General features: G+C 47.4%; 10 protein-coding genes across 20 annotated transcripts in view; 3 read left to right on the forward strand and 7 right to left on the reverse strand.

Moving 5' to 3' along the window:
- Nucleotides 1–10,322: 10,322 nt before the first annotated feature.
- On the reverse strand, nt 10,323–19,378 carry LOC121627014 (alpha-tectorin-like). The gene is made up of 17 exons (XM_041965775.1): nt 19,334–19,378; nt 18,681–18,905; nt 18,510–18,581; nt 17,829–17,937; nt 17,551–17,677; nt 16,872–17,112; nt 16,490–16,646; nt 15,214–15,304; nt 14,785–14,847; nt 14,293–14,495; nt 13,807–13,938; nt 13,242–13,429; nt 12,843–12,994; nt 12,522–12,758; nt 12,221–12,383; nt 11,851–11,943; nt 10,323–11,144 (listed from the first exon to the last, which is right to left on the reverse strand). The coding sequence occupies exons 1-16, from the start codon at nt 19,376–19,378 to the stop codon at nt 11,851–11,853; spliced, it is 2,298 nt and encodes a 765-aa protein (XP_041821709.1). The 3' UTR covers nt 10,323–11,144.
- Nucleotides 19,379–25,735: 6,357 nt separating this feature from the next.
- LOC121626866 (cysteinyl leukotriene receptor 2-like) lies at nt 25,736–33,229 on the forward strand. 3 transcript variants are annotated; one of them, XR_006007978.1, is made up of 7 exons: nt 25,736–25,876; nt 26,288–26,613; nt 29,114–29,303; nt 30,196–30,363; nt 30,449–30,616; nt 30,922–31,777; nt 31,906–31,919. XR_006007978.1 is itself a non-coding variant. In XM_041965590.1 (6 exons), the coding sequence occupies exons 2-6, from the start codon at nt 26,544–26,546 to the stop codon at nt 31,442–31,444; spliced, it is 1,119 nt and encodes a 372-aa protein (XP_041821524.1). In that variant the 5' UTR covers nt 25,736–25,876; nt 26,288–26,543; the 3' UTR covers nt 31,445–33,229. The 3 variants fall into 3 exon arrangements, 1 of the variants encoding a protein (XP_041821524.1); XR_006007977.1 differs by lacking the exon at nt 31,906–31,919 and adding an exon at nt 31,800–31,815 and having other exon boundaries at nt 30,922–31,733; XM_041965590.1 differs by having other exon boundaries at nt 30,922–33,229.
- Nucleotides 33,230–37,897: 4,668 nt separating this feature from the next.
- Nucleotides 37,898–62,880, forward strand: kif1c (kinesin family member 1C). Its single transcript, XM_041965572.1, has 29 exons — nt 37,898–38,319; nt 38,433–38,583; nt 45,805–45,932; nt 46,291–46,367; nt 46,476–46,554; nt 47,332–47,432; nt 47,938–48,003; nt 48,086–48,264; nt 49,392–49,503; nt 49,924–50,001; nt 50,124–50,189; nt 50,294–50,372; nt 50,660–50,738; nt 51,110–51,258; nt 52,599–52,703; nt 52,866–52,993; nt 53,077–53,156; nt 53,650–53,725; nt 54,130–54,209; nt 54,321–54,415; nt 55,545–55,628; nt 55,866–56,046; nt 56,331–56,403; nt 56,506–56,604; nt 56,700–56,861; nt 57,400–57,696; nt 58,264–58,353; nt 58,434–58,674; nt 58,775–62,880. The coding sequence occupies exons 3-29, from the start codon at nt 45,827–45,829 to the stop codon at nt 59,593–59,595; spliced, it is 3,783 nt and encodes a 1,260-aa protein (XP_041821506.1). The 5' UTR covers nt 37,898–38,319; nt 38,433–38,583; nt 45,805–45,826; the 3' UTR covers nt 59,596–62,880.
- A 2,137-nt stretch (nt 62,881–65,017) lies between these two features.
- Nucleotides 65,018–74,616, reverse strand: LOC121626872 (coxsackievirus and adenovirus receptor homolog). 3 transcript variants are annotated; one of them, XM_041965597.1, is made up of 4 exons: nt 74,377–74,616; nt 67,790–68,567; nt 66,396–66,752; nt 65,018–65,896 (listed from the first exon to the last, which is right to left on the reverse strand). In XM_041965597.1, exons 2-4 carry the CDS (start codon nt 67,848–67,850, stop codon nt 65,718–65,720), a joined length of 597 nt encoding a protein of 198 aa, XP_041821531.1. In that variant the 5' UTR covers nt 67,851–68,567; nt 74,377–74,616; the 3' UTR covers nt 65,018–65,717. The 3 variants fall into 3 exon arrangements, 2 of the variants coding, with proteins under 2 accessions (XP_041821531.1, XP_041821530.1); XR_006007980.1 differs by lacking the exon at nt 74,377–74,616 and having other exon boundaries at nt 66,983–71,205; XM_041965596.1 differs by lacking the exon at nt 74,377–74,616 and having other exon boundaries at nt 67,790–71,207.
- Nucleotides 74,617–74,900: 284 nt separating this feature from the next.
- On the reverse strand, nt 74,901–79,013 carry LOC121626871 (coxsackievirus and adenovirus receptor-like). 2 transcript variants are annotated; one of them, XR_006007979.1, is made up of 4 exons: nt 78,764–79,013; nt 76,612–76,968; nt 75,283–76,432; nt 74,901–75,192 (listed from the first exon to the last, which is right to left on the reverse strand). XR_006007979.1 is itself a non-coding variant. In XM_041965594.1 (3 exons), exons 1-3 carry the CDS (start codon nt 78,017–78,019, stop codon nt 76,254–76,256), a joined length of 612 nt encoding a protein of 203 aa, XP_041821528.1. In that variant the 5' UTR covers nt 78,020–78,100; the 3' UTR covers nt 75,698–76,253. The 2 variants fall into 2 exon arrangements, 1 of the variants encoding a protein (XP_041821528.1); XM_041965594.1 differs by lacking the exons at nt 74,901–75,192; nt 78,764–79,013 and adding an exon at nt 77,944–78,100 and having other exon boundaries at nt 75,698–76,432.
- Nucleotides 79,014–80,720: 1,707 nt separating this feature from the next.
- Nucleotides 80,721–88,455, forward strand: LOC121626865 (low affinity immunoglobulin gamma Fc region receptor II-b-like). 4 transcript variants are annotated; one of them, XM_041965586.1, is made up of 9 exons: nt 80,721–80,832; nt 82,794–83,078; nt 83,155–83,400; nt 83,743–83,910; nt 84,008–84,184; nt 85,522–85,605; nt 85,705–86,816; nt 87,048–87,189; nt 88,101–88,455. In XM_041965586.1, exons 1-7 carry the CDS (start codon nt 80,796–80,798, stop codon nt 85,842–85,844), a joined length of 1,137 nt encoding a protein of 378 aa, XP_041821520.1. In that variant the 5' UTR covers nt 80,721–80,795; the 3' UTR covers nt 85,845–86,816; nt 87,048–87,189; nt 88,101–88,455. The 4 variants fall into 4 exon arrangements, with proteins under 4 accessions (XP_041821520.1, XP_041821521.1, XP_041821522.1 ...); XM_041965587.1 differs by having other exon boundaries at nt 84,113–84,184; XM_041965588.1 differs by lacking the exons at nt 85,522–85,605; nt 85,705–86,816; nt 87,048–87,189; nt 88,101–88,455 and adding an exon at nt 84,462–85,015.
- Nucleotides 88,456–89,968: 1,513 nt separating this feature from the next.
- LOC121626864 (Fc receptor-like protein 5) lies at nt 89,969–98,234 on the reverse strand. 3 transcript variants are annotated; one of them, XM_041965582.1, is made up of 9 exons: nt 98,171–98,234; nt 97,857–97,895; nt 95,816–95,927; nt 94,330–94,484; nt 93,349–93,594; nt 92,780–93,076; nt 91,736–91,981; nt 90,636–90,764; nt 89,969–90,109 (listed from the first exon to the last, which is right to left on the reverse strand). In XM_041965582.1, exons 1-9 carry the CDS (start codon nt 98,214–98,216, stop codon nt 89,997–89,999), a joined length of 1,383 nt encoding a protein of 460 aa, XP_041821516.1. In that variant the 5' UTR covers nt 98,217–98,234; the 3' UTR covers nt 89,969–89,996. The 3 variants fall into 3 exon arrangements, with proteins under 3 accessions (XP_041821516.1, XP_041821517.1, XP_041821519.1); XM_041965583.1 differs by lacking the exon at nt 97,857–97,895 and having other exon boundaries at nt 98,171–98,198; XM_041965585.1 differs by lacking the exons at nt 97,857–97,895; nt 98,171–98,234 and adding an exon at nt 96,041–96,654.
- A 2,166-nt stretch (nt 98,235–100,400) lies between these two features.
- On the reverse strand, nt 100,401–108,033 carry LOC121626863 (sodium/hydrogen exchanger 9B2). The gene is made up of 14 exons (XM_041965581.1): nt 107,995–108,033; nt 106,345–106,434; nt 105,489–105,594; nt 105,167–105,337; nt 104,764–104,906; nt 104,286–104,413; nt 103,839–103,920; nt 102,972–103,065; nt 102,765–102,871; nt 102,521–102,670; nt 102,261–102,369; nt 101,977–102,113; nt 100,974–101,148; nt 100,401–100,804 (listed from the first exon to the last, which is right to left on the reverse strand). The coding sequence occupies exons 2-14, from the start codon at nt 106,369–106,371 to the stop codon at nt 100,719–100,721; spliced, it is 1,515 nt and encodes a 504-aa protein (XP_041821515.1). The 5' UTR covers nt 106,372–106,434; nt 107,995–108,033; the 3' UTR covers nt 100,401–100,718.
- Nucleotides 108,034–112,513: 4,480 nt separating this feature from the next.
- corin (corin, serine peptidase) lies at nt 112,514–131,326 on the reverse strand. The gene is made up of 24 exons (XM_041965776.1): nt 131,264–131,326; nt 129,181–129,325; nt 125,579–125,911; nt 124,913–125,024; nt 124,333–124,437; nt 123,827–124,053; nt 123,616–123,729; nt 122,449–122,556; nt 121,938–122,048; nt 120,046–120,168; nt 119,843–119,953; nt 119,366–119,597; nt 118,338–118,480; nt 118,087–118,194; nt 117,840–117,953; nt 117,565–117,675; nt 116,993–117,116; nt 116,706–116,834; nt 116,339–116,388; nt 115,649–115,835; nt 114,497–114,659; nt 114,310–114,418; nt 113,130–113,263; nt 112,514–112,929 (listed from the first exon to the last, which is right to left on the reverse strand). Exons 1-24 carry the CDS (start codon nt 131,324–131,326, stop codon nt 112,747–112,749), a joined length of 3,339 nt encoding a protein of 1,112 aa, XP_041821710.1. The 3' UTR covers nt 112,514–112,746.
- A 989-nt stretch (nt 131,327–132,315) lies between these two features.
- nfxl1 (nuclear transcription factor, X-box binding-like 1) overlaps nt 132,316–139,110 on the reverse strand; it is a 17,639-nt gene continuing 10,844 nt past the window's right edge. Inside the window, exons 18-25 of the mRNA XM_041965578.1 lie at nt 137,368–137,389; nt 136,556–136,678; nt 136,115–136,269; nt 135,605–135,674; nt 134,318–134,422; nt 133,972–134,049; nt 133,815–133,868; nt 132,316–133,640 (exon numbers count right to left, since the gene is read on the reverse strand). Of these exons, the coding sequence (XP_041821512.1) occupies nt 133,449–133,640; nt 133,815–133,868; nt 133,972–134,049; nt 134,318–134,422; nt 135,605–135,674; nt 136,115–136,269; nt 136,556–136,678; nt 137,368–137,389 (799 nt within the window). The 3' untranslated portion in view covers nt 132,316–133,448. The remainder of the gene's footprint in view (nt 133,641–133,814; nt 133,869–133,971; nt 134,050–134,317; nt 134,423–135,604; nt 135,675–136,114; nt 136,270–136,555; nt 136,679–137,367; nt 137,390–139,110) is intronic.

Below are 139,110 nucleotides of genomic sequence, written 5' to 3' on the forward strand. Positions count from 1 at the left end.
CTCATCACCTGCTCACAGAGTGTTCCTGGCTGAGCGTGTGAACCTATAGACAGGCATGAAAGGTACGAGGTCGTTAACTCAGGAACTCATCAACAGACTCATTATCCTGTCTCCTGGGAAATGAGACCGAACAATAGTTTGACGTTTGCTGCAGAGATGAACTCTCTTCACTGTCTCTTCTGAGACAGCTGGTTTGTAGAGGACCAAGGGAGGTACCTGCTGACTTTGCTTTCCCCAGGAATGAGTTGGATGGAAGAGCACACTTCAGGTCCACTATGTCACAGGAGCGTCTCTCTGGACTTCATCATCAGCATCAAGGGCGCTAGTCTAGCCAGAACCGCCTCCCGTCACACCTACAGGGACGGTTTGTTGACGTTTGCTGCAGAGATGAACTCTCTGCACTGAAACTCATCCAAACACCGTCAGCGTTTCAGGACATATCGCTTCTTAATGTTTAAAAACTGTTCAATGCTCATTTTCCTCACTGTCAGTCCGCTGGGACACACACACACACACACACACACACACACGACTGCACCACTCAGTGCTGTCGTGTTTGTGTGTGTGTGTGTGTGTGTGTGTGGGCCAGAATTTTTTGGCCTAACATTATTATTGGATGTTTATTGTTTATATCTATTTTTTATCTCATCAGAAAACTGAAGGCATTTTTAGCCTTGATCAGTCAGGCTCCTATCACCTATACCACAGTCAACCACCAGGAGTGATGGAGATATTTTGATCCAACTCAGTTAAAGAGCACTTTAAAAACAAACCCAGCTGAAAGCAAGCCTCTATCGTGGGGCTGTCATATCAATCACAGGCTTCAATGCTCATACAGAGTCAGGTAAAACGGCTCTCTCAAAGGCCAGAATGAAAAGTTGATGTGGAAAACTGCCTCTTTAATGACGAATGGACTGAAAAGTACTCATTTATCACGGCAACCTTCTGAAATGCGTCACCTGTTTGCCTCATCTGCAACCAAACTTGCTGCTGCCAAAGAATTTAATCTGCGCCGTCACCTCAACACTGAGCAGACAGATTCCTGCTCTCCTGGTGCTGAAAGCCTGAAAGCCTGAAAGCCTGAGCACGTGTCGGGGGTCTTGTCCCGAGGACCGTGGCACATTAAAGACGCCGGCTGTGTCTGTGCTCACCGTGTTCGGTTCAACCTCCACCTGCGACTGTCAGAGCAGTCTGACAGCTGCCAGCCTGCCAGGATTTGCTGGTCGGTCCCTCTGCAAGGCATTACATCTCCAGGACATAACAGGTGTCAACAAGAGGCAGACCATCATACAACAATTTCAGTTTTTCATTTCATTGCATGTATTTATTCAATTATTGGGGAAATCCCAACAGCTTTTGTTGTAAGATGTATCAAATTCAGTTTTTTTTTAATTAATGAAACCAACATTTTCATTTTATTTATACATTGCTTATGAAATCCTCACAACCCTTTACTTTTACCTAGTTTGGTTTGATTTTACTTTTATTTTTTATTCCTAATATATTAATGTATCACCAGCGGGACTTCTAAAGAAACGCTTGAAGTCTTGGTCAAACTTCAACCTTTCTACCTCGAAAATGTCGACAGACAACGTGATGTTTGTTTCCCCGGTGGACTCTGTGGACTAATAGATGTATAATTATTGTCAGCTGACTCTGTTCAAAACAGCAGAAAGACGGGGTGAAGGTGTGCAACAAGATCAAATTTCTGAAAAGCCAAGCACTTGATTTAAACACAACTTAAAAAAGGGCCCCAGCTAAAAGTCTTCTGGGGGGTCCCAGGAGAGGCGGAGCCCAGGAGGTGGTCGGCAGAGCCTGCGGACATGAAGTCTTAAGGATTGGGTTCTGTTTGTTCAGCAGCTTCCAAGTGTTATAGACGACTTAAAGAAAAGGGCTAGAAGTCCATGCACTGGGTCATTACGTGTAATAAACACAGCAAAGCAAAAACAAGGCAAAACTTAGATTTAAAAAGAAAATAAATGACCCAGGCTCGTGATTCTGGCGGATAAAAACAGTTAACGTAGTCTTCACGTAGCAGATCACTTTTAAATCAGGACAAATTAAGGAGACTCTCTGTGCGCCTCCTGATTCTCCTCACGGGGCTGCGCGTCGTCGGGCCCTCCGTTGCTCCTGATGCCGCCGCCGCTGATGCCGCTGACGCCGCCGCTGTTGCCGCTGATGCCGCCGCTGATGCCGCCGCTGATGCTGCTGATGCCGCCGCGGACTCCGCTGATGCTGCCGCTGATGCCGCCGCTGATGACGCCGCTGATGCCGCCGCTGATGCCGCCGCTGATGACGCCGCTGATGCCGCCGCTGATGACGCCGCTGATGACGCCGCTGATGCTGCTGATGCCGCCGCTGACGCCGCCGCTGATGACGCCGCTGATGCCGCCGCTGATGCCGCCGCTGACGCCGCTGATGACGCCGCTGATGCTGCTGCTGATGCTGCTGCTGACTCCGCTGATGCCGCCGCTGATGCCGCCGCTGATGACGCCGCTGATGCCGCCGCTGATGCCGCCGCTGATGACGCCGCTGATGCCGCCGCTGATGACGCCGCTGATGACGCCGCTGATGCCGCCGCTGATGCCGCCGCTGATGCCGCCGATGACGCCGCTGATGCTGCTGCTGATGCTGCCGCTTCACCCTCTCGTCCTCTCGCTATGGTACCCTTCGTCGGTCTCTCTGGCTCGCTCCTCGAGCGTCCTCTCACGCTGCTCCTCGTGCACCCAGGGGAAGGGGGAAGAGGATCGACTTGTGCAGAAAAAAAATAAAGTCACACACCCTGTGACAATTATGGTATGTATAATATTAAAAACTGAGTCACTTTTGTGTGTGTAAATCTTATTTTGATGTAGAATTGACTTTTTAAATGGATCAATGTTGGATCATGTCCAGGCCAGTAGGGGGCGATAGTGGAGCCTGTGTAACTCGGGGACTGCCTCGATCGACGCACCGCTGGCTGCTCGTCCATCTGCCGATAGCGACCTGTGGAGCAGCAACAGACGCTTCGGTACATCGACTCTCCTGTTATCAGGTTAGTTTGGTCCGGCAGCCCACTGATCGTTATCCATAGAGTTCATGTCTTTCAAGTAGATCCTTGTTATATCTCGTCAAGTCTGTTAATGTGTTTTGTTCACGAGCGTCATGTCTTGTCTTGCACTTCCTGTTTTATTGTGAAATCTAACTCTCCTCTCGTTTCAGGCCCTTGACTTCCCGGTGTGTTTCCCGCCTGTCTGATTGTCTGCCCCGCCCTAATTATCTCCACCTGTTCATTGTTACCTCGTGTCTATATAGTCCGCGTCTCCCTTTGTCCTGTGCCAGATTGTCTCGTGCCATGTCATGTACTGCCTTGCTGTCTAGCTCTCTTGATCCTTGTCTCCTGATTCCCTAGTGAGTCTTGTTAGTTGTATTGAATAAGATCTTTTGTTGTTACTTTTCCTCCATAGTCCAGTTTTGCCTTGTGCTCTTTTGTTGATACTTTTCTCATAGTTCATTGCCGGATTTGTTTGTTACTTTTCTCCATTTTGATCCTTAGCGCTTTTGTTTGAACTTTGATTATCTTGCCTTATTTTGTTATATCATCCTGAGCGATTTAAGTTAATAAATTATTCTTATTTTGAAATCTTTCGCTGCTGTGTGGGTCTGAATCTTTGAGTCCTGATACCTCGTGCCTCCGGGCATGTCAAGCCTTGCTTTTACTTTTAAAAGCCTGTCCATGTGAGTAAAGTCAGTGATGTTAAGTTAGCCCGCGGTAGCATTGGCCGGGGCTAGCATGTTAAAAAAAAAAAAGCTGAAATAACAGATACTGAGGAAAAACTGGATTTATGATGCCGATAAATTCTGCCGAGAGAGACCTGTCTGGCTGCTTGTCCGACCAAATGAAAGCTGCAACAGAGGCAGGATGAACTTGCAGGATGTCAAAGTGAATTTAGGAAAGGAAGTGGTAGCTCCATCCAGCGTCGTGTCTCTAGGCTGAAGTAAGGAACGTGTGCGTTACCCAAGAAACATGGCTGCGATGTTCCTTGATGTACTGAGGTGATGTCCTATTGAAGCAGGGGAGTCTGAAGCTACTTGCAGTGTGAAGTGTTTAGCTGGAAAACAGACTTTTGGAATAGGAGAACCATTCAGGTAAATATTCAGGTAGGATGTGACATTTTCAACAGGCACAAAGTCGAAAATGGGTCACAGCAAAGGAGGGTGATAACTCCTCTACCAGGGGTGGGCCAACTTTTTGACTTGTGGGCCAGACAGGGTTCTAAAATTTGACAGGGGGGCCGGACCAGGAGCAGATGGATGAAAATATCATGAGATATGTAGAAAACATGTTATTTAATTTCAATTGAAAATGAACAAAAGCATTACAACTAAATATCTGTCTTTGAAGTCCCACAGAACTGAGCGATTTATTGAAATGACTCTTAAAACACTGAAAATTAAATGAAAAAAATATTTTTTTATTATTTTCAAGCACTGAAAGTTGTGTTATCCTTCAGGACATCATCATCATCACTCTCCTCCTGACTGTCTTTATTTAACAAACGGTAGGAGATGCAGGTCTACTCGTCCTCTCCTTCTATTCAATCATCCCTAAAGCCAAAACTCAACAACGAGCAGCGCGAGGACGAACAGTGACAACGCGCCAGCATGTGGAGCGCATTGCATTAGCGCACTGTTCATTTTGAGAACGTACGTGCACCTGCGCACCACATATGTGCATCCCTTAACAGACAGGACATGTAATATGTAAGGCTTATTGAACCAATTATTTTCAGATGCATTTTTTTATTTTAGTGGGAACAGTGTTGTTGGTCTCCCTTTTTATCCAGCGCATCAAAGTCTGGAGTCAGTTTTGTTGCTGTATCATATTCTTTAAACACCGCCACAGTCTCTTGGCATATCAGGTGCAGTGGTGATTGGTCCTCAAATGAAATAATAAAAACCAAAACAAAAATCAACTTAATCAAAATCAAACGGCCACTGCGGCACCAAGGGACCGAATCTTGCGCAGGGAAAAATGAGTCCATTGTCCAGGCAATGTCATATTTGGTGTGGTTTATTTTACCGTTCAGCTAGCAAACAAAGAACGATGCAGCCTCTCTTGCCCTGGTGAAAAACCATAAACCCTTCCTGGTGCCCACCGATCCTATACCTGCCCACCCATTTATGTAAATTCACCTGACCTGCCCAAGTTGCCCAGTACCTTCAAAACAAAAGCATTAACAAGTACCCAAAATACTGATACTAATGTTGTAATCAAACTAATTAAACTATATTCTTCAAACAAAGCCGCAACAAAATAAATAATAGATATTAGATAAAAAAAAAAACACAAACACAAACAAGACAAGGTGGAAACCCAGCATATAGTTTTATTGGTTTGGGCAGTGTCACGAAATGGACGGACAAGAAGTGTAGGTTATAACTTTTACTCAAGGTGCTGAACATAATACAGTTTATATGTTGCTTGCTGGATATTAACTAACTTACTTCCTGACTCTCTGACGCAGTGCGTGTGACGCATCACATCATACCGAGAAACCCCATCAAAATAAAAGCTATCTCATCACATCTCCCCCTTTAAGTTTGTTTCTCAAACAAATAATGAATAAACAAATAATTCTAAGTAGGTCATAATTCTATACCCAGGTTTCTCTTTAACTAACTGTACTAAAACATTACAGTAAACTCCTTGTGAGGAACATATTCTAACTTATTCTGAAGCATTTAAATCCAACTTAAATGGTTAATTTATCATTTCTTTAAACTAGGCATTCATCGGACAAAGTCCTTGAACTTCACAGGAATCTTAATGGTTCTCCCTGATGACCTCATGACCATGGGAGCTGGTGTAGACGGTGCCTGGACCAGCACTCCCTCTGGCGATGCTTGGTCTGGAGCCTTTAGTGCAGATGTTTAGTGAGAGTGGGGACTCTCGTTCTGATCTGGCGACCAACTGCAAGCTGGGCAGGGCTCTGTCCAGTAGACTGGATTGGGGTGGCTCTGTAATTCATCCACGCCAAGTGCGGGTCTGGTTGGCGCAAGATCTGTTTGGCAGTCTGTACTGCTCGCTCTGCAGCACCGTTTGCCTGTGGGTAGTGTGGGCTTGATGTTGTATGCTTGAAGTCATGTGTTCTTGAACTCTTGAACTGGGGTGGTGACGCTGTAGGGCTGAGCATCCTCTCTGAGCTCAATTTTGACTGGTTTACAATTTAAACGTCCAATGTCACCGAAGACACTGTCACACTCCAACTCGTCCACTCTCAGTACCAGTCCCATCTTGCATGCAACTGCACGGCTGAGCAGATTGTTTGTGCCACTCACAACGAAAATCCAAAAGCTGTATTTTTGCTCTTTTCGTTCAGTTGTAGCTAGGAACTTCCCCATGCATTGAAGCTTGCCACCAGGACTGCGCACGTCTGCAGCGGTCTGGCACAGGGTGGGTCGCTTAGGGAGGCTGAGATATGAGCTGTGTGACATGACAGTAATATCTGCCCCAGTGTCTATTTTGAAGCATAGCATTTTGCCACTGATTGGGAGATCAATGTGCCATTTTTCACCTGCACTGTTCACATTGCAAACAGACCCCATGTTTTCTGCTCTTCTAAAGTGATTCTGCTGTGAAACTGTGTTTTATTTTTGAGTTAACGTCACTTCAGACGAAAACCGGAAGTGGCCGCAAAAACCGGAAGTGGCGACAAAAACCGGAAGTACACAAACGGCAGCAAGCAGATCGTTTTCTAAGTGTTTTCTACAACTTTCTCCGTCGTTCAGCATCATCTGTCTGTAAGTATATGTTCTTGAGGTCTATATTGATGCTGAGAATGCATTATTGTACGAGTTACGGCCGAAATTTACATGTTTATTCTGTAATGTATTGTGTTGCAGTTTCACACTGTGGTTCAGTAAAGGATCCAAAACAAGTCCCTGCTTCAACTGGCTCGGGCTCTAGCTCGGGCTCTAGCTGAAGTTTCTGGGACACTTCTTCGTCCGCGATCCCAATGACTAGTCTGTCACGTATGTGTGCATGTGTGTTCTTACTCGCCCCAAAGTCACAGTGCTCTGCTAGCTCATACAGGTTACGTACAAAAGCCTCAACGCTTTCCCCACTCTGTTGGGAGCGTCGGTGAAAACAGGCACGTTCGTGTATAACGTTACGTTTGGGTACAAAATGTTCATCAAACTTGCTCACTACAGTATCAAAGTCATTCGCCGCTTCCTGCTCAGTGAATGTAAAAGTGCTAAACACAGGCTCGGCGTCTTTGCCCATTGCATATAGGAGTGAATTTACTAGTACATCCTGGTCTTCCTTATCTTCCTTATCCAGCTTTGTTGCAATCCGAAAGCGTGCAAAACGTTGCTTCCACATCGGCCATGTAGAAGGCTGGGTGAAGTCGAAAGCTTCGGGCGTGTGGAACTTCGGCATTTTACCCTGGTTGTTCTCACTTTCTCCCCTTTTCGCCCCTTTTCTTCACTTTCAACCGCTGCCGCTTTTCTCACTCTCTCTCTCTCCCTTTTAGAGGCGTTTACGCTACCACTTCTGACACCATGTCACGAAATGGACGGACAAGAAGTGTAGTTTATAACTTTTACTCAAGGTGCTGAACATAATACAGTTTATATGTTGCTTGCTGGATATTAACTAACTTACTTCCTGACTCTCTGACGCAGTGCGTGTGACGCATCACATCATACCGACCAAAACCCCATCAAAATAAAAGCTATCTCATCACAGGCAGGTAATTGATTTCTTGTGAAGTGGACATGTTTGGACCCCTGAGACCACTTTGGAGAATTTTTAAGCGGAGATACTTTGGTGTGATATGATTTTGTATATCTGCAGACGTAGCTGACTGCTGGTTACCTGGTACACCCATGACAACAAAATGTTCCAAACATTATTTTACATATTGACATGGTGGTAGTCTGAGGATGTCTTCTCCTCTGTTGTTACCTTCCACACAGAAATGCCAAAAACTGCAGTTCCTCAAATGGCCACTTGAGGCTGGCTCCAACAGCCAGTCAATCCTCATAGACCCCCCTATTAAAACGCCCAACCTAACAGCAGGAATACACATGTTTACAGCCTGGTAGAAAAAAGGTTTTGGGTTCTCTAGCTAATTTCCCCGTTCATGACAGCTGAACAGGCAGTGGATTTTATATGACTCACTTGTGAAAGTTATATTAAGACTTGTAGTTATGCACAACTATGGACATGGCCCCTTTGAGTGACAGCTAGTTGCTATGTTTCAACAACCAGGCTTCATTCGGTCTGTCTCAGCTCCACCCACGCTCCGCCTCTTTGCCCATGTTTGGATCAGCCAGGAGTTTGGTGGAGTCACTTCAGAAATGGTGACTGCTGGAGCCACTGTCACTGAGCTTCAATCCGATACCTGAGGGTGACGTCACAGAGACTACACCCATGTTTGATGCCGTCTGTGTTCAGCCACAATGTTAAAGTTTGGGCACCCCATGATATTTGAACTCTCAGATAACTTTTGCCAAAGTCTCTGACCTACGTCAGCTTGTTAGGTCTATGGCTTGTTCACAGTCAGCGTTAGGAAAGAACAGGTGATGTGAATTTCAAAGCTTTAGAAATACTGAAGATTCAACAGACTCTGGAGTGACGGTTCTACTGAGCAGCAACACCTGCGCAGATATGAGCTTCATGGAAGAGTCATGAGAAGAAGACTTTCCTGCATCCTCACCACAAAAGTCAAAGTCGTTTGCAGAGGAGCATCTGAACAAGCCTGATGCATTCTGGGAAAAGGTCCTGTGGAATGATGAAGTTAAAACAGAGCTTTTTGATCGCAGTGAGCAAAGTTATGTTTGGAGGAAACAGGCAGCAGAATTTCATGAAAAGAACACCTGTGCAACTGTCCAGCATGGCGGTGGATCGATCAGGCTTTGGGCTTGTGTTGTAGCCAGTGGATGGGGAGCATTTCACTGGTAGAGGGAAGTAAATACCAACAAATTCTGCAATCAAGCATCAAAACATCTGTAGAAAAGGTGCAGATGAAAAGAGGATGGGGTCTACAACAGGAAAACAATCCTGAGCACACCTCAAAATCCACAAGGGACCACCTTAAGAGGGACCAAGCTGAAGGTTTTGCAGTGGCCCTCACAGTCCCCCGACCTAAACATCATCAACAGACTGTGGATAGACCTTAAAAGAGCAGAACATGTGAGACGACCCGAGCATCTCCCAGAACTAGAAGGACAAAAGGGCGAAAATCCCCCAAACAAGACCCGAAAGACTCTTAGCTGGATACAGGAAGTCTTTACAAGCTGTGACAGTTGCCAAAGGGGGTGTTATTAACAAGCAGTCAACTCAAATTAGATTCCCATCAGACTCTCAGTGTTAAGGATTGATGTTCTGTTCGACACAACAACCATCAAAGGGCAACATAGTATTTAGAATAAACAGGCAGCGGTATGGAAGCCCACAGCAGACCATATTAAAATGAAATGCAAACTTAAAAATTAAAATGGAAATCCATCACAGAATAGTAATTTTCCACATATGCATGTGTTATTTGGAAATCATACATGTAGACACAAGAATTAAAGTGAAAATGGAAGAATCCAATTTGCATTTTCATTTTCACATACCTGTTCGATGACCATATCAACATTAACATTAATTTAATTTTCCAAGACTTGACCTGTATTTATCCTTCACAGAGATCTGTTGGTCATCTTGCTTCAGTCAGTGGGGGCTCCTTTTCCAGGTCCCGGTGAGACAGAAAAACAAGAAGAGGAGATACAAACCTCAGTTCAATGATAACTAATGATTTTACTCCCACAGTGCACATAAAAGCATCATTTTCTCAAATGCTGTACATTATATAGGAACCATACTTTGTACCCAGGTCCCCCCTGAGCATGTTCTCAATACACTGAAGCATCGTACCAATAGTGCCACCATGTGGCCAGTCATTCACCACTGGCATTATTTTTTTTTTTTTTTTTTTTTTTTTTTTTAAGGTTGTTGCAAAGGTTTGAGCAGTCGTCAGCAATTCCATTAATTTTGTTCAGGACATGCACGTCCCAGTTTTAATTAATATTAATGTTGGTGTAGGTTCAGCTACATCTGCAACATGAACCAAAACAACAACGACTCATAAAAAGTCACTACAAGTAAATATGAGAAGCTGTGATGATGTCATCGAGAAGGAGCTTAAACTTTCAGATAAAATGAAGAAATGAAACGAATCAAAGTCATAGTTTTGATTTTCCCACAAACCTTTTTATTTATTTTTTTGGTTGGAACAACAGTAACATAATAAAGATCAACAGCACAAGTCATATCTCAGCGTCATGGAAGCAGCAGTTTTGGACTCAGTTGATATTTATTTCAAAGAGTCCGTCTGTCAGAGTTTTATTTAGTCGATGTGTTTTTGTCTTTGAGCCTGACAGCAGGATCCGGTCTTGTCTTTAGATTATCGGTACAGTGAGGCTACACAGATCAGCTCCGACTGACCTGGAATCTGTAAATCAACGTGTTGATGCTGCGTTTGCACTGAATTCACTGTTTTCCTCACAGTGGACTTCTAGACCTTATTGTGGCAAAACTGAAGTCATGTTACAGGCACAAGCTGACAGAAACGGCTGTCTCCAAAAAAGAACAAACAAGTCAATGTGAAGGATTTTAAAGTTCTGCTATGGCGTCCTCGTGGCTGCCTCTTTTCTAACAAGTGTCTCCAAGATGGAACCTGTTCTCCACAGCTCAGTGAACTGCTTCAAAACCCTCATTTTATTCCTCTCACCCACTGCGCTATGCAGACAGCAATCATTAATCATCATTAGTAATCCTTAATAACATGTGATTATTGTTATTAGTGGGAGAGTAGATATACCATAGAACGAATAACATGATTAGAATTAAAGCCAAGCTTCTTCACACACGTCCCTTCACCATATAGTTTTTATACTGTTTCATATTTCAGTGGAAAAAGGTGAAATCAAAAGAATGTGTTCCAGTTGCAGAAAATCTGCTGTGAGGACTGAGCTAGTCCTTTCAGGAGATGTTGTTCCAAAGGCCAAGGACTGACACACTCGGGATCTGGATCAGGACCAAGCAACAGTCAGGAATCATTGTGAAGGTGGACAGCCTGACGGTCAGTCCGAGTCACCGTGGAAACCACCTGAGAAGACAAGCAGACCAAACTGTGACTGATGTCTTTTCTCCAAACCTGCATCATGACTGAAGTCTCCATGTTTGACCCCCCCCCGGTCCTCCCTGTCAGACTCACATCTTACTCCAACACCAGATCTTTAAATACCACTCTTGTCATGGTTCGTCCGTCTTACTGTGTCTGTAATACTTCTCCAACTGATCTGAGAGCATGAGCATCACTGAATAACAGATGTACATGTTCACAACGTTGTCCACCACTAGAGAGCGCCACCTGCCCACTGCTGACCTGCCACAGACTCTTGGTAAAGAGGAAACAGTTGAACTCTGTTTGCTCGTCTGATTGTTGGTTTAGTAGATAGAGATGCAGCATCTAGTTCTGTCTCTGACTGAAGCCACAATGAGGCTCTTCTTGCTTATTACTGTACTCTCAAACCGCAGCGGTAGCCACTGATGATGATGATGATGATGGTGGTCCTGTCTGACTTAATTTCAGAGGTCAACACGACTAAAGCAGCTTTTATCCTGCTTGTTCAAACACATTCAAACGTGAGAGTTCACCTCACATCACCTCTGCATCAACACAAAGAGGAGATCTTGTAGCTGGACTTGATGTGTTTTGGTCCACCACACCTTCACTGGTCAGCAGGACTCTGCTCTCACCTCACTGGTCAGCTGCTCTGATGTCACCAGTCAGCAGCAGAGTTGTGTCTTACCTAATGAGTCCAGGTCATGGAGATGAAGGCCGGGGCTTCGTCTTCATACTCCAGCGTGGCAGATCTGCGTCTCCGAGAAGCTCCGTTACAGTTCTGGAGGTTAAAGACAGAGAGAGATGAAGCAAGCAAGGCATTTTATGCATTTCTTCTAAAGAGGATGATCTAGAGGTGACAGGAAATGTGGAATGAGAGAAGGGGAACAACGTGGAACAAATGTCCTGAGCTGGAATCGACCCGGGAACACTGTGTGTTACGGTACATGTACGTACGTGTGTTAACCACGAGGCCGGCAGACGCCCTGTTCTAACAGTTTTGCAGTGACGAGCTGCTGGTTTCATGAGTGTGTGTGTGGTGTTTTTGGGAGGCGTACCGGGGTGCAGGTCTGGTTCAGGTTGGCACACAGGTTCAGTTTGCAGTGCAAGTGGATGTCACCAGCGCTCCGAGAGAACTGGAACATGTGGAAGGAGAAGTAGTTGGACGTTCCCACTCCGTTTCCCACCACATTCACCGTCTGATCATCGGGGTTCGCACAGCTGTTGACAAACAGGAAAACACACATCACATCAGAGCACACTTTGTTTTCAGGAATCAAAAAGCACATTTATGAACGAGTCCCTGCTTCTGATTCATTTGGAACAGCAGCGAGCAGCGACCGCCTCTGTGAGTCTCACCCGTCTACAATCAGGTTGTATCTCAGACTCTCAGCCTGGTCGGTTGCCCAGCAGGAGTCGGTCACCACAGCGACCAAACTGCCATCCAACCCGCCAGTCTCCAGCACCACCCAGATCTGTTGGTTCAGCTGGACTTCGGTGATTGATTCCACAGCTTGTGTGTGGCCGGCATCGGTGTAGGCCTTCATGGTCAGAGTGTAATTCCAAGTTCCAGATGCGAACTCCTGGATCACAGAGCTGCAGAGAACAGTTCAGCTGTCTTATACTCACAAACCTCTTCACAACAAGCTTCACAACACAAAGTTAACAGCCTCCACTCACCTGTCTTTGATTCTGAAGGTCACAGTGTTGACATCTGGCTGAGTGAAGACGCAGGAGAAGTCGATGTAGACTTGGTCCTGGCGAGTGATGTTGTCAGAGACGCTGTTGTTGCCTACGATGCTGTTCATGTAGATCAGTTGGCTGTTGTTGGCCTGCAGGGTCACAGAGATTCAAATTCATCACAACTCTTTACATTCAGCTGTGCAGTGTGACATTTGTTAGGTGTTGACTGGTGAGAATCAGCTTCATAGATGACCAACATCTCTAGAAACCAAGGAGGTCACAGCTGAAACCAAACCACAGAAAGATCCCAAACCAGAGGAGAGCAGGAGAAGCTCAGCAGAGTGCTGGAAGAGATTTGGCTGCTTGTTGAGAGTAAAGATGTGGTGGAGAACCCACCATGACCTCCGTCCCACAGGTGTTGCTGCTGTTGAAGCTGAAGGTCACCATGTGGTCCAGCTCATCTATCTGACCCGTGCAGGTGGGGTCATTGAGGTGTAACATCGTATAGTCGATGCCTTTCTCCTCCAGGAGACACCCGACCACAGTAACTGAGGCTGAGTTCTCCTCGCAGACCGTCGGGTCACCTGAACGTCCAGCAGGACAGACGAGGGAAACAGGAACATGACCATGAGAGAGAGGACAGACTGAACAGACATTTACACCATGTGGGACACAACAAGTCAAACCATTCAGTCCTGCTTTGCTGACATTTGTCTTTTCTTTCATTCAGAGCTGCTCTACAGGCAGAAATAAAGGAGGGAACCAAACGACCAGTTTTTATGGTCGTTTGGTTCGTCTGTGCTCCTGATGACAAACATTCAGTCAAACTGAGTGCTGAAGGTCAGTTATCAGCAGCTCCACAATCTGTGTGAAACAACTCTCCCTGTGAGAAAACCCTGCAGCCTCTGAGGATCAGGACTCTGCACAAGTCAGTCGTGTTGTTGTGTCACAGCTGACGTACCCACGGTGTCATTCGATCTGTACGGGAAGGCAAAAATGGCCCGACAGAAGCAGCCGATTCCACCACTGATGGTCTCAGCACAGAACTCATGATCGCTGCAGATCCTTCCCTGACAGAAGGGCTGAGGGGGGGCTGAGAGAGACACAGAGAGACACACATGTAAACTATAATGGTACAAAGTGAAATAATAAAATGGCACTAAAGAAACAGTGTTCAGTACAGACACTGGCTGTTTTTAATGCAGATGACTGATCAATTCTGTGAGGTGAGAGCAATCAATTCTCCACAAACTGCTGTGAAAACTGAAAGTTTCACTCAAAAGATGACAGAGAAAGACTTTTTCCTGTCAGACATTTGTTGTCTTTCAGAGTTTCAGTTTGAATGAAAGTAGAACAAGTTCCCATTTGTTTAAATGTGAATTCTGTCATTCAAAGCGACTCGTTGATAAAGCTTCACTCAATTGAACTGAAGTGAGAGAAGTCTTACAGCAGCCGGCCGTTGACCTCCAGCTGTCCAGTGTGTCGTTGCTGCGCAGCCTGCAGTCGCTGGCGTAGGCCTCCAGGAACTGACAGTTCAGACCGTCCACCGCAGGGTATTTGCACAAAGTGTCGATGCAGGCGTTTACGTAGGACTCTGGGTCGGTGTGGTTGTGACAGGCGGTGAAGGGCTCCTCCAACAGGAGGTTACAGCTGTTCCACAGATGTGAAGAGACAGAAAGGGAGACAGAAGGATGAAGTCCAGTCAGCGCTGTGTTACGTTCTATAACTGGGAATAAACCTAAACACGGGACAGCTGTTGAAGCTTCATGTCACACAGATTTCTGTTCACACAAAATGTGATTAACTCTGTTCCCCAAATGAGTTCAGGTGTGTTTATCTCCCATCCCTCCTCACATCACATGACATTCAACATGTGATGGAACATGTCATTCAGCACACAGATGGAAGTAGAATACAGAGAGATGTTTCTTCTGCTCACCGTTCAGTCATCATGGTGCAGTTGATGGAACTGTCAGCAGTGTCATTGTACTGCACCTCACAGCTAGAGGGCGACACACAACACAAGGTGAGGACTGTTCCCCTGCTCTGACTTATTCAGATAAACACAAACACACTTTCTGAGTGTTATAGATACACATTAGCTTTGTGTCTTTGTTTCAGTCCACAAGTCAAAAGGCAGAAGAACCTTTCTTCTTTTTCAAGAGGTGTCCAGATCATTTCAAAGTCAAGTCCTGGAAATGCTCATTGTTGTGAGACAACCAAGAAATCACAACATGCAGAGTCAACCAAAATATTAAGAGTCCAGACAAGTTAAGATGTGTTCAGGAACTGAATTTCAATATGAGACTACAAAGTACATTGAACCCTGTGATCAACAGCATTCAGTGGGTTGTGATTGAGGTCTCACCTGCTGCCATTGTCCTCAGGAAGTCTCTCATCACTCACAGACGTGGAGCTGGCACACAATCCCCCCAGTTCTGGATCTTGTCCAGCAGGTCCTGCACAGGTTCAGGACAGGATGTGGGTCAGATCAGTATCAACATTCATACTGCGTGAACAGCAGCTCACTAAAGAATCAGACTGTGACATTTTTGTCTTTGACAATGGTCACCATGTCAGATTGACCACGGTGCCTGGCAACACGCGTGACCCGTGATTTTATTTCCATAGTTATTTATTCTAGTCTTATGGTCCATGAGTAAAAAGACTGTGTATTTTATTGAGCTAACAGTCCCTTGGGAAAATTCAGTGGAGGCAGCTTATGAAAGGCAGAAGACTAAGTATGTAATTTAAAAACAGAATCTGAGCAGAGGGGATGGAAGACCAGGGTCTGTCCGGTTGAAGTGGGGTGTAGAGGTTTTGTTGCACGGTCAGACATTTGCATTTCTTTGCATCCCCAAACCCCGCTTTCATTGGTGCAGTTGGTGAGAGGCAGGGGTAGATGATGGTAGTGCAGCAATTGGCAGTTACATGTGGCATCTAGGCCTGTGCTAGCATTGTAGCAGCTAACAATAGCTAAAGCAGTGGTAGTATGATAGTATCTTGGCAGTTAGCATTTGCATCTAGCAGTTAACATTAACAGTATGGGTGAATCTGGCTTTATTGTCTTCTTCTGTTCCTCTTAGCAGGTAGCATTTAGCATTTAGCATTAGCATTGGCATTAGCTAAATGGTTGCATCAGAACTGTATTGCCTTCTTCTGTTCTTCTTAGCGGTTAGCATTAGCATTAGCTAAATGCTAGCATCGGTACTGGCCACTACCTGGAGCATCTCCTAAACAGGCCTGGGTCAGTTGAACGTGGCAGTGCTGTTTGGATTGTGTAGGAGCAGTGTGAACTGGCACTGGGGGGGGTGACTCTGGGACGTCGGAGTTCACCGCCTAGCCTCCTGGAGGTGTAGTGGACTAAGTAGGCGAAACACCGTTGAAGGGAGGTTTCCACCTGATGACCCCCAGAGACGTGTTAGGAATCACTGCTCTTTGGCAGGTATAGAGGCAGATTAGAGCTCCAAAGTTCTTCACTGAGAATGAATCCTCTTTTTGAGCACAAGTATCTTGTGTTTAAATTAACAAGGAGGAAGCTTGGCTGTGTTGGCTGCATCAAACAGGATACTTAAACATTACACCTGGAATTAGCAATAATAAGCATATTCTTGCAATTGGGACTGGGGATAATGTTGCTGTACCTATAAGGAAGATCTGTGCAGTGTTCCCGTCAAAGAAGACAGAAGTGGTGGACTCGGGGTGCGACACGGTGACTGTGACTCCAGTTGGGTCCACAAAGACCTCCACACCGTTTCCCAGATCAGTCGAGCCGTTGATGGTCAGCGTTGTGTTCCCCTCCTGCATCACAGCAGAGAGACAAAGTGGAGGAAACACAGCTTCAAACATCACAAACACACACAAACAGACTGTTTTCACTGCAACAACCACTGAGTTCACCAGAATTCAAACAACTGCTTCTAATGTGACTGAGAAGAAAGATGAGAGCTGACTCAGCAGAGGATGTGACGAGGATTTGGGATCACAGTCCACACTGACACCAGACTATGGCTGTAGGTAGCTTACCTTAACGGTCCCGCCTTGTTCCAGGTGAACATGATCCTGCCCCTGCAGCCGCAGTGTCACGCTGTCCAAAAAGCTCACATCTCTACGACGACGTTCCTGGAAGTTCGCCACCACAGTGAGGTTTTCGATTGGCGAACCTGTCAGCAGGGTGTACCCACACCGATCCTCCACAGTCTTCAGTTGGTCGTTAAAGTCAATGACAGCGGAGCCGGTCACAGTGCAGATGGAGACAAACTTGCAGCTGATGGAGGCGGAGAGGGACAGAAACAACAAACTCCATCAGACCGGGGCCGACCTGTGACAGTCTCCTCCCTCAAACCAAATCCTTGTCTCACACTAAACTGATGCGTGGATCAGCTCTCAGAAACTGAACCTGTGGTTTGGGGTTTGGGTTCACTTCTACATTCCTGCTCTTCTTTTATCTCACAGATATCAGCCTCACTGTTCTCTCATCTCTTTGCTCCTATCAGAGCTGCATTTGAGCTGCGTTGACTTCCTGCTGATGCAAACCCAACATTTCCTGCTGCTGCTGCTTCACATTAAAAGCTTTCTACTGGTGAACCAGGTATAGAGAGCGATGCTCTCAGTAAAACCTAAATAAATAAAGCTGTAAAAAGTCCTCATCAAGTCCTCGTATTATCACAGCTATTTCTTTAAAATACGTAGCACATATAATTACACGCCGTTGCCTTGACAACGATCCAGAGGGCCACACTCAGTGGTACGGAGAGCTGCCGTCTCATTACAGGTTAGACTGAAGCAGGTTTGTGGGTCAGAGGCGTTTGTACCAGGTTTATACATAACATCTGAAAGGTAAAGAAAGGTTAACATCAGGTTAAAGAGTAATAGTTCACTGACTAGTTCACAAACTGTAACCAAAAACCAAAAAACAAGTTTTAAAATATCAGATCTTAGTTGTTACAGACAGTTGATTTGTGGATCAGAGGATTTGCGCACCTGAGTGTCTGCAGCCACTGATGTCGACAGATTGCTCTATTTTTGTACTTCCAGCACTTGTGAAGTTGAACGTGTCGACGACCTCACCGTCGACCAAAGCCTCAAAGCTCTACACAGCAACAAACACAACCGGAGCTGCTGTCACAGAGCAGAGGAGACTGAATTCATTCAGACCAGCTAGTTAAACTAAACATGACGTGTTGTCCTGTCTTTGTTAAACGGCTCTATGTGCATGTGCATCTATGTTCTCGTTACCACCACTAGGAGTCACCAAATCCTACACGCAGCAGCTGTAAAGGCCCAGTGTGTGGGATTTAGTGACATCTAGTGGTGAAGTTTCAGACTGCAAACAACTCTCGCCTCACCTTCCCTTATGTAAAATATGCAAATGGTGAAAGTCCCTCTCTGAGTCACTGTTTGGTTTGGTTTGTCCGTTCTGGACTACTGAGAACACGTGCGGTTATTTTCACATGATTATACACTAATGGAGACACGATTCTGAATATTATACTACATTTCTGCCGATAGATCCCCATAAATCCTACACACAAGCAGCAATTCAGTTCATTATCCTAACAGGCATCACACACACACACAACACGACACAGCCTTCACCTGTTTACCAATCATCTGTAGCCTTATCAATATGTACGTAGATGTGTGTATATTTATTATACTCACGAATGAAGCATCGTTGTTGAAGAAGAAACGCAGAACTGCTTGAGTCCCAAAGTTAGCTAGATTGATAGCACTCTGAAGAGTCAACAGAGGAGATACAGACACTGTCATCCTTTATACACCTCAAACTGAAGTTCTGTTGAGTGAACATGAACAAAGACACTGAACACTCACAGATGTGTCACTGTAGTCAGCAATCTCTACGTCACATTCAAGGTCATTCAGAATGGATGGCGCAGTGCTACGGTAAAGATTTTCATAATAGACGTTGTAACCATATGTGGCCCACGAAGCCGTCTGTCCGCTGACCGGAGGCCCCAGAATGCAGTCCTGCGCGGTTTGAGAACTGTCGTAAAAGGCGTCGAAACAGATGATTAACTTGCCGCTCACGAAGTTCACCTGTGAAGATCAGAGAGGCACGACAAGTAAAACACCAACAATAACTTTTGTACAAAAGTGAAGTGAGCGAGTTTTCCGTCAGAGCGATCACTCTGCTTCAGGATGCTCCATCGGTTCAGAGACTCAGTGTCACTGCGGTGGACATGAATGAGACTCTGTCCTGAAGAGACAGGCAGCAGTATGAGGCTAAAGGGAGCTAAAGTCACCGAGCATCAGCGTTTGATTAACACTCATCTGAGACTCGAGGCCTGTTCCACATGAGCTGCCCCCCCCCCCTCGCCTGGAAAGAGCTCGAGAGCAGCAGGAGGCGACAAAAAGCTGCAGTCAAGACGGACAGTTTCCAACAGCCGTCGCAGTCTGCACAGGAAGTCACAGAAACGCTCACATCCTGTTAGATCTGATCCAGACTGAAGGAAATCTTATCACACCAATGGAATTAGCTCGTCCTCAGCCTCCTTTGACAGAGAGACCATTCGAAAACCCACGGCACCGGAGTGAGTCGGACAGACATCTAAGCGGCTGCATTGTGCTTGCGATCGCCGGTGATGGATTCTGCGCAGACCTGGATCGTCTGGTGACGCTCCCTCAGTCTGCACACATCATCTCTACCACAGCTGGACACTCAGCGTCAGTAATCACAGCAGCTGGAAACAAACAAAGATATTCTCACGCATCAGGCTTCATCATACTCACATAGAGCTCTTCATACTGTTTTCCATAATACTTGATGGGACACGAGCTGATGTTCAACACCGTCGGACCATTAAAGTCCTCAGCACCTGAAGACGATGGAGACACATGAGACGTCAGAACTAGAGTCTGTGAGCTGGTTGGACAACAGGGAAGGATTCAAATGTTGACTTCATGAAGGAATAAAACAGAGTTTGTTTATCAGTCAATCAAAACTTTTCATATCACATCATGAGGTCCCACTTCTTCTTAGAAACAAAGAGGTGTCAGGAACATCTCTCCATATTTGGCAGATTATCAGCACTTAAAGTTTCTGACTGACTTCAAGTCTTTCTGCTCTTTGTCCTCAGACTGTTTGCTAATTTATTATGTTGCTTCTGTGTGTGTGCTTACCTGCCACCAGCCCAATGAGAGCAGACAGGAGGAGCAGGGGGCGGAGCATGTTGGAGGAGGCCAATCAGCTGGCAGACAGCTGGAAGACACACAGTTGGACAGAAAGTCACAGCCACATTCAAAGTTCAACAAATGGGAAATAAAGCCCTCGTTATTTTGGATTTCCAGGATTGTCCCGTGAATGTGATGGGTCAACATTCTGCAACAAATATTATTCAGAACAGCAGCTCAACTTTTGTAACTGAATCTAGAAACTGTTTTCTCGATTAATCGTCTGGTTTATAAAATGTCAGAAAACAGTGAGAAGAGTCCAAAGTGACGTCTTTAAATGACTCGTCCAAAACCCAAAAACATTCAGTTTACAGTGAATCTTATTTAAATCTTCAAATAACCTTTAATAACCCTTTAATTCAAATATTTCCACAGTGTAAGAGTCATTAGTCATGACTTGTTTTATAAGGCTTCTTGTTCAATGGACATTCAGCAACATAAAATAATTGGACGACTTATGTCCTCAATGTATTTAACACCCTCTTTTGTAACTTCCATAAAAACAAAAAGTGATCAGTCAGTGTGTCTGTGAAGATTCCCATTCCAGTGCTTTCCAAAGGCAACTGGACTTGCTTGTGGTTCCTGGGGAGTCCCAGACCGTCGTCATCTTGACTCCCCACCAGTCAGTCAGAAATAAAGAAGCCTCCTGGATGATCGGCAGAAAGCTTCCAGAACCACGAGCAAGTCCAGCTGCCTTTGGAAAAGCACTCAAAAGTCAGACATTTGCAGTTTTTCACACCTCAGTTCATATTTTTCGCCCTTACATTTTCCATTTTTCGATCAAACAGTTAATCGATTAATGACGAAAATAGCCGTCAGATTGATCAATAATGAAAATAACTGTTATTCTCAGCCCTCGTTTAGTCTGTTGACTGCAGTTAAGTCCTGCTATGTGTTTGGACAGACAGAAGAGACAGACGAGGAGGGGGCAGGTTGTCTTACCCTCTGGAGGTCTGACGGAGGATGAGGAAGATGAAGGTCTCTGATGATGCTGATTTGTCTGTCTCTCGCTCTGTGTGGAGGATGCTGCTCTCTCTCTCACTCCCTCTCTTTTTATGTGCATCCTCGCTGCTGCCCACACCCAGGCAGGTAGAGGAGGTGGCGTGGGGGCGGAGTCAACAGTGGTGATACCTGTTGTGATCACTCCTTCTTTTTTCTGCTGTGTCCTTTTTTTTTTTACACAGCTTTCAAATTATTGTGATGATGGAAGTTTTTATTCGTAGAAACATGAAAGAATCTCAGTAAAGTCTATGTGTTGCTTAATATCAGGGTCCCCAAGTCAGATCTGTGGGGGCCCCGTGTCTTTTATCGATGCTGCGAGAGTCACCAATCTCAGTCACACAGATATTTAAATAAAGACAAAACTCAGAAGTAGAAAGAAGAAAGAAAAGAGCGAGTCTAACAGCCATGCCAAGACTAAAAAAGATTCAGATAAACTAATCCGGGCACTGACGATGGCCTCTTCTCAAGACCACTACCAAAACCTGATAGGTGCTGGATAAAACTCTTAGGAATGAACTGATCCAACATTTCCAGATACAGAATCTGAACCAGAACGGCTCCAGAGCCGGGATGGTATGTGAGGGTGAAACTGAAGTGGCTGCAGATCAAACCCTGCAGGCTCGGCGGCAGTGGTTCTTCACTGCCAGCAGATCGTCGCAAGATCGTTCCGTCAGGTCGAGTCTGAGAAGAACCTGATATCCTGTGTTTATGTTCTTGTTTCCACCGTCTGATTTGTAACTGAATAAGTTAGTTTATGTGTGTGCATGTTCCCCTGTGTGTGTTTCAGGGGACAAAGTGCATAAAGTAAATCATTGAGTTTTAGGGTGTTGACCTGGGTTTAGGTTGGGGTTAGGTTTTGGTTTTGGCAAGTAATGAATGGTTATGGTACGTTTCCAGGAAATGAATGTAAGTCTATGTAATGTCCCCAAAAATGATGGTAGCATGACTGTGTGTGTGAGTGCGTGTGTGTGTGTGTGTGTGTGTGTGTGTGTGTGTGTGTGTGAGTGCGTGTGTGTGTGTGCACTTCTCTGTGTGTATACGAATAAAAGGCACTTAATAATAATAGTACAAATAAGATAAGAATAAGGATGAAAATATAATATAACATGTGATGGGAAATTAAACCTCTGAATGTCGGCAATGGAATAAAATTAAAAACGGAGCATACAGAAAATATAAAATCAAGTAAAATACAAAGAAGTGCAGCAGTGCATAAGTGTTAATCAAACAGCCAGTAATTATGTGAGCTGGTGACTGCCTCAGCCTACATACCTTGGACAGGTCTGGAGAGGCTGGGTGTCTGGGCGTAGTGTGGGCTATTGTGGTTCGATTACATTAATTACAGTAAAGAACAATAAAGTCACAGCAAGTGTCTGCTGAGGAATGTGACCCGACTAGAAGACGTCTGAAAGGTACTTCGATCAGAGTCGTGACTGATGACTTGTCACCTGCAGGTTTTCACAGGCCTGGACTGGGTCTAAAAACGTGGCCCCGGCATTTTTGACCCACACAGCCCCCAGTGATTGGTCCAACACCACCCAACAGTACGCCATCCTTACATGCTTACTGTACTATTCCCCCAAAGCACTACAGAGCTGGTAAGAACAGCGCAGTCACTGGCTCTCTGAATCAGAGGTGGCTGTGGACTACGCAGTCTCAGCACTAACACGATCCTGAATTCAGATTCTAAACTGTTGGAGTTCCCTGACAAACATGCAAAAACTGTTTTCTTTAAACAATACCATACTGGTAATAAAAAAATGTTGTTTATTTCCTGTTCCATCCTATTTCATTGGATACAAACGAGATTTGAAATGTCCAGATATTGATAATGAGGATTGCGTAAGGTGTTCATGTAGATCACCTTTGTGTTTTATATCAGTGTTGGAGAGTAATAGTACAGAACAATAATTCAGTTAAGGGTCTGCCTGTTAGTCTGAATGACAGTTGACCTCGTGTTGCAGCAGCGCTTCCATGCCGACCATGTAAATGTGCATGCTTACTGGACAGCAGCACCAAGCAGCTTTAACATACTGTGAGTGGAGAAGGGTCTGTAGTGGGCTACACGTAGACCTTCGTTTACCCCACAGGAGGTCTTGTCAATCGTACTTTTATCTTTGTGCCCCATAAATAATCCAGAACAATCTGCACAGAGGAAGAGATAACATGAGCCTGCTGATTTAAAATCATTTACAGCTAGAAGGAAAAAAGTAGGCCCCAGGACGTTTCCCTGGGGGACTCACGGACTAAAGCCTGCAACAGTTTCATCACTAGTATAGAGTGATCAGCTGTGTCAAGAGCCTTTTGAAGGTCCAATGTCCCTCCATCACTTTCTGTTGTAGTCAGTCAGTGAGAGCAAGCAGGTCTACATCCCATCGAATGCTGATGTCAGAGGTGACTACACTTCCTGAGAGGGTTCAGGACAAAAAGGGTCGGTGGTCTCCTCCTGCTCCACGTGGGTCAGGAGGTACAGCAGGTTGTCTACTGATCGCAGGGTTGTACTTTGCCCCCCTCATGTACTTGGACAACCCAAATTGCTCCTGATGGTCAGGCCCAGCACCCTGTATGGCAGCTATCTGCCATCAGTGTGTGAGTGTGTGTGTGGCGACTGAGCAGCTCGTGAGGAGCTTTGGAGGGGGGAGCAGTATGAGTACACATGAGTGCACAAAGCCTCCCCTCCCCAGGACCTTCAGTGTCACAGGATAACTCCAACTGATGCTGTAATGCCTCTTCAATTAACTCACTTGTAAAAGTCGTAGCAGGGACGGCAGGACGACACACCCAGTCCCAGGAAACATCGCTGACGTTTTAAATGAGCAGTAATTAAGTGTTTGACGCATGGGTGTCTCCGAAACAGTCAATCAGAATGGGACTAGCCTGGTCCAGACAAAGAAAGCTGAACACATCAAACCAGTTCTCAGGTCTCTGCACTGGCTTCCAGTGCGTCACGTACAGTTTAAAGCACCGCTGCGTCTCTATATATAGAAAGAGATGCTGCTGTTTACGTTTTCAAGTCACATTTCAATGCTGTGACCATCACATGCCAACGTCTAATCATCTCTATTTGTTTTGGACCGGAAATCTCAAGAGCTCAATCAAAAGTGTAGACAGACACCACTGGAAGGATGAGAAATGTGTTAGTCTGTAATCTGAGTGAAATTACCCTTTACAATTATTTCTACTGTATGGAGTAAAACGTGGACTTCCAAAAACAAAACATGGTGGAAATAAGTTTAAATGAACATCTAGAAGGAGAAATGAATGCACCGTGTGGAGGTGAAGTGGAGGTGTTTGCTAATTTGATGTGTCGTAACACATCATCAACCCTCTGAGGAAGCATCACTGAAGCTGATGACGCTCTGACCAGGAGCAAACATCGTCTGCAACCTGCCCAAAATGTTCCTGGGGGAGCGTGAGAAGCTGCAGTAAGAGCATGTAGTGTTTAAAAAAGCTGCTAATTAAAATAGACAGCAATGAACTGATCACCGCCCAAATGGACGAACGCGAGCAGATCCCTGCGGTGGAATGTAACTGCACAAGAAACACTCGTGCTTGTGTTGACTGGTGAGTTTTCACATCCACGTGAGTGGTCTTACTCACCCGGCGACTTCCTATAACATCATGTATGTAGTGACTGTGCAACGGCTGAGGCGTTATGAAGCGATTTGAAGGTCAGGGACTCACACACGCTAATCACGCCATCACCACGACTGGAGTGATGAGCTCACGCTTCCTCCCGCTCCACCGTGCTGCACATGCCGTAGAAATCACACAGTTTCCCCTGAGCATGTTTTCGACACGCTGAAGCCTGGTGACAATAGCGCCACCATGGGACCACTTATAAAGCACTGTGGGGGTTTTTTTTTAATTAATATTGATGTTGGTGTAGGTTCTGCTACATCTGCAACATGAACCAAAACAACAACGACTCACAAAAAGTCACGACAAGTAAATATGAGAAGCTGTGATGATGTCATCGAGAAGGAGCTTAAACTTTCAGAAAAAATGAAGAAATGAAACGAATCAAAGTCATAGTTTTGATTTTCCCCCAAACCTTTTTATTTATTTTTTTGGTTGGAACAACAGTAACATAATAAAGATCAACAGCACAAGTCATATCTCAGCGTCACGGCGAAGGACTGATACACTCAGGATCTGGATCAGGGCCACTGAACCACTTGAACTGCTCAAATCCTACACACAGCAGCTGTGGAGGCCCCGTCTGTGGGATCGGGTGACATCTAGTGGTGAACTTGCAGACTGCAACCACCTGAACACCCTCACCTCACCCTCCCTTATGTAAAATAAGCAAATGGTGAAAGTCCCTCTCTGAGTCACTACTGAGAACACGTGTTGTTGTTTATACACTAATGGAGACACGATTCTGATTATTATACTACATTTCTGCCAACAGATCCCCATAAATCCACACACAACCAGTAAGTTCAGGCTACCTGAAGAGGCTGGGGACGCAGTCTTTGGAACTGGAACCACAGGGGAAGTTTTCCACAGGGCAGGCTGAGGCTCAGGTTGAATCACAGGTTCGGCTCATTAGCCTGTTCCCAGTCTCCAGGTTCAGGGCCCCTGCTGCTGTGGATGGTTTTCAGGCCCCTCCAAACCTCTCTGCTGTACGGTATTTTCAGTGAGAGACCAGTCGGTGTCTACAGCCTCACATGTGATGGGATTTTGGATGATGACTTGTCGCCACCCTTGCTGTAACCATGGATGGTCCTGACCCTCACCCTTGATGACGAGCAGCCCTGTGCTGACTGAGAGCTCAGCAGACACCTTTTTTCCATCCTCACCACCGGTGGAAACCTGAAATCCGGTTACAGGTGAGCGTCTGCCGGCTTCACTGTCCAGAGCTGTAAACCGGAAAGAGCATCAAAAAGTTCTGTTGTTGCCCAAGTGAAGGGTTGTGTCAGCCACAATTACAACAATAAAATCATTCTGGGATGTTTGGTGAAGGTGCCACCCCAGACAAATTCTCACATTAGAGAAGGTTGAACAGCAAATGTTTGGTCGACTTAAATACTTCATCAATTACCAAAACATTTGCAGATTAATTTTTGACTGAGCAGTTAATGACCACAGCTCTAATTTTCTTATCTGGTCTTGATTTCTGAGCAAAAGCTACATTTCAGTCGGACTGTGAAGCGATGGACGTTTCTAAATTGTAATTGTGTGGAAGTAAATGGCTTTGATGGTTTTTTTCTTTGTTTGTGTGTTCTTGCTTTGCTCTGCAGCCACTGACGGGTCATCGTGAACCCGAAGGCATCCTGGTTTACTAACAGTCAGACCCAGCCGGAGAGGTTTTGTGTGTCGTAGCTCCTGCTAGCTTCGAGCGGCGTTGAGTCTTGGCGCTCTGCCTGTAGGCATGTGCATGCCTGCTTCCATGGAACTGCAGCCAGGCTTCACGCCCACCAGCAGCCTCGCAGCAGGATTTGAATACTGAACGATAAAACAGGCAAACTGCTGCTGGAGAGATGAAGCTGTGACGGGATGAGCGGCGAGCGACAGCTTTCAAATGACACTGACGAAGAGGGCGCGATGAAGAGCAGCAACGGTTCAGGTCTGAAAGAAATTCTTAACCTTTCACAACATCCCAGAAACCTCTTAGATCTCATTCTTAAAAGGTGTCATTCAGTTTTTATTAGTTTGTGGTTCCTCGGTTCTCGTTTCTGGGTGAATTAAAGCCGTCGTGCAGATTGTTTGTTGATATGTCAACAGTCGTTCCAGTGACTGCCCACAGGGCATCAAGGGCTCAGGACTCAAAGGCAGAACACAGATCTAACAAACGGCGAGCTCAACAGGCTGGATTTATTACCAAACATGATCTTCCAAAAAAGAGGCAAACAGAGGGCGCTTAGGCAAACGGCAACTAACAAAAGAAACTTGGCAAAAGTGCTCTGACAAAAGGCGCTGAGGTTCAGAAGGTGAAATACAATACCAGACTCTGGGTGAAGACGAGGACAAGGGTTCAAGATAACGATCACAAGAGGCACGAGACGCACGAGACGGCCCGGCACAGGACAAAGGGAGACGCAGTCTATATATACACGAGGTAACAAGGAACAGGTGGAGACGATCAGACAGGCGGGAAGGACACCAGGAAGTCAAGGGTCTGAGACGAGAGGAGAGTCAGGGTTTCACAATAAAACAGGAAGTGTGAGACAAAACATGACAATTGGCTTTAAAAAAGCCTTAAATCTTAGCTTTTACATGCTAACCCTAACCCTGCTGTAAGGGAAACCTGCTTCTGATTCGTTGAATCAGAAGTACATGGCCACAAAGAGACACAAAGAAAGACACTTAAAGAAAATATTTCTCTGTATTTTCCATTAGCAATATATTTTCTATAGTCTGTTGTATAAAATGTACATTTATATAGTGAACTGTATTTTTTACTTTCTGTTACCTTGCTGTTGCTACTTCTGCTGCTGCCGCCTGTAACACCGTCTCTCACTTATCTTAAACAGCTTCCAAGAGACACAGATTTACTTTAAAAAGTTGCTAAACGACCACAAAGACACACACAACAACGACAAAGAGAGAGGAAGCGCTTCTGATGAAGACACCAGCTCTTCATCAAGTCTTTGTCAGCTTGTCTTCGTGTTGTTATTGATGGATGAAAGCGTCTCTCTCTGCCTCACAGAGGTCCAACATCAGCAACACCCTAACACAAAGCAGCCGAGGTCAGAGGTCACAGCGGTCAGGCCACGCCCACATCAACATGGCTGACAGTCGGCTGAGAGGAGGGAAGGTGTCCATGTTTCTGTCCGGGGGGGAGAATTATTTCTCTCTATTTATTCATTATTTTCAGACGACAGGAAAGCTGTCGCAGGTTGTTGCATCATATGCAGCACCGACCAGCAGACCACGTTCATGCGATGGCCACTTCCCTCAGGGCGGGGGCCAGAAGTGTTGTTAGCAAAGGAATCAAAATGCTATTGATTAATAATCGTCGTCTGAAACTCGAAGAAAAAAAACAGGTGGATGAAACGAATCAATCGAACGACCCTCGCTAACCAAAGCATCTCTGCGGCTAAAAGCAGGAAGTAAATTAAAGGTTGTTCACGTGAAAACATTTCAGCCAGGATATCACCGTTGCCATGGAAACCGCCCAGGTGTTCTGACCTCAAACAGAACAGGTTGAACAGACACATTCCTCCTGTTCAACAGCGCACCACATGATATCTGATACGAGCATCATACATCCCATAATTCACCGAGAGAAGCAGGCAGTTTAACAGTCATTCAAATCACACACACACAGATCAGCACACACACACACACACACACAAACACACACAGATACACACACACACAGAGATACACACACACACACAAACACACGCAGATACACACACACGCAGATGCACACACACACATACACACACACACAGATACACACACACACAGATACACACACACAGATACACACACACACAGATACACACACACACAGATCAACACACACACACACAAACACACGCAGATACACACACACACAGATACACACACACACAGATACACACACACACAAACACACGCAGATACACACACACACAGAGATACACACACACACACAGATACACACACACGCAGATACACACACACACAGAGATACACACACACACACAGAGATACACACACACAGATACACACACACAAATACACACACACATGCACACACAAACACACAGATACACACATACAGATAAACGCACACACAGAGATACAGACACACACACACACGATGCAGCTCCAGCAGTAAAATGTTTGTACTGCATGAAGCTGATAATACTGCTGTACTTTTACTGCTGTTACTTGAACTACATGAGGCTGACAATACTGCTACACTTTTCACTTCAGCAGTATTTTGAGTATTGGACTTGTGGTTGGAGTATTTTCACGTTGTGGTTGTGTCCTGCTCTTTACACTCTGTCAGCTGTCCTCCACCTCTGTTGTCATGGTTACTGTGACCTCGCAGTAAACAAATAAATAACTAATAATCACGAGATGATGATCAGTTATTCTTTCAGAGGGTAACTGTTCGTGTGTTTCCACAGAACAACTGCTCACCACTCCACTCGCAGCCGGCAACAATTCCACGGCGACGGTGGAGCTGCAGGCGTGTTTCCACGACGACGATGCCTTCAAGTACCGCGCCTACACCTTCACTTACCTGCTGCTGTTTCCTGTGGCGTTCCTCTGCAACGTCGGCGCGTTGGCGGTGTTTCTGCTGCAGAGCGGCCGCAGGTCCGAACACACAAACACACACACGTCGACCCTCGTGAGCTTGCCCCGCTGACCTCCACTCATTCCCAGTTTTTATTTGTTGTTCGTGTTTTTCTGGAAGGTAAAATGTCAAATTTAAAGACATTAACTTCCAAACGTTGCTGTCCAAAGGTTAAAGGTTTGAGCTGGTCAGAGCGCTTTAAGAGCTTGTCATGTAAATCTTTACAGCAGCAGACTGCGTGCAGGTCAGTGATCGCAGTAATAAAACACTTTTTATTCGTTGTGCCTCCACACTTCAATGCAAACATTAACACACCTGTTCTTTTACATGATTGGTTAACTCGGGGCCTCTTCCAGGACAACCGCCGATCACTGGACGGGACACTTTCACTCCAGCTGACGTCTTCACTGCGTTTTATGAGACGATATTTATTCAGATTTCATACTTTTCTGCAGCATACAGTGCACACCTCCATTAAACATGTTAGTGAAGTGATGAAGATGTGTTATCTAAACAGACATAACCTGCTGAAGGTTCCTGGAGTGTTAGTGTCTTATTATTTATTATTGCATCCAGAGAGACGAGATGGTCTGCACAGGCTTTACCTGTAATATACCACAGAAACTCACCTGACAACAGCTCAGACTCAATATATTTACTGTCTGAGCTCGTCATCTTCATTGATTTTTGTAAATATCTGCTGATTCTGACTCTGATGCAGCGACACGTTTCAAACACGTTGGGACAGGTAGCTTGGTAACAGGTGATAGCACCATGATTGACAGGTTCAGCGGTTCACTGTAATTCAAGCCCTGATTGGCTGTGATCATGCTTTCGTGGCCCTCAGGTGGAAAAGTTTTAACCCCTCCCAGAGGAATGAACCAACATGACTCTCCTCATGTCCCCTCACAGAAGCTCCGCCTCCTGCATCATCATGATGAATCTTGCCCTATCAGACGGCGGCTTCTCCCTCACCCTCCCGCTGCGACTGACTTATTACTTCAGGGGTGGGGTGTGGGACTTACCTGATTGGCTGTGTCGGCTGTGTGTCTACGGCTTCTATGTCAACCTGTACACAAGGTAACACACACACACACACACACACACACACACACACAAACTTTGATTAAAAGATAAAGTGACTGACTCACTCTTCATCTCTCAGCATCCTCTTCCTCACTCTACTGAGCGTGCTCCGCTGGCTCGCTGTGACCCAGCCCCTTCGACACCGCACTCTGGCCACGCCCACTCGGACTCTATTGGTCTGTCTGGGAGTCTGGCTGTTTGTGGGCGTGTCCTCCACCCCCTTCCTGTCCAATGGGGTGACAGACAGGTGATTCCCCCCACAGACAGAAAGGTTTAGTAATTAAACTGTAGATTAAAAAATAAACCTTTAAAATGTTTAATCTTTAAACTCTTTAAAGCTTTTTGAAAGGAAAGAAAACACAAAAACAGATTTAATTTGATTTGAATCTTTTTAAACTTATTAACTACATTTACTTTTTTGAACTTCATGAATTATTCTTAGCGTTTTACTTTGTTTATTCTCTCTTTTTAAGTTTAAAGCTCATAAATTATCCTTCATTTTTTTCCTTTAATGTTGAATTTCAAAGTATTCTCTTTCCCCTTTTCTCTCAGGGCGGGGTTTCCTCGTTGCTTCGAGCCATCTAGCCCCTCCTCTTGGGGGCGTGTCCTGATCTTAAACTATGTGGCATTGGCTCTTGGCTTCCTCCTCCCTTTCCTCACAATCATCATTTGCTACAGCAGACTCGTTCGACGCCTGACGGCCCGCTCTGGCCTGCGAGGCGACAGTGCGACCGGCGGCTCTCGTGGTCGCAACCGACGCCGCTCTGTGCACCTGATCACCATGGTGACAGCAACCTTCCTGCTCTGCTTTTTGCCCTATCATGTGATTCGATCTCTGCACCTGCACGCTGTGTGCGGCGGCTGGAGCTGTGACATCACGGTGGCGCTGCAACGGGCGGTGGTGGTGACGCTGTGTCTGGCGGCGTCTAACAGCGTGCTCAACCCGCTGCTGTATTACTACTCCACCAGGACGTTCAGAGACAGCATGAGGGATGCTCAGTCCTCTCTGTTGTCCAACAGGGGGGGGTCCTTCAGGCCAAGACTGGCTCTGAGGAGGAGAAGGAACACCACCTGAGAGACCTGGAAGATCCTGCAGCTGGGCTCCTCAAAAAACTCCTTCCTGCTGAGGTGTTGTTGAAGAGGGTCCAGGTGTTTGTGACTGAGGATCCAGGTGTTGTTGAAGAGGGTCCAGGTGTTTGTGACTGAGGGTCCAGGTGTTGTGACTGAGGGTCCAGGTGTTTGTGACTGAGGGTCCAGGTGTTGTTGAGGAGGGTCCAGGTGTTTGTGACTGAGGGTCCAGGTGTTGTGACTGAGGGTCCAGGTGTTTGTGACTGAGGGTCCAGGTGTTGTGACTGAGGGTCCAGGTGTTTGTGACTGAGGGTCCAGGTGTTTGTGACTGAGGGTCCAGGTGTTTGTGACTGAGGGTCCAGGTGTTGTTGAGGAGGGTCCAGGTGTTGTTGAGTAGGGTCCAGGTGTTTGTGACTGAGGATCCAGGTGTTGTGACTGAGGGTCCAGGTGTTGTGTCTGAGGATCCAGGTGTTGTTGAGGAGGGTCCAGGTGTTTGTGACTGAGGATCCAGGTGTTGTGACTGAGGGTCCAGGTGTGTGACTGAGGATCCAGGTGTTGTGACTGAGGATCCAGGTGTTGTTGAGGAGGGTCCAGGTGTTTGTGACTGAGGATCCAGGTGTTGTGACTGAGGATCCAGGTGTTGTTGAGGAGGGTCCAGGTGTTGTGACTGAGGATCCAGGTGTTGTTGAGGAGGGTCCAGGTGTTGTGACTGAGGGTCCAGGTGTTTGTGACTGAGGGTCCAGGTGTTGTTGAGGAGGGTCCAGGTGTTGTGTCTGAGGATCCAGGTGTTGTTGAGGAGGGTCCAGGTGTTTGTGACTGAGGATCCAGGTGTTGTGACTGAGGGTCCAGGTGTGTGACTGAGGATCCAGGTGTTGTGACTGAGGATCCAGGTGTTGTTGAGGAGGGTCCAGGTGTTTGTGACTGAGGATCCAGGTGTTGTGACTGAGGATCCAGGTGTTGTTGAGGAGGGTCCAGGTGTTGTGACTGAGGATCCAGGTGTTGTTGAGGAGGGTCCAGGTGTTGTGACTGAGGGTCCAGGTGTTTGTGACTGAGGGTCCAGGTGTTGTTGAGGAGGGTCCAGGTGTTGTGACTGGGGGTCCAGGTGTTTGTGACTGAGGGTCCAGGTGTTGTTGAGGAGGGTCCAGGTGTTGTGACTGAGGATCCAGGTGTTGTGACTGAGGATCCAGGTGTTGTGACTGAGGGTCCAGGTGTTGTGACTGAGGATCCAGGTGTTGTTGAGGAGGGTCCAGGTGTTGTGACTGAGGATCCTGGTGTTGTGACTGAGGGTCCAGGTGTTGTGACTGAGGATCCAGGTGTTGTTGAGGAGGGTCCAGGTGTTGTGACTGAGGATCCTGGTGTTGTGACTGAGGATCCAGGTGTGTTTGCAAAGTCAAATCTCCTTCATTTTTCTCATTTCCTGTTGAGTAGCAGCACCATCTGCAGGTATCTTTTAACAGTTCAGCGTGAGTCCCAGCCTGATGGATCTTCTTCCTCTGAGCTCCATTAAAACACATCAGTGAGCTTCATCCTCCTTCATCATCCTTCATCACCATGAACACACACACACACACACACACACACACACACTCACACACCGTCCTGCTGCTGGATTCATCCGCCGCTGAAAATAGTCCCCAGCAGTTCGTCCTGTTTGCTGATAGAAGCCACAGCGAGCAGCTGTTTGAGGAAACGACTGAAACTTGTTCTAACAGACTCACTGTTGGTTTGAGTTCTTGTAAGATTTGTGTTTATGTGTTTATGTGCTTGTAAATGACTTTTATAAAGTGTAAAACAGTGATGTGGTTTGTTGATTTCGTTCATAAATAAGTTTCAGTCACGTAGACCAGAAACATCTTCACACTGGGATGTTTCCACTTGGTAAGCACCCACTGGCAGTTCAGTGTAATTTCCTGTTTCTAATGTGTATTGAGTTACTATGGTTACAGTACGATCTACGTCTCTCTCTGTTTTAAACAGTTTATTTAGCTGAAGCAGGAGAGGAGTTTTTACTTCCTCCTTCAGTTCATCACAAACAGTCAACATCAGCACATCTGGAGATACAAGCTTTTCACCGGACAGGAAGGAATCTGAAACATAAAGAGTAACTGAAGCTGTCAGACAAATGTAGTGGAGTAAAAATATAACATTTACATCTGAAATTTAGTGGAGTAGAAATGAAATACTAAATGAAGAATACGTACCTTGAGTGTGTACTTAAACAGTACTTGAGTAAATGTATTTAGTTACATTCCACCACTGTGTGTTCATATCAGCTGCCTGTTAATGTGGAGCGATCTTAACTACTGTGTGAACAGCTGATCAAACGTGGGTCAAAGGAAGCGGCTCTGAGGTCCACTGAGTAGCTTTCAGGTCTTTGGACCACCTCCTGGTCTCATGTGGTGACTGGACTTCGCTCAGCTGTCGTCACATGATGTGAGCGTGGAGTCATGTGGTTAAATATGATGGATTGTTGTAGATTAAAGGCCCCACAGGTGTTTTCAGTCATGGTTACACCTGCGCAGGTTCTGCTGGGATTTCTATGAACTCGTCATGTACTTACAAGAACAACCAGAACCAGCAGGAGCCCCTGGAGTCCTGAAAGTCCAGAGACAGAACCAGGGCATGTTCCGGTTTCCGTTTCTGTGTCTGGTCGTTCTGCTGTTCAGTGATCTGTAGCGCCCCCCAGAGGAGAGACGTTGGAACAGGTGGTCTCCAGGATGTGAGGGGTCTGCAGTGATGCTTTCAGCCCCTGGACAGAGCTGTTGTCCACAAACAGGTTCCTCTCTGGGAGGTCGGGGTGCTGCAGGATGTAGACCGGTCCCATGTTGACTGCGTCCTCCACTGACCTGTTTGCCCGGTGCACATATTGCAGGGGGTCCAGCAGGGGGGTTCAGCTGAGTCAACACCAGTCTCTCAAAGGATTTCATGAGCACAGAGGCCAGAGTGACGGCTCTGTAGCTGTTTAATGCAGAGGTGGGGGGGTGATTGGGGTGGAGTGATTTGTTGAAGATCTGTGTGAGGGTGGGTGTCAGCTGATCACCACAGACTTTCAGACAGAGGGGGGACATGCAGTCTGGGCCTGAAGCCTTCCTGATATCCTGTCTCTTGAAGAGGTGACACACATCCAGTTCAGAGATCCTGAGTGCTGGTGGGGGGGTCGGTGGGGAGGGGTGAGAGTGGTGCAGAGGGTGTGAATGATGTCCGAGCCGGGTGATGCGGTGCTGTCTAACCTGCAGTGGACAGATGATGGTCCTCAGCTGTGTGTGTGTGTGTGTGTGTGGGGGGGGGGGGGGGGGTGTAACTAAGCTGGAATGTAACTAAGTACATTTACTCAAGTACTTTGCTTAAATACAAATTTGATGTGCTTCCTCCTTCTCCTCCCCCACATCTCTCTTTCCTCCCCCACATCTGTCTGACAGCTTTACTTACTTTACAAATCAAGATGTTTGCAAACAAAACATATAAAACATCAAACTATCAAACAGTTTGTGCAAGAGCAGCTGAACAACGCCATTCATCAATGACAGGAAACGACTGATCATCTATTGATGAAGGTTCGAGTGATTTCTGCTGTTTGATCCTCTCAGGTGTTTGATCTGCTGCTTTTCCTCTCAATGATCTGAATGTGTTTGTAATAATGTGGAGCTTTGGACTAAACAAACACTGTGAAGGCGTCACTTTGGCCTCATCGTCACCACATTTCTCACTGTTTTCACAATGTTTCCAAACCGATCGATCGATCGATTAATGGAGGAAATAATCAGCTGATTGATCCAGAATGAAAAGAATCATTAGTCTGATCAGTCTGATACAGAATAGTGTCACATGAAACTCACCCTCAACACAGTACTTTCACTTGAACAGAGTATTTTACAGTGTGGTATTAGTACTTTTACTGAAGTAAAGGATGTGAACACTCCCTCCACCTCTGGCCTAAAGGCTCAGTGTGGTCAGAGTCCAGTGACACCTGATGGATGTTCTGCTGTTGTGAGAGGAACTCGGCTGGACGCACACATGTTGAAACGCAGTAGAATGAAACAGCGCCCCCTGCAGTCACCCTGGGCTCATTACACCACAGGAGGAGATCAAGTCAATCCAGAGGGACACACTGTGGACCAATCACAAGGAGGTCAAAGGTCAGACACGAGACTCAGCAGTAATCATGAAGACAAACACTTAGTTCATCGCTCATCTTTGCTCTTTTTCTACAAATACTCTCTCTGTGTGTTTCCTGAGTTCCAGGTGCTTCCTGACCCCCCACCCCCCCTTGTTTTATAGACACACACAGGACAGACAGAGAGACAGGAACACAGACAGACAGGCAGACAGAGAGTCAGACAGACAGGCAGGCAGACAGATAGACAGAGAGTCAGACAGGCAGACAGACAGACAGACAGAGAGTCAGACAGGCAGACCGACAGAGAGATAGACAGAGAGTCAGACAGACAGGCAGGCAGACAGACAGATAGACAGACAGAGAGTCAGACAGACAGACAGGCAGACAGAGAGAGAGACAGAGAGTCAGACAGGCAGACCGACAGACAGATAGACAGAGAGTCAGACAGGCAGGCAGACAGACAGAGAGTCAGACAGACAGACAGACAGACAGAGAGTCAGACAGACAGGCAGACAGACAGATAGACAGAGAGACAGACAGAGAGTCAGACAGACAGACAGGCAGACAGAGAGAGAGACAGAGAGTCAGACGGGCAGACCGACAGACAGATAGACAGAGAGTCAGACAGGCAGACAGACAGACAGACAGAGAGTCAGACAGGCAGACCGACAGAGAGATAGACAGAGAGTCAGACAGACAGGCAGACAGACAGATAGACAGAGAGACAGACAGAGAGTCAGACAGACAGACAGGCAGACAGAGAGAGAGACAGAGAGTCAGACAGGCAGACCGACAGACAGATAGACAGAGAGTCAGACAGGCAGGCAGACAGACAGAGAGTCAGACAGACAGACAGACAGACAGAGAGTCAGACAGACAGGCAGACAGACAGATAGACAGAGAGACAGACAGAGAGTCAGACAGACAGACAGGCAGACAGAGAGAGAGACAGAGAGTCAGACAGACAGGCAGAGGTGAATGTATGAGTTATTGGGTTTGTTGTGGCCATATTATTAGGCACAGCTAAAACAAACAACAACATTTGTCCACATTGAGTTAGACAGTCAGCTGAATTAGCTGTTAGCAGCTCCTGTTAGGGGCTCCTGTTAGCAGCTTCTGTTAGCGGCTCCCGTTTAGCGGCTCCTGTTAGCGGCTCCTGTTAGCGGCTCCCGTTTAGCGGCTCCTGTTAGCGGCTCTCGGTTAGCGGCTCCTGTTAGCAGCTCCTGTTAGCGGCTCCTTTTAGCAGTGTACACATGGATGTACACACTGGATCACTGTGATCCTGAAAAAAACTAAATACATGATTGTCAGGGGAGTTGTGCAGCAATGAGCAACACCTGTTCTCTGACTTCTGTGTGAAGTTATGAACGTCTATGTGTATCAGGTCTGTAGACCGGACCGAGTTATGAAGCTCAGTGGTGAAAAATATAAAACCAGTTTGCACACAGTGAAGCTGTGACAGTGGAGGAGGTGAGACTGTTTAACATCACAGCTGATACAGCAGCTGTCTGTCTGTCTGTGTGAGTGTCTGTCTGTGTGTCTGTCTGCCTGTCTCTCTGTCTGTCTGTCTGTGTGAGTGTCTGTCTGTGTGTCTGTCTGTCTGTCTGTCTGTGTTTCTGTTTGTCTGTCTGCCTGTCTCTCTGTCTGTCTGTCTGTGTGAGTGTCTGTCTGTCTGTCTGTCTCTGTGTGTCTGTCTGTCTCCAGCTGTAAAACACACACACACACTGCTTCTTTAACATCCTGTGTGCGCGTGCCTCCGGTTCCAGTGCAACGTCATCCTGGTGGGAACATGGCGACAAAGATCGTCTGTGAGTGAGGATGCTCCACTCCATCAGTGCTGCAGGTCTCTAGTCAGTCAAGTTCTGACAGAACTTCATGTGTATGGATGACTGAGGGGGTCCATTCCCACCCAGAGAAACTATATGTTTTATATTTATATTTTAAGAAGGATAAAAACCGAAATAATCTGTACTAATGAATTAACACCGTGACTGTGAAAGTACTGTGGAGTATCAGCTTCGACCCTACTACTACTTTTAACACTTGAAGCACATTTACCTTTGAGCAGACTGACATCATTTGTCAGTGCAGGACTTTTACTTTAACGAAGTATGTTCACAGTGTAGTATCAGTACTTCACTGATGTACTGAGTACTGGTTCCGGCGCGGCCCGGATGTTTGGTTCAGGGTAATGTCCGTCGGAGTGAGACGTCTGTCGGTGTGCCAGCTGTGTGGCGGTGACCCCGACGGAGGAGGAGGAGGGGGCCGCGGGCAGGGTGCGGGGCGGGGCGGGGCGGCTCGAGCTCCGGAGCTGACGGCTGACTGGCTGCTCCGTCACGGGAACGCGCCCGCACTCACACGCACAGACCCGCCGCGCGGCCAGGCCACCGGCCAGCCTCTCTGCTTCTGCCCCCCCTCTTCTCTTTCCTTTTCCTTCCTTTAAAACTCACTTCACCTCTAAAAACTTACGTTAACACCGTAAAACACGGTGAAACGCCCCCCGCGCCCCCGGTCAGGAGCAGGAGCGGCGGCCACCGTGCCCGACAACCGGATTACCGAGTTTCAGCGAGTGTCTCCTGCCGGACCTGCCGTGATTCACCGCCCAGCAGCGGGCCAGCAGCGGGCCAGCAGCGGGCCAGCAGCGGGCCTCAGCTCTCCGTCGTCCCGGTTCATTTTTAAACTCTTTGTACCGACCGGCTCGTTTACCGGACGGTGACGTCAGCCCCGAGAAAAGCCGAGAATCGTCCGCCGGAGGAGGCACGTCAGTGAGTGTGCTAACTTTTCCTTAGTGTGTGTGTGTGTGTGTGAGAGAGAGAGAGAGAGCAGCGCCCCCACCCAACTTTCTGACTCTCTACCCGGTGTGTCCCGGTACCGACAGGAACAGGACCAGGACCAGGGTGGTCTCACCGGCTGAACTCTCTGGCCCCCGTTTGTGTGTCGCTTTGTTTGGTCCCTGAACCGTGACATGGGGACCGTGTAACCGGATCGACGCGTGGCTTCCACGAGACGTTTCTTCCGGTCCGGTCCAGGTGAGTCGTGGCCCGGTAGCCCGGATTTAACTCACACCTGCTGTTTTTTCCAGCGTCAGTTCCACGAAAGCAGCTTTTCTCTCATCCCTCATGCAGGCGGTCTGAGTTTCGTTGGTCCTGGTCTCAGGGTAGGAATGCTGATGATATCGATCACTCATCGATCGATCTGTCCATGCAGTTATTGATTATTTGCTCTCACAGAGCTCGCAGGTTTCTTGTTGCTCCATCGATGAACTCAGAAATGGTTCTTGTGGATCATCAGGTCTCCACTACGGTGTGAAGGATCCCACCCTGTGGATCTGGATCACTGTGCATCACTTTATTGATGAGGGTTCGGGCCTCAGACCTTCATGTAGACCAGCAGCACACACACAGGTTCCTGACTGGGTGCACCGAGGCCCGGTGAGCCTGCTGCTTGTGATCACCTTTCCTCATAGATCCTCGACAGGACTCATCGATCAACAGGCTGATCAATACATTTGAGAAACCTGAGTGATATTTTAGCTTCTGTCCCAACAGCAGCTTGTCCTCCAGAGTCCCTGGTGGTCCACACAAAAGTTCTGTTGGTAGGAAACAGCAAACAGCAGTTATTGAATGATGAGTCGATCAGAAAACGTCCATCAGGGTTTCCCAAATCCTGCAGCACGTTTTTCCCTCAGTAATGACAGCAGGCACACTGAGCGCCTGGCTGCTCCTCCCCCCCGTTTAAATCTCCCCCCTGTATTTTAAAGTGAGGTTTAACCTTCTGCTGCGTTTGATCACATCTAATAGATGCTAACATGCTAACGTCTGCATATACGTAGGAGAGCGTCCCCTCCAACGTTCATCTGCTGTGCGTCTTCATTGTTCCTCTGTTGTGTCCACATACTGCGTCCGCATACTGCGTCCAGCTGTGTCTCATTGATCTGAATAATGAGACTCGAGATGAAGAGAGACTCACCTCTGCACACCGTCCATGTCTCTCTCTCTCGCTAAAGTTAGCCTGTGTGGCTAAAGCAGTTCTCAGCAGGCATCTCAGCTATCCCTCTGTGTGTGTGTGTGTGTGTGTGTGTGTGTGTGTGTGTGTTATTTTTAGCTGCGTGTTGTTTGGATTCTGCTCTGATGTTATTAGGCAACACTACAAAACTGATAGCACGAGGGGAAAGAAGTGTGTGTGTGTGTTTGTGTGTGTGTGATGTAATGCAGGTTGTAATTAGAGCTGAAACGATGGATCGACAGAAGATTGATTCTGATAACGGATCAATAGCTCGAGTCATTTATTGGTACTAACACCAACCATCAGCTGGTTGCAGCCTCTCAGATGTCACTGCGTGTTGCTGCTGTGTATCGCTGTATTGATGAGCATTTTTTGGACATTTTGGAAAACTAATCAATACCTGGAGAGACTAAAAGCAGCTGATCAATAATGCAGGTAGCTGTCAGCTGCAGCCCTCAGCGGAACACACAAGGGGATTATAACCTGACTCAATGTTTTCACTTCTAGAAACCTGAAAAGGTGTGACAGTGTGGTACAAAAGTACAGCAGTATTCTCAGCTTCATGCAGTAAAAGTACAGCAGTATTGTCAGCTTCATGCAGTAAAAGTACAGCAGTATTATCGGCTTCATGCAGTACAAGTACAGCAGTATTGTCAGCTTCATGTAGTAAAAGTACAGCAGTATTGTCAGCTTCATGCAGTAAAAGTACAGCAGTATTGTCAGCTTCATGTAGTAAAAGTACAGCAGTATTGTCAGCTTCATGTAGTAAAAGTACAGCAGTATTGTCAGCTTCATGCAGTAAAAGTACAGCAGTATTGTCAGCTTCATGTAGTAAAAGTACAGCAGTATTGTCAGCTTCATGTAGTAAAAGTACAGCAGTATTGTCAGCTTCATGCAGTAAAAGTACAGCAGTATTGTCAGCTTCATGTAGTAAAAGTACAGCAGTATTGTCAGCTTCATGCAGTAAAAGTACAGCAGTATTGTCAGCTTCATGCAGTAAAAGTACAGCAGTATTATCGGCTTCATGCAGTACAAGTACAGCAGTATTGTCAGCTTCATGCAGTAAAAGTACAGCAGTGTTATCAGCTTCATGCAGTACAAGTACAGCAGTATTGTCAGCTTCATGTAGTAAAAGTACAGCAGTATTGTCGGCCTGATGCAGTAAAAAGTATACAGCATAAAATACTAGAAATATTCTAGATAAGTACATGAAACTGTGCAGTATTTGAGTAAATGTACTTAGTTACTTTCCAGCACTGCTAATTCAGACAGATAAAATAAAACAAATCTTCCTGCAGTTTATTTTAAGCTTTGGGTGAACATACACACTGATGGTTTGAGATGCCAGTATGTCCCACTGCCCATGAAGGCAGCACGTGGTCACAGTCATGTGATCGGAGACGTTCGGCGTCGACAGTCAGAGTGTAAAACGTTCTAAACGTTCTTTACAAACTGGGCGTCGGGTCGGGCTGATGGCTATCTTTAGCTGTGTGTGTGTGTGTGTGTGTGTGTGTGTGTGTGTGTGTGTGTGTGTGTGTGTGTGTGTGTGTGTGTGTGTGTGTGGTATGAAGACCATTCATTATCACATTCCTCCAGAGAGGCCTCCACATGGGAACTCACTCTGTCTCCACAGCACTGTCATCACAGCAGTGAGTGATCACATGTTCACTGCTGATCAGTGATCAATAAGAACTGATCAGACGGTAGTTTGACCTGATGTGATTGGCAGATATTTCAGTGGGCCTTCAGATGATCCCGTATTATGAATGAATTGAATTTGTGTTGTTTGGTTGTTAATAACAAAGTGTCAGTAAACGGTGAATCAGGTGACGTGAACCTGGAGAGAAAACGATCACTTATTGATTTATTGATCAGCTCTGTTGTTCTCTTTTGTAGTTTAATGAATGAACTGCGTCGTCGTTTCAGAGTTGTTTCGTGTACGGCGACACACAGTCATTGTGACAGTTAAAACATCAACGGTTGAATCCAGAGGTGCCTCTCCGGCAGGTAGAGGAGACAGGTGCATACAGGTGTTGTAAAACCTGCAGGCTGCTGATTGGACGGCTCGCTAACTAACACGCCCAGCAGCTGCAGCAGTTAATGGCAGATTGCATCAAAACACTCAGACATGAAACGCATGTTTTTAACTTCAGTGTGACCTAAACTTCCTGATGATGTCATGAAGAAGAAACACTTCAAAACAGACCATCTTATAACTGCAGAACTTCCCTGAGCAACAGGAGCCGCTAGCAGGAGCCGCTAGCAGGAGCCGCTAGCAGGAGCCGCTAACAGGAGCCGCACACAGGAGCCGCTAACAGCAGCCGCTAACAGGAGCCGCTAACAGGAGCCGCTAACAGCAGCCGCTAACAGCAGCCGCTAACAGGAGCTGCTAACAGCAGCTGCTAACAGCTAACACAGCAGACTGTTAAATGGTGCTAATCTGACTAAACAAAAGCAACCCCATTAAACATGGGGGTGAAGTTGTCGCTCACAGTGTACCTCACTGCTCCACGTGCCCCCCCAGGCCCTGATAACTGCAGGTCCACTACGGTTCCCCCAAAGGAAAGTCAGTCAGAAGCCTTTAGTGTGAGCTTTTCATGCTGTGTGCCAGCTGGCCGACAGGTACACGACACCTGTACGTTGTACCTGATGACGGCGTGCAGGATTTTCACGTCTTGGTGAATGAGCGGTGAAGTGGATTCATTCTTTTTGTTGCTTTTTTCAGTGTTTCGTCACGTCTGAAGATGTTTTTGGTCATTTTGACGTAGTTTTCTGTCGGCGCAGCGGCGTGATGAGCGGCGTGTAATGTTTGTCTGTGAGGCGGCAGGTGAGGAGCTGCTCTGAGACGACAGGTGTGAACCAGTTTCTGCTTTGAAGCTGGAGACCTGTCTGTCTGTCTGTCTGTCTGTCTCTGTGCTAACAGCAGCTTTGCAGCTAGCTGGGCCTGTTCGACCAGACTCACTGTGTGTGTGTGTGTGTTTGGGGGGGGGGGGGGATTCCTGTGCTGTGATGTCAGCATTCTGCCTGTGGTCTGTGGTATGCAGGCTGCTTGTTCACCTCCACAAACACACACACAATAAGATTGGAGTACAACCCAGTATCTATGTCCACCATCTTGTCTTTGTGTGTGTGTGTGTGTGTGTGTGTGTGTGTGTGTGTGTGTGTGTGTGTGTGTGTTCCTGATGTGACTTTAAGCTGTGTGGACAGAGCAAACACACACTCTTCTGCTGTGTGATCTAACCTGTGTGTGTTACTGTAATGAGTTGTTCCTGGTTGGACTTTAACGTATTTAGTTCCAGAGGCTGAGCTGAAACTTCAGTCGTCATGGCAGCAGTGTGAGACGGTGTAAGAAGTCCTTGTGAGGCTGCTCGAGCCCACGTGCTTCACAGACCGTCAGGTGTCCACAGAGACACAGAGGCTGCGTTCGAGACGTTCGTCAGACACACACGTGTGTTTTAATTACAGCGTTTCAGCTCTGGAACATACCTGACATACCTGTTAGCATGGAGCTGTTAGCATGCAGCTGTTAGCATGGAGCTGTTAGCATGCAGCTGTTAGCATGCAGCTGTTAGCAGGTGAACTGGAGCTCCTGTTTACTGTGTTTATGCACATAAAAGAGCTGCTGTCTGGATAAAATCATCAGTGTGTGTGGAGCGATGAGGAGGCTGTAACCTTCCTCACATTAACGCACGAGACGAACAGAAACGTCTGCATCGTTTGACCTTTGACCTCTTTGAATGACGTCATCTCCTTAGCTGGACGCAGACAAGCCTTTAATCATGTTTCGTCCTGGTGAAACTCGCACTGCGATGTGGAAATCTGGCAGCGAGGCTGAAAACGTGTAACGCTGCTGCTTCGTCTTCTTCGTCTGATCCAAATGTTCACGTCCGTCCACGTCGGAGGGACAGTCACCTGAACACAACACAGTGTGTCTGCGCTGTCAACACCAATAACAGGAAAAAAACTTCAGACTGTTTTTGTGTTGTGCATCATTTCTCTGCCATGACACGTTTCACCTCTTTCAGATTTACAGCAGTGAGACCTGGAGACTCGGCAGGACAGAAAGGGTCACATGAAAGCTGTTAAACCACATTTTATGATTTTATATGACCGCTGACTGGAGGAGGAAATCAGCAGCACGAGAGGTTGAATTTAAAGCAGGAGTGCTGATCTACGAACAGTTTGGGGAAATAAGTTCAGCATTAATAAGAATCATCGGTGCGACCGTGGTCGGCGTGGACGCTCTTTCGTTCGTTTGTTTCTGCAGGAGCATCCTGGGCGTGTCGTCTCTGTTGTTAGGCTCGCTTAGAGGAAATCACGCACACACACGTTGACATCACTAAGGCAGCGGGGGAAGTGTGTGTACACTAAAACCCGACCGACTCTGGATATTTTGACGTTGATACTCTCACCTGTAAGAGTTTGTCAGAAAAGGAGTTTCCTAGCACATAAACATTTTGATAAAGACTCTTTAAAGTGAGCTGTGATTGAATCCCATGTGCAGACCCAAACCAACATGTCAGTCCGTCTTCCAACACTGCATTGGTTGGGACTACTTTCTTCAGCGGATTAATCCACATTCTGTGGTCCAACGAGTGTTTGTGGCAGCAGGACTGTGTGAGTACACGCCAACTGATAACCAATCACTGAGCTGATCAATAACATGTTCGCAGCCCTTTGCCTCAGTGTCAAACTTTAATCGGTCCATTCTGATTGGACAGAGACCATCTGATCAATAACCTCACACACACACACACACACACATACGAGTTCATCACATAGATTTCCATTTACTTCCTGGAGACTGATCCAAGTCTTCACCCTAAAACTGAATGATTAATGTTTCGGGGACGTCGTGTCCCATCAAGGAAGGGGAGTCCCCGCAGCGTGGCTGTGGAGTCAGACGTGTGTCCCCACAACGTGAGCAGGACGTGTACACAGTAACAGGTGTCGTCCTGCAGAACAGGACTGTGTGTGTTCAAAGGCCCGAGGCGGGGGCGTCCGACATACGCTCACAAAGAGAGAGAGAGAGAGAGAGATAAATGAATGACGAGCACAAGAAGAACGGAGCAGAAAGACAGAGGTAAAAATGAGACAGCTGTGGTTTCCGTGGCGATGAAGAAACACATAACAGAGGACAGGAATGTAAAGAGAGAGAGAGCTGGGAGGAAATGAGTGGAAACATGAAAGAAAGAGAGGAAGAGAGGAAAGAATGAAGGGAGGAGGAGGAGGAGGTGGTTCAGGGAACAGCGATGAAAGGAAAAAGGGAGAGAATGACGCCCAGGAAGACTTGGAGGAGAGAGAAGGAGGAAGAACACCAAAAGAAGAAAGAAAGACAGAGGAAAGGAAGAAAAGGAGAGGGAAGGAGAGAAAAGAAGAAAAAGGAAAGAAGGGAAAGGAAAGTGAAGAGGAGAAAAGCTGAATTAATATTAAAGGTGAGAAGAGGAGGAAGGAGAACAAAGGATATGATGAGAGGAAAGAGGAGAAGAAAGATGAGAAATCCAGTTTTAAAAGGAGAGCGAATGAAAGGAGATGAAGATGAGGAAGATGAGGTGGTTTGAGTAGAAACAAAAAGACATGAGGACAGAAGAGAAGGAGAAAGGATGAGAAGGAAAGAGGAAAAACGAGGTGAGTAAAAGAAAATACAGGAGAGAAGGAAAAAATCAAGAGAGAAGAGGAGAAGAAAAAAGGATAAAAGCTACGAGGGAAGAAAAGGGATGAAGAAGAGCGGGAAGGAGAGAAACTGAGCTTATAAACTGAAGGGGTGGAGCGCTGGAGAGGAGGAGGAGGAGGAGAAAAGTGGAGAGAAAACAGATTTATTCACTTTAATCTGAATGAGAAGAGGAAGAAGGAAGGAAAATAAAAATGGATGATGGAGGGAAGAAGGGAAGGAAAGAAGGAAGGAATGAAGACCTGCGATGAAAAGAACAAAATAAAATAATAGAATGTGAAAATTAGCGACGCAACAGAAACAGAAATAAACGCTCTGCAAAACTTTGTTTTCTTTATATTCTCTTTAAGATAATTTCAATCCTAGTTTTCTTGTTTCCTAACGATGATGAAGGAGCACACACACAAACACTTGATCCGACATTTCCCACAATGCACCTGCAGTGTCTTTATCACAGCTCACGGCTGATTGGCCTTCAGGTGGGAACTCAGTGCAGCCCCCCTTTATGACTGAACTGATGTTGATGTTTTTTTTTTTTCCTGTGTGTGTCTGCTCTCTGATTGGCTGCTCTCAGGTGGGGTGGGCGGAGCTGAGTGATGGCGGGCGCGTCAGTGAAGGTGGCGGTGCGGGTCCGCCCGTTCAACTCGCGAGAGACAGGACGCAACGCCAAGTGTGTGATCCAGATGCAGGGAAACACCACCTGTAAGACACACACACACACACACACACACACACACACACACACGAGCTGGTAGAAACGGAGGTGATGAAGACTTCTGTTTCTTCCACCTCTCGTACTTCCCTCGGTCTCGCTGGGTTGAGGGTTTGCATGTGATACAACAGGCCTCAGCAGTCCCAGAATGCCTCTGGCTGTCATGTGACCTCTAGACCTCTCAGAGTTTATTAATAGGCTTTCCTGCAGAGGCTGACGTAGCAGCCGTGGGTCAGCCTGAACACGTTCACGCCAGAACGAACCAGGACACACACCTGGACCACGCACTTCTGGGCGTGTCATAAAAAGCAGGTTCAAGGTGTCTGATCGCTCCCCTCTTTCTCTCAGGTATCTCCAACCCCAAGCAGCCCAAAGACGGAGCCAAGAACTTCACTTTCGACTATTCCTACTGGTCCCACACAACGGTGATCAGACGCACCGTCACACACACACACACACACACACACACACACACACACACACACACACACACACACTCCTGAGAATAACCAGGCTGTGTGTTTGCGCTGCAGGTGGATGACCCCACCTTTGCATGTCAGAGGCAGGTGTATAAAGACATCGGAGAGGAGATGCTGCTGCACGCCTTCGAAGGTAAAACAGTCTGAACGGCCACCGCTGCTCCCGGCCTCAACCACAAGCACTGAGCTAAACAGCAATGATAACGACTGGAATGATGCTAACGCTCCTATGATGCATCAAATGCTAATGATGCTGATGTTCTCACTGATGCTAATAGTCGTAGTGATGAAGTCAATGCTAAATATCCCATGCTTGCTGCAGTGATGTACAGGTGTGCTCCAGGACCCTGTGACCTCACTGTGACCTCACTGTGACCTCACTGTGACCTCACTGTGACCTCACTGGGAGTGGTCACATTTCTGATCGCACCCAAATGACTATTTAATGATGACACTGCTCGTGACAGTTATCTTTATTATGCTAATGTGGCATTAGATTATATAATCTAGACATCTACGCATGCATTATGTTAACATGGTGCTCCTGCTAATATTGGTATCAGTGTCGGTGATGATGCTACATATGCTAATGCTAACACCTGCCAGATAGTAGTGTCAGTGATAATATCCATTTAAAGCCAGATTCAGTTTTCGCTTTGAGATAAAGTCCTGTGAAACATCTTTTGACAGTCAGGTGAGTCCATCACATGGAAGCAGGTCAGCCAGAAAACTGAGATTTGTTGTTTTTCCACAGGTATGACAAGGTGTGCCAAAGCATCTGCACATCCTGTTCCTTTATTCCGATCTTTTCTGAAACTGATTTTTCATTAAGGATCAACGTGTTTACAGTTGTTAGTTTGAAAATTATAAAGCAACAATAAGTGACATCATTAATATCTTTATTTTCCAGGATACAACGTATGTATTTTTGCTTATGGACAGACGGGTGCAGGAAAGAGCTACACCATGATGGGCAAACAGGAGCCTGGACAGGAAGGAATCATACCACAGGTAAACACTCAGTAAACACAGGTGTTCTGCCGGCCCCTCCACTCATAACTCTAATATCGATATTTGACCATAACAGAGGTAAATACAAGACCGCAATCACCCAGTCCCGACAGGCAACGACACGGTGGAGGGAGAAAACACAATAAAGATAAAAGCTTATTTGATTTATTTAATAAAGGGGAAGTAGGCGGAGCGTCGGCTCAGGTGAAAAAAGACCATGTCGATTCTCTCAGTCTGACACTGATTCCGACCAATAAACCTTCTGTTTCTGAAAGCAGTGACAGTTCCTCCTGCCTCATGCTGGAAATGTTAAACCTAAAGCCTTAGGCAGGCCTAACCCATTCTGAATAGTAACAGGTTTTTGGTCTCCTGATGGTTTGGATGTGCAGTTGCAGTTTTGAGGGGCCACAGCAGGACTCTGGAACACCTTGATGCAGATTGAAGAGTCCACCTTTAATGTTTTGTTGTGATGATATGAATCAATTGTCCGTCTCTCTGCGTCCAGCTTTGTGAGGACTTGTTTCAGAGGACAGGACAGAACACTGATCCCGACCTGACCTACTCGGTGGAGGTAAACTCTCTCTGATCCGTTCATTCAGACTGATTCACTGAGTGAACGTCGATCGGCTGAACACTGTGTCCTCCACCTCCAGGTGTCCTACATGGAGATCTACTGCGAGCGGGTCCGAGATCTGTTAAACCCAAAGTCCCAGGGGACTTTGCGGGTCCGGGAGCATCCCATCCTGGGTCCCTACGTGGAGGATCTGTCCAAACTGGCTGTGACTGGATTCACCGACATCCGGGACCTGATGGATGCCGGCAACAAAGCTCGGTCAGTCCTCTCCCTGTAGATCAATGTCATGACACGGTTAAAAGTTTAAAACTAGAAAAGGTTGCTCTGTGAACCAGGTGTAGGTGTGCGTGGCACTAAAACATTGTTACTAATTAGTTGAAATGGGTTAAGCTTTTGAAACTACATAATCACGTTAATGTGTACAAATGAAAGCAGTTGAAGTGTCAGCTAATGTGTAAACACTGGAATTAGTTGAACTCCCATTGAAGGAGTATGTGATGAAAGCAGCTGCAGTGTCAGCTGAAGGGTAAGAGATGAAATGACACTTGACATTCAACCGGTTGAAGCCAAGTAAGTGTTAGCTGATGTGTTAAGTGGTGGAAGAAGTTGAAATTTCAGGTGAAGGTGAAGCGATGAAGACAGTTCACGTGTGAACATATGAGCAGTCTGACTCACTGGATGTAAACTCTGGGTACACAGGCAGCCAATCACAGGCCCTTCCACTGTCTGCGTCACTACAGGAATTAGCGACAACAACCTCTGAGCTAGCGACCTGAGAATGGCCAGGTACCCTGATCTGGTCGCACATGGTACGAACGTAAACATGCTAGCAAGGGCGCCGTCCCTGCATCCTGGGCTTTGTGCCGTCAAAGACAATTGTGATTGGTTTAGAGCTTAGAGATACTGGTCTCTGCAGGACTAGTTTCTATGTAAACACTGACAACAGCTAAAATGTTGGTTTTACTGTCAGATCTGAAAGTAGTACAACTGTCAGTTAAGTATAAAGTTAAAGTGTAATCCATGAAATGCTCTAGCTGTGTTGACGTTAATGACAGCTGAAGGGATCTCCTGTTGCTTTGAAGCTCCAAATTTAAACAGTAAGACATCCACACTGAGAGGCTGTTGAAAGGCATTCTGGGAAATGTAGGAAATCACATACATACCAGCTGTGCATTCAGAACTTGCACCACTAGGAAACTTCTTTCTTCCTACACAGCAGCGAAGTCGAAACCTTGTGTTTGGGGTTGTTGAAAGGTATTCTGGGAACTGTTGTTAATCTGTGGCCAGAGATAACAAATCAAATGACCTTCATCCCAAAACATGAACGAGACCAGTCTGTGTTGTCAGTGATTGATTATTTATACCTGACTGGTTATTGGTTACAGGACGGTTGCGGCCACAAACATGAATGAGACATCATCCAGGTCACACGCCGTCTTCACCATCGTCTTCACCCAAAAACGCCGAGACCAGATGACCAGCCTGGATACTGAGAAGGTGTGTGTGTGTTATGTCCTCGTGGTGACCTGTTGTACTTACTGTCCTTGTGGGGACCCAGCTATCTTATTGTCCTTGTGGGGACCCAGCTATCTTATTGTCCTTGTGGGGACCCAGCTATCTTACTGTACTTGTGGGGACCCAGCTATCTTATTGTCCTTGTGGGGACCCAGCTATCTTATTGTCCTTGTGGGGACCCAGCTATCTTACTGTACTTGTGGGGACCCAGCTATCTTATTGTCCTTGTGGGGACCCAGCTATCTTACTGTACTTGTGGGGACCCAGCTATCTTACTGTACTTGTGGGGACCCAGCTATCTTACTGTCCTTGTCAGGCCTTGGTGTCAGTGCTACCACACTTTTTTACAGTGTTCTCTAAAATCAGGATTTTGGATTTGGGCTTAAAAAACTGTATCCTTAGGTCAGCAAGATCAGCCTGGTCGACCTGGCTGGAAGCGAGCGGGCGGATTCCTCCGGGGCAAAGGGCACTCGACTCAAGGTCAGAGGTCACGAGCGTCATGCTGGTGTTGGCGTAGCTAAAATCTAGTCCTGTTGCATCCATGTCACAAGCTGTTTGTTTAGTGTACATTTACTTTACACTGACGTTACATTGATGTGCAGGAAGGAGCAAACATCAATAAATCTCTGACCACGTTGGGAAAAGTGATATCAGCTTTGGCCGAAATGGTGGGTCGACACAACCTTGATATTTTTGCTCAGTGATATCAGAAAATGTTCCTGACACTGGTTCTTCTACTGAAGACTGACTGGCCTTCTGCTGCCCTCCACAGCAGAGCAATAAGAAGAGGAAGAGTGACTTCATCCCCTACAGAGACTCTGTTCTCACCTGGCTGCTGAAGGAGAACCTGGGTAAGAACGACTGGTACAACCCCAATCCTAAATTGCTGCATCAGATTCAGATTTAGCAGATATTTCCAATGATCAGGTCAGGACTAGCAGTACAAATACTTAACTAAAGGTCTAAGGTCTATTACTAGTGGCAGTCGTACCAACAGCAGCAGGGCTGATGGTTCCAGACTCCACCCAGTGCCAGTACAGTAGTAATGACAAACAGGGTCAGCAGCACACGGCTGGACTGTGTGAGGGCAGAAGAGGGTTGGCATTAACGTGAAAGTCTGAATGTGCGTTTGCTTCAGGAGGAAACTCTCGGACGGCCATGATTGCTGCTCTCAGTCCTGCTGACATCAACTATGAAGAAACACTGAGCACCCTGAGGTCAGAAACCGATCCGGTCCGGTCTGATCCGGCTTTGTGTAGATCAGGCATCTCAAACCGGTTCCATAAAGGGCCGCGTGGCTGCAGGTTTTCATTCCAACCCAGGAGGAGCACATCAGGCCAACCAATCAACATCAAGGGATCACTTAGTTATCAGCTGAAGACTGAGATCAGCTGATTAATTGATTCCAGCCAGGTGTGTTCCTCCTTGGTTGGAATGAAAACTTGCAGCCACACGGCCCTTTATGGAACCGGTTTGAGATGCCTGGTGTAGATTAATGAAGTCTCAGTGACGTGAATATCACGTAGTGCGATCCAGTCTGATGCAGCCTGCGTTTAATCCGGTCTAACTCAGTCTGACGCGCCCCCAGGTATGCTGACCGCGCCAAACAGATCCGCTGTAACGCCGTGATCAATGAAGATCCAAACGCCAAACTGATCAGAGAGCTGAAGGCCGAAGTGGAGCGACTGAGAAACCTGCTGTTCTCCCAGGGCCTGCAGGAGCTGCTGGACCACTCAGGTACAAACACTGTTTGAACAGCCAATGAGCTGCTGCGCGTGCTCACCTCAGTGCATACGTTATACTGTACTCAGTGTAGTGTGTGCAACATAGAGAGGTTATTATATATAAAGATGCATCTTTAACATGTTTTATTTCATGATGTCACTTTTTACCACAGCGGTGTTAGCAGTCCCCGCCCTCTCACCTGTCAGCCAATCACGTGCCCTCCGACTCTCTGAAGCAAGCAAGTTCAACAATTGTTAGCAGACTTAGCCAGTTAGCTCCCGTTAGCTCGAGCAGCAGCAGTGACATGTACACACAGTGCATGGAGAAGTGTATTTCTGGTGGCGTGTGTGCTTATTTAAACACGGTATGTGTGGCATGTTCAGAGGGTATTTACAGCAACTGTGTGTGTGTGTGTGAGAGAGAGAGGGGGTGTGTGTGTGTGTGAGAGAGAGAGAGGCTGTGTGTGTGTGTGTGTGTGAGAGACACACACACACACAGATCTTTACAAGCTGTTACATAACCAGAATAGCAGAGATTCCAACTTGTTAAAAAACATGAAACCTGTCTCTGTCTGTCTGCCTGTCTGTCTGCCTGTCTGTCTCTCTCTCTGTCTGTCTCTCTCTCTGCCTGTCTCTGTCTCTCTCTCTGTGTCTCTCTCTCTCTCTGCCTGTCTCTGTCTCTGTCTGTCTGCCTGTCTGTCTCTCTCTCTGCCTGTCTCTCTGTCTCTCTCTGTCTCTCTCTCTGCCTGTCTCTCTGTCTCTCTCTGTCTCTCTCTCTGCCTGTCTCTGTCTCTCTCTGTCTGTCTCTCTGTCTCTGTCTGTCTCTCTCTCTGCCTGTCTCTGTCTCTCTCTGTCTGTCTCTCTGTGTCTCTCTCTCTCTCTGCCTGTCTCTGTCTCTCTGTCTCTGTCTGTCTGCCTGTCTGTCTCTCTCTCTGCCTGTCTCTCTCTCTGCCTGTCTCTCTGTCTCTCTCTGTCTCTCTCTCTGCCTGTCTCTGTCTCTCTCTGTCTCTCTGTCTGTCTGTCTGTCTCTCTCTCTGTCTGTCTCTCTGTGTCTCTCTCTCTCTCTGCCTGTCTCTGTCTCTCTCTGTCTCTCTCTGTCTCTCTGTCTCTCTCTGTCTGTCTGTCTCTCTCTCTGTCTGTCTCTCTGTCTCTGTCTGTCTCTCTCTGCCTGTCTCCCTGTCTCTCTCTGTCTGTCTCTCTGTGTCTCTCTCTCTCTCTGTCTGTCTCTCTCTGTCTCTCTCTGCCTGTCTCTGTCTCTCTCTGTCTGTCTCTCTGTCTGTCTGTCTGTCTCTCTCTCTGTCTGTCTCTCTCTGTCTCTCTCTGCCTGTCTCTGTCTCTCTGTCTCTCTCTCAGTCAACAACAATGGCTCCGGTGGTGTTGCAGGTGCCCCCCCCTCCCCACTGCAGCTGGCACTTACAGCTAACGGGGTCTCACCTGAGAATGGCTCCGCCCCTCCAGGTGAGCGTGTTTGTGGACATTCTGCCCAGCTGAAGTCTCGGCTCGGCCTTTTCATTGGTTCATCAGTTGTTTGATTTCTTTTTTGTCCTCCTCTTTCTTCTCTCACCGTCTTCCTCCACTCTTTTTTTACCGCCTCCTCTAAACGTCGCCTGTCTCCTGCAGGTGCGGAGTCGGCGTCCGCGGGCGACGTCCCCGCTGACCCCGACCACCTGATCGAGGACGGCGAGGAAGGAGAGGAGGCGGACGCCACGGAGCCCATCAGTAAAGAGGAGGCGGCCGAGCGGCTGCTGGTAGGTGCAGACTTTGATGCTGTGGCGCTGCGCTCGCCGCAGGCCGTTCACTGACGTCTCCTCCGTGTTCGCTGGTGTTGCAGGAGACGGAGAAAATAATCGCCGAGCTAAACGAGACGTGGGAAGAGAAGCTGAGAAAGACGGAGTCCATTCGGCTCGAGAGGTAACGTCGCTGCTTCCTGTTTTCTGTCAGAATGATCTAGTTTACGTTCGGTTTGGCTGATGTTAGTGGGTCATCGTGGTCCAAGAGGAACAGCTGAGTCAGAAACGATCTGGTTCAAAGCCCGTGGACATGAGAAGTCAACTACGACTCCCAGGGTGCGTCTTTGCAACAAGCGTCCAATCAGAGAGCTTAAAATTGTGTGCTGCTCATGAGCTGAACATTTCACTGCAGCTTCAACACATTTCACTCTGAACTGGCCGGCTCCTCTGATTGGCTACTTCTCTGTGCATCATGGGAAGTCCTTCGACTCATCCGACATTAAACACACTGATTCAAAGAAACATCTGAAAGAGGAATACAGGACAGGGGAAACAACTGGATGGTGTGAACAGGAGACAAAAGGGACCAATCAGAAGTGAGAAAGTAAACATGTCCTCTCTCTCTCTCTCTCTCTCTCTCTCTCTCTCTCTGGGTGTCTGTGTCTCTCGCCCAGAGAGTCCCTGCTGGCAGAGATGGGCGTGTCCATCAAAGAAGATGGAGGAACGCTGGGCGTCTTCTCTCCTAAAGGGGTGAGTTTGTCTTGTGTTGGCGTGGCGACTGGATAACGTTAGCTAAACGCAGGAAGTGGCGTCACTTCAAACACGTGTTCAGTTGGTTAAACTCTCGTGTTAACTTAATATTTACAAATGTTCACCTCATCACACACATCTGCAGCGATGCTCAGCTCGGTGTGAACCGGGTCCGTTTAACTCTGGACTGGATGTTCAGAAACCAGAACCCAGGCTGTCACTGTGTTCACACTCTGATCAACACTTCAGGAAGCCTCCGCGGCGACTGACCTGATCCAGAATCAGCTCTCTGTGATCAGGTCTACCACAGTAAAGTGCTGGACCGCTGCTGTGTCATGTCAACAGGACTCAGGTGTTCACTGTTAAAGGTCTGATTATAATAAAGCTTTAAAAATGTGTTGCAGACGCCTCACCTGGTCAACCTGAACGAAGATCCTCTGATGTCAGAGTGTCTCCTCTACTACATCAAGGAGGGATTCACCAGGTGAGCGTCTGCTGGACCCCCTGTCTGTGAACTGGACCCCCTGTCTGTGAACTGGACCCCCTGTCTGTGAACTGGACCCCCTGTTTAAACCATGCTCTCTGTCTCTGTCAGGGTTGGACAGCAGGATGTGGACATTAAGCTGTCCGGTCACTTCATTAAAGAGATTCACTGTGTGTTTGTCAGTGAGACCAACGACCAGGGGGAAGGTGAGACACCCGTCTGTCTGTCTGTCTGTCTGTCTGTGGTCTTTGGATCAATGATCTGATTTCTGTCTGGGTGAGAGAGGACCAGGACCAGGACCAGGAGCAGGACCTGGACCGGGACAGACAGATTAAATATCGTCAGTCCGCCTGCTGTTGTCTTCCTGTCAGTCAGTGTGCTTAGATCGCCCTCTGGTGGTCTCCGTCTGTACTTCAACACAGTGTGTTGGTCAGCAGCTTTAATACACATGCTGACAGCGTGACCCCCCCCCCCAGCAGCCTCTAACCGCGACCTCCACCCGGGAACATGAATTATACAGCAACACGTGTGACGGCAGGAGTTTAAATATACAGCAGCTCACAGATCACACAGCTGTCTGCATGGAAAATAAAAAAGTTCTAGATTTCAGTCTTTAGAAGGTTCAACATCAAACAGAAAAAAGCTTTTAGTCTTTGTATCATTGGTTTTTATTTTATTTTAACATTAATGACAGAAATTTGTACTTGTGCATTTAAGGTGTGTGTATGTGTTTGTGTGTATGTTTGCATGTATGCTGGTATGTGTATGTGTGTGTGTGAGTGTGTATGTGTGTGTGCATATATGCTTTTGTGTGTGTGTATGTTTGCATGTATGCTGGTATGTGTATGTGTGTGTGTGTGAGTGTGTATGTGTGTGCGCATATATGCTTTTGTGTGTGTGTGTGTATATGCTTTTGTGTGTGTGTGTGTATATGCTTTTGTGTGTGTGTGTGTGTACATGTATGCTGGTGTGTGTGAGTGTGTGTGTGTGTGTGTATATGCTTTTGTGTGTGTGTGTGTGTGTGTGTATATGCTTTTGTGTGTGTGCGTGTGTGTGTGTGTGTGTGTATATGCTTTTGCGTGTGTGTGTGTGTGTGTGTGTGTGTGTGTGTGTGTACGCTGGTGTGTGTGTTCAGTGAATGACTCTCTCTCTTCTTCTCTCTCTGTAAAAGCTGCCAGGAAATCTGTCAGGTATCGTTTTAACAGTCAGTGTTACCATGGTGACGTCACCCCGCCCGACCCCCCCGTCCTCTCACCTGTGTGTGTTGACTGCATGTGTTCTGTGCTGCGTCCCGAGTGGACAGACATGAAGCGGGTGTGTTTGCTGTGTCTGCAGTGGTCGTGACTCTGGAGCCGTTAATCGGAGCGGAGACGTACGTCAACGGGAAGCAGATCACCGACGCCGTCGTCCTCAAACAAGGTGCGAATAATTAATGATTCCAGGCCACACCCCGCCTGCTGCTCTCCCATCATGCTTTCATTCGTTGGCCAGTGTGATGGTGAAACAATAACTGCAAAGACCTTTTCATATTTTTCTCTGATTGATGTAATTTCTGGTGAATCTGTTGTTTGGGGTTTGTTACCACACCGCCAGCTAAACCGCAAAACAAAGAAAAGCTTACTTACTTCCGTACTGTCGGTTGCTCTCCGTCGCTAGGTAACCGCATCGTGATGGGGAAGAACCACGTGTTCCGGTTCAACCACCCGGAGCAGGCGAGGCTGGAGAGAGAGCGCAGCGTCACGGCCGAACAGCAGGGGGAGCCGGAGGACTGGAACTACGCTCAGAGGGAACTGCTGGAGAAGCAGGGCATCGACATCAAACTGGAGATGGAGAAGAGGTAGAGAAGACGTGGCGGTCTGTTTTACGTCTCTGGGGATGTGAACTGGTGCTCGGAGGACGTCTCACACACCGCCATGGTGGCCTCTTTTTTTTTTTTACTATTTCCTGACATTTTACTGTCAAACCACTTCTGGATAATTGGATAAAAACACTGTCAGCTGCCTTAAAGGAGAGAGAGACAGGAAGTAATAGAGGAGAGTACACACAGGTTGATGCGTGACTGACAGTGTTTGGTGGATTGATTGATTGATTGATTGATTGATTGATTGCTGTGTGTTACAGACTACAGGACATGGAGATTCAGTACCGTAAAGAGAAGGAGGAGGCTGATCTGCTGCTGGAGCAACACAGACTGGTGGGTTTCTGTTAGCATCTCATCTGGTAGCTAACAGTTCATTTCTGATCAATAATCAATATGTGTGTGTGTGTGTGTGTGTGTGTGTGTGTGCACGCTCAGTATGCAGACAGTGACAGTGGTGACGACTCAGACAAACGCTCCTGTGAGGAGAGCTGGAGGCTGATCTCCTCCCTGAGGGAGAAACTACCTGCCAACAAGGTGCACACACCTGTCTGTCTGCCCGTCTCACCTCTCTGTGTGTCTGTCTGTCTTTCTGCCTGTCTCACCTGTCTGTCTGTCTCACCTGTCTCCAGGTGCAGTCCATAGTGAAGCGCTGTGGTCTCCCCAGCAGCGGGAAGAGGAGGGAGCCTCTCCGAGTTTACCAGATCCCTCAGAGGAGGAGGATCAGCAAAGACCCCAAACGGGTCACCATGGAGGACCTCCGCATGCAGGCCGTCAAAGAGATCTGCTATGAGGTCAACACACACACACACACACACACACACACACACACGGTGTTAAAGGATTAGTTCAACGTTTTGTGAAATACTCGGAGCCAGATGTTCAGCTGGACATCAGTCTCACGTCTGTGTGTTCAGTACAGAGCTGGAGTCAGGATGTGGTTAGCCTAGCTTAGCATAGAGGCTGGAAACAGCTAGCTGCGCCTACCGACACCTCTGAAACTCACTGATTAACACGCTGCTCGTTGAACCTGTCCACGAACACAAAAAGGTAACCTGATGTTTTTATCTCTCAAAGAACAAATAAGCTAATTCGCGTATTTTCAAAAGTCTTTTGAAACCTCTGAACGAGAGCTGGGGGGATGTGTCCTGAGTTCAACAGCTGACAGATAAGCTGAGTAACTTTTAAGGATGATTCAGCAGCATTCACAGCATGGAGTGCTTAAAAGACAAACTGTGACATGATTTTCCCAGTAAAACCAGTCATAAAACCAGCAGTGCTGGTATCTGTAGCGTTTAACGTGTTCTGCCGTGTGTGCGGCGCCCCCCTCAGGTGGCTCTGGGAGACTTCCGTCACTCCCGTCAGGAGATCGAGGCGCTGTCCATCGTCAAGATGAAGGAACTCTGCCGCATGTACGCCAAGAAAGACTCCAACGAGAGGGAGAGCTGGAGGGCCGTGGCCCAGGACGTCTGCGACACCGTGGGCATCGGAGAGGAGAGGAGCCCCCCCACGGAGGAGGGAGCAGGAGGAGCAGGAGGAGCAGGAGGAGGAGAGACAGTGGAGGGAGGAGAGAAGAAAAACGTGTATGACCTGAAGGCTCACATCGACAAACTGACTGATATTTTAGAGGTGAGTTCTCTGGTTAACGAGTCAAACGAGCGTTCTGGTCAGAGGTCAGAGGTCAAACAGTTTTCTCTGGAACCTGCACCACTGAGCCCTGTGCGACAGATTTCACTCAGACCAGATGTGGCTGGCAGCCTGAGGTCGATCCAGACCTCTGGATGTCCGTCTGAGGTCACAGAAACCGTTGCTGTGATGTTAAATTCAGATCCCACCAGGAGTCAAGCTGGCAGCTCGGTGAGGCGGCACTGAGGCGATGCTAACACGCTGCTGTTCAGCAGCTATAATACTCACCATGTTCACCGTCCTACTTTAGCATGTTAGCATGCTGACATTTGCTAAACAGCAGTAAACAAGCTGAGGCTGAAGGGAATCTCATTAGTTCTGCAGGTGTTTGGTCATAAACCATAGGACACACTAAACTGACCTGATGGTGGCGCTAGATGAGCAGAGGATGAGCAGAGTTATTACAGCTCATCCTGAGGGAACACGAAGGTGTGAACAGGGTTCATGCAGCAGGTGTTGAGCTGTTTCAGTCCTCCTTCGTTATAAAACTGATGTCTGCGACTCTTCCAGGAGGTGAAGCTGCAGAACAACATGAAGGACGAGGAGATCAAAGCTCTGAGAGACAGGATGATCAAGATGGAGAGCATCATACCTGTTCAGGTACGTTCACACATCGCGTGCTGGTCCATCAGCCGATCATCAGTAACGCTCTGAGTCCTCTCTGATTTCCTTGTTTCCAGGACGATGATGTGAACAGTGAAGAGAGCGAGTCACCACAGAGGGACGGGGACGGGGACGGGGGCGGGGACGGGGACAGCCCCGTCCTGCCGGATCACCGAGTTAAGCGACTGATGGACGAGGACCCGGCGTTCAGGAGAGGGCGCCTCCGCTGGCTGAAACAGGAACAGCAGCGAATCCTGAACCTGCAGCAGCAGAACATCACCAAGAAGCTACGAGGACAGAACCAGAACCAGAACCAGGGTGAGTCCGTTCACACCTGAAGCGTTTAATTAGAAACCAGGTGCTGAATCTGAAGCAGGATGCCAACAGCTGACTGATCCTGTGCCTCCCCCTACCGCAGGTCAGAACTCCCCCGTTGTCCCCGTTCATCTCCCTGGGACCGGCCGCTTCATCCCTCCCCAGGAGTGCAAGCTCAAGTTCCCCTTCAAGAGTAATCCCGCCCACCGGTTGTCATGGGGACCAGCCAGCGCCGCCCTGCAGGCTCTGGGTCTGGGGGAGGGAGGAGGAGATGGAGGAGAGCAGCGGGAGGATGGAGGAGGGGTAGTGGAGGGTAAAGTTTCTCCCTCACCTCCTCCTCAGGTTCAGTCCCCTGCTCTCTTGCCCCTCCCTTTCCAGCCTCCGCCCCCTCGCATGCGCACCCCCAGCCCTCATCGCGCCTGGCAACAGCGTAACCAGGGCGGCTCTTACTACCACCACCAGGGCGGCAACCAAAACCATCAGCGCCGCTATCGCCGCAACTCTCTGGACAGCGCCGCTCATGGCAATGGTAACTACGACCAGCATCATGGCGGTGGGGGTCACCAGGGGCGACCGAGACAGAGGAGGGGGGTGTCGCCCGGGCCAGGAGGAGAGAGAGGCGGGGGGAGGGGAGGAGGAGGAGGAGGAGGAGGGAGGGACAGAGACGGAGGCTTCCATTATAATCAGCACCAGCATCATCAGTACCATCACCATCCCTACTACAACCCCCACAATGCACCATTCCAGCCAGTACCTCACCCCAACTACCACAGCCTGCCGCGCTCTGGGGTCCCGCCCCCTCCTGCAGACATGCTGCTGGGGGCGGGGCCACCGCCTGTCGGGTGGGGCTTCACCACCCCGCCCAGAATGAGACGACAGTTCAGTGCACCGGACCTCAAAAACAACAAGGAGACCCCCATCTGACCTCTGACACCAGGGAGGTCTCTGATTGGCTGCAGGACACAGGGCAGTCCTGGTGCTGTACAGAAGAGTGTGTGTGTGTGTGTGTGTGTGTGTGTGTGTGTGTGTGTGTGTGTGTGTGTGTGTGTGTGTGTTACAGTACTGTGCCAGCATGTCCCACATCAGCTAACATCACACACATCCTGCATCTTCAGTCCTGTTGTGTGTGTGTGTGTGTGTGTGTGTGTGTGTGTGTGTGTGGCTTGCTCCTATCCTTAACATTAGTTTGGGTTAGCTGTTGCCATAGCGACACTGTTTGAAGAGAAGCGGATTCTTTGATTATTTTTTTTTTGCAGTTTGTCAAGCTGTCAAACAGGATGAAAGTTTATTACATTTAGTTTTATTGATTTTATTGATCGCTGATATTCTGGTCTTGATCAGTAGTTTATAACGAGGTGCCTTGAAGCTGAAGTGTTAGCTCCTGGAGCTAGTTCCTGCTAGCAGAAGTCTCCTATTGAAGCTGTTTTTTTTACTTAAGATTAAGTACGTTGGGTTGTTTTTCGGGCAGAATGGGTGTTTGTACCTAAATGGACTTGAGTTTTAGCTCCTCTGTTTTAGCCGCCGTTAGCCCAGGAGGCTAACTAGCCTGGTTCAGCCTGAGTTGTTAGCTTGGGCTAGTCAGAAAGCTAGAACAGGGAGCAATGAGTGGCTTTTTAGCTTTTCAGGCCAACACGTTATGTGGTGAAACGCTACACAGGCAAGTTTTGCACAGGTGAAAGTATTAGCCTAGCCTAGCCTAGCCTGGCCAAACCAGGGCAGCATTCATGTCTTATGGGAATGACAGTTAGTACGACTTCAGTCAGAGCTTGGAGGTGTTTTCCACACTGAACTCAGGTTAACCAGTTTATTTCAAAGCAGTTCTTGTATTTGACAGAACTGAGCAGACAGTTAGTGAGAGGCTAAACGGCTGCAGCTCTCGACACACAGTCAGGATGAAAGTAAATGAGCTCAAACATGTCTGCGGTGCGGCTCGTTTGACCAAACTGAGCTGATTCACGGCGTAGATATACTTCTGTTAGCTGCCTCCTCCACGTAAACTGGTCATATCAAGCAGCTGAGAGCTGATCTTCACTCTGAGCTTGAAGCTCGTAGTTTCCGTCTCTCCCGCGTGACTTGAACGCTGCGCCGCTGAGTGCTACGAACCAAAGAAAGCTGCTCTGTGGCGCCTCCTGCTGGAGGGCTGACAGACACACTGCTGTACAGACAGACAGATGTCAGTACTGACGATCATTGTTTTCGAGGAAGAGGAGGAGGCGTTGAATCTTTTTAAAGCGTTGTGTGTGTATATTCGAAGTGTATCCGGACTTATTTTGTCTCGATGTTTTTATGAAGATGAATCTATATTTTAAAGCCGGCTGCGACACATGAAGCGTGCTCACCTTCACTGTGTCTGGCAATCGTGGGAAATGTAAGTGACACCTGAAGTGATGCATCTTGGGAGATATAGGAGTTTGACTGATTTAACCGACACGGGAGCTGTAGGAAACGGGAACATGATGGATTTTGGTACATGTAGGGCCATGTTAGCAAAGAACTCTGGGAAATGTAGGGTGAGACTGAGGTGGGGGATGAGAGAGGAAGAAAAGGTGAGACAGTTAAAGAAGTTCAATCAGAGATACAATAAGCTTTGTGTGAGAAGTAGTAACGGACACTACGACATGTTCTGATTTGAAAGGATCTGACGATATTTAGTCTTTCTTACGTTCAGAAGGGATGAAGAATAAACTGCTGCCTTCCTGAGACGTCTGGAAGTTGGAAATTGTGGCCTTTTCCCAACTGATGTTGCATTTAATGTCTCTTTTCAACATAATGACAGGTTTTTCTTGTGAGAAATATTTTTTCTTTCGTCAGCTTGGGCTGCAGCTAACGATTATTTTCACAATGCATGAACGGTTTGGACGTGAGACGTGTTCGAATGGTCTTTGAACGCAGCCTATGAGCAGTTCTTTTCGTTGCTGCGTTCACTGCACCTCTGAAATGTAGGAAATAGCGTTTCACACTTTCCACGTCGAAGTGAACGCAGCATCAGATGTGTGTGGTTGGGCGCAGGCTCTGTGTTTTGTCTGAATGATGACACGTTTCCTGTCGGGAGGAGCTGGGAGTTAGCGGCACCGCCTAAACCCCGCCAACACACAGCAAGGCATTCTGGGAGATGACGAGTGGAGCGTCTTTGCGCTCCGTGACTGTAAGACCTTTTCACAAAAGGTCAGAACCAACCAATGGGAGCGCTCCCTCTGGTCGCACAGCGGGAGGGAGTCGCCACGACGATGATGACAAAAACACAAGAATTGGTTGCGATTGGCCAGAGAAGCATGACATCAGCAGAGTCTGGTTTCTGCCTTGTTTTGCTCTGCTGTCTCTGGAATCGACCAATCACGGGACAATCTTGATGACCTGCTGCCACCGCCGGGCTTGATGGGAAACGATGTTTCCTTTTTCTTTGGTTTTTTTTTCCTCTTTTTTAAAACTTTTTTTATGTCCAGCTTGGGCTTCTGATTGGCTGTTTTTTTTTTCTTTTCTTTTTGTATTCATTTGCTTCATGTCCTGAATATTTTAACCCCGCCTACATGTTCGACCTTTGCTTTGTGATGTCATCACGTCATCATCGCTACTATTAATGTTATAATTTTAAAGTTCATTCAAGTGTCATTAATATTGTGTTCTGTTGGATGCTGCTAAAGGGAGCTTCTTCGCCCTCATGCAACTGTGTGTGTGCGTGTGTGTGTGTGTGTCTCTGTGTCTGTTGAAGTGTGTTGTGTGTGTTGTATGTGTGTGTATGTGTGTGTGTGTGTTTCTGGGTTAACTTAGAATCATAATCTAAAGTTTGTTTTACTTTATAAAGCTGATTTTATTGTTTTTCTTCTCATAGTCTGTTCAGTTTTGTTGTTTTGGAGGTTTGAGGAAGAGGAGGAGGGGCCTCGGGAAGCCCAATATCAGAACATTCTAGAACCCTCACCGACTGACCCCGCCCATTCCCTGTACCTCTGCCCCAATCACAACCTCAGAATCTGTGACATCACAGCATGACGCTTCAGGACTCTGGAACAGACAGGATGACATCATGGTGTAGCCCTCCTCCTATTGGCTCAGAGCCCCTCAGTGTTCTTTCTGTCTGTGATGAGTTGTTGTGTCTGTTGTTGTTTTCGTTGTATCAGGAACCAATCTCAGGCTCTACCTGCAGACAACATGATGGCAATAAACTGTCAGTCAGAATGAGAACCCGACTCACCTGCTTCACTGTGTCCCTGCAGAAAGGCCCAAACGCTACGGTGGCGTTCACTTTGCAGCATAACAACACGCCACAAACACAGCAGACGTGCACGAGCATCTTTACGAGTTACTGCCATTATAAAGTAACTCGTTAGAGAAATTTAACCTCTTTGATTCTTCATACTGTCTGCCGTACGTCCGCCTGTGGACGTCATTAAAGCCTCGTCTGCAGCCGATAATCTGTCACTCTGCAGGCTAATGACACACACACTCTGTCCAATCACAGCTCTTCATTAAACCATTATGTCAGATTGCAGGTAAACAGCAGTCTGGAGGGGACAAACAGGCCAACAGCTTCATGCAGCATGTGGACGCAGAACAAGGAAATACGCTAAACTGACCAGTAACAGAGCGTTTATTTGAAAATGTAACTGATTACTTAACACACTACGTCACTCATTATAACAAAAAAAAGTAATCTGAGTACTCATATACCCCCAACTAGGGCTAAACGATTTGGGGGAAAAAATCAAATTGCTATTTATCTAATTTGATTTGTGATTTAATTTTTGTAATGTGGACATTTTTTTTTTGCGTTATCAGGAGCTAGCATCCAAACATGAACTGCTCTATATTCTAATAATATATTCAAAGAGATCATTTAAATTTATTTTCAGAAACACCTCACCGCTCCACGAACCGTCTGTGGCACTGATCTGTAATCAATAGAACCTTACTGATACCCAGCATTTAGCTGATCAATAATAATAATAGTCAAACATGTTGCTGATAACCTCCAGGACAAAGTGACGTCATGTGACCACACTGCTCATTAAAAGCACAATACGGTGATTTCTATGGATTTTAATTATAAGATATTGTTATGGTTTATCTATTGTTGTATCATTTAGAGCTACGTTAGCTTAGCCTTCTGCTAGTTAACGCCTTCATTTTTAGCCCACTGTGTTGAGATCACTCCTCTGCTGTGAAGTCTACAGTGATGGCACCTTGCATCCACACCACCTGTCCCGTGTCCACCTGTCCCGTGTCCCCCTTCACTCCTGAAGCTTCGATCAGGGAGCAAAGTGATCAGCTCGCTGTGTTTATCCTCCATGCAGCCCAGGGTTTGACCTTATTTCCTGAGGAAGATGTGCGTCCTCTTCATTTTCAGCCAGAGCTGTTCTCAGGAGCTGCAGGTCTTCAGGTGGACACACTGACACAAGCTTCACCTGAGGGGGCGTCTGTGAACCCCTGCAGAGCATGCAGGGTGTTGTTGATGGACTCTCCTGGTCTTCCTCTGATGAAGGAGCTGATTGAAACCCTGCTGTGCATCAGGAAGCGCGATTCTTTTCTCAGCTGCGACTGAAATGACCGACTAATCAATGAAGTTTTATCTCGTTTGGTTTCACGCATTTCATTGCCCTGGGAGTGAATCTGAGGGTTTCTCACAGCTTCACCCTCGTGTTTTCTATAATTTGTGGTGGAAGCTGGAGGTAAACTGGGCTTGATGGTCGTTAGTGTTGTAGTTTAAAATAACTTCACTCAACTTCCGAAAGAAACGGTCTGGAAACATCCACAAAGGTCCAGAAGATCCACCTGATCCAGATCCTGCAGTAAAGATACTCAGTCTGAGCAGTAACGTGATAATAATCCACAGAAACATGTTTTCTTCTTTCAAACCAGTGGCTCCTGTTCGTCTTCTGTTCGTCCCGTTTGAACTGGCGCCATCTTTGCTCCACTCACTTGACCAATCAGGATCTGCCATATGAAACCTAGCAACCAGTCAAGCCAATAACGGTCTGAGTTGTACAGAAGGGCCGCCTTCTCGGCTTCCGTGTCAATATCCAGCCAATTACAGCCGACTTTGCAGATGACTGACACTTCGAATAGTCAATAATGTTCTGAACATGCTGATGAGCCGCTTCAGTGAGTTAATCATGGCTCTGAACTGTGACGTGATAAATATAGTTAATATAGTAAAATAAAACGATATATAGCCAGAATATATGTATAAATACCTTAAATATGAATATAGATGGTCAAAATGTAGATTTAGTTATTTAGTAATATAAATATCGACATTTATGCAGATAAATATAAGAAAAATGCTTTTTTGGGGGGGAGAAGACCAAGATGTACCCCTGAAGAAAACATGAAGATATTCAGTTTTTGTGGTATTATGAGTTTTTATTGAACTTGAACCAGGATCAGGCTTCATGTGGTTCCACCGCGTCGATAAATGCTTTTCATTGTTTTATATATATATATATTTATGTATATAACTCCTCATTAACACAAAGGAAACGTGTTCAGAAGTTCATTAACAGAATAAATAAAAGCTTGCAGTGGTGTAATAAAGTGCTTTGCAACATGGATGGTGAGAACATTCAGGGAGTGAAACCTGCACATGCAGAGGAAAACGCTTCACTGTTCGACTCCTTTACTCCTGATCGTCTGTCCTCGTGTTCATGAAGGGATCTTTTATGTATTTATCTGCATTTATTGTTCTGAGTTACTTCTTATGACTCACTGCGGTTTTGTTTCTCTGTCACGTTGTCATTTATTGATGTCTGCTTTCTGCTCCGTGCTGTTGACGCTGATGATTAATAACCAATAATCACAGCTAATGTTACAATTAAACTAAATATATAAAAATGCTCGTCATGAAAAACAGTAAAGATCAGAGAGAGCACTAATTGAAACACACTGAACATGAATTAAACAGCAGTTCTTTAGCAGACGTTTACCTTCAGGGCTTTCAGTCAGGAAGTGTTCAGGAAGTCAGGTTTACCTGGATGTGACCACTTCCTGTCTGAGTTCACTTCATTAAACCTTCCTAAAGACAAGCGTTCAGGAGTAAAGAGATGTGAGCCTCTTCAGGCCTCCTGCTCACCTTCCTCTTCAGGAGGAGCTCTGAATGACTTCTGCTCACGTTTCTTACAAATAAAACAGAAAATACAAACAACAACAGCAAGAAAGCCAACAGCAGCAGCAGCTGACGGGACGACCAGTCCAACATATCCACCCCTGTTTACTCCACTCCAGGTGTTTCCAGCTGCAGAGCAGAGAACAGGTGAGGTATCAGCAAGTGTCCACAGACTCACCTGAACCTGAACTCTACAGACTCACCTGAACCTGAACTCTACAGACTCACCTGGACCTGAACTCTACAGACTCACCTGGGTCTGATCTCTACAGACTCACCTGAACCTGATCTCTACAGACTCACCTGAACCTGATCTCTACAGACTCACCTGGGTCTGATCTCTACAGACTCACCTGAACCTGATCTCTACAGACTCACCTGGGTCTGAACTCTACAGACTCACCTGGGTCTGATCTCTACAGACTCACCTGGGTCTGATCTCTACAGACTCACCTGAACCTGATCTCTACAGACTCACCTGAACCTGATCTCTACAGACTCACCTGGGTCTGATCTCTACAGACTCACCTGGGTCTGATCTCTACAGACTCACCTGAACCTGATCTCTACAGACTCACCTGGGTCTGATCTCTACAGACTCACCTGGGTCTGATCTCTACAGACTCACCTGGCTCTGTAACTTTGAGGTTGATGAGGTGTTTGATCACAGCGGGCTCCGCCTCAGCGCGTCCTGTGTTGATGATTATGATTCGACACTCGTATGTTCCGGTGTCGTTGACGGTGACGTTCCTCAGAACAACAGAAGCGTCTCCGTCCTTCATCTCTGGATCCCTCAGCTTCACTCGACCACGAAAAGACGGATGCTGGAAGTTTTCGTACGAGCGCTCGTTACGGTAAAAGAACAGGTAACCGTCTGACCTCAGGTCAGCTCTGTTCCACTCCACCAGTGTGATGGAGGAACCTCTGGGAGCCCGACACTGAAGAGTGACGTCCTGCTCAGGCTTCACCTTTAGCTCCTGAGGGTCTGCAACAAAAACAGGAGAGAAAATCCAGGAAGTGTTTGTATAGATGGAGTGAGCTCAGCAGGAAGGAGCTGCGGCAGATCTGTTCTGAGCCTTTCAACCTCATTTACATCCCATAACCTGTGGTAACAGCAGAGCTGATGGTTATCACATCACAAACACATGATCTGTATCTGTCTCTGAACATGTCAAAGCAGATTAGATGCAGTGTTTTGGTGAAAGCGGAGGTCACCTGGGTCAGGTGTCTGGAACACACATCAGGAAACAGGTCAAACCTCCCAGCAAACATGTGACGCTGAGAGAAGGTCAGGACCAAAATGATACCTGAACCTGGTCATCGTCGACGCCGTCACAGCGTCCAGTCTGTCCACATCCTGACATGTTGATGAATCAGTCTGCTGACATCAGGGTTGAGCACAAACACACAATATCCAGGAATTCCTGCCTGCGACTTCATATTTATTTCTTATAAAACACATGCAGAAAGAAAAACCAACATGTGACAGTTTCATGTTACTTTTAACAATAATGAACTAATATCACACGTTACTAATACGATTTGTAACAATCAATACAATGTTATTCTCAGCATTATTTCATATGACATGCTGTCACTGAAGCAAACATTCAATGATATTCAACACAGGAAGTGACAACTTGAAACACAGTCACAAAGCCTGCAGACCTTCAGTAACTAGGTGTGAACTGGATCTGGGATCTGAACCACCTTTGGCAGCAGAGTCCAGTCCTCCAGGCGGATCAGGACTGCTCAGGCAGCTCGAGTTGTGAGCAGACACGTGAGCGGCCACGCCCACCTTTGCACACGGATTTAATGGAGCGCATCATCCTGCTGCAGCAACACTTTCACTTTCACCTCGTCATCAGAGCATCTCTCATGTCATTCTTCTCTGTCCGCTCACTCATCAACAGTCACAGAAACGGGACTTGAATCAGGACCATCACCTGCCGAGCAGCTCACCTGTCTGTCAGCAGAAACGAGCTCCAGCTGATCGACCTGTCCCGACAGGACTGAACTCACCTTTCAGCGCAGAGACGAGGGGGGAGAGCAGGCAGCACGAGAGGAAAACCTTCAGCATCATGACAGCTGAGAGCCAGAGAGCCGAGCCGAGCCGAGCCGAGCCAGGCTGAGAGCTGCAGTGAGCTGAGCTGATTCTGTGGAATGAAAGTGAAGCAGCTGTTATCTAAACTGAAACTGATATTCAAGTCCAGTCCACATGTGACCACATGGGGGCAGCAGAACGAAGTACAGACCATATATCACACACACACACACACAAAGTTATCAGAGAGCAGGGGGCAGTAATCAGCAGGACAACAGCTGAACTCTGAGGGTTTCCTGCTCCAGCACCTGTCAATCAAACCACACACACATACACACACACACAGACACACGCACACACACAGACAAAAGCACACACACAGACAAAAGCACACACACACACACACACACACACACACACACACACACACACACACACACAGATACTTCCTGGTATGTTTGGTTTCTCTTCTCAGACTCAGACTTTCTTTCAGGAGCTGAAGGTCTTTGTCAGAATGCTGGTCTTCATCATCCTCTTCCTCCTGTCCCACGTTGCAGTGGTTACCGTGGTATCCGGCTGCCACAGCGACAGGGACAAGGACCACCGGCCGAGGGAGAACTGCACGGCGGCCGGCTTCAGCGACGTCCCGGCGGGATTCGAACCCTCGACCAAGGTAAGAGCGCCAGAAGCACAGACGGCAGCTGGACCAGGACAGAGACGAGCGACGTCCAGGGACTCCAGTCTGTCCTTTTAGTCCTGACAGGAAAAAGACATGACAGTCCCCTCTGTGTTTCTACCAGGACGTCTGTGGACTTTGAGTCAAACTGATGCTTACGAGTGCACGCCAGGGCTGGGCGATACGATCAGTCGCAGTATTAATATGGATAATTTCTCGATATTAATATGTGTCTCTACATAACAAGACACACGAAATCACACTAAATTATTCAAATATAATAATCATGTTTGATGCAGTGAACTGTGTCCCACGATTAAACATCCGACATGCTGTGGAACAATAAGAGGTGTTGAAATGTGAGCGACGTTCTGGAATCGTCTGCAGACGACATTCTGCTGAGTGAAGCAGGACCGCTGGGACCAGATGCTCATACAGATCTACGAGGAGGTGGACCAAAAGTCTGTAAAACACTGTAAATGAGATGATCACACGGCTTTCAGGGATCCAGACGGCGGTCTTATCCTGACCGTCAGAGCTCAACTCCAGACCACAGCTTCCTGTTTGAGAGCGACAAGATGACAGTTTGACAGGAACAACTCTAAATGGTTTTCTTCTTCTACTCTCTCTCTGCTTTTAGGTTCTGTTGTTTCCCAACAACCTATTCTCCAGTCTGTCCTGGTCCTCCTTCCAGATCTTCACAGAGATCTATGAGATCGACCTCACAGGCAACAAGGTGTCTGTCTGCACCACGCCCATGAAAATAAAAATAAATGCTGGATCAATGATGTTAAACTCTGTTGATGTCAGTATTAAATGAAACATGTTTCATTCAACACTTGATCGTCTCAAATTGTCGTGTGTGCAGGTTCCTGAGGTGACCTCCAGTGTTTCTCCAATCCTGCCCAGCCTCAGTGTTCTCCGACTGGGCTCCAACAGTCTAACATCCCTCTCTGATGGCTCCTTCTCTGCCTGTCCGGGTCTGACCGAACTCTACCTGGACAACAACGCCATAGACTCTCTGAGTGACCGCACCTTCTCTGGACTCAGCAAGCTGGAGGTCAGTGTGTTAGCATGTTAACAGTAGCCTGTTAGCTGAGAAAAATGCATGTGAACACGGCATGTTAGGAAGTCAGGGCACATACTGTGAAGGTAGCATGCTAGCTTAGTTTTCACACCAGCAACACCAGGATACTTTCAACTGTCAAACACTTGACTCCGCAATTGACTGGCTGTCCTACCCTCTAGATCCTGGATTTGTCTTCAAATCAGATCAAGGTGCTTCCCGAGCTCATGCTCCACCCCCTTCCTGCCATTGAGACCCTCTACCTGGAGAAAAACAAGGTGGGAGAACACTGACCACAGAGCTTTGCACGTATTTGAGCAAAAACTCAGTCAGATCGAGGCGGTACGGGAGCTCAAGTTGGTGTGTCTAAAGCTTCACGACATTTCCTTTTCCCTCCAGATCACGGTGATGCCAGACAATTGGTTCAGCCAGAAGGAGGAAGTGCCATACCTATACCTCTCAGCCAATCCCTGGGCCTGCTCCTGCTCCCTCGGTTACTTGCGTAGATACCTTGACGACTATGAACTCAACGTCTATGTCCGGGATGGCCCGCTCATCAAGAGTGACGCAGAGAGTGTGGTAAGTACCACACATGGGAAAAAACAGCTGCAGAAAAGGGGAACATGAAAGCACGAAAATACTCCAAACCCAAGTCTAAAGGATTTGGGGATTTTCGGGATACATTGTTGATGGTTGTTCTTTGTTCTCAGGTGTGTGACTCTCCACAGTGGCATAAAGGTAAACCTGTAATGAGTCTGGGAGAATCTGATTTCTGTTCACCTGCACCAGGAGACTTCTACGAGCCAGTGACGACCGACGCTCCCTACAAGGCAGCTACTGTTGCTATCACTGTTCCAGCTGCTACCAACATTCCTCCTACTCCTCCTCCTCCTATTCATACTACTGCTCCTTTTCCAGCTGCTACCAACATTCCTCCTACTCCTCCTCCTCCTATTCATACTACTGCTCCTGTTCCAGCTGCTACCAACATTCCTCCTACTCCTCCTCCTCCTATTCATACTACTGCTCCTGTTCCAGCTGCTGCCAACATTCCTTCTCCTTCTCCTCCTCCTCCGCCTCTTCCTCCTACTTCTCCTATTCATACTACTGCTCCTGTTACCACTTCAACCGCTACCCCAGCATTCGTAGAAGAACCCCACACTGCGTACCACAGAGTAGTCACATGGTCCTGGTACCAATCCTTCACCAAACGCACCGAATGGTCAAATGATTCGGGGTCAGTGGTGAAGACTGAAGTGCCGTTGGTTGGGTCGCATACCTTGGCCAGTCATTCCACTCTTCCCACCGTCAGACCTTCAACTGAAAGTCTTACTAACAGGAAAACCGCGACGCCAACAAAACCTGTGGGGACACAGAAACTCCGGGTAGCCACAGCAACGATCCCTTCGTGGGTGATCCATGAACCGGGCAGCCGGCGACGTGGTGCCGCTGTGGGAGGTGCGGGGGTGTTCTGTATCTGGCTTTTCGCAGGCTGCCTGCTGCTGTGCGCGGCCTCGGCAGCGTGTATCTTGGCGACTCTGGTGAGGCTGGTCATCTGGTACAGGAGGGTATACAAGCCACTGAGTGTGGCACTGACAAGGAGGGGGAGAGGTAATGAGGGAGTGAGGCTGTTACCATACAGCAGGGGGGGAGAGAAGGAGGTGGGAGGAGGAGGAGGAGTGACAGCTCTGTATCGCTCTGTTCTGTTCATCCACAGAGAGGAAGGAGAAGGTCTGGAGAAGGAAGAAGGAAGGAAGGAAGGTGAGGGAGGAGGAGAAGAAGGGAAAGAAACCCTCCTTGTCACTCTGGAGCCAACAGGGGGAGGAGTGGCCAGAGGGGAGGAAGGAGAAAGAGGAGGGAGGGAGGAAAGAGGAATGTATAGGAAGACATTGTATCGCCTGTTGAGCAAAGCGGAGGAGATAGATGGATGGAGGGATGTGATGGAGGAGTGTTGGGTCCCTGCAGAAGATGGAGGAGGGAAAGATGAAGGGAGGGAGAGAGGACGAGGAGTGTCCAGAAAGAGGTACAGTGTAATCCTGAAGGAGGAGAGGACAGAGGCAGGGGGAGGGAGAGAGGAGCTGGACTGGGTGGTGGGAGAGTGGGAGGTGAAAGAGGGAGGAGGGGGGGGGGAGCCTAGGAGCAGCTGGGGTGAGTGGCTTACACATGCCTTACCCAGCATGCCCTGGGAGGCGACCACGCCTCCTGAGGGCGAAGCAGCTCAGTGATTAGTCATGAGTGTGAGGCGTGGCATCACATGACCTGCCAAGAAATGCGATTGGCCCACTGGATTATCCCCAAACCAGTCAAAGTGATGACATCACTTCCTGTCTAACCCTTGTTCTGCTGGCTTCTGTCGCTCAGCACAGTCTTCCTGAAAAAACTGAGGCGTGTGGCTGGAGTTTACTTTCCATTTTCTAAATGAGCGTCTACCGTCGTCTTTGTTTGCAACAAGGTTAAGCCTTTATATAATCATTACATCACCAATAAATCATTGATTGGCAGCTCACACAAAGATGTAGCCGTGCAGAAGCAGCTGCACCATCATTAATTAGTCTCGTTCATCGTGTCGTGACGTCTGTAATTTTGCTGATGATTAAAAATACTGGACGACTGTGTTCAGAAAAGGTCGCACTCTCTGAAATTGATCTATCCTCACAAATGTTTTGTTTTTTGACACTTAAACACAAAAAGTCTGATCTACAGCTGTTTTAATGCCTCATAATAAAATGTGTGTAAAATCCAGATGTATTTTGGTGTTTGTTTTACATTTTCAAAGCTTTGATCACGACCTAAAGAAAACACTGTAACTGTTGAAACGTCTTCATTAATCCAGTCAGTCTGGGTAAATTCTTATTGAAATGGAAAAACAGGTCATAATCTTCAACAGTTAGAGGATCTGCAGATAAAATAAGCAGCTCATACGACATGTCAGAGGACAGTAAGACTGCGTATCGCACACAGATGGATTATTGAATGCACGTACAGGTCGTACAGTACTCGAGTTTTAGCACCTTTATAAGTTTTGATAACTTAAATGTGTTTTCCTACAAATCCTGTTGTTCAGTCTGCCAGCGAGTGTCCTTTCTGATATTTACATACATTTCCTGACTGAACACAGGTGTACAGCAGACCACACCCACATCCAGGTGTAAAGTCTCAGCCTCTAACAAAGTACAATCTAGTAACGAGAACAGGAAAACAAGCAAATACACCTGAAATAAAGATGAGATGAACGTAGCAGATCAGGAATCATTGTTCATACGCAAAGCTGTGCGAGCAGTGCATCATGGGACAGGCCTGGGAGACCTGGGTTGCAGCTCCATGTGTTTTTACATTTCACATGAGGCTCCAGCTTCGGTATTTTTGTAGCTGGTTCAGAGACTCTTGTCCAGGTGAAATGTCTCTTACATTTGACAGACCAGGACAGTTCTTGTCCTGTGAGGATACCAGGTCCTGTTCTGGGAGGGTGCAGAAACAGGCTTTGCACCCTGGGTGCTCAGTTGAAATATGAATAATCATTGCCATGTGAAGGTGGGGGGTCGTAGGCTTACAGACTGTGAGAGCATCATGGACACCTTCTGTTGCCCACAAACTGATTTGGTGAAACCACGACTACAGGAAGAACTGAAATGTGGAAGGTGGAAGGTTTTCTCGTTCAGGCTTCATGTTGGATTTGTGGCACTCGGCAGCATGTTGCTCCAAAACCTGAATAAAGGGTTCCGCATTAATGTGCACTGATGCCCCCCCACACTGTCGCGGACGCCGGCTGAACCGGGTGCTGATAACGAGCCGGATGGTCCCTGTCCTCTTCAGCCTGGAGGACGCAGCGTCCATGATCTCCAAAAGAATTTCAGACTTTGACTCGGGACAGTTTTCCACTTGGCCTCAGTCTGTCTCAGTGAGCTCAGGACCAGGGAGGGATCTGGATCTGGATCTGGATGGTAGAGTTTCAGCTTCATCTGTGGCTGCGGTGATGAACAGACTCTGGTTTCTGGAAGTGCTCCTGAGCTCATGCAGTGATCCACTACAGAATCCAGTCTGCCATCTGAGGCCTGAAGAGGATTGTCTTCAGATTCTCTGGATCTTTTCAGATCTTTCTACGTTCAGGGTGGTGAAGCCCTCCCCATCTGTGCTTCAGAAAGACGTCACCTCTCTAGGAGGCTCTTTTTAAACCAATCACATGACTCACCTGTTGCCAGGTAACCTGAGTCACTTAGATGTTCCACCAGCTGTTTTCTTTTAGCATTTCACAACCTCTCCAGTCTGTTGTTGCCACTGGCCCAACTTTTTAGAAACATGTTGCTGCATCAATTTTCAAAAATGATTAAAATGTTCAGTTTCAATATTTGATGTTTTCTTTATGCAATTTTAAATATGGGAGTTTCAGTGTTTTGCAAATCATCACATTCTGTTTCTTTTTAGGTTTTACAGAGTCCCAGCTGTTTGGAGACACAGTTGTATTTATAATAATACATAAAGTATTAATCTGCTGTTGCAGCAAGTATCAGGTGTGAAACAGGTCCCTGATAAACTGTCTCTGTATCAGTGACGCTCACAAAAACAAAAGCATGATGGAGAGTCTGTTGTCCAATGGGAGGCCACGCTGCCAGATACTGAACTCAAGCTAAAGCGTACAAGCGCAGTCAATGTCCCTGTTTATTTCCTATAAGTGCTTCAGAACAAGCACAGAGAGATGCTCAGCCCACATGAATGATCAGGGACAGGGACAATTAGATTCATGTAAAGAGACAGAAACCGCTGTCCCTTCAGCCTCCTCTCATGTCTGCTCATTCCATACTTTGTCCTGCAGAGGGCGCACTCACCCTTTCAATGGGGTCTTCAGATACACTCTGATCTTGGTTTCTTGGTTGTATTGAAGCGTGAAGCCTTGTAGTCGGCTGAATTGCGTCCTCCCCCCTCACTGAATGCACTCACTTTATTTTGGGGCAGCCATGTTTGTGGAAACAGAAAGCCCTTCAACTGATTTCACCTTCTGTGAAGTCTGTCTCTCTCTCGACATCATTTCCTGTTGTTCAGTTGTTAAACCTCAAAGCGAGCAGTTTCAAAGTGGCGTCCTGCTGCTGTGGTGGAGAAACAGGAAGTGTGCAGGAGGAGGAAGAGGAGGAGGGCTGCAGGAAAACACAACAGCTCAGCAGAAGCAGCAGAGAAACCATTTCTCAGTCAAATCGTCATTAAATCTAATCAAATAATCATATATTATATTAAAAGTCTGATTTAAACTCGCAGACTCCAGCTCTCGAAAAGTCCTCATCGTATCGTAATGTTTAGCTTTTCTATTTAAAGAATTGTAAAGAAGAACCGTTTCCTCTCTGGACAGGAAATAACACAACGTCCACCCTGTTCAGCAGAGACTCTCACAACCATCAGACTTAGAAAACCAAACCTCCTACCTCCATGTCCACTTACTAGCTTTTCCTGAGCTTTCAGCCACATCTCATGGTCTTCATCAGTGGATGAAGTCTGCTGCAGAGCTTCAGTCACGTGATAACTGGCGCCGTACATCAGGACGATGGTAACTCTGTTCAAAGGTGGCCCGACCGCTGACGTCTGTCCGTCGCACGATGCCATGATGATGTCATACACGCCTTCCCCTTTCAGCTGCGTCAACGCCAAACAACCTGTGGGGAGGGACGATTCGTCGCTTCACGCTAATTCAGTAGATAACAAAGCCAGCGTCCTCCAACGTGATGGAGTCAGTCAACACCCACCTCAGCGCTCGCAGTCTTCGTCTTCGGCGCCTTGCAGCATGGCGGCGTATTAAAGGCACCTGTGCATCAGTGGCAGCCACACTGGATCACATGCTGCATTATTTCCTGTTGATCCCTCACAGTCTGCGATGGTCATGTGGGACCATGGCGGACCCCACCACAATAAAACCTGTTTCAGCTCAATATTTAAAGACTGTAAACACGCGGCTCAGAAACAGCAGCAGAAAGGATGGAGCGTGTGGTCATGTGATCTATAAACCGCCTCAGGTGTAGCTGCTTTTTTTAGCTCGAGGTGAGATCTGACGAGTCGCAACAAGATCCAGACTCTGGTGAACTCACTGCAACAGGAAGACCAGCATGGATCCAGCTCCTCTGCATCACTGACGGCTTCAATAAAACAAAGGACGCATGTTAATGAGTGGGAACGAGTTTATTGGTGTAATAAAGCTTAGAAAAGGTGAAATAAAGTGCGTCGCGACACGAACAGAACAAACCTGAGTCACAAGGATTCAACACGTCTGATACACAATCATTCACAAATCAATCATCAACGGATCAAACTCTTCTTTCATCTATTTCTAATTTTACTTTTCCAAAAAACAATTTACCAAACGTCTGTTCAGCTGATCTCACTGTCGCTGCAGGAGGGTTATTTTTCTCCAGAGTCGAGCTTTTCAGGATGCAGACTTTTATTCATTTCTGCTTCAGGGTTAGCCCAGAACAGAGCCCCCCCTCCCTGACCCCTTCTTTAATTTAATAACTCACCTTTTCCATGAACGGTTCAGTTCAGTGAAGAGAGTAAGACTGATGTCTTTATTATCAACTGTTCATCCAGCAGAGAAGGTTTGATTCACGAGCAGCATGAGACGAAGCAGAGAAGCTGATGAGCTGCTGAATCAAACCTTCTGTTTCACGTTTGATTGGACGATTCATTTATTTACCAGTTCAGGAGTAAAGAGATGTGAGCCTCTTCAGGCCTCCTGCTCACCTTCCTCTTCAGGAGGAGCTCTGAATGACTTCTGCTCACGTTTCTTACAAATAAAACAGAAAATACAAACAACAACAGCAAGAAAGCCAACAGCAGCAGCAGCTGACGGGACGACCAGTCCAACATATCCACCCCTGTTTACTCCACTCCAGGTGTTTCCAGCTGCAGAGCAGAGAACAGGTGAGGTATCAGCAAGTGTCCACTCTACAGACTCACCTGAACCTGAACTCTACAGACTCACCTGAACCTGAACTCTACAGACTCACCTGGGTCTGATCTCTACAGACTCACCTGGGTCTGATCTCTACAGACTCACCTGGGTCTGATCTCTACAGACTCACCTGGCTCTGTAACTTTGAGGTTGATGAGGTGTTTGATCACAGGGGGCTCCGCCTCAGCGCGTCCTGTGTTGATGATTATGATTCGACACTCGTATGTTCCGGTGTCGTTGACGGTGACGTTCCTCAGAACAACAGAAGCGTCTCCGTCCTTCATCTCTGGATCCCTCAGCTTCACTCGACCACGAAAAGACGGATGCTGGAAGTTTTCGTACGAGCGCTCGTTACGGTAAAAGAACAGGTAACCGTCTGACCTCAGGTCAGCTCTGTTCCACTCCACCAGTGTGATGGAGGAACCTCTGGGAGCCCGACACTGAAGAGTGACGTCCTGCTCAGGCTTCACCTTTAGCTCCTGAGGGTCTGCAACAAAAACAGGAGAGAAAATCCAGAATAGAATAAAAAGGTAATTAATAGACAGAAGAAGACTTTTTATTGTGAGCAGATCAAACTTTGAGCAGGAGGGAGTGGCTGTAGGCTTGTTTTGAAGGAAGACTTGTTTAACAGCACATCCCATGACCTGTGGTAACAGCAGAGATGATGGTTATCACGAGAAACACAAACAAGATTTTACATGTGATGAGAGCGGCCACAATCAAGCCAATCAGGAGACCAAAGCTGAATAAACCCTCTGTTAGAGTCCGGCAAGGCGAACCTCCGCTGATTCAACAGGGGGCAGATTAGTGGCAGACCAGCCAGGCGTTTAGAGACAGATAATCCTCATCGATCGTGTCATTTGTTACTATTACATTGTTGTATTTTATCAGATGCAAAAACCAACATATCAATATTACACAGCGGCCTTCAGTCGCCCTGCTCTCTAAACATCAGCCTCAGCCAATGAAAATCTATAATGGTTGACCATCAGATACTACTCAGCCCAGACTGAAACTGTCAGTACTGACAACACAAAACCAACCAGCTTTACATTCAGGTTCAACATAATCTGGTTTGGAAGAAGACGGTAAATGGTCTGCAGTAAAACGGAGGCCTGGTTTCCCAGCTAGACTTCCCCTGAAGAACGCTGATCCTTCTGCCATGTAAACAAACAATAAAGTTGTTTGCAACCAATCAACTTTCTACAAATACTCATGTCCAACTGAGGGTGAAAAGTTAACAAATCAATCCTGGCTGTTTTTGATGCTGGTGTACGCGACATTTCAGTTAAAGACCAGGACTCGATTTGAAGTCAGTCCAGCTGTTTTGATCTCAGTGTGTAACAACATTCACCAGTCGTGAGTCACGCCTCAGATGAATCATGCAGGAGCGTTTTCGTCTGCGTGTCAGCGAACGCAACACAACACAACACCCAGGCACAAAGAGAAAGACCCAGCTCACCTTCAGCTGCAGACAGCAGAGAGAAAACCAGGAAACAGAAGAAATCCACCAAACACAGCTGAGCTGAGTGCGCCATAACAGCGAAGCACAGCTGCTGTCAATCATGGTGAAAGGTGGAGCTTCAGCTGTTAGACAAGCAGCTGCAAGTCAGTGCAGCAGCTCTGCAGTTACGCCTGCCTTTACTGCGCTGATGCAGTTCAGTTTTCACTCAGAAATGTCTCCATATATATATATATATGATTGATTTGTTTACTTTTCACCCTCAGTGAATAATCTATATTTCTATATCTATCTATCTATCTATCTATCTATCTATCTATCTATCTATCTCTATATATAGAGAGAGAGAGACAGAGAGAGAGAGAGAGAGAGAGAGAGAGAAAAATCATACTCACTTCCTGTTTACTCTCACTAGCTTCCAATAACATTGTCGTCCACTCCAATGGCGGCCCGCCCTACTCTGCCTCTGATTGGCTCACCCTGTTTCTAACCCAATCGTCAGTCCTCATGCCCAACGAGTATGAGCCAATCAGAGTTGGGCGGGCCATTCCCGTCAACACCTTGGAAAAAAAACTTAACCGCAGCCCACGTGACATCCGCATTTCCATTCATATGAAAATACATTGGAATCACTGGCTTGGTCTCACTGACAGGCTGTCTCTATATTTATTTTTATTATTTAGACGTCTAACAGCTCTAAACACTCGCGGTGTTTACCGGTTTAAACCCGGTATCTGCCCGGTTACACTGCGGGAGGACCCTACCAGCCCGTCAGTTTTCCCGCGCTGACAGAAGTGTCATGGCCGCTCGCTTCACTCACCCGCTGTCTGTCCCTTCGCTAACTGTCGCTTTCCGGGAGTTTGAAAACGGCTTTTCACAGACCCGCCGCGGCCTTCTCGTGGCCGGGGGGAGCGGCTGAGCTCCCCCAGCACGCAGCGCCTTGTCCGGATCCCTCCGTCCGTCTGCCGCCATTATCTGACTTTGTGTTAGCTCAGCAGCTAACATCCACGGAGGACAGATCCGAGCAGCGCGGAGTCTCTCTCCTTCTGGTCCGCCTCTGGTCCTCTGCTGCGGGTCACCGTGTCCACGCTGCTCCGTTTGAATGAAAGCACGCGGACGTCACCTTACGTCCTGCGTCACACCGTGTGTCGCGTGCCTGGTGCGCGTTCCCGTCACTGAGGACGAGACAATAAAAGCGTCATTAAGAAATTGTTTATGAGGAGTTTATTAACTTTGACTTTGCTTGAACCTGATGAGTTTTAATTGTGTGAAGATCCACTTCGGTTTCTGCCGACACCAACAGTTTATTGTTTATCATAATATCAGCATTATTCACTTTACTTTGTCTACTTTTCCAAACGTCAGCAGTAAGAGCGGCCCACGCTTTGCTGCTCAGTCCGGCTTTGCTTCCGTCCCACTCACAGCTTTCTGTTATCTTCGTTTTGTCTCCTGTTACTGAATGCATCCGTTCATCCACACTTTCACACCTCCACCTCCACCTGCACCTTCTGTGTACTTAACTTTTAAGTACACACACATACTTAACTAAATTATATACATTTTAGTATATTGGCACATTTCATTTCATTGGTATATTTTATCGTTTACTGTTTATATACGTTTTAGTATATTTCAGCTGCTGTCAGTACATTCCACTGGTATATTTTATTCTGTTGGCACATTTCACTGGCATACTTTATTGTTTATTGTTTAGTATATTTTATTGTCTTAGTATATTTTCATTCTGGTATATTTTTAATTGCATGTAGGAATATTTTTATTGCATGTTGGTTTATTTTATTGTAGTTATCTTAATTTTATTCTTTCTAATCTTTCTTATCTTTCTTATTATCTTGTTTCTAACAGGGGGGTTGCAATGAAAATTTAATTGACATGTCAGGCTCAATGACAATAAAGAATCTTGACTCTTGAATCTTAATCATCTGTATGATGCATCAAATAGACTGGTGCAGATATCAGCATCCATTTGATCCGAGTGACTGTTGGACTCACCCAGCAGCAGCTGGTTCACATGGATGACGAAATTCAGTAAATTCAAGTAAATCTTCATGTTTATCTGGTCATTCTGAAAAAGAAAATACATCCAGAGTGGAGCTGATGAGAGGGAGGCTGATAAATGCAGGACTGAAAGGGTTAAAGGACGGTGATGTCTTCAGGTGAAACGTGGGCAAACAGAGGCCGACCGGTGGGCTGCTGCTTTCCTCCATCCTCCTCCATCATTCTCCTCCTCCTCCTCCTTGTCACGTCCATGCACAGGTAACGAGGACTGAGCTGAGTGAACTCACCAGGTGAACAATCATGAACATGAACTTCATGATTCAGACGATTTTTTCATCCAAGCAAAGATGAAGCGGGTGGATGTGAGGAGCATCTCCACCAACACAGCAGACAGTCCCATATATGAGCCTCTTTGCTCCTGAGCATGAACCAAAGAGTACGTCACCTCTGAATCTACGCCGACATGATTGGCTGGAATGGAAGGAGCCATCTGATTGGCTACAGATATGATTCGGTGAAAACTGCACATTTATTTAAAGCAAGAAACCCTGCGTCTTTGTGTCTCTGATGGTTTTATGTCATTTCCTCCGAACACCTCTGAGCTGTCCTCACAGTCCCAGTTTTATCCCAGGACGTTTTAACTCCCCGGCTTTCTTTCTCGGTTGCCTTGATGAACTCCCACATGGTTCATATGTGCTAATAAAGTAATGATGAACATGAATTACCTTTTTTGCTGTTTCCTGAGCACAAAACCACACGGTCACTAAACTCACCCCCGCAGAGGAAGGAGGAGGGCCAAAGTGGTGTGGTGGTGAAAGGTTCTTGATGCCGCCATGTGCTGCCATGGGACCAGCTTCATGTGGCTGCTCTGTAAGTACAATCTATGTTTCAGCATTCATTTATCTATTTACTGCATGTCGGCTGAGTTTGGATGTTATTGACCGCCACACGAAAAACAGGCGACACAGAAGAATCTGTAGAGCTGAAAATACGACCGAAGAGGACTCTCTGAACCTTCAGAAAGTTTCATCACTTCACCACAAGAAAAGACAAAATCTGAGCCGTTTCCACTCACACGGTTTTATTCTGGTGTAGATTTATTCATCCTCAGCCGGGGAAATTCAGGCAGCAGCAAGAGCAGCAGAAAAGAAAAATCTGAAATACTAAATAAAAGTTGACTATATATGTATGTTTTATACAAGAAGTATAAAAAATATGAGGAAAAAAATAACTATATAACTATAACTATATTTTGTTACAACAAAAACGAGCTTATTATTATTATGACCATACAAATCCGTTATTTTTAAATTCTCATGTATTGAAGTTTAGAGACTTGGTTTATTATAGAACAATGCAAATTATGTTTAAAGTAAAAAATAAAACACTACCAGACAGCGTGCGTACGTTTTTCAGAGTGTCTGAGAGTAAATATGAGTTGTGAGATGGAAGCAAATCTGTGTTACCAAAAGCTAAAAAAGAGGTTAAAAGAAGATGTGTTTCTTTAAAAGGGGTTCAGCTGTGGAACAGTGCTGATCTCAAACTTAAGCAATGTACTTCTTTTGTTATGTTCAAAAAATCATGATGTGGATTTATATTCAGGAGTTATGGCTGTAATTGAAAAAAGGGGAAAAGAGATATGTATGTGCATGAGTATGTATGTATGTATGTATATGTATATATATATATTTATTTATTTATTTATTTAATTTTTTTTTGTTTGTTTGTTTATTCTTTCCACTTGACACCATGAATTGTGTATCTTAAGATGCATAGTAGGCGGGCATTAACAAGCTTTGCTTCTGCCTGAGCCTTTTTCAGTCAAAATTGTTTTGTTTTTTTTGTGGTTCTTTTTTTCTTTTGATGCTTTGAAGTGTATATATGACTGACTAACTATAAGAACTATAAAAAATAAACTGCCCAGAATTTGAGGAGAATTTCACAGTTTTAACAGAAACTGCCCACAGCGGGTGAAGACGAGTTGAGTCCAGTGTTCACTGCTGCACAGTGATGAATATAAATGTGTCACAGGAGAATAATAGTGAATATGCACAGGTTGAGGACTTAAAGAGAGTAAAAAAGGTGATATTGCACAAGATATTTGGTGTAGGTGACTGCAGCAAACATAAATCACATATTAACAGTGTGAAAATGGACCCAGTGCCTTTATCTTTAACAGGAAGTTTAAGTTGAACAGTGTTCAACGACTTTCTCACATCGCACCGCAAGAAACATCCTGCCTCAACGAGGTCTTTGTTTTACTGTGGTTCAGGCTAAAGAGCTGGTCCGAGGTCAGTGCTCCAGGTTTCACCACTGATCCACTAGAAGCTGGTTTCACCTTCAGAACCGCTTTCAGAGTTTTCAGATTAAAGTAACAGTGAAAATAATCCAGAGCAGACGCTCGCCGAACAGATAAAAACGACCTGAATAACGAGCAACCGGTCGGCAGGTTGGTCAGCGGCGCCACTTGGCCCTGCAACTTAAAGTGGAGACATAAAGGAACAACGTTTGGTGAGCCAGCAGCTGGCTAGTTTAGCTTAGCTTAGCATAAAGACTGTAACGAAGTGCAAATGCGAGCAGCGCTAAAGATCACTGATCAACACAAAACCTGAAGCTCAGCAGTTTGCAGGGCCGACCTACATGTGTTTCCTGGCCGGGGCCTTCATCTTCCAGGACTCTCTGTGCAAACGTTCAGTTTCTGATAAACCTTCAGACTCAAGACTTTTTTCTTGAAGCTTTATTTAAACAGCCGTAAATCTCACTGACATTAAAAATCAAACCTGAACAAAAAGCCACCACTAACACAGAAACGTGTGTTCTTTCACACACAGATGCTCTGTTTTTGGACAGCAGTGTGTCTCTGACTGTGAGTCCCAGCAGCTCGCAGCTGTTTTCTGATGCATCTGTGTCTCTGAGCTGCGAGGAGGACGACAGCTCTGCTGCATGGACGGCGAGGAGGAACACGACCACAGAGACCAGGACTTGGTGTGAGGACTGGGGAAAACCAGCTGGCTCCTCCTGTAACATCAGCTATATCGCCTCATGGGACAGCGGAGTTTACTGGTGTGAGTCCGGAGAGGGAGCAACCAGTAACACCATCAACATCACTGTCACTGGTAAGATCAGACTGTGGAGCCGGTGCAGATGAAACTGTGTGGAGATGGATGACATGCTGTTTGTCTCTGTGTTGAGGTGGATCAGTGATCCTGCAGAGTCCAGTCCTCCCTGTGATGGAGGGAGATAACGTGACTCTGCGCTGTCAAACAAGGACCCGTCCCTCCAACCTCACAGCTGCTTTCTATAAAGACGGCTCGCACGTCAGGACAGAGCCTACAGGTCACATGACCATCCAGCACGCGTCCAGGTCTGATGAAGGTCTCTACATGTGTCACATCAGCGGTCATGGAGAGTCTCCGCCCAGCTGGATCACTGTCACAGGTGAGGAGATCAAAGATGATCCTTCAACCTGGACAAAGACTGTCCACCACTGCAGGATGCATGTGTTTTAGTCATGCATGTAACGGGCAGGGATGGACGCCTGAATGAGGCACAGGTCCAGGGGTCCATGACCACGAACAGATGAACACGTCCACAAAGAGGTACCAAACGATCAAAAAGAGACACACAGCAACCCGAAGAGACGTGCAACAACGACACAGAGAGCACAAAGACGCTAAAATCAGTCTGGAAAGCAAGATGAACAAAAAAAAAGACCAAACTGAAACTGCAAAGAGCCACAAAACAGCTTTTAAATGATTTCTCATTTTTCATTCACTTCAGGGACGCCCACCATGACACCTCCCCCGTCCTCCACTGCTGGACTCTTCTCCTCCTCTTCCTCCCCTCCTCCTCTGGTGGTGTTGTTGTCTGCTCCGCCTGCCTGTTGTTCGGTGTTACTGGTCGGACTGGTTGTGCTGGTGAGACGATGTGTCCGGAGGAAGCCTACAGGTGAGGCACAGATTCCTCTCACACCTGTTGGACAGCGAGCGCGGGGGCGTGTCCACTGAACACGTCCTCCCGTCGTTCGTTATTTTCTCTCATATAGAAGACACCATCATCCACGTCACTGCTGTGGACATTCAGGCTGCAGACGCTGCAGCAGCAGCAGTAGGTGCGTTAATGGTTCTCGTACCTGTACCTGGTTTTGCAGCCAGTGATCCGGCTGCAGTGGACTCTGTGAGCAGAACAGAAGACGTCAGTCCTGCAGCGAGCACGACGACAGGTATGATCAGTGTTAGCATGAGTGTTAGCAGCTCTGTGGACACCTTCAGCTGACTTTCATCTGTTTCACTTACTGAGTGAAATGTTTCCTCAGCTACATCCCTGGTTCCCAACATGAGGGTCCCGACCCCGCTTTGGGGCTTCACAGGGGGTCGAGCTTCTTGATTTGAAGGGGCACCAGACAAACCTTTTATTAAATATCCATTAAGACTACGTCTCAACATTTCACTCGTTTCTGAAGGAAACTATGAATCTGTATTTTTATATCATTATTGAAGGTGTAGACTCACACGATGAAGAGCCGAACACGGAGCTTCACTCTCAGCTAAAACATCCAAAGAGCCGACAGGAATGATCTGCTCAAAACTCTTCCAGATCCTCGTTTTCCTGCAGCGGTGGAGCTCATCGTCTGAGTTCACTGCACAGTTATTCAGCTGTTGTTGAATAAAACATGTCAGGCAGTCAGAGAGTTAAAGGAAAAGGCTGGAAGCTGTGATCTAAAGGACTGTTCTGCTGAGACACTGGTGGTCCCCTGAGGATGAACCTGAACCTGCCGGCTCAGCACAGTGTGTGTGTGGTCCCCTGAGGATGAACCTGAACCTGCCGGCTCAGCACAGTGTGTGTGTGGTCCCCTGAGGATGAACCTGAACCTGCCGGCTCAGCACAGTGTGTGTGTGGGTTCCTGAGGATGAACCTGAACCTGCTGGCTCAGCACAGTGTGTGTGTGGGTCCCCTGAGGATAAACCTGAACCTGCCGGCTCAGCACAGTGTGTGTGTGGTCCCCTGAGGATGAACCTGAACCTGCCGGCTCAGCACAGTGTGTGTGTGGTCCCCTGAGGATGAACCTGAACCTGCCGGCTCAGCACAGTGTGTGTGTGGTCCCCTGAGGATGAACCTGAACCTGCCGGCTCAGCACAGTGTGTGTGTGGTCCCCTGAGGATGAACCTGAACCTGCTGGCTCAGCACAGTGTGTGTGTGGTCCCCTGAGGATGAACCTGAACCTGCCGGCTCAGCACAGTGTGTGTGTGGTCCCCTGAGGATGAACCTGAACCTGCTGGCTCAGCACAGTGTGGGTGTGAGTGCAGTCCAACATGAACCAGGTCTCTGTAGTCCTTCACAGCTGTTATATATTATATATATTATATGATGTTATACAGACAGAGTTTAAAGAGGGGCAGGAAGAATCCGTTTCTGGTTCTATCAGTTCTAAAACAACACCATTATTTTCAGGGTAGTACTGTGGATATTCTGTGTTTTACATGTGCTGCAGTAGTACTAGCTGTAGGTATACTGACAGTACTGTTGCATTACTCGTATTAACGTCATTTTGTCTTCCAGGGAGGGATCCAGTTTATTCAGCAGTAAAAAGAAGTAAAGAGGTCACTTATGGACAAATAGTGATCAGAGCAAACCGCAGCAGAGGTACGAGTCAGCTGTCCACCGTCTGTTCTCTAGAGAGGACGAGGACTGACCAGAACCCTGAAGAAACCTGACCGTCTGTACTGTTTGTTCTGTGTTCAGGGCTTCCAGCAGCGCCGCCGGTCATCTACTCCTCACTGAAGTCCACGTTCACACCTTCACACCTCCACAGCAGTCCAAGCAGTGATGTCCAGCTGCAGGTTCACTGTCCACTAACTGCTCCACAGAGGGGATCGGTTTAAGGACGCGTCGGGGGTCTCCAGGAAACACCTCGCTCAAAACGCCCTCGCTGCTGGACTCTTATTTATTAGAGTTTTCTATATAAAAGCTTTTTGTGACAAACCTTCCACTACATGTTTAAAATGCCCAACATACTCAAGAACATGTGTGATTATTAAATATCAATCATGGTCGTCAGGGGAAACGCTGCAGCTTCCTGTTCGTAAGAGCCAATCACTGACTGACTCGATGCAGGCAGACGGCCAGCAGGTGGCAGCAGCTTCACTCTGTTCAACACATGATTTTCACCAGCATAAAATCTGAACAGGAGGTCTTCAGAAAAATCCATCATCATCATCATCTTCACCGCTGAGTCAGCACAAACACATGTGACAACCTGTTCGACAGCACGTGTTCACTGCAGGTCCACCTGCTGACGGTCAGTTTGTCTGCCTGCAGGTAAACACTCACCTCAGCTCCAGCATCATCAGCTTCAGGTTCTGCCCATAAACAGTCATAACACTGAAGCCGCTTCAAACCACCTCCACACTGTTTCCCTGCTGTCAGACTGGCCTCCTTCAGCCTCGGAGGCTGTGTTCGGTCCCGGCGCTCACAGTCCAGCAAAGTCAGCCATTAGGACTGCTAACCTTTGCTGCCATGGTAACAGGACATGAGGTCTGGGTGTCCGTGTGGTTTTCCCCTCGCAGTCCAAAGACATGCAGGTTAACACCAGACTTTAGCTCACACACACACACCCTGTGGCTGTGACACACCTGTGTCCGGCCTGCTCACTTCACGTTCAGGTGCGATGCTTTACAGGCCATTAGTCTTATTTTTAGTCTCTAACCAGAGAGCGAGTTTCCTGCTCGCTGCTTCAGAGAAAACCACGGCAGCGACAGCCGACAGAGAGGAAGGAGGCGGTTTCAGTCGGTGTGACTGATAAATGTTAATGAGCTGACCTCAGATGGAGGCTTCATCTTTACAGCGGCTGCCCGGTAAGAAACAGTCCACCCAGTTATTAATAATGTGTTCAGTATTTTCATTACACACACGCAGGCCTTGTAACTCCAGGACTTCAGGATGCTCAGCAGCACCGGCTGCAGCGCTGAGAGCAGCATCCTTGTTGCTGCGTGCTGAATTCATGCTTTTATTTTGAAGCCAAACCTGGAAAATATATATTAAACATAAACTGCACCAAATCAAATGAACCCTTTTGTTCATTTTAGGAAAACTCACCGATACCAGTCCCCCTTCCTGCTTCGCCGCCTTCTCCTCGTCCCGTCATGTGGTGGTGGTCTGTTTTACCTTTCTGCAGTCTGGTTCTGCTGGTTCTGCTGGTGAGGTGCTGCATCCAGAGGAAACCTACAGGTGAGATCTTTACTGCGGACTTATTCTTTTAATAAAACCCCCCCTCACCTCAAAGCTCTGCAGCTTCAGATCAGAGCGAGGAGGGGGAGCGATGTTTGTGTGTTCATGAAAATATAACAAATGTCAAATCAGTGTTTTTCAGTGTGACTGTGTTGTACCTTGTTAGCAGATGCTAGCGGCTCTGTGGTCATCCAGTTTCCTGTTTCTGATTCTGACTTTAGATAAAAGAGAGAAAGATGTTTCTAAACGTGCAGATGAATGTAATCTGTTTTATCTTTATATTTTACTGAACATTATTTCTGATTGACTTGTCTAATTAATATCAAGTAAATTAATTTGAGGACTACACCTTGTGTTTAATTTTCCTTGTTAAAGTGAATCAACATTTCTCATTCTGTGTATCTGTGGATTCACCTTGACAGACTTCACAGTGTTGTCCTTCTGTGACTTCCTGACTTCTCTTGCTAGCAGCTCGGTGTTTGGTCTCTTTTCATCAGCAGTGTTTAAATACAAAACTTAAAAACTGTGAACTTTAACAACTCTAAATCTTACATGTAGAGCTTTTATCAATGTCTGCTTCTGATATTATACAAAATAATGAATCATCGATCTTAAATAATCTGTAGAAGAAGCTGAACTAATACTGCTGCTATCAGTCAATTACATATTTATTCATTTATTGAAGCATTTAATGACAGCATATATGTAGTTTCTGAAACTCTCCATGCCATACATCCATTACCCACTGCGGGTCACATGAGGCGTGAGCTGATCCCAGTCTGGACCACTGGTTTAGACTCAGCAGCTGTTTGTAGGTCTACTCTTCGCAGTAACTTGCTCTCCTGAAGCTGCTTTTTCTCTTTTGGTGCTGTGGTGAAATGAGTCATCTTCTTTCTTCTTTCTTTGCTCAGAGTTTCCAGCAGAGCCAGAGGTCACACCTTCACACCTTCACACCGGTCCAGCCTGACGTCCAGCTGGCCCTTACTGGTCCTCAGTTACTGGTCATTGGTTGATTTTAAATGTCAAAGCTTCGACTCCTGCAGCGACAGAGAGACAGCTCATGTTGAGAACGTGTGTCTTGAAATGGTTTTAAGTCACCTGCAGTTATTTTCGCTCCACTTTCCTCTCATTAGAATCTCATTCAGACGTTTCTGTTGAATCTAACGAGACTTTTCAGCTGCTGTGTGGTTAAAGTGATCAGCTTCACATCCTTCATATCACCTTCATGATTTGTGGACTGTTTCTCTGCAGGATCAATAAACCTGATCTCATGTCTCGCCGCTGTTTCTCGTGGTTCCTCTTCTTCTGGTTTGGATGTGGCTGAGCGACAGTTGAAGGGTTTTGGTTGTTTCGTTGGTGAAATACTGAGAAGATCGAGCCTGTTAATCATCAGATGCTGCTTTTCACGTCTCTCTGTATTAAAGTCGAGCTCGGACATGAAGCGATCAGCTGGCTCAGGTGGCGTCATTTAAACATCGTGTTCACGTTGTTTCAGGAGGAGTCGGGTGTCCATGAAGACACAAACATGCACACAGCACGCAGTATATGCAGGTTCATTCAACCGCAGGTAAACCTGCTAAAAACAGGTCAGGAGGGGGAAATATCACAGCTGTGATGAACATCTGCTCACAGGTGGGTCTGCACGATGACCACGATGAGTGACCGACAGAGTGATATTTGAACATGACCTCGTTTGTCTTCACAGCCATGTTTTCTACATCAAACTGAATCTTTATTTATCCAACGCGGCAGCGTGGTGACCAGGGTTTGTTCTGCTGTTCCACGCCTTCTGTCCTCTCGTCTGCTCTGTCAGGTCAGGTCGTCACACCAAACTTTCACTTTTCCTCTCAGACGTGCAACAAAAACAAATGAAAAACTCAACTTAAATCTATTTTTTGAGTCAGAAGTGGTTTCTGTGTATTTATTCTGCCTTGAAGAACTTTGTTTTATTTCCTTCTGGACAAAGATTGACAGACTGGATTTTAAATCAGCCCCCCTCCCCCTGAATTCATGACGATCTCTCCTTCACAGATACGTAGACCTCGATACTGAATGTTTTCATTTCCTGTTTTATATGACGCTGTTTTAAATCAGCAATAAAAATAATTATTAAAAAACGAGGACATGTCGCCCCAAAACAAAAAGAGAAAAGCTGTTTAATAATCTGGGAAATTAACTCTGGATTAAATCTGAGGATACGGTCTTGGAGTTCTTCTGGGTTCAGATCTAAGATTCAAGACCCACATCAACACATGATGAGAGCTTCTTTCTCCAGCTTAGAAACAGCTGAAGCACGACCGTTTCTAAATCAGACAGATGCTGAAAAACTGATCCATGCCCTTGTTTTACCACAAAGATACCACGAAAGTAGTGGTCGAGGGGGGGGGGGCAGCGGACGTAGCCACAGAGCGCAGGATTTAAGATAGCAGGTGGAGCCCACACAGTCTGTGCCCCAAAGACCTCCCACCCTGCAGGTGAAAGAGGTGTTCCCACACTTACCTGGTTAAAAAAGATTAAACATGAAATGAGATAACACCACATAGCCCCCCCCCTCAAAATATTTACCAGACACCAAAATGAAGTCTCAGAAATGTCTGAAATATTCGGATTTGTCAGAATGAATTTACGAGACGAGGCCACAGACACCGTGGATCTACATGTTTGGTCTAAATGACGGCCTAAAAATGTCAACAAGTCAAAAATGTCTTTTCTTTCTTTCTAAAAAAAAATGTATAAAACTTTATTCACAAAACATTTTATTAAAAAAAAAACATGCAGTCGAACAAAACTGAGTCAGACATTTTGGTTTAGAAGTGATGCTCCGTGGTGACATCATCAGCGGCTTCATCATACGGTCGGTCCAGTCCCTCATCGTCCTCGCTGGTCGGAGACATCGCCATAGAAACAGGCCGGTTCCTTCCTGCAGGGTTAAGTAATAATGTTATTGATGATCTCATCACAGTTTCTGTCACATGAAGCATGTTGTGATAAGGACAGTGATTGGTTGATTGGTTGATTGATTGAGTCAATGATCACTTAATCAATCAATCAATGTCCTTATCAAAACACAGTTCACATTTTGGATGATGGTGATGAAATGTGTTCAGACTTCATGTTCATATAATAATAATAATAATAATACATTTAATTATATTAAGTTAAATTGTGCAGGCGTAAACAACAGTTGAACTGAAGAATTGCTAATTGGCTAATAAGCTGCTGAACTGTTCAAACTTAAATTAGAAACACAACAAAATGTCCGTGATGATCAGGAAAAGGTCAAACAGGTCAATAATAAATGTCTTTAACTGTTCACTCCTGAATGAGGCAGCAGGAACTCTAAACGTTAGCATGCTGTTTTTAGCATTTAGCTCAAAGCACTGCTGTGTCTATGAACGGCCTCAAAGAGCTGCTAGCATGGCTTCTTATTAGAAGGTGAGTGTTACCTGTGTGACAATAGAAAGACACCATGAGGACAGTGGAGATGCAGTACGGCGAGATCACCACAAGGTGGCGGATCACTCTCAGCACAGACTGGGTTGGATCTGCGGCGGACGGGGCCGTTTCATGGGGATCTAGAAAAACAGACATTTCCAGCTACACAGTTCACTAAAGGAACCCTGAATTTATCCTTGTTCAGCTTTCAGTTTCCATTTCTGCTGACTGTGAGGTTTGTTTTCTTCAGTTCAGTCAAACCCCAGCGAGGCCCAACGTCACAGTCCGACAAGACAAACCTTCCATTTACGCTCCGACCAAAGTCTGTCTTCCAAAAGTGTCGAATAAACCAGCGATTAATGTGCTGGTTGGCTAAGCAGCTTACCAACTGTTTTTATGCTACCAACTAAATATGTGTAATACTGAACATAGATTTCTGTCAAAAGCTCTTCATAAATATAGGAATATTACAAGCTAAGAGTGAGAGCTCTGTCATGGAAGCAGCATCGGGCAGTGGTTCAAAGAAATGTCTTTATGTTTACCATTGGAAAAAAATACATATACTTTAATGGATAGGCAAGAAATGTTTCAGAAGGTGTGGGGGGGTTATATTTGGTATATCAAGAACAAAGATTTGTCGAACTTGCTGAGCGAAAAACTGGGACAACAGAACTCCTCCCAGTACAGGACCACGATCAGGAGCTGCACTTTATTTTTCTTTCACCTCATGGACTCAAATGCTGATTTTGAATGTACCTAATGTCTGTTTATTTGTTTGTTTACCGTTAAATATATGTGTGTAACTTTGATATATCTGCACAAAACTTTAATAAATATATTGTTTTAAAAAATATGTGTAATGTTTCCCCCTAACCTGATGACAGATATTAAAAATAAACAATGACATTCTGAATATTTACTGTAGGACACACAATGTGACATGACCGACATATGCTTTTATTTAGTGATGCTAAGCTAAGCTGATGGGGTCTGTTGCTCCTGTGTGATTTATAATGTCTCCAGACCACCAGGTGTCACTGTGCTCCCTGTTTCCAACGACTCAACGACTGATGCTAAACGAGAAAATCTTTTTTTTTTTACAACGACTCACCTCGAACAAACAGCCAGCTGGGCGGAGACTCTCCATGACCGCTGATGTGACACATGTAGAGACCTTCATCAGACCTGGACACGTGCTGGATGGTCATGTGACCTGTAGGCTCAGTCCTGATGTGCGAGCCGTCTTTATAGAAAGCAGCGGTGAGGTTGGAGGGACGGGTCCTTGTTTGACAGCGCAGAGTCACGTTATCTCCCTCCATCACAGGGAGGACTGGACTCTGCAGGATCACTGATCCATCTGAACGTGGAGGCAGAATACATCGTTATCACACGTGATGCTCACCACGGAGGATGAAATGGCTACGAATGCAGCTAATATCTGACGCGCTAACAGAGGTAGTGTGGTCAACTTATCTGACCTGTAACTGATTTTCAAAATAATGTCACTTAGCTCGGCATAATAAGATGAATATTACGAACTCGAAGTGCAGATTTCTCTGTGTGCGCTCACAGCCTCTCCAACTATAGTTTTTGGGAGCTATGCTAGCCTACGATGCTACAGCGACTTCCTATTTGCATGGTTGATTGCGCTACGGATGTTTTACACAAGTTTTAATGGTGCAACCTGAAATCCCCATCAATAGTTTGAAAGTAGCTCGTAGATGTTTGGGAACAGTGGCGTGCACAGAGGGGGGGGGGCAAGGGGGCCACCGCCCTCCCTCGTGGCCCAGTTTTTGAAAAACGCGCTCTAAAGTGCCCTCTTGGACTCCAAAACACATGCTAAAGTGCCCTCTTGGGAGCCAAAACACGTGTTAAAGTGCCCCCTGGGAGCCAAAACATGCTCTAAAGTGCCCTCTTGGACTCCAAAACGCGTGCTAAAGTGCCCTCTTGGGAGCCAAAAGGCGTGCTAAAGTGCCCCCTGGGAGCCAAAACGCGTGCTAAAGTGCCCTCTTCAGTGGCGAGGACACGCTATATGTGCCCTTTTTTTCCTTTCCGCCCCTGCCCTTCAAAAAGTCTGTGCACGCCACTGATTGGGAAAGTCTTGACGGTCAAACTTAGTGATGCGCGATGTGATGAGTTGATTTATTGCTCGTACCGTAGACGGTGATGTTGACAGAGTTGCTCCGCTGCCCTGCCGGAGACTCACACCAGTAAATTCCGCTGTCACGCTTTTTGGCTGTTTGGAGGACGCAGCCAAAGGGTGTAGAAGTCCCCCACTTTGCTCCACATCGTTGCAAGCTCAACTTGTCGCCAGAGGTTGTGGTTCTTGTGGCCCTGTTGACTTTCCATCCGCCAGCGCTGCTGTTGTCGCCGCAGCTCAGAGACAGATTGTCGTACTCGAACAGCTGAGTCGAGTTGGGTGACGCTGTGAGTAAGGCTGGATCAGAAACACCTGGACACACACAGACCTTCACTGAGCAGGATCACATGCATTCAGCTGCAGTTCCTCTCACATCCACTAGATGCTGCCCAAAGAAAACTCTCTGTAGAGTCAACACAGTTTTCATCCTCTGTGCATAATTTTATCTCTTCTAACGTGAGTCTGAGGAGGAAAATTCAGGTTCAGGGTTTTTTTTTACAGCGTTAGTCACATGCTAGCGCCACACTGGTTAACTCCACCAGAAGATTTATAAAGAAAATACAGTGTCAAATGCTGATATTTACCTTTCATCAGCAGCCAGCTGGGTGGAGACTCTCCATGTTCACTGCTGCGACATTTGTAGGAACTTTCATCAGACTTGGTAAAATTGCGGATGGTCATGTGACCCGTAGGCTCAGTGCTCACGTGGAGGCCGTCTTTATAGAAATCAGCGGGGAGGTTGGAGGGAGAGGTCTTTCCTTTACAGTACAGAGTCACATCATGTCCCTCCATCACAGGAGGGACGGGAATGTGCAGGATCACTGATCCACCTGGACACAGAGACAGGTGGACAACGTGTTTGCACTGATCAACTAGAGCATCTGATCATGGCTGCTGAACGTCAGAGGAAAAATATCACTGAAATAACTGCGGTGGGAAGGTTTACTGAAGAGAAGCAGGGGTTTGGTGATGTGGGAGGGTAGATGGCTGGTGAAGACAGAGGACGGAGCAGCGAGGGTGGAGGGCGTGGGCGGGCTGGGGTACGCACATGAGAAAAACAGTTAATGACGGACAAGGAAGCAACACAAGGAGGGGCTTTGTGAAGGCACTGAAACCAGGAAGGCCTGAAGCGTGTGACCACGGCGGCAGCAGCTGAAGGGTGGTGGTGGGGGGGGGGGTTAACATGGCGATGTGTTGGAGAGGTGAACAGCTGATTGGTGGCAGGTGTGAAGGTTGATCCAGGATCCAGGAGGCACCACAGACTGGGGGCTATTTGAAACTATTCAAAGTGGCTGCTGTTGTTTTGCCAGGTGTTCAGGATGTTACCTGAGTTTATTATTCCAGGTGGGGCTGTGATCATAGAGGCCATGTGAGAAAAAACTGTGTGTCAGACTCTGTACTGTATGCCTGAAAGTCCAGTCACTCAGGATCTGGTCCTTCTCTGAGCTGAACTCGACTCACTTCCCTTTAAAGTGATTGAAATGAAAGTCAGATTTGTTGTTGGTGTCCTGAAACAGGAAGTAGAGGAAGCACCTGTTGCACCTGCGGGCGCTCTGTCATCTTACCGGTTACAGTGATGTTGACGGTGTCGCTGCTGTCTCTGTGTTTGGACTCACACCAGTACACTCCACTGTCAGACAGCTTGACCGTCTTCATGTCGCAGGTGGAGGAAGTCTGGCTGCCCCAGCCTGACCCGCACTGGGACAAGATCTGTTCCGAACTGGGGACACATCACCTCAGTGTGTTAGTCATCTACACACACCTGTGTGAACACGTGAAACCTAAAGAGACTCACCACAGTGATTCTGCTTTATCACCCTCGACTAGCAGAAATAAACCTGCACTTTGTTTATTCGTCGGGTTTTAGCGAAACCTCGTCCCTCACTAACGGTTTCTTGCATGTTCAGCGGCTTTATTTGAATTTACTGCTGGATTTACGTCCACTTTGGGTAATTCTGCACCTCATGACCAACATCTGCAGCAAAGTGAAGTGACGCGACGTAGCTGGAGGTTTGCAGCAGGTCAGATGTCACAGAGCTTCATCCTGTTATTAACTGTGACCACGATCTTTCTGTTCGCTCATACAAAGCGAATGCTTTCAAAACATTGTGACTGAATGTAATGCAGGTTACACAGACCCGGAGTCCTTGAATCCACCACCAGCAGGGACCACCATAAACTGTGAAGAGTCTCATTACGACAACGTCACCAGTGTGGCTGAAGGACTGTTAACGTGCTTTGAGTGGACGTTAAAGGATAACTTTCGTTTTTTACAACCTGGACCTTATTTGTAGCATTAAATACGACCATTTACTCCCCCAGACAACTTTGGTGGCATTTGGAGTCGTTTGAAGAAATTAGCCCCAGAGGAGCGGCGCGTATATCCGTATAATGCGAGTACTCGGGGCATCCATGCGCAGCCTCTATATAACGCATAATCTGCAGAAACTCGTTCATATTCCAATATTTTGTTCTGATATGCTGGTGCTATTCCCCTCTGAGCCGGCGGTCAGCCGTGTTGTGGCCGGCTGCTCGCAGCGCCCGGCGTTCGGTAATGACATCATCCACGTCAGAGGTAGTTGCCTAGAGACGCCGGATGTTGATAACATGCCACCACGGGCTCAGAGGGGAATAGCAGCAGCATATCATAACTAAATATTGGAATATGAACAAGTTTCTGCAGATTATGTGTTATATAGAGGCTGCGCATGGATGCCCCGAGTACTCGCATTATACGGATATACGCGCCGCTCCTCTGGGGCTAATTTCTTCAAAACGACTCCAAATGCCACCAAAGTTGTCTGGGGGAGTAAATGGTCGTATTTAATGCTACAAATGAGGTCCAGGTTGTAAAAAACCAAAGTTATCCTTCAAGACTGGAATCATCATTACATGAGCTGAGCTGCACAGCGTCTGCCACTACGTGTAATTGCACTTTGATATTGCAGAAGACGAAGCCGTGACTGTCAGAGGGTGATGAAGGTGACTGAACGATGTCTGTGAGGATCATCGGCGATGAAACCAAACACTGATGGATGAAAGCAAACTGACCCTCTCGTGTATCTCCACACCGTCCATCCACCCGAGCCGAACTGCTCACAGCTCACAGAAACCTTCTCATACTCGAAATACTGAGACCTGCTGGGAGAGACCGTCACAGAGGCTGGGGGGGACAGACAAAGACAGACGCTGATTAGAAACCTCACTCAAACACACTTTTAGATTTTCTTTTTTGGACTTTTCAGTCATCGAATTAGTAGAAACATCATTATTAACCTGAAAAGGGCGCAGGACTTTGAGCACTTTGATGTGATGTTTGGGGTTTTTCAGAAAACGCTGGTGAAGTCTAACATGTGGATGTGTTGAAATGAGGTTCAGAGAGAATCTGACATCATGGCCAAACTGTGAGACTTTTCCCCCTACGTTGTTTATCATCACGAAACATTTCGAACCTCTAGCATAATCTTCTCCTGTGACTGGCGGCTCAGACGGTTGGTGGTTTGAACCCTGCCTCCTGCAGGTCAACAGTGGCGGCACGGCCTCCTCTCAGCGGTCGGTAGTAAGACGAGAGGTGATAAATACGTGATTCTATGAGAAATTATTAGCCCTTTCTTATTATAATCTGGGGCGTCATCAGATCATAAAAGAAGGACGTGTGCGCCTGCCACACACTTCAGACCAGCGTACATGTGGTTTCCTGTCGGGGTCTGATAAGATCGAAGGCACATTCACGAGCGTGCTCTTCTTACTCGACTCTTTGTTGATCTTCTCTGTCCGTCTAGACTCCAGACGCTGACAGCGCTGATCTGCAAACAGGTGATACAGGAAGTGTCGACGCGCTCGGTTTCACAATGATTCAGATTTATTGAAAAAAGAAACATGAACAAAAACAATGTCCCTGTATATTTACATCCGGATCTAGACTCTGAACACCCGCCACCCTCCCCGACCACCTCTGGCCTGTTGCTGACAAGTAGCCGTGACAGTTAACATCCAGAGGACATCAACGTGTTTGACAGGGACCTTCGGTGCTTCTGTCCCCTCGTTTGCCGTCATCTCTCCACCGTCTCTGGAGAATAAAAGCTTCCGTCACAGTTTTTTTATTTCGCTCGGTCTGCCTCTGTCGCTGCCTGCAGCCTCTTCGTACTCCCCCCAGACCCACCAAGCATTTCTGAGGAACTCTCCCCACCTGTCATTCTCCACCTGTCCACTAATCCAGCATTCGGATCGTCAGTCCCGTCGCCTCGTACACACGACGCACGAAAAGAAAAGTTCAGTACTGTCACATCTGCTGCCAAAACACCTCCAGCACAGATCAGAGGGACCCCGCTCTGTCACTCCGGGACTGACCAGGTGCAGTTGCTACCTGGACTGGGAGAGGACTTTACCATTACTCCAGCTTGCCCTGCCTGCTCCACATCCTGCTCAGCAATCTTTCATAGTTCCCACCACCCCCAGCAGTTCGCCAACTAGCTCTCTGCCGGCTAGCAACGGGCCTGCTAACCTGTAGCCTGCTCCCCAGTCATCTAGGGTTGAACCTAAATCTGTGTCGTGAGGTGGTTGGGTTGGTCAGGTTTCTTGGTTTCATCATGGTTAAAAACGCTATTTGGTTGAGGTTAGATGCGCTCCGTCGCCTTGGTTACAATAATAACCACCTTGTTATAGTTGACAATGGTGGCCATACTATGAAAAAATTCAGCGTTGGCTGTTGTTTGGAAACAGGAAGTAAACGACAGCCGACAGCCGTCCACCCCGACCTCCCTCCTCTGTGGACTCTGGACTCTGTCGCATCACCTGACTTCCTCCTTTCCTCCAATCATAACTGTCAGCTGAACATCAAGAGGTGTCTTTTGGGGCGTCTGCTGTCACAACTGATGCCGTCTTTTTCTGGGGAGGACGGACCTGATGTACGACAGCCGAGCAGTCTTCAGACAGACAGGAAGCCGTGAGCGGCGGGCAGCGAGCACACACGTTACAGAATATATCAACGTCCACAGCAAAATCCCAGTAAATCAAACCAGTAATCAGACTGGCCTGTTTCCTGAACAAAGAGTTTCACTTCAGTCTGTCACACATGAGGCTTGAAACTTACCACGACTGCAGGCAGACGTCTGGCAGATTCCCAACAACACTGAAACAACACACACTCAGGTCAGCGTGTGTGCGTGCGTGTGTGCATGTGTGTGTGTGTGTGCAGAAACATACATACATTTGAGCAAATCACACACTGAAACACTGAGCTCCACAAACGTCTGTCAGCTGTGTTTGACACATTTTTAACAGTTTCACATCTCGACAAAAGTCAATGAAGCACATCTGGACCTGCCGAGGTTTGCCTGACTGAAGTGAAGTGAAGTGAAGTGAAGTGAAGTGAAGTGAAGTGAAGGGAGCGTTTTCTGTACTTACAGAGGAAAAGCAGAGTTACCCTCATGGTGTCTGCAGGCTGCAGCATCACTGACCGTCAGGCAGCACATGCAGCGAGAACATCCTGTTCAACCAACCACAGGGAGGGCGGGAGGAGGACGTGAACCAGCGCTCATCACAGCTCAACATATGTCCTCCGTCTGACTTCATCTGATCTTCATCTGTTTACATGTATTTAATGTGTTTTCATGTCTCATTTGTCAAAATGCTTTAAATCTCTGGTGTCATTTATTTGTTTTTTGCTGTTTCCTGTTCATGTGAATAAAGAGACAAATTAAAAAAGACAAAGTTCACATCCTGTTTATCGAAATATTGAAAGTGGCCTCGTGTCCTTTCACCTCAAGCCTTCAAGAACAGCACACGCATCATCGTAGGAGTCTGTTTACTTAAAGAGTTTCCGTGGAAACAAACCTGGGGGGACTTCAGTGGGCAGGTATTAACATTAACAGGTGTCAGGTAAACCTTTATCGATGCTACGTCGAGTAAAGAACTCACAAGTTCTGATAATTCAACAGGTGCTGTCATGGTGTTCCACTGCTAATACTGAAGTAGTAGAGTTACTGCCACTACTGCAAGTACTACTGCAAGTACCACTGCAAGTACCACTGCTAATACTGAAGTAGTGCTGCACCAAGTAGAGTTACTGCCACTACTGCAAGTACCACTGCAAGAACCATTGCTAATACTGAAGTAGTAGAGTTACTGCCACTACTGCAAGTACCACTGCAAGAACCACTGCTAATACTGAAGTAGTAGAGTTACTGCCACTACTGCAAGTGCCACTGCTAATACTAAAGTAGTAGAGTTATTGCCACTACTGCAAGTACCACTGCAAGTACCACTGCTAATACTAAAGTAGTGCTGCCACAGGTAGAGTTACTGCCACTACTGCAAGTAGCACTGGAGGTACCACTGCAGGTACCACTGGAGGTACCACTGTAGGTACCACTGGAGGTACCACTGGAGGTACCACTGGTTCCACGGTACGGTGGTCGGTGTTGGCAGCTGTTCCTAGCAGCTCTCTGTCTGACGCTGTGCTGCCTGCAGACAGCTGCACTGTGGTCTGAGCTGGATGGGAGAGAGAATGTGGTTCTATTCGCAGAGAAACAGGAAACAGAGATAAAACTCTGCTGAAGGTTTGTGTTTTATTACACATTCTGCCACATACGTTTGCTTGTCTTTGAAATAATGGCCGTTAAAGGACCGAAGCGAGTGATTCTTCTCTGTTTTTCTGTTTGTTGGTGGAGGAGCTCCTTGCTTTCTTCACAGTGGTGAGAACTTTGTGTTCCAGAGGGAACCGATCAGCTGTTAAACACACATCCACGTCTTTAGTGAGAAGAGCTGAAGAACAAAGAACTGAGATTCGTTAGCGCTCTTCATGAGTTCAGATGTCAACCAGGAACCAGGAACTGACGAGTAAACTGTGATGGAAGGAGTACTCGTATCTTTTACTTCAGGAACATAAGTAATCCTGCTCTGCAAAAATACTCACAAATAAAATCCAAACAAAAGTTTAACAGCAAAACGGACTTCAAGTGTTTAAGTAAAAAGCAAAAGTACTTGAATACTTGTACTTAGATAAAGTATTCAAGTAAAAGGTCCCTTTCAGAGAATTATGTAATTAAATATAGTGCAATATTATTACTGATGCTTTAAATTTACATTTAATAATCCTTTATATGCTGTTGGATAGTTTATTCTGTAGCACAGCATCATTTAGGACTGTGATTATTGTGTTTACAAAATCTTAATCTGTAAAGTAACAAGTAACTAAAGACGTCAGATACAGGCTGTGCAGAAAAACTCAAGTAAAGTAAAAGTACCTCAAAACGAAGCCAAGTGGGTCAAATAAACAATATTTACTACTTTAAGCAGAACTGATGACGACAGCTGCGTGTACATTAGCTCGCCAACTCAACATGTACAAACTGCATTCAGCAAAGACCAGCGCTGCTAACAATGTATAACTGAGCTCCGACGTCTTGCTGAACTACAAACAAAAAATAACAATAGTTGAAAAATGCTAATACCACATTGATGTGTAATTATCAGTTTTAAACTTAAATATACATCTGCGTCAACATCCAAGCAAAAGCCCCAATAAGTCCCACTTAGAACTAGATTGTACAGAAGTGCCCAAAAATAAAACAGATGAATATGAATATCTCACATTTCTTATAATAACAGACCAGCTAACAAACAGAAAATGGCATTCCACCCAGAAACAGAATAACACATACAAAATGTAAGGAATGACAAAAACTTAGATTTGCTTATTTCATTCTACGACAACGAGACAGTTAGTTAAAATCCTGACAGAAAGTTATTATTCTATATTATTTTTTATCATTCCTACCTGTCACCTGTCTGAAATATTGGCACTGAGCTTCTGTTGTGTCAGAATATTGAATCATATCAGTCGAAAAGCTTAAAAGAAACACACAGCAAAGATATTTCAAACAGCATCTCTGCAGCTACAGAAAGTTCACTTAAGAAGTATAATATATAACTTTTTGTCCAATCAGAAGCCTCATAGCTTGCTTTCAAGGGTCACATTGTCTTTCTCTTGACCAATCCCATTGCTGCTTGGAGTTGTGGCTCTGCCTTCTGTCTCATCTGCTGGGATTAGAGAAGATCAAAGATGTCATTAAAATGTCTGTCTGTCTCAGGTTGGTGTAAGGCATGTAGCTGTGACGGATTGAGGGCCAAGGAATGCACTGTATTCATGAGGGTCCTCACAAGTGTAGAAAAACAAACGTGTGTGTGTGTGTGTGTGCGTGCTGACCTTTGACCTGCCGGGCCAGTAGGCGTGGTCCTGCCAGTCCAATACCCAGTGCACCAATAGGAGCTGTGGTCAGGATGGCTAACACAGCTAACGTTAGCACATTCAAACCAAACTTAATTAAGGTCTCGTCCCCCTCCTCCCTCGCCATGTCCAATGCCTTGGAGCCAATAGCAGCCTGATACAAAATAAACAAATAGGCACAAATAAACACACGTTGGACACTTCTCATGTCAGCTGAATGCATATGAGCATAAACATAAAGCTGCATTCCCATGAGGGGTTCAGGAGTGGATGGGAGCACAGGAAACACGATGGATGGAATGGCTGCAATGACGCAGTGATGAAAAAGACCTCTACAAACATGCTAAACTGAAGGTTTCAAGGACAAAAGCTCTTGGAGAAAGTTAACGCTCTTCAGTGGAGTTTGATGTTCAACAAGCAGCTTCCACAGACCACATCCTGACAGAGGCGCTGTTCTGCAGGTAGGTTTGTGCTCTGCAGGAACAGAAGCTGCTCTGAATCTGCAGCTGACTGAAAGCTCCTTCAGGTGTTCAGGCTGAGAGGTTTCAGGACATGAAGAGTCAGCAACAGGAAGTGAACATATTTACTGTTTAACATGGAACCAGCTGATGTTTCTGACAACCTTTAACACGAAACAACTGAGCTGCAAAGCAACGAGCTGCAGCTGGGAGAAGACTGACCGACCAAAACCTGGAGAAAGAGCATCATCATGGATACCATCGGACATCAGACTCCTCAGCAAAGAGAAACAGTTCCAGCCAACACGTCAGAGGCATTATAAGGCATTACAAAAAGCTGAATGGCCCTTGATCAGAAAAAAGCCCCCCCCCCCCCCCCCCTCTATTCTAGTGGTCAATGAGGAGGTTCTGCAGGTCCTTTGGGTGGCTACAGTTATCATTTATAAGTTTGTTGTAGTCATAGAAGAGGTTTTATGGGTCTTTTAGGTGGTTCTTGTCAGTGATGAGGTTCAGTAGGTACAGACCTGTACAGTGGCTTTAGGAAGCCAGGCCACAGAAATGAAGACTTTCTCCTTCAGTTTGAAGCCTCCAAAATGAACCAGCAGGAAGGTGACAAGCATGCGGATCACCAGACCAATACTGATACAGGCCAGACCCAAACCTGAACACAGAGAGACCAGATCAACAAAAAGTGCAAAAATTGATGAATAAGGTGTTTGTTGCCTGGTCCAACTGGTTCCTAGTTACAGAGACCAGGTCCAAATAAAACTCAGTTTGTTTGTGTGCTTGTTTTGAGCATGGTTCCTACCCACTGTGCTGGGGCTGAGGGTTGCTATGGTGATCTCTGCTCCAATCAGTCCAAAGAGGAGCGGCTGGAACACATCCCATGATCGGCCCACCATGGCCGCTACCGGGGCCTGGATATGAAGGTAAATGTTAAAATAAACTCAAACACTCCAGATTAAACAGTTTCACTGCTATAAACAGTTCACAAACATGATGAAGTTGCATAAACAGGACTTCATTCAGGTGCTTAATCCAGATTAAAGTGCTTCTGATGCATGTTACCTTGTCTGTCTTCCAGCCCAGAGCAGCCAGAAAGGCCAGGACCAGCGTACAAAGACCACCAGCTCCGGCAAATCCAATAACATGACTGAAGAAGACCGAAAATATGGACAGAGCCAACAGCATGAGCGTCCTCCTCAACACAAGGTCCTCCTTCAGGAAGACAGGAAGACAGTCAGACAGGAAGGAATTCATGCAATTACAGTTAGATTTAAGATTCAGAAGAAAGTAGAACAATCAACCACACCTGGTCTTTGCTGGGGAAGCAGCACAAGAACAGACCCAGGATCAGCCCGGCTATGACCCCTCCCACCACCTCCAGCAGACCCTTCAGTATGTTCATCCACGTAGAACCTGGAGAACGAACACAGCACATAGAATAGAATAAACTAGCATTTAAAGGAACTAAATAGAACAGAATAAAATAAAATAGAGCATGTTCTCCTGTATCGACCTGTAGAGAAGGCAATTCCCAGGCAGGTAGAGAATCCTGTTATGGCCAAAATATCATCAAAACTCCCAGCAGCCATCAGCAGGGTGGGGATTCCCTGAACAACAACACAGAACATTATGAGAATGTTAATAGAACATCACAGAATATCAATGGAATATCACAAAATTTCAACAAAAAAGTTCTGGGATCATGTTGGTGATTCTAGTGGCCTCAAAGACGGTCTAAAGGTGCTTTAAGAGATTCTAGTGGGCCTTTAGGGGATTTTAGGTGGTTGAACGCCAAATTAGGATCTCGGAGTGGTGTTAGACAGTGGTCTCCCCTGCCATTATCAAAACATCAGTAGTTCAACACACTGAGAGAACCATGATAAGGAACACTGAAGCTGTTCTGTCGAACAACACCTCCTAACACACTGCATGCTAGGGGATTACTTAACTTTGGCATCTTTTTGTACATTAATTAATCCTTTAGGTGGTTCTAGTGGTCATTGAGGGGGTTCTATGAGTCCTTGTGGAGGTCCTAATGGTCACTAAAGGGGAGTTTAGAGTGCCTGTAGGCCGTTGGCTTTTAGTAGTCCTTTTGAAGGTTCTTGTTTTTAATAGGTTTTAATAGGTTCTGTTGGTCCTGCAGGAGGGTTTTGTTGTGGTGGACATCTTTAGTCACTCAGGAGGGTCAGATGGTCTTCATGGAGGTTCTACAGGTGGTTCTAGTGGATGAACTTGAGAAGGTTCTTGCAGGTGATTCTAATGATTTTGAGGACATGCCAACACAGATAACGTGGAACGTTTCCACTGACTGACTCTCCTCTCTGGCTGACCACCTGCTCCCTCTGGTGGTTTTCAGGTGCAGCAGCAGGTGATGGTTTACCTTCTCCACTCCGTATCCTTCTCTCTGCAGGAGCAACATGGAAGGAACCACGACGGCTGGAGACACTGCAGCCAGGACGAAACTACACACACACACACACACACACACACACACACACACACACAAACACACACACAGACAAACACAGACAAACACACACACACACACACACACACACACACAGACAAACACAGACAAAACACACACACACACACACACACACACACAGACACACACACAGACAAACAAACACACAGACAAACACACACACAGACAAACACAGACAAACACACACAAACACACACACACACAGACAAACACACACACATAAACACACACACACACACACGCTGTCTGTTCAGCACATTCTTACGGATATAAATATCTACAACATGTATTACATATGAAGTGTGTGTGTGTTTTCTGCAGCTTGTGTGTGTTTGTTACCCCAGTATGAAGCCCCAGACCCAGGGCAGAGCCAACAGGAAGTGAGACACCACGGCAACGATGCAGGCCTCCACCACACAGGGACCGATGGCAAGACGCACACACACCGCCTTCAGACGACTCAGCGCCTGCATTCACGCACACGCACACACACACACACAGAGACACACACACACACACACACACACACAGAGTCACACACACACACAGACACACATGCACAAAAGTACATCAGCATGGTCATGAAGTATGTTGAGTATATTTTATTCTGTCTGTGTGTCTCTGCGTGTCTCTGTGTCTCTCTGCGTCTCTGTGTGTCTCTGTGTCTCTGTGTGTGTCTTTGTCTCTCTGTGTTTCTGTGTCTCTGTCTCTCTGTGTCTCATTATGTGTCTCTGTGTGTCTCTCTGTGTCTCTCTGTGTCTCTGTGTCTCTGTCTCTCTGTCTCTCTGTCTCTCTGTGTCTCTCTGTCTCTGCTCACTGCAGGGTCCAGGCCCAGTCCGGCCCTGGTCAGGATGATTGACAGGGCGATGTTCCTCAGGGCTGCAGACCAGTGGTTGTCGATGTAGACGGCGTCGGTGATGTAGGGAACGTTCCGCAGCAGCAGACCTGCCAGCAGCATGCCTGCAACAAGTTTCACCTTTAGAAATATACTGACTGAGTGAACGGGCTTCAAGTCAAACCAAAGACCACGCAGACATGAATATAGAGGAGGACATCCTGACAGACTGAGAACAAACTGGTTCTGTGTGGTCTGAGTTGTGCTTTTCACAGAACAGACAGAGAACGTTTCAGAAGAACAACATGAGCCGGTCCTACAAGAACTAATACAGTAAACGATCGGATCAATAACCCAGAGCTCACTGAGACGGGGTTCATCGTACCCAGCAGTGGAGGGAAGGGGGGCAGCGTGGGCAGCTGAACTAGTCCCACCAGCTTCCCCCCCAGCACAGAGCAGATGAAGAGGATGACGATGCCAAACAGGTTCCCTCCAGGTAAACACTCCCGTCCTGTGATGGACCAGACGACCCCGAAGAGCAGCGCAAACAGACACACTGTACACACACAGACACACACAGATATGTTGTTATACTGGTTATACTGGGACACAGAGGCTGGGAGGACTGGTTATACTGGGACACAGAGGCTGAGAGGACTGGTTATACTGGGAAACACCAGCAGACAGACACGGGGAGTGTTTGTTACCTTTCGTGATGAGCAGGTTAATGAGTCCCTGTGGTCGAGGACATCTGTCCTTCAGACTGATGCAGGTGGAACAGCAGGAAGACGAGTGGGACGCAGCCATCTTCACCTGAACACACACACATTTATTACCAGAACACTGATGTGTGCAACAGCAACAGATTGCTGCGCTAGCAAAAACAACACAGGAAGCTTTAGCAGCAGTAATACTGAGGATCATTCATTGATCGTTGCTCCTGAATGTTTACTTCAGTTGCACAGTGATCCAGCAACAACAACAACAAAAGTAACAACAACAACAGCAACAACAACAAAAATAACAACAGCAGCAACAGCAACAACAACAACAACAACAAAAGTAACAACAACAACAAAAGCAACAGCAACAACAACAACAACAAAAGTAACAACAACAAAAGTAACAACAACAACAGCAACAACAACAAAAATAACAACAGCAGCAACAACAAGAGCAACAACAACAACAACAAGGGGCAGCCATGGCCTAGAGGTTGGCCCCCATTAGCCGGCTGATGTGCCCTTAACCCCCCCAATATGCTCCCTGGCGCTTGATTGCAGCCCACTGCTCCTGTGTGTGGTTCACTGCATGTTGCATGTGTGTGTTTCTTCAAACAGAGACGGTGAAGTGCAGAGAACTAGTTTCACAGTCTTGGGATCAATAAAGTAAATTTAAAAACAACAACAACAACAAAAAATGCAACAACAAAAGTAACCACAGCAGCAGCAACAGAGGTGTGTGTGTTATAGTGTGTGTGTATTATAGTGTGTGTCTGTGTGTGAGTGTGTGTGTGTTTTACAGTGTGTGTGTGTGTGTGTGTGTGTGTGTGCGACCACTCACCCCCGCCGTGTCGTCCACTTCGTCCATCTTCCTTCGCGGCAGCACGGTGATCTCTCTCTCCTCCTGACTGACCTGAACTTTACTCCCTCGCTTCACCGCAGACAGGTGTGTGTGTGTGTGTGCATGTGTGTGTGCATGTGTGTGTTTGAATTGGCCATTGAAACATGAGACATGTCGAGTGTGTAAAAGAGAGAGAGACACAGTGAGTTAAGTGTTGCACTTTGTCCACCTCAGCACAGGTGAAGCTATGTGTTCCATGACACGTGTGTAAGTGTGTGTGTGTGTGCAGGTGGGGGGGGGGGGGGGGGTAGTGCTATCTTTGTGAGGACCAATCTCAGTTTTGAACCATTGTAGTGAGGACATCTCTGCATCGGCCGCTTAACTGAAGTTAAATTAATAGACTGACATTCACTTCCTGGACACCCCACCATTACTACGACTAAACCTAAGCTAAGCTAAGCCTAACCCCGACACTAGCCTTAATTTAAACCCAGCCTCAGCCCAGTCTGCACTCTCAAATTTAATGATTTACATTATGGGACTCGTGTTTTGTCCCCATAAGGAAACGAGTCCCCACAATGTCACTGTGTGAGCAGAGTTTACCACAACATGAGCCACACACACACAGACACACACACACACACAGCAACACACACACAAACACACACACCCACACACACACACAAACACACACACAGACACACACACACACACACACAGACACACACACACACACACACAGACACACACACACACACACACAGACACACACACACAGACACAGACACACACACACACACACACACACAGACACACACACACACACACACACACACACAGACACACAGACACACACCCACACACACACACACAGACATACACACACAGACACACACACACACACACACACACACACACAGACACACACACACACAGACACACAGACACACACCCACACACACACACACACAGACATACACACACAGACACAGACACACACACACGCACACAGAGACACACAGACACACACACACACACCCACACACGCACACAGAGACACACAGACACACACACACACACAGACACACACACACACACAGACACACACACACAGACACACACTCTTTTCACACATTCCTTCTCCATTTGTTCTTTTTCCTTCCATCTTTCTTTCTGTCATCTAACAAACAGTGATTATTGTTTCGTCACAGTAATCATTAAACAGCAGATACACTCACTCCCCTCACACACACACACACACACACACACACACACAGCGCCTCCCTCAGGACAAACTGGTTCGACTCTCAGAACAGATGAACCGTCAGTGTGTGTCGTCCTCTGTCAGCAGATCGATCAGATCACATCGGATCAATCGCTTTGTTTCAGTGCAGCAGCAGCAAGTCATCACTCAAATAATATTATACTCTGCTGTGTGTGTGTGTGTGTGTGTGTGTGTGTGTGTGTGTGTGTGTGTGTGTCATCATCATCAAGACAGCCACACAACCAGCCAATCAGCACTCTGGTCCAACAGAGCAGGAGTTCACACATACTGAACTGTTCACTGAAACAGGTGTGGGTCTGCGTTCAGGTGGTGGGCGGAGCTACGCTGTGAGCGTGCTGTGAAGGTGTGCTGTGAGCGGCCGGTACCTGTCCGTCATCACTCGTCCGACAGTATCGCCTGGTGGCTTCCTCGTCCATCATCTGTGACAAACATTTCCGGAGCGAATGTGAGCACAAACCTTGCGTTGAATAACTGAACTCTGTCACATGATCACATTTCTAACTTCTCAGCAGCGAGCGTCACGTACGTGATGACTTCAGTCCTTCACAGGAAGTGATTAAAAAACTACTGACCCATAAAAACATTTCTATTGTTTCCTTTCACATCAATGACAAACTAATTCCTGAACTGTTTCACAGCTGTAAAAGCACAAGCCTGACATGCCACTCCCCTCAGCGACGGACAGGAACAGATCAGTGCAAACTCACACCTGATTGCTGATTAATTAGCTTCCTGCAGCGTTTATGTTGCACAGAGACTCTTACCTTCGTCTGATGAAGAAGAGCTGTGTGACACGAACAAAGACGCAAAGACAACTGACAACTTAGTCATCGAGCAGCAACATGACACAGAGAGAGAGAGAGAGAGAGAGAGAGAGAGAGAGTGTGTGCAGTGTGATAATAACAGCTGGCTCAGATGACACACACACACACACACACACACACACACATGTACGGTGTAAAGCCTGGCATTATGGGAACACAGGTCACCATTGTCGGCTGCATTAATACCAGGCTGTAACACACACACACACACAGTGCAGACACCGACACGTCTTATTATCACTGAGATAATAGCAGGTGTGTGTCAGTGTGTGCGTACATGTGACAGCATTGTTCCACACACACACACCTGTCAATTAACAGAGAGCTGCTGAGATGATTGACAGCTGAGCGTTAAAGGAGCCCTCAAAAATAAAAGCTCACTGGCTGAAAGATTTTCCTCCTCTGAGCCTTCAGAAACACATCGTTCCGCGTTCTCCGCTGGAAAACACACGCAACGCTGCTCCCTGCAGGTACAGCGCCATACCAGCACAGCCTGCAGGGGGCAGCATTCACGTACACCTGGGCCTCGACAGAACAACACATCATCCGCTTTAACAGCAGCAGCATCCAGGCAGAACGCACGCACACATGAACACCGTGGACCGGTCTCCATGGTGCAGGGTTTATTTATCAGTGTTTCCATTCCTCCTGAGTGGAAACTGTCTTTGACACCATTTAGCTTTTCAGATCGTCCTGAAACAGATGAGCGGTTGGAAACACTCGGCGGGAGGATGCTTTCTTCTTCTTTCTTCCACATGGACTGCGTCACAGGTTGCAACCAGAAACAGGAAGTCAGCGACTCAGCGGACGACGTGATGAAACACTGAGACATCTTCATCCTCACGTCTGCACCAGAGGAAGAGGAAACAGACTGAATGTACAGTGACAGGGCTGCATGCAGGCTGTGAGTCACGCACACGTGCACGCACACACACACACACACACGCCCAAATACACACACGCGCACACGATAGAGTGTGTGTATACTTTTATTGGTGGGGTACAAGGTGATACAAACCAAATATCCACAGATTACACAGAAACATTAGACAGTCTGTCCATAAAGCATCTAAATCCAAATAATTCAACAAGGACATTCTTCATCCTCATCTTCATCATCATAACAAAGTCCTAACAGCTAAACCAGGAAGTGACATGAGAAACGCACACAAACCAGATCCCATACAAACATATGCCATGAGTGTATGTTCACACACACACGCACGCACGCACGCACGCACGCACGCACACACACACACACACACACACAGCCCTGTGTAATAAGCATGACATACAAACAGCTGTAGAAAAATACTCTTAAAAAACCAAACACACAAAACGGCAACAACCACTTGGAATGTTCTGGATGTCAGTTCGATGTCAGCGTGGAGGGCACACTGGGCAACCTGTTGGGCAACCTGTTGGGCAACTCTGGGACTTTTGTTAGTTCTCCTCTTGATTGTAACAACAGTACTTAAAATCTCCAATAAGGGATTCTGCCCCCCCCTAAACAAACACATGGTTTGGTCCAGTATGAACTCGAGTCAGCTGCTGCCGTGTGGTCGTCTCTGAAGATTAGACCTCCTCGCTCTCTGTGGTCACTAATTACTTCAACTGATCAGACCAAACTAACATTACTGTGCATGAAGTACTGCAGCAGAGCTTCACACAGCCAGTTTACTGCGGGGTGTGACGTCCCTTAAACACTTTAAAGACAGAACAATATGTTTGGTGTTATGGGCGGTAAAATCTGTTTTCTTTTCTTGTAATGAGCCTGACTTTGTGTGTTTGTGCATGTAAGTGTGACAGTGTGTTGGTGGTTGGATGTTGTTGCATCCATCCTGTCATATTCTCGAGGCCGGATGGACTTGCAAAGGACAAATAAATCTAAATCTAATGTAAATGACAGCTGTCGAACTCGTTACAGAGGCTAATTTAACTCGATTCATGTGACGGACGTCAGCTTGGAAGCAGAAATGTGGGAAAATAATCTGTTGAATGAACCTCGCCATCATCCAAAACCTGATGTCCTCAGCCAAGTCCGACAGAAAGAGGAAAACGATTCAAAAAACCCCCAAAGCAGTCAGCAGAGTCTGAGTCTGACCCATTTAAAGCTCCGGCCGAGCTAACTTTAGCAGTCAGCTGATTTATTCCTCATATCACCACTAACTTTTCTGTGTTAGTTGAGCCTGCTAGCTAACTTTAGCCATAGCATCTCGCTACTTAAAACTGCTACTGTTAAAATGACACAACTTGATCCGAATGGTTCATACATACATAGCGAAAGCTAATGCTAACATTTGCTAAATTTATGAAAACACAATGAATTGTCTAAAGTGGAAATTTGCTACATTTGTGCTTCACACTCTAGCTGGCGCTAACGTGGCAGTTCAGTATTTGTGTTAGCGAGTCTGGTGGCTAACTTAAGCCGTAGCCACCTAGCTAAAACCACTTCTTTTAAAGCTACACAAGCCGAGCAAATTAGTTTGTTAAATTACTAGCTAAGACTGCACTGTTTTGCTAACATTTGCTAACGTGGTTAATCAAATAGTGAAGTCCTCACAGCACAAGATTAAAAATCTCCTGTAGGAGGGTTAGCATGTCTTTTGAGTCGCTTCATGTGGGATAAAACGTAAATAAATCACACCGTGTGAACAAAGCTCGCTGATTAATGCCGTCCAACAAAGTTGCCCAAATTAATTGCCAGTGTGCTTAGAAGCAACAAAATCCTCTCTGTCTCACACACACATACAGTACGACTTTGTACAGGTAACGAGGTTGTTTTTTACTGCTAGGTTTAAGTACAGGCACTATAGAGTGAAGCATTGTGGGAGCTGAGTGCTCAACTGGTTTGTTTAGCTAGCAGCTTTTAGAAATTCAGTGCTGAACACCTGAACACTGTGACGAAAAAAAATACAATCAATGGATCAACCATGTGTCCAACACACACAGGAGGGGGGGGGGGGGGGGCAGGTGGCCAGGGGGCAGGTGGCCAGGGGGCAGGGGGAAAGGTGGGCAGGGGGACATGGGGCAGGGGGCAGGTGGGAGGGGCCCAGGTGGGCAGGTGGCCAGGGGGCATCGGGGAGGGGCCCAGGTGAGCAGGGAGCAGGTGGGCAGGTGGCCAGGGGTCAGGGGGAAGGTGGGCAGGGGGCAACGGGGAGGGGCCCAGGTGAGCAGGGAGCACGTGGGCTGGGAGACAGGTGGGCTGGGGGACATGGGGCAGGGGGCAGGTGGGAGGGGCCCTGGTGGGCAGGGAGCAGGTGCAGGTGGCCAGGGGGCAGGGGGAAGGTGGGCGGGGGGCATCGGGGAGGGGCCCAGGTGAGCAGGGAGCACGTGGGCAGGGGGACATGGGGGACATGGGGGAGGGGCCCAGGTGAGCAGGGAGCAGGTGGGCTGGGGGCATGGGGGAGGGGCCCAGGTGAGCAGGGAGCAGGTGGGCAGGGAGCAGGTGGGCAGGGGGCAGGTGGGCTGGGGGCATGGGGGAGGGGCCCAGGTGAGCAGGGAGCAGGTGGGCTGGGGGCATGGGGGAGGGGCCCAGGTGAGCAGGGAGCAGGTGGGCAGGGGGCAGGTGGGCAGGGAGCAGGTGGGCAGGGGGCAGGTGGGCTGGGGGCAGGTGGGCAGGGGGCAGGTGCGCTGGGGGCATGGGGGAGGGGCCCAGGTGAGCAGGGAGCAGGTGGGGAGGTGGGAGGGGCCCAGGTGGGCAGGGGGCAGGTGAGCAGGGGGTAGGTGGGCCGGGGGACGTGTGCTTCTGGTGGCGTGGAGCCGGGGAGGGGGTGGAATAAGAGTTTGACGTCTGGATTAATGTGAGTGACTTTTAATCTGAGCAGCTTGATTTAATTTCGGGTCTAAAATGAATCATTCGTGAACGATGGAAACTGAAAACGTTTGACCTGAAATCTAAACGACAGGAATTCAAACCACTTAAAGTCAGAATACTCAGCGCCACAAATACATGAGTATTTAAATTTCAGCATGAAGTATTCTGCAGCGTCTAAACCTCAGACAGGAAGTAAAGATGTTTATCAGAAATAAATCCGACAGAGCTGGAGAGGAAGAGAAATCACTCGTGTTAATTAAATGAGTGTGACAGCAACAGCTCTACCGGCTAACTAGTTAGCATCTGTAATACAAGTTTACACTGCTGCCACACTGCAGCTAGCATCTGAAGGCTATCAGTATAGATATAGGCACAGGTCGAGGAACTGACGGTGTGTGTGACGTTCACAATGACATCACTTCCTCCTGGAATGCTGAAGGCAGGAAGCAGCGAGCTCGGAGCAGGAAGTGTGTGCGTCAGTCGCTCAGGTACGTGTGGATGTAGATCTGCTGTTGGATCCAGGGGGTGAAGTGCGTCACGTTGCTGTACACGCCGGGTCCGAGCACTTTACTGAAGCACACGCTGCCCCACGACGTCAGGCCGAACAACGTCCAGCGACCGCCGTCCTCCTCGCACACCAACGGGCCGCCGCTGTCGCCCTGAACGCACCACAGGCAGGCACGCACACACACACACACACAAAACCTTTGTTTGTTCAAGTTGCTCCGATGTAATTGTAACATTTTTCATCATTATGAGCAACAACTAATCGATTGATTGATCTGAATTCAGAGCCGGTCTGAATCTTTTTGAGCAGCAGTTCATTCAGAAACCGTCCAGCTGTGAGTGCAGATGTTACCATGCAGGAGTCGACGGTTCCAGCATCGTAACCGGCGCAAAGCATCCTGGGAGTGATGGTCTTCATGTCGAAGTAAGACTGACACTGAGACAGCGAGATGATCCGAACCTCGCCTTCCTGCAGCTTAAAGGGCACTGGACACACACACACACACACACACACACACACACAGAAACACACACAGCTCATTGAGCTCATTAATTTGCTTTAGAAAACTTTGCATCATTAAATCTGATCAGACAACGTTTGACACAGACGCGACAGGAACTGCTAACAGCAGCAGCTAACAGAAGCTGCTAACAGCAGCAGCTAACAGGAGCTGCTAACAGAAGCTGCTAACAGAAGCTGCTAACAGGAGCTGCTAACAGGAGCAGCTAACAGGAGCTGCTAACAGGAGCAGCTAACAGGACCTGCTAACAGGAGCAGTTAACAGGAGCTGCTAACAGGAGCTGCTAACAGGAGCTGCTAACAGAAGCTGCTAAAAGGAGCAGCTAACAGGAGCTGCTAACAGAAGCTGCTAACAGCAGCAGCTAACAGGAGCTGCTAACAGGAGCTGCTAACAGCAGCAGCTAACAGGAGCTGCTAACAGAAGCTGCTAACAGGACATGGTTGACTCCCCGGCAACTTTATACTTCCTGTTTACCACCCAGGGAATGATGGAACTGCAGTTTAGAAGCTAACTGATGCTAATCCAGTGTGAGACGTGTTTAGCTTTAGTTTTAGCAGTTTGCTTCTCATGTGCTGTGTTTAATTGCCTTCAGTGTTTTTTCACATCAACGTCCTGCTGGACGCTCAACCTGAGTTCAGTGTGTGTGTGTGTTTCTGTGTTTCTGTGTGTGTGTGTGTTTCTGTGTTTCACTGTGTGTGTGTGTTTCTGTGCTTCTGTGTGTGTGTGTGTGTGTGTTTCTGTGTTTCTGTTAGTCTGTGTGTGTGTGTGTTTCTGTGTGTGTGTGTGTGTGTTTTTGTGTTTCTGTGTGTGTGTGTTTCTGTGCTTCTGTGTGTGTGTGTTTCTGTCTGTGTGTGTGTGTGTGTGTTTCTGTGTTTCACTGTGTGTGTGTGTGTTTCTGTGTTTGTGTGTGTGTGTGTGTGTGTGTTTCTGTGTTTCTGTGTGTGTGTGTGTGTGTGTGTGTGTTTCTGTGTTTCTGTTAGTGTGTGTGTGTGTGTGTGTGTGCGCGCTCACTCCTGTTGCCCATGTGACCCCAGCCTGTGATGTAACAGTAGGAGTCAGGTGAGGGCAGCTGGCCGAGCTCAGGTAGACACACCGGTCTGACGAACTCCGTCTCCTCGACCTGAAAACACAACAACATATCTGATCAATACCGTCCAATCAATGCTGATCATCAATACTCTGCATGTCTGACGCTGACCTCGGAGTCCAGCTGCACCACGCTGATGTCGTAGTCGACCACCGCCCGGTTGTAGCGTGGGTGTACGACGATGGAGCGCACCCCGCGGCTCTGACTGTGGACACCTGGATGGTCGAGGTTGGTGAGGCCCAGCACCACCTTCCACAGCTCTGCACTCTCCCTCCTGGTGCACACACACACACACACACACAGAGACACACACACACACACACACACACACACACACACACACAGAGAGAGACACACACACACAGAGACACACACACACACACACAGACAGACACACACACACACACACAGAGAGAGACACACACACACACACAGAGACACACACACACACAGAGACACACACACACACACACAGACACACACACACAGAGACACACACACACACACACACACACACACACACACAGAGAGAGAGACACACACACACAGAGACACACACACACACACACACAGACAGACACACACACACACACACAGAGAGAGACACACACACACACACAGAGACACACACACACACACAGAGACACACACACACACAGAGACACACACACACACACACAGACACACACACACAGAGACACACACAGACACACACACACACACACAGAGAGACACACACACACACACACAGACACACACACACACAGACATACACACAGACACACAGAGACACACACACACACACAGAGACACACACACACACACACAGACATACACACACACACAAACACACACACAGACACACACACACAGACATACACACACACAAACACACACACGCACACACACAGACACACACACAGACACACACACAGAAAGACACACACACACACACACAGAAACACAGAAACACACACACAGATCCTCAGTGGTCGATCAGACTCCTGTTGAAGCTTGTGCGTGAGTTTGTGTGTGTGTGTGTCTGTGTGTGTGTCTGTGTGTGTGTGTCTGTGTCAGTGTGTGTGTGTGTGTGTCTGTGTCTGTGTGTGTGTGTCTGTGTGTGTGTGTCTGCGTGTGTGTGTGTCTGTATGTGTGTGTGTGTGTTTCTGTGTGTCTGTGTGTGTGTGTGTGTCTGTGTGTGTGTGTGTGTGTGCGTGTCTGTGTGTCTGTGTGTGTGTGTGTGTGTGTGTTTGTCTGTCTCACCCCTCGAAGCAGTGTGCGACGGTCAGGGCCCACCTCCGGGCGATGAGGACACAGCCGCAGACGTGACCGCTCTGGCCGCTCTGCAGCGAGCACTGCCACGGCCACGCCCCCCGCCGCGACACCCGGCCTCCCAGAATCCTCTTCTTCCTGTGAGGGTAGACGCCCACGGCCGGGCGCTGCCCACACTCTGACGGAGAGGAAGAGGAGTGTTAGTCCGTAGATAATGTCTGTGACTTTGTTCAGGGTTAAAATCATCAGCCTTCACAGATCAGTAATACACCTGGACACCTGGACACCTGGACACCTGACGTGTGATCAAAACATGCTCGCTGTCATGACTCGACTGTGACATCAATGTGACTGATCGGGTTTCTGAGACTTTGGCTCCACCTGATGGTCGAATGCGGAATGACACGGAGCAGGAACAGGTGCTGATGCCTTCAGGTGCCTCCGTTCTCCTGTTCCAGCTTCCACCTGTCTCCTCACAGTCAAAGGAATACTTTGTGGGGTTTGTCTGTTGTCTTGTTTTGTGCTCGAGGGATTTGTTGTCGCCATTTTATCTGTTTTTTTTTTATTTTGAAGATTAATCAATAAAATCCCTTTTACACATTTTCACATGAAATGATCAATGAATAATCCCGAGTTAAAAATGAAAGAGTTCTGATGAGAAGAAGAAGAAGAAAGGTTTACCTTCTCTGGTACAAACAACCGACACTCTCCTCCTGGAATGACACGCATGACTGCAGACAGACAGACAGACAGACAGACAGGCAGCAGACAGACAGGCAGACAGACAGACAGACAGACAGGCAGCAGACAGACAGGCAGACAGACAGACAGACAGACAGACAGACAGACAGACAGACAGGCAGTTAGACTCAGTGCAAACAGTAAAGAGAACTGAATACTGGCAGCATGGTCACCTGACACCCTGTGTGAGTATAAATACACAGTTTTCATTATGTCCGAACAGTTTTTTCACTAACGATCAGACACTCGTGAACCACATTCTGGCGGACAGAGGACCGGGTCGTTTCCAGGACCAGTGTCCGGTTACCTTCTCTTCTCCAGCCGGGCCTGCAGAGCAGATCCGTTCCTCAGGTTCCACTCAGGATGGACGTGTAACCAACGGCGACGGCCCGGGACTCCGGGCTGGTCGGCTACCATGGAAACGGAGGAGGGAACTCTGCAGAAAAACATTGGCTGTAGGTCATCTGTGTGTGTGTGTGCGTGTTTACTGCTGCTGTGGGGACATACATATGTTCACACAGTCACACTGAGGGGACTCATAAAGCTTACAGGTTCAGTCCTCTGAAGTGTGTGTGTGTGTGTTACTAACCTTACCCTAGTCCCAGCTGGTCGCAGGTCAGTTTGCTCAGATCGTGGTTCCACTCGTCCGCACAGACCTGATACTCTGCTGCAGTCCTGAACACTGTCAGTACAGAACCCGATCGATCGGACAGAGACACTGGAGAGACGACAGATCAATACAGAACCTGATCAACAACACCACAGGCACTGGAACACTGTGACGGGTCAGAGGTTGGCTGTGTGTGTGTGTGTGTGTGTGTGTCAGTCTGTGTGTGTGTGTGTGTCAGTCTGTGTGTGTGTGTGTGTGTGTCTCTGTGAGTGTGTCTGTGAGTGTGTGAGTGTGTGTGTGTGTGTGTTTGTGTGTGTGTGTGTCAGTCTGTGTGTGTGTGTGTGCGTGTCAGTGTGTGTGTGTGTCTGTGTCTGTGTGTGTGTCAGTCAGTTTGTGTGTGTCTGTGTGTGTGTGTGTCTGTGTGTGTGTGTGTGTGTGTGTCTGTGTCAGTCTGTGTGTGTGTGTGTGTGTGTGTGTGTGTGTCAGTCAGTTTGTGTGTGTCTGCGTGCGTGTGTGTGTGTGTGTGTGTGTGTGTGTGTGTGTGTGTGTGTCGTACCACAGTTCCATTCATCAGAGCTGTCTGAACAGTGCTTCCTTCCATCACACCACAGAGTCCGATGAACACACTGATGGTTGTTACAGGACAGCTCGTTATCTCTGCACACCGCTGAAGAAACGTTAATAAATATGATCAATAACTCAATCAACAGGTTGATTATCACTGACAAAAGATTGACGACGTCATCCAATAATCATTCAATCAATAAGTGTGTTATGTCTGTACGGCATTAATACTCCATCTGCCTGTGAGGTCCGGGCAGAGAGACTCACAGCAGTTCGCCTCGTCCACCATCAGGGGGCAGTCTGGGAACCCATCACAGATCATACTGGCTTTGATGCACACCTTACTGCCAGGACACTCCCACAGAGCGCGCTCAGAGCAGCCTGACGGACACAGACAGCGACGTGGTAAACGTGGACCTGAATCAGTATGCAGGACTCGCGATGAGGTACCTGCTGCTCTTACATTAGGCCACAGTGTTCTGAGTGCTCTTATTTTGAAATGTGTGCGTCTCACCACAGTTGTCCTCGTCGCTGTGGTCATCGCAGTCCATGTGTCCGTCACAGCGTTTGGTTGCCAGGACGCAGCGGCCTGACCGACACTTGAAGTGGCTGGGGGAGCACTCTGTTGTCGAGGCACCAAAAACAACAACAACAGGAAGCAAAGCGAAATGTGACAGGAAATCGTTTAAAAGACAGTTTACATGAGAAGAGACAGAAAGTCCCACCCAGCATGGACACGAGGACAAACAGACACACAGTGAGTACCGTCCACTCCGGCCTCCGGCAGCAGGCAGGTCGTGTTTCCTCCCTCCTCTGGAAACTGACTACAGTCAGAATCCTCAGGCCACTGCAATCCCACAATGCCGAGCACCGACTCACACTTCCCCTTGGCATTACGACACAATGACCTGCAGGGCAGGGAGACGTAAGAACAGAGATGTAGCAGTACACAGAAGTCACAGTTCGGTTCAGATCCAGGTTTCGGAGTCACAGCACAACAAAAAACAAATGTACGTTACCCACAATTCTCTGCGCTGCTGTTGAAGCTGACCAGGAACCCAAACTGTTCCCAAACAACCGAGTGTAAGGGACTTCTGTTTACTGGCTGACTAGCATGCCAATCAGCTAGCCTGGTGTGCTAACCTCAGCACATGTTGCTAAAGAACATACAGCTAAATGCTGAGAGGAAGAGCTAGGCTATCAGCTAACAGTATCACTAGCTTGCTAGCTTGGTTAGCGAGGTACATCCGTAATTCACATTACCTGTGATTTTAATTGGGATGCTAATTTTGGCTAGCAAAAAACAGGCTGAAAACGAAATGAACAGCTGATTGTCAGACTGTTGAGAACTGAAAACACTGTTGAAGGATCAAAGTTCTGAGACGAAACCACAGACACACAAAAACAGCCAGAAACAGGGTGACGGGTTTTTGACAGTGCACAGCGCCACGGATACGCTTTACGACGCCTCTATCCTCACTGACAGGCCCCCATGGTCGTGACCCTGCGTTATGGTCTGTTTTACTCTAAATGAGACCATAATTCACTAAATGGACATCATGCTGAACTGAAGAAGACTTGAAACTAGTGACTGAGACCACGAACTCATCAGGAAACTGTTCACTGAGCGAATAAACCGAGAGAGAAGCAGATTCATTTTCTCATTAGCTTCCATACAGTCTGACTTCTGTTTGCAACCAACTGAAAGACCACTTACTACCTCACATATAGCATCTTAGCCTCTGCAGACTGACTGGAGGATTAACTAACTAACAGACTAGCTAGTTGCTGACCTGCAGGGCGGGACCCTCCGCAGGGTGACCGGGTCACACTTTGGGACCAGCAGCGTGCAGGCGTAGAACATGAGGTACTGGTAGCAGCCGGTCTGGACCAGGGCGGGGAACAGGGACGACTCCCAGGACACAGAGCTCTCTCTCTGGGACAGGTGACCCAGGTAGTTGGGGTAGCTGGTCAGGTTGTAGGGCAGGTTCATGCACAGCTCCAGGCTGATGGGCTCACAGCGAGCTGAGAGGCAGAGAGGCAGAGTCACCACCAGAGGGAGACATTTCCTACTCATCTTCAACCAGAGCACAGGAACAGAAGACACCTTCACGTCAAGGACTGGCCCTGAGACCTGGACCTACACTGCAAACAGCAGGTTAACAGCTGGATGCAGTGAACCAGCTGTGAGGTACTTTTACTTGATAAAATCACATATACGAAGTATTTCAGTGTAGAGGTGTGCTTCCCGCTGCAGAGCCTCCACTCACTGCAGCCGCTGCTGTTGGTTCGGGGGTCGCAGGGGGCGCCGCCCCCCCCACACGCCGGCGGACAGGAAGTGGAGATACAGCTGGACTGGCCGGGAACACACACACCCTGAGCTGGAAAACGCACACACAGACACATGGTAAGAGTCCGAGAAGCAGGTGGGTGAAGAGATGTGAGACAGGTGTGAGGCAGACAGGTGTCTCACTCTGCTCTCTGCTGCAGTGCTCCTCATCGCTGCCGTCTTTACAGTCGTCCTCTCCATCACAACGGAACGCCGAAGGAATACACTGACCGTTCCTGCACTCCAACAGACCCTGACTCTTACAGGCTGCACACAGAGAGACAGACAGACAGACAGAGACAGAGAGAGAGGGACAGACAGAGAGAGAGACAGACAGACAGAGAGAGAGGGACAGACAGAGAGAGAGACAGACAGACAGAGAGAGAGGGACAGACAGAGAGAGAGACAGACAGACAGAGAGACAGACACACAGAGACAGAGAGAGAGGGACAGACAGAGAGAGAGACAGACAGACAGAGAGACAGACAGACAGAGAGAGAGACAGAGAGACAGACAGAGAGACAGACAGTCAGAGAGAGAGGGACAGACAGAGAGAGAGACAGACAGACAGAGAGACAGACAGACAGAGACAGAGAGAGAGGGACAGACAGAGAGAGAGACAGACAGACAGAGAGACAGACAGACAGAGACAGAGAGACAGAGACAGAGAGAGAGGGACAGACAGAGAGAGAGACAGAGAGACAGGCAGAGAGAGAGACAGACACAGAGAGAGACAGAGAGACAGGCAGAGATAGACAGAGAGACAGACAGAGAGACAGAAAGACAGAAAGACAGACAGAGACAGACAGACAGACAGACAGAGACAGACAGAGAGACAGACAGACAGACAGAGACAGAGAGAGAGGGACAGACAGAGAGAGAGAGGGAGAGAGAGACAGACACACAGACAGACAGAGAGACAGAGAGAGAGAGACAGAGAGAGAGACAGAGAGAGAGGGACAGACAGAAAGACAGACAGACAGAGAGAGAGACAGAGAGGGACAGACAGACAGACAGACAGACAGAGACAGAGAGAGAGACAGAGAGAGAGACAGACAGACAGACAGAGAGAGAGAGAGAGAGACAGGCAGACAGACAGAAACAGAGAGAGAGACAGAGAGAGACAGACAGGCAGACAGACAGAAACAGAGAGAGTGACAGACAGACAGACAGAGAGAGACGGTTCATTCAGGGCAGGAGCTGCGCTGACGTGAGCTAATATGTTAGCTCGCAGACGTTAGCCGGCCAACGCGGCAGCCCAGTCGAGCAGGAACAGTCTCAAACGGATCTTGACTGTGCTGCTCATTTGGTTTTTAAATCACAAACAGCTTCTCTTTGATTCTTGGACAACCTGATTCCAAAGATGCTGCGACTCTGTGAACCATCAACAAACAGCAGGTGATGCTCACCTTTCTGACAGAAACTGACCTGAAAACAGCACAAAGTCAATATATTTACTGTCTGAGCTCATCAGCTTCAGTGATTTCTGTAAATATCAGCTGATTCTGGATCTGACGCAGCAACACGTTTCAAACACGTTGGGACAGGAGCAACTAAAGACTGGGAAAGATGTGGAACGCTCCAAAAACACCAGTTTGGATCATTCCACAGGTAAACAGGCTGATTGGTAACAGGTGATAGCATCATGACTGAAAGGCTCAGTGGTTCACAGCGAGGATGGAGCGAGGGTCAACACTTTGTCAACACGTGATTGGATGAAGAGATTAATACCTGGACTCAGGAACACTTCAGGAAACTCAGTTTGACTGGAAACAACTGATTCTGGTTTACTGATGGTTCACAGAGTCCAGACTGTTGAGAACCAGGGTTGGAACAGTGATCATGTCTTTGTGGTCCAAATACAGAACAGAGTCGGTGTGAACATCTGTAGTAATGATCGAGGGGTCCGCAGCTGGGATAAGAACAAAAAAAACATTCTGCTCATTTCCATTGGCTCGTCTTCATTTCTACCTGCTGTTGGACACTTTCACCTCGTCATTTGTCTAATTGATAATTGGACAAACGTTCAAACTCACAGCAGTTCAGCTCGTCGCTCTTGTCCAGACAGTCGTGGTCTCCGTCACACAGCCAGTCTCTGGACACGCAGCGGCCGTCACCACACCGGTGTTCACGAGCCAGATCACACACTGAGACACAGAGACAGAGACGGACATGTGTTTCACATTAAAACATCAGCAGTGTAGCAGACAGCTACATACACCAATATACAATCAGACCGCACAAAGAGACAGCAAAGGTTTTCCTGAGATGGACACAATGGGCCCCTGGACACATGACTGTGAGGGCCCTGGACACTACAGGACATATTCCAGATGGCTTAGACTGAGTGTGTGTCTCTCTGTGTGTCTCTTAGTGTCTGTGTGTGTGTCTGTCTTTCTCTGTGTGTCTCTGTCTCTCTCTGTCTTTCTCTGTGTGTCTCTATGTCTCTCTGTGTGTCTCTGTCTCTCTCTGTGTCTCTGTGTGTCTCTCTCTGTGTGTCTCTCTGTCTCTCTCTGTCTCTCTCTCTGTGTCTCTGTCCCGTCTCACCACAGTTCAGTTCATCACTCAGGTCTCCACAGTCGTCATAGCCGTCACAGACCAGAGTGGGCGAGAGACACCGACCAGTGTTGCACTGAAACTTTCCATCTGTACACACTGGAGAGAGAGAGATGCTACCTGTTAGCACACCATGCACTGGTTGTTGTTTGTTTGTTTGTTTGTTTGTTTGTTGTTGTTATTTGTTGTCTTTGTTGTTGTTTGTTGATGTTGATGTTTGTTGTTGTTTGTTGTTGTTGATGTTTGTTGTTGTTGTTTGTTTGTTGTTGTTGTTATTTGTTGTCTTTGTTGTTGTTTGTTGATGTTTGTTGTTGTTGTTTTTTGTTGTTGTTTGTTGTTTGTTTGTTGTTGTTGTTATTTGTTGTCTTTGTTGTTGTTTGTTGATGTTTGTTGTTGTTGATGATGTTTTTTGTTGTTGTTTGTTTGTTTGTTGTTGTTGTTGTTCAGGGTGAAATGTGTCACAGACTCTGTTTGAATGAATGACAGACAGGTGACATCACTTCTTCACGTCTTTTCCCTCACAGGTGACTTCCTGTCCCGCCTTCTGTTTTTCTTTCTGTCCCACTTTGTCTTTTTCACTCTTTCATCATTTACTTTTTCTCGTTTGGTCAAATTTTCTTTCTCTCTCTCTTTATAAACTTTTTCTTTTCACTCGTTGTTTCAGCTCACTTCTTTTCTTCTTCTTTCTCTTTGTGTGACTTTTCGTCGTCCAGTTGTCTCGTTCTTCTCCTGCTGTCTCACATTCAGTCTTATTTAGTCTTTGTTGTCCTTCCTTCTCTTTGTCATTTTACGTCCTTTCGCTGTCTGATTTTGTCTCGTTTAGAAAATTCATGGCAGGAATCATCCTCCTCTTATGAAGAGAGGTCAGAAAGAGGGCGAGAGACATAAACAGACAAAGAGAAATCTCTCTCTCTCTCCCCTCTCTCTCTACATTCCAGTGGTCTCAGCATACATTGTCCTTATATCGCCATGACAACCCCCTTCATGTCACACACAAACAGTTCCGGAACACCACTGTCATCCAATCAATCACCTGCAAATGCATCACCACGACAACAGGCGGAAAACTCCCGCTGCTATTTATACAGGTCACAATACAGTGTGTGTGTGTGTGTGTGTGTGTGTGTGTGTGTGTGTGTGTGTGTGTGTGTCTCTCACCACAGTGTGTTTCGTCGCTCCAGTCGTCACAGTCATTATACCCATTACACACCAGTTTCTGAGGGACACAAATCCCTGTTGCACACAGGAAGTGGTCCTTCCCGCCACAGACAGCTGTCAACCAATGAGAGAGGGTAGAGCAGTGATGTCATCAAACCATCCGATCAGTATAGACGTTAAAACACTAACGTGTGTGCACGTTGTTACTCACAGGGTTTCCCTTTGATCTGTCGTGGTGTGTAACAGGCTGAAGGGGCGGGGCCTGCTGTTGCCGTGGGCGATGGTGACGATGATGATGGCGGCGACACAGCAGAGGTGACACTGCTGAACTGTGAGCAACGGAGGAAGTCGGGCCAGGAGGCATTGAACATCTGGAGGACGGGCTCGCAGCCTTCCCTCGCCGCCTCGCAGAACGATGCGCAGGGCAGCACAACCCGCCTGACCACACACACGCACACATACACACACACACACACAGACACACGCGCGCGCGCGCGCGCACACACACACACACACACGCGTGCGCACACACACACACACGCGTGCGCACACACACACACAGACACACACATACACACAGAGACACACACACACACACACACACAGACACACACACACACACACACACACACACACACACATTTGTCCTACAGTGCGTGTAACCATCTGTGTAAAAACTCTCAGTGTGGTTTTCTGTTCACTGGACCTTCGTCGTACCTGCTGTGCTCGTCGTCAGCGGCGATACACTCGGGCAGCGCCAGCGAGCAGCCGAACAGCATGATGTGTCTGTAGCAGGACAGTCTGCTGAGGTAGCTGAAGAACCTGCAACACGTTGAGAAAACCTCGTCAGTCCACATCGAGACAAGTTCAGTCCACAGGAACAACGTGTTTGATCAGGACGCCGTCGACGCTCACTGAAGGTCTGACATGTCTTCAGGTGAGAAAGAGAACATTTAGACTTCCAGCACGTGTTCGAGGCTCTGCAGCGGCAGCTCGGCCGGTCTCGGCAGCTCTTTGGTTACTTACGGCTGGCTCTGACCCTTCATCGTGCTTTGATGACATGAGAATAAGATAATTCTCTTCTCTCGGAGAATAAATCTAATATTTGGAGTTTGTCTGAGAGCTTCCTGTTCTACAGCGCTGCCTTCGCAGATTTTCAGTTCTTATATTTGGTTGAAAGCTGTCAGGTGACCTTTGACTCGTCACTCAGGTACAGGTGAGTCGTTCATCCTGGTGATGATCGTACTGTGTCCTCTCAGAGTGTGCGACCTGCCTGCTCGTCTTTAGATGTGGTTACCTTAGCAACATGTCCACCTCAGAGCTCTTCACCACGGCGACGGAGGAGGACAGCCATGTTTGGTTGTAGGGCAGCATGTGACACTGAGGCTCCGCGATCAGCTGGCAGCTACCTGGAGACAGAGAAGAAGAAGAGGGTACAACACAGAAAAGCAGCTGTTTACGACCCAACTTTACAGGCAGCGACCTCTAGTGGTGGTAGCTGACGGGAGCAAAGAAGGAGGCCGCTGTTCCCGTCCCAGATGAAACCGAAAGTCATCGTTAACCTCTGTGACGTACTGAAGCGACGTCACGTACGCAACACTAACGTACTGATTTTAACCCGCGACCTTTTCCCAATATCTGGCTAACACTGCTGCGGGGGGGTTTACAGCGGAGTCATTTAAGGCCCACACTGGTTGAACTGTTAGCTGGAGGTCAGTCTGGTGACCACCCAGCGTCCAATCAGAGGGCAGGACAGTCTGAAGCTCATTAGCATTCACCTCAACTAAAGAGAGAGACACTGAAGGACAGCAGAGGACACAGAGACAGAGACAGAGACAGAGACGAGGGGAATTTTAAACTAGAAACTGAATGAACGATTTATCACACACACACACACACACACACACACACACACACACACACACACTCTGCTGTCAGAGCTACGCTCGGCGGCGGTTGATACCTGAGTCAGGTGCTGAGGTGGCGCTGATCGGCCAGGTGGTGGTCAGTGACGTCACAGAGGACAGCCAATCGGGAGGCGTCGTGTAGGGCTGAGTGGGCGGGGCCTGGGAGGAGGAGGAGGCCGTAGGAACGACGGTGGTAGCAGCCGATGTGTTGTTGCTACCTCTGTGCGTGATGTCATCGTCGCTATGGCTTCGTAGCAAAGCCGTGACGTTTCCCGTCTCAAAGACGGAGGGGTGGTTTGTGCTGTTGCCGTGGTAACCAGGGTCGCCGTCGGCAATGGGCTCGGGGGAGGGGAGGGGGCTGGAGTCCAAGAGGCTGCTGCCAAATATACCTGCAAAAAACACACATGTCAGAACAGGAAGCGTCGCGTCTCAGATCGGGATCCAATCACATCACTGGCACCATCCCTCTGAGACAGCTGAGCCAATCACAGAGAGGCGCCGTGGTCTGGATGATGCAGAGCGACACGACGAGGGCGTGCGGACAAAGACACGTTTTCCAACACCCTGCTTTGAGCTCTCATCTGAATGAGATGCCACCAAAAACACCATCCAGACGGGCGGAGCGAGGGCGGAGTGAGGGCAGAGTGAGGGCTGAGTGAGGGCAGAGTGAGGGCGGAATGTGAGGGCAGAGTGAGGGCGGAGTGAGGGCAGAGTGAGGGCGGAGTGAGGGCTGAGTGAGGGCAGAGTGAGGGCGGAGTGAGGGCAGAGTGAGGGCAGAGTGAGGGCGGAATGTGAGGGCAGAGTGAGGGCAGAGTGAGGGCGGAGTGAGGGCAGAGTGAGGGCGGAGTGAGGGCGGAATGTGAGGGCAGAGTGAGGGCAGAGTGAGGGCGGAGTGAGGGCAGAGTGAGGGCGGAATGTGAGGGCAGAGTGAGGGCAGAGTGAGGGCGGAGTGAGGGCAGAGTGAGGGCGGAGTGAGGGCGGAGTGAGGGCGGAGCAAGGGTGGAGTGAGACATAATATGACAGAGCCGGAGGCCTGACCTCACAAACAGGAAAACAACAGCAGGTCTGTGCGTGACCTGCTCGGGCAGAGGACCAGGTCGGACTGACGGGTCCAGAAAAACCACCGTCTGGGCGAGACCGCTGCACCTGAGCTCACAGAGTCCAATCAGGACGAGTCTGAGCTCCACGTGGTGACGCTCCTCCTCTGTGTGTATTTTAACAGGACAAACGTACTGTGACAGGCATGTAGACAGCAACTGCTGTATCACACACACACACACACACACACACACACACACACACACACACACACACACAGCCTGAGTACTGATGTGTTCAGTGGGAAATTTCTATGAATAGTGTCAGAGTGATCCAGTTACCATGGTGAACCAGACAGACTGATCCATTTACATTTCATCTGTCTCTCTCTCTCACACACACACACACACACACACACACACACACACACACACACACACACACACACACCTGACTCACCTGTCTGTGCAGGTAGAATAAACAGACTGTGTGAACTGATCGTCTTTAACACAACCTGATCCTGAGAGTCTGGACTCTGGAGAACGTCAACAGAACCAGAATCAATGATCAATCAAACTGAGTCTTTCAGGATCATTCAGACCCCATCACCTGTATCACCTGTTCAATCAGCCGGTTCACCTGTGGAACCATCCAGACAGGTGTTTTAGCTGCTCCTGTCTCAACGTGTTGCTGCATCTGATCCAGAATCAGCAGATTTAATAACAGCTCAGACAGTAAATGTTCTGACTCTGTGCTGTTTCCAGGTCAGTTTCTGTCAGATCAGGTGATCACTTCCTGTTCGCTTTCAGAGTCGCAGCTGTTTGGAATCAACATGAAAGACGAGAGAACAGACGGAGGAAACAGAGAGATCTGAAGACTGAGAGACCATCAGCTGCTTAATGGAGAGGAAACACACACACACACACAGAGACACACACACGCACGCACGCACGCACAGATTTATGGAGAGTGTGTAATGAGTCAGGGAGGAGACAACAGAAAACAGCTGCAGAAGAAGAAGAAAAGGAAGGAGAAGAAGAAGAAGAAGAAGAAGAAGAAGAAGAAGAAGAAGAAGGAGAAGAAGAAGAAGGAGAAGAGGAAGAAGAGGAAGAAGAGGAAGTAGAAGAAGAAGAAGGAGAAGAGGAAGAAGAGGAAGAAGGAGAAGAAGAAGAAGAAGAAGGAGAAGAAGAAGAAGGAGAAGAGGAAGAAGAGGAAGAAGAGGAAGTAGAAGAAGAAGAAGGAGAAGAGGAAGAAGAGGAAGACCTCACACTGTGTGGAAATGTTTCTGCAGTTTGTCTGGCTTTAAAAAAATCCTTCAGATGTTCGTTGTTGTTTAGTTTGAGAAAGAAAGAAAGAAAGAAAGAAAGAAAGAAAGGAGAGGAAAGTATGAAGAAGCAATGGAGGTGAAAAGAAAGGAGGAGGGAGGAAAGAGAACGAAGAGGAGGGGTAACGAAGACAGGAAAATCAAGATGGAGGACAAGGAGATGAAGACGATGAGGCAGAAGAGAGGACAGGAAGAGAGAAAGAGGGGAAATTGAAGATGAAAGGAGTAAAAGAGGAGGTGAGGAGGTGAGGAGGAGGAGGAGGAGGAGGAGGAGGAGAAGGTTCAGTTTTACTACCTGCGTAAATACTTGAAATTCTTTCTGTCTGAATGTTTGAGACGTTAACCTCTGCTCCTGATTGGCTGAGGGACTCCCTGCTGTCATGGTGACGAGAGGAAGCATGACTGACACACACACACACACACACACACACACACACACACACCCACATTTGATGTAATTAAGTCGCCTGTGAATTAATTAGAGAATATGAATATGTGTCATCTCTCCTCCTGTCCTCCATCAGTCTGTTCAGCATCCATCCATCCTCCTCTCATCTTTCCTTTCATTCCTCTTATCCTTACTTCCTTCTATGCATCCTTACTTCCCTCCTTATTTTGCTTTCTGTCATCCATCTTTCCTTGCTCTCTTCTTTTACACTCCTTCTTTCCTCCTTCCTTGCTCTCTTTCGTTCTTTCAGTCCATCTATCCTTCCATCTTTTAACCCTAACCTCCTACCATCCGACATCCTCCTCTCCTTTCTTCCTCGATCGAGCCATCTTTCCTTTCTCTCATTCCCTTCTTTTTATCCATCTTTCCTTCCTTTCACCCTTCCCTCATTTCCTTCTTTTGATCCGACCTCCTCTCCAAGAAGAAACGGAAGAAACTTGTAATAATTTATTTAATGTTAATGTTATTTGATTATTATTATTTATTAGTTAAGTAATTATTCATAAAAGTAGAAAAAGAAGAAAGAGAAAACACTAGAAACAGCGGTTAGCACAAAGCTAACACGGCTACGATGATAAACAGCTCGTAACGACTTTTAAATCTTCGACTCAGAATGACGCTGACGTCTCGCAAACAGATCGTAAGTTTCAAAGACTCTTTGTCTCCATCCGGTGGTCAGAACGGGTCACTGCCGCCGCTGACGGTCCACTTACAGGCAGAGCAGCACCGGTTACTTTCATGGTTACTCAAAATATTTGTCGTCAATTTCCTTCCATACAGAAACCAGCGTGCGTGTGTGTGTGTGCGCGTGTGTGTGTGTGCTCGGGCGTGTGCGTGCGTGCGTCTACCTGTGAGGGCCAGGACGAGCAGCAGCAGGCCGGCCAGCAGGCTCACAGTAGGAATCAGGATGTAGAGGAGAAGTCGAAGGTGATTGGTCGATCCCAGCTTGTGAGGACACGGCTCCCCGCCCATCCCTGTCTCGGGTCCTCGAGTCTGGAGGACACATGGAGACGAGTTCACTTTCATCGGACTTTAGCAAACAGCTCAATCCAGGTCATGACATCAGCAGGTGCTTTCTACCAATCAGGGAGTTTCTCTCACGAAGTCCGTGTGTGTGTGTGTGTGTGTGTGAGAGTGTGTGTGTGAGTGAGTGTGAGTGTGTGTGTGTGTGTGTGTGTGAGACGTCCCAGCAGGAAACAGTTTTCTTCGGGGGTGCTAACATTACCAGCAGCGCTAACTGAAGGAGAGCTCGACACACTAAGACCAGCGTAAGGCCCGCCCCCTCCCCCAGGTTATTTTTAACGAGCAGGCAGAGGGAGGGGGAGGGGAGGGGAGAGGAGGGGGGGGGGGGGGGGGGGGGGGGGGTGACCTGGCTGTTTCTGTCCTCTCAGAGTTTCCGTTGGACAACTTGAAGTTATTTTTGAAGCGATATGATGACGAGCCAACACTCGACACCACTCAGCAGCCACTCGGGTGTATATACTGCTGCCTGCAGCCCCCCTCTGTTCAACACAGCCGTTGATTGACCCCCCACACACACAGAGAGAGACTTATAATGAATAATGTGCACTTCATCCACGCCCACAGTCACTGATGTGACACTGACCCTGTTCACGTCCACAAGCCTCCAAAGCAACAGGAGCCCACAAAGACGCTGACTTCAGATCAGATCCAGCCTGTTACTGTCAGCCCCCCAGCAGCTGCAAAGCTGTCCTCTAACCTGCAGTTTGTTTTCTCAGCTCATCAGAGAATAATGCTCGTTTAAGTCTCAGAAATGTGACGTCATCACTCGATCATCATCGATCATCATTGATCATCATCATCATCGCTGCTGCTTCGTTTTTCTTTCCAGGCGTCTGATGATCTGCTCTGACACACACTGATCCCTGTCCATCAGCAGAAAACTGAGCTCCACATTAATGAGCTGCAGGGATCCTGCTCTCTGCACGCAGCAGCCAATCAGAGCGCGCCGCTTCAACGTTTCATCAGGCTTTGAATTCAAATCCGGACTCGACTAAACCTTTTAGTCCGGAACAAACTGCAAATCCTGAGTTTGAATCAAGATCTGAACATCAGAACAACGACCTGCAGGCTGTCAGAAACAGACGAGCGGTCGCTCCCTGCTTCAGTGAAGGTTTCGGGGTTTTGGACTGTTGGTGGGACAGACTGCGAGACGTCCTCTTGGACTGTTGGTGGGACACGCTGCGAGACGTCCTCTTGGACTGTTGGTGGGACACGCTGCGAGACGTCCTCTTGGACTGTGGGAAACTGTCTTTGTCATTGATTAATCGATCATGAAAAGGAGAAATGTTTATTTCTGGGACTCTCTGAAGCTTTCCACCGGTCGCTGCCATTCATTCAGAAAACTAACACCCCCAACCTGAGGACACTTTCTGGGTCCTGACTGACTGTCCCTGTCTCCAGGGACTGAGCTCACACTCATTCATGAAGCAGACAGAAAACACTCACAGCTTCCAGATGTTTGAGCAGCTGTGCGTCTCTTAAACCGGATCTTTGTTTGTCTCCTGGAGCTCGTGGACCGGTGATGGACATGTCTCAGTTTTCTGACTCACTGAGAGACAAACGGCAGATTGAGGACAGGAATCACAGTCCAGTTCCGGGACTGAGTGACAGGAACAGCTGAACGCTGTGATTCGTTCTTCATCAGCGATGAAACTCTTTGTTTCTGATGAGATGAAGGAGAAAATCTTCATCATCACGTGTCGCTGGACAAACGGCGGCCGATCAAATTCATCACCCGCGAACTTATTAAGTTTGAGCTCGAGCTCGTGTTTCTGGAGCAGCCTTCATCACCGAGCGGCGAGGAAGACAACTGACAGAGAGAAGACATGAAGACAGAGGACAGAGACAAGGAGACAGACTCAAGGACAGCAGCGCGGAGGAAAGGGGGACCAGAGAAGAGGGACTCACCGCCGCAGCTCCCGCTCCGCTGAAGGTGACACGCGGACAGGTCTCCAGCCGCGCGGACAACATGACCCGATGCTGGCCGCTGCCGAGCGCGAGACCATCCCTCTGCCCAGCGCGCGCCAGCAGCTCCGCTACCTACCCGAGCACGAGACACGGTGGCCCCGCCCCCCCAGAGTCCAGCTCCACCCCCTCCCTCCACGTTTAAAGTCTGTGACGCTTCACCACTCTCTCTCCAACACACACACACACACACACACCGCGGGGACACGAGCCCCCTCACCCCACACCTGAGGCCCCCACAGTGACAGGAAGTCCCCACCGGGATTAATGAACGCACACACACAGCTCAGGTTGTCTGCACGTGACGAAGCCTTAACACGGGATTAAACACAAGTCACGGTCAAGTGCATGCTGGGACATGAGCCTCGTGCCCGTGTGTGTGTGTGTTACATGCAGAAACACACACTCTGTGCACACCTTTGAGACGAGCCTGCTGTGTGTGTGTGTGTGTGTGTTGTTCTGCCATCATTGTGGGGACCGGTGACACGGCCTCGTGGACGCGCCTGCTTTAAACCAACGTGACGACACGGTGAATTGCGGGGACACGACGTGAGGTCATCACGTCAAAGCAGTTTAAAGTCACAGAATCAGAGCTCAGGTGAAAACAGCTGACTTACTGAAGTATAACAGAGGAAACCACACTTTAGTCCAGTTTAACTTTTCGTCTATTTCAGTCTTTGTTTAGCTGCTCGAGGCACAGGTTTGTTTTGGTTAGCTAAAGTTCAGCTAAAGGTCTGATCCTTCATTTTGTCAGTTCAACAAAGCTGCCAAAGGAAATACTTCGTCCCTTCAGTCCACATGGACTTTGAGAATATTAATGGAATATAAAGTCCAACATCAACACTTCCTCGTTTAAATAAAGTTCTGTGACAGTGAACTGAAAGATGGTTGGCGCTCAGCCACGAGCTCGTTCACCGTCACAGCCGTGGTCGCCTCCTGAAGGAACAATCCAAGATAAACCTTTACGTCCGGCCGAGGGACAGAGACCACAAAAGCTGAATCAAACTTTTATTTTTCAAATATCTGAACTTAATTTTACATTCGAACATCTCAGCGATCTGACCAACTCAGGACCGACATAAAATATATTTTAACATGTGATGGATGTTTCTAACTGCAGCTTCTTTACAACAAAATATTCCAACATCACACTCACTTAAAAAAAACATCACTGCTGCGCTCATCGGTCCTGAATGTCTGTTCAGACTCAACACAAGCCGGTTCTGTCACTCTTAACCATGCTCCAAGTTGTGGTACTGCACTTCCCATGATGCCTTGCGGGATGTAAACAGGAAACAGTGAGTTAGCTGTCGGCTACAACGTGAGCCGTGTTTGCAGTGATGTACAAACTCTCACTGGATTCACTTCGGCCGTCCGGTCTTGATGGACATCAGAGATGATGATGATGAAACGCCATGATTTCTGAATCAGCGTGATTTTTAAATGTTTTTAAGCACCTTTATTCTCTAAGCTGTGTCTCGGCTAACGGGACCTGGTCTCACCTCACAGAGGACAGATGTTGCTTCAGGTTGAGTCTGAACACACATCAGCAGATCTGTCATCACACAAACCGCATCAGACCACACTCCAGCAGATCCAGCTGGTCACATGACCTGAGTCTGACAGATTTAATGACAAACCTGTTAGAAACCATCTGCATCAATAAGGCAATCAGTAATCATCGATTAGTTGATCGTTTCCACTTGTTTTAAGTTTTGTGTTGGTCATTAAGACTTTTATTGATCGCCTCAGGCTCGAGGAGGAACAGCTTCCTGAAGCAGGAATCACGTCCGGATCCTGAAAATAATGAATGACTCAAACAGACATCAGAGAGAAACGGACGGGATCGTGTTTTACAGGACGATCGACTGAGCGACGATCAAACAAGTGACAAACAGAATAATCCTGAAAAGACGCCACAGTCGCAGAGGTGAGTTATTTATTGACATGGCTGCGTGCTGAGTCACTTTAAATCATTCTCAACCTTCACATTAACCTTCAAACAGGAAGAAACTAAACTCAAACTGAAACCAGAACCATACGAGGACCAGTTTTCACTTCCAGAATCGACATGAGCGGAAAAAACCTGAAGAGTCAAACTCAAACCCCAACCGCACCCGTGAGGCGTTCAGGGCGCGGTCAGGAGGTAGTAGGCAGCGGCCGACAGCAGAGCTCCGGCCAACGGGACGAGGACGAAGGCGACGCACCTCCTCCACCTCCCCGCCCTCGCCCCTTCATCATCCGCCTCCTCCCTCCTCCCCCGCTTCTTACTCCTCCGACCTCCTCGCTGCTGACGCTTCTCGAACGCCTCCAGCTCCTCCTGAACACACAGCAGGTGAACAAACGCTCAGCTCACACGTCTCCCGTCAGGACGAGTGGTCTCTGATCGATCAACAGCTATCAATCAACAGCTATCAGCCGTTAAAGACCGATCGATCACTTTGATTGGTTATTGGTTAGAATGATGATGGAACATCCTGACCGTCAGACTGACCTGAAGTTTCTTCTGCTCCTCCTCCTGAGCTGCTCTCTGCTCCGCCTCCTTCAGCTGACACACACACACACACACACACACACACACACACACACACAGGTTAGTGTGTATCAGGGTGTGACTCGGCCACAGTACAGGTGTGTGTTTGCTTGTTTACCTGGCTGACTTTCCTCTGCTGGTCTCTGCATGCATCATCACACTGAACACACTGATCTGACGAAGAGCACGGGAACTCCTGCACGCACACGCACACGCACACGCACACGCACACGCACACGCACACACACACACACACAGGTAAGTGAGCCATCCTTCCAAACTAACAGCTGTGTTCGTTACAAACAGTCAGTTTGTCATTTAAACTAAAGTAAAAGTAAAATAACGGCACAAGTGAAGCTCAGTGGCCTCTTTATTAGGGACAGTCTGATGTAGTGTTGTACCTAATAAAGCGGCACTGAGCATGACTCTCAGCTCCAGCCTGGCAGCTGAGAGTGTGTTTGTACCTTCTTGATCCTCCTGCAGGGACATCGGAGCTTCACCCTCTGCTGACATTTCTCCTCACACACTCCTGGATGACACACCTTCTTACAGCGATGGCCACAGCTCAGCTGCACACACACACACACACACACGCAGAATAAACACACCTCCTTCAGCTGTCTCAGGCTTTCCATGAGCGGTCAGGTGGGCCTCAGAGCTGCCAGCAGGGTCTCTGCTTCCTCCAGAGGAAACATGAAGCAGCTGTTCCAGTGAAAACAAACCCGCTCTCTGCTTCTCCGTCGTCAGTAAACCTTTGTGAGGCCGCCGAGGCTCAGAACCATCAGCCTGCATCTTCATCAGAATCATTTCATTTTACTTCAACATCCGGCTATGACAGAAACGCAGACAGGAACCACATGCTGAAAGCCTAAAGCACGAGCATATGTTTAATATGGTTCAGTTTAAAGAGCTGCAGTGGGGGTGATTCATTTAAATAAATCACATTTAGTAGAATGAGCCACATGAACAGACACTTAATGTGTATGAGGTCTGCCACCGAGCTCCACCGCCAGCCATAAAACTGGCTCGCTAACGAGCAGCACGGCGCTCGCTCGGGTCCCCGTGCTAACGAGCAGCTAATACACAGACTGAAGCGTGCTCTGCCTCCGGCTGCGATGTGGTGAACGTCCACGAGGTGCCACCGGTTATTCGACGGTAAATTATCTTCTGTTCCATCTGCAGCACTTTGATGGAAACTGCTGGAACGTTTCAGTCAGCGAACATCTTTTAGCTTCACTGTCTGTGATGTACAAACACACATTCACTTCCATCATATTTGATATGAAAAAGTCTGAATTCTTCAACTGAACTGGAAAAATCTGTTTCAGCCCAGAGATTAGCCCGAGCTCAGCATGTGTGTGTGTGTGTGAGTGAGCTGCGGCTCTCACGCACACACACACGCGCGCACACACACACACACTTGAAACAAACATTGACTGTGTTTCAAGTGTGTGTGTGTGTGTGTGTGTGCGTGCGTCATCTGGCGCCACTAAGCTAAATTGATTTGAAAGAGAGATGAATGGATGGTGTTGTATTTCTCCTGCAATGGCACTGACAATTATTGATTGTTGATCAGGGAGGAAGAGAAACAGGAGGCAGAGGAAGGACAGACAGAAGGAAAACAGTGAGGAAGGAAAGGAGGAAAGGAGGAACAATAGGAGCTAGGCGACTCCAGAGTCTGATAAACAGGTCCCATGATGCAATGGGGCCCTATCAGGTGTCCACAGACGGACAGTTGTGTGTGTTTTCACCTCTTTGGGACATTGGTTGCTGCAGGAGCCCAACTTCACCTTCGTCTGTTCATCAGCTGACGTCAACTTCCTGCAGACACAAAAACAATCAATCCTGTCATTTTCAAACGTCTTTATTGATCCGGAGATTCACTAATGATGCGTTAAACGTGTCATCACACAGCTGCTGACGTCCACGTCCAGCAGCGACAGAACAACACGAGTCTCTGTTTGAGCTCCGTTTCTGGTCTCCACCCCCCAGCTCTGTCGCTGCTAACTGCTCCACTACGTCCAGCGGCTCGTCTCCATGGCGTCTCGACGCCATGAGAGCGCCGGCGGCGAACCAGAACAGCGGCGCTGTGGCACATAAACGATGAGCCGAAACCTAATGTAGGTTCCATATATTAACATGTGTAACCTTCATCAGAACGTCTTCTCCAGCCGCTGTCTCACCGCCCGTATAACAGGCCAATAACAGGCCAGCAAAAGTCAGCTGATGTACAGAAGGCGTTTTAATGTGCGTGTACTGACGTGCACTCCACGTAGAGCATGCTGATCTTGCAGTGACAGCGCTGGCGGATCATCTGGCTGCAGGGGGGGCAGTTGCCGGGGTGACAGGGGCGGGGGCAGGTGTGGGGGCAGCCGGGGGGGCGGGGCTTAGAGCAGCCCTCCTCACACACTTCACACTGCAGACAGAGATGGATTTGATTGGTCAGATTAGTGATCCAGTTGATCATCAAGTTGTTGCCGCTCTTCGCTGGAAGGCGACTAAACGCTGTTTTCATGATCCTCATCAAATGTTTGCCTTCAAAACTTAAACATGAAATGATTCATCAATACATGAAATGATTCATCAATCATCAAAATAACTGCTGATTCATTTTCTGTCAATTCAACTGCTCTGAAACACAGACTGAGTGGAGCATCACAAAGACTTTATGATATTTATTTCCATCCTAGTGAGGTCCTCACCTTGTTGCCGTCGGTTACCAGGTGACACTCCCTGCTGCAGTCGTGGTTCCCGCAGGTCAAAGATCGTCCGCACGGCCGTTTACAGGAGAATCGCCCCCGGCGGTGACACGGCACCGGGCTGACCTGATGGACACCCACACAGAGCGCAGGACAGACACATTCAGTGTTTTCTGACCTCGTCTGAAGGTGAACGAGTGTGCGAGCGAGTGCGAACGAGTGCGTGCGTGTTGAATACCAAGCAACCAAATGGGATGAAATGCAAGAGGGAATTATGTGAAAGAGAGACAGAGAAGGACAAACGAGACGAACGGGAGGAGGAGGAGTGAACGAGGAAGAGGTCAGAAGGACAAACTAATAATGGACGACGTTTGGAGCAAGAGAACAAGAGGGGGGGGGGGCAGAGAGAGAGGGAGGGAGGGGGAGAGAAATGTCTGCAGATAAAGGAGAGTGGAGGAGGTGATACTTCTAAAAACAGATGCAGATACATCAAGTTAATGTGTGAGCAGAGATAAACCGGTCAGAGGGGACGAGTGAGTCCTTCAGGAAAAGGAGGGTGGAGGTGAAGGTGGAGGTGAAGATGAAGGTGTAGGTGGAGGTTAAGGTGGAGGTGAAGGTGGAGATGGAGATGAAGGTGTAGGTGGAGATTAAGGTGGAGGTGGAGGTGAAGGTGGAGATGGAGGTGAAGGTTAAGATGAAGATGAAGGTGGAGGTTAAGGTGGAGGTTAAGGTGGAGGTAAAGATGAAGGTGAAGGTGGAGGTGAAGATGGAGATAGAGGTGAAGGTGGAGGTGAAGACTAAACAGAAGTTCTCACCTCATGTTCTCCAAAACAGGCCCTGAAAGACAGACACAGAGAAACTAAATGTCTCATTCATTGTGACTCATTTTATTCACATTAACTTCAGACATCATCACTCTGACTGCAGCTGTGAGGACGTCCCATTCACTTCCATTCACTTCCATTCACTCCCATTCACTTCCATTCATTTCCATTCACTCCCATTCATTTCCATTCACTCCCATTCACTTCCATTCACTTCATTGAACTCATTCAGTCAGTTTCCTGCCTTCACTTCACATCGTTTCATTTTCATCATCATCACTCTGTGAGGACAACATCTGTGAGGACGTCCCATTCACTTACATTCACTAAAATCACAGAGAGAGACAGAGAGAGACAGAGAGAGAGAGAGAGAGACAGAGAGAGAGAGAGAGACAAACAGAGAGACAGAGACAGACAGAGAGAGAGACAGAGGGAGACAGACAGAGACAGAGAGAGACAGAGAGAGAGACAGAGACAGACAGAGACAGAGAGAGAGACAGACAGAGACAGAGAGAGACAGACAGACAGAGACAGAGAGAGACAGACAGAGACAGAGAGAGAGACAGACAGACAGAGACAGAGACAGACAGAGAGTCAGAGAGACAGACAGAGAGACAGACAGACAGAGACAGACAGACAGAGACAGAGACAGAAAGAGAGACAGAGAGATAGACGGAGAGAGAGATAGACAGAGAGAGACAGCGTCAGTCCTGTTTGTGGCTGTTGGTCTGAGTATCTTCCAACAACAACACACATGTTTGGTTGTTCACTGCGTCACAGAGCTGCAGGCAGCTGGCAAACACACACACACACACACACACACACACACACACACACACACACAGTGTTTTTAAATCTCAGGTCTAATGATCCATGACAGGACCAAAGCACATTGGAATGTGTGTGTGTGTGTGTGTGTGTGTGTGTGTGTGTGTGTGTGTGTGTGGTGTGTGTGTTGGTATCTGGTACCACATGAAGAGAACAGAGAACCATCAGTGTGATGTCTGGAGCAGCCTCTCTGTTCACCTGTGTGACCTGCATGTTAGCCTCCAGTTTAACAAAACTCACCTGAGGCATGGAGTAAATAAAAGTCAAATAAATGTCGAATTCAATGTGCAGCTATCTGCTGCTGCCTAGCCTGAGCCAGGCTAAAGGCTAAAGGCTAAAGGCTAAAGTTCGGGATGTAGCTGCACTGTTAGCACTGTACTCATCACCTCAGCCAGGACGTTGTGGGGGTCCCATTTTCATGAAACTTGGTGGGAGGGTGTAGCACCCACTGGAAACGGGGCCGTTACACGAATCACGTTTCACTCTCGTTGACACTGACACAGAACATCTGGCCTTTGCAGAATGAACGCCATGTCATTCAGCGCACGTCATGACGACCTCAGCATTGCTCAGCCGAACGATCCAACACCTGCCAACACTTGACGATGACCCTCAAATCAAAGCCTGACAGGTTTTATCGAACTGCATTCGATCAGCTCACGCAGAAAAACTGACGACCCTACAGTGGAGACACAGACACTGCATCTGGACTGCTTAGATGTGCCCCCTTGTGGTTGTTGGTGCACACTGCAGCTCCTCCCCCTTGACTGGCGCGGTTACCACAGCAATCGTGTCAAATGAAACGAGTGACATCTGTGTCATGAGTCATTGTACTTATGGGATATAGGTCGGCGGTGGTCAAATGGCGGCCTGCGGGCCGCATCCAGCCTGCTGGAGCTTCCCGTC

This window comes from Chelmon rostratus, chromosome 23, assembly GCF_017976325.1.
Source record: "Chelmon rostratus isolate fCheRos1 chromosome 23, fCheRos1.pri, whole genome shotgun sequence".
In the NCBI taxonomy this organism is placed as follows: domain Eukaryota; kingdom Metazoa; phylum Chordata; class Actinopteri; order Chaetodontiformes; family Chaetodontidae; genus Chelmon; species Chelmon rostratus.

Excerpts from the sequence above, each read along its gene's own strand:
- LOC121626871 (XM_041965594.1), bottom strand. The coding sequence starts at position 78,019 with ATGGCGCACTCAGCTCAGCTGTGTTTGGTGGATTTCTTCTGTTTCCTG. Across the intron at positions 76,969-77,943 it reads TCTGCTGTCTGCAGCTGAAG|ACCCTCAGGAGCTAAAGGTG; the intron begins GTGAGCTGGGTC and ends TTTTTGTTGCAG. Across the intron at positions 76,433-76,611 it reads CCTCAAAGTTACAGAGCCAG|CTGGAAACACCTGGAGTGGA; the intron begins GTGAGTCTGTAG and ends TCTGCTCTGCAG.
- LOC121626865 (XM_041965586.1), top strand. The coding sequence starts at position 80,796 with ATGTGCTGCCATGGGACCAGCTTCATGTGGCTGCTCT. Across the intron at positions 80,833-82,793 it reads CAGCTTCATGTGGCTGCTCT|ATGCTCTGTTTTTGGACAGC; the intron begins GTAAGTACAATC and ends TTTCACACACAG. Across the intron at positions 83,079-83,154 it reads CATCAACATCACTGTCACTG|GTGGATCAGTGATCCTGCAG; the intron begins GTAAGATCAGAC and ends CTCTGTGTTGAG.
- LOC121626872 (XM_041965597.1), bottom strand. The coding sequence starts at position 67,850 with ATGATGCTGAAGGTTTTCCTCTCGTGCTGCCTGCTCTCCCCCCTCGTC. Across the intron at positions 66,753-67,789 it reads CCTCGTCTCTGCGCTGAAAG|ACCCTCAGGAGCTAAAGGTG; the intron begins GTGAGTTCAGTC and ends TTTTTGTTGCAG. Across the intron at positions 65,897-66,395 it reads CCTCAAAGTTACAGAGCCAG|CTGGAAACACCTGGAGTGGA; the intron begins GTGAGTCTGTAG and ends TCTGCTCTGCAG.
- LOC121627014 (XM_041965775.1), bottom strand. The coding sequence starts at position 19,378 with ATGGTCTCTCTGTCAAAGGAGGCTGAGGACGAGCTAATTCCATTG. Across the intron at positions 18,582-18,680 it reads CTGACTACAGTGACACATCT|AGTGCTATCAATCTAGCTAA; the intron begins GTGAGTGTTCAG and ends TTGACTCTTCAG. Across the intron at positions 12,759-12,842 it reads ACCTTCAGAATCAAAGACAG|CTCTGTGATCCAGGAGTTCG; the intron begins GTGAGTGGAGGC and ends TGTTCTCTGCAG.
- LOC121626863 (XM_041965581.1), bottom strand. The coding sequence starts at position 106,371 with ATGGACGAAGTGGACGACACGGCGGGG. Across the intron at positions 101,149-101,976 it reads TTCCTAAAGCCACTGTACAG|GCTGCTATTGGCTCCAAGGC; the intron begins GTCTGTACCTAC and ends ATTTTGTATCAG. Across the intron at positions 100,805-100,973 it reads ACTGGCCCGGCAGGTCAAAG|ATGAGACAGAAGGCAGAGCC; the intron begins GTCAGCACGCAC and ends TAATCCCAGCAG.
- kif1c (XM_041965572.1), top strand. The coding sequence starts at position 45,827 with ATGGCGGGCGCGTCAGTGAAGGTGGCGGTGCGGGTCCGCCCGTTCAAC. Across the intron at positions 53,726-54,129 it reads GCGTCTTCTCTCCTAAAGGG|ACGCCTCACCTGGTCAACCT; the intron begins GTGAGTTTGTCT and ends AATGTGTTGCAG. Across the intron at positions 56,047-56,330 it reads AAACTGGAGATGGAGAAGAG|ACTACAGGACATGGAGATTC; the intron begins GTAGAGAAGACG and ends TGTGTGTTACAG.
- corin (XM_041965776.1), bottom strand. The coding sequence starts at position 131,326 with ATGTTGTCCGCGCGGCTGGAGACCTGTCCGCGTGTCACCTTCAGCGGA. Across the intron at positions 119,954-120,045 it reads GCACTGCAGCAGAGAGCAGA|CTCAGGGTGTGTGTGTTCCC; the intron begins GTGAGACACCTG and ends TGCGTTTTCCAG. Across the intron at positions 118,481-119,365 it reads CGGAGGGTCCCGCCCTGCAG|GTCATTGTGTCGTAATGCCA; the intron begins GTCAGCAACTAG and ends CCTGCCCTGCAG.
- LOC121626866 (XM_041965590.1), top strand. The coding sequence starts at position 26,544 with ATGAGCGGCGAGCGACAGCTTTCAAATGACACTGACGAAGAGGGCGCG. Across the intron at positions 29,304-30,195 it reads CTGCTGCAGAGCGGCCGCAG|AAGCTCCGCCTCCTGCATCA; the intron begins GTCCGAACACAC and ends GTCCCCTCACAG. Across the intron at positions 30,364-30,448 it reads TATGTCAACCTGTACACAAG|CATCCTCTTCCTCACTCTAC; the intron begins GTAACACACACA and ends TTCATCTCTCAG.
- LOC121626864 (XM_041965582.1), bottom strand. The coding sequence starts at position 98,216 with ATGCTGCAGCCTGCAGACACCATGAGGGTAACTCTGCTTTTCCTCT. Across the intron at positions 93,077-93,348 it reads CAGCTGGCTGCTGATGAAAG|GTGTTTCTGATCCAGCCTTA; the intron begins GTAAATATCAGC and ends GTGTGTGTCCAG. Across the intron at positions 90,765-91,735 it reads CAGCTGGCTGTTTGTTCGAG|ATCCCCATGAAACGGCCCCG; the intron begins GTGAGTCGTTGT and ends CTGTTTTTCTAG.